Source organism: Mytilus edulis, chromosome 7 (assembly GCF_963676685.1).
Source record: "Mytilus edulis chromosome 7, xbMytEdul2.2, whole genome shotgun sequence".
In the NCBI taxonomy this organism is placed as follows: domain Eukaryota; kingdom Metazoa; phylum Mollusca; class Bivalvia; order Mytilida; family Mytilidae; genus Mytilus; species Mytilus edulis.
This window is the reverse complement of record NC_092350.1, coordinates 71029515-71136939: the sequence shown is the minus strand read 5'-3', so window position 1 is coordinate 71136939 and position 107425 is coordinate 71029515. Positions and strand designations below refer to the sequence as shown.

The 107425-nt window shown below is 32.1% G+C and overlaps 4 protein-coding genes across 7 annotated transcripts; 2 read left to right on the top strand and 2 right to left on the bottom strand.

The window, feature by feature from the left end:
• Positions 1-12393: 12393 nt before the first annotated feature.
• On the bottom strand, positions 12394-14652 carry LOC139483384 (uncharacterized). The gene is made up of 3 exons (XM_071267402.1): positions 14648-14652; positions 13920-14079; positions 12394-13581 (listed from the first exon to the last, which is right to left on the bottom strand). The coding sequence occupies exons 1-3, from the start codon at positions 14650-14652 to the stop codon at positions 12394-12396; spliced, it is 1353 nt and encodes a 450-aa protein (XP_071123503.1).
• A 7794-nt stretch (positions 14653-22446) lies between these two features.
• On the top strand, positions 22447-86803 carry LOC139482106 (dynamin-binding protein-like). Of its 4 annotated transcripts, none has more exons than XM_071265770.1 (20): positions 22447-22571; positions 36551-36836; positions 38057-40429; positions 45649-45716; positions 45923-45976; positions 50212-50344; positions 51150-51394; positions 54355-54478; positions 55466-55557; positions 55944-56093; positions 56677-56782; positions 58316-58446; positions 59144-59248; positions 60262-60390; positions 60914-61048; positions 61894-62079; positions 65449-65658; positions 83485-83683; positions 84267-84541; positions 85364-86803. In XM_071265770.1, exons 2-20 carry the CDS (start codon positions 36551-36553, stop codon positions 85541-85543), a joined length of 5181 nt encoding a protein of 1726 aa, XP_071121871.1. In that variant the 5' UTR covers positions 22447-22571; the 3' UTR covers positions 85544-86803. The 4 variants fall into 4 exon arrangements, with proteins under 4 accessions (XP_071121871.1, XP_071121870.1, XP_071121872.1 ...); XM_071265769.1 differs by having other exon boundaries at positions 22455-22563; XM_071265771.1 differs by lacking the exon at positions 45923-45976 and having other exon boundaries at positions 22455-22563.
• On the top strand, positions 25814-28617 carry LOC139482105 (uncharacterized). The gene is made up of 3 exons (XM_071265768.1): positions 25814-26464; positions 27032-27169; positions 28025-28617. The coding sequence occupies exons 1-3, from the start codon at positions 26053-26055 to the stop codon at positions 28543-28545; spliced, it is 1071 nt and encodes a 356-aa protein (XP_071121869.1). The 5' UTR covers positions 25814-26052; the 3' UTR covers positions 28546-28617.
• On the bottom strand, positions 28797-29762 carry LOC139483383 (uncharacterized). Its single transcript, XM_071267401.1, has one exon. It carries the CDS (start codon positions 29760-29762, stop codon positions 28797-28799), a length of 966 nt encoding a protein of 321 aa, XP_071123502.1.
• Positions 86804-107425: the final 20622 nt, after the last annotated feature.

Sequence of the window (107425 nt, the reverse complement as noted above, 5' to 3'; positions counted from 1 at the left end):
ACATGTCTTATTTTGACTAAAAAAACAGGAAAAATAAAGTACTTTCAGTTTTTAATATGTTATCATAAAAGGGTAGATGTGTTTGAATTAAAAATTATCAGATAAGGACCGATTTACATGATTTATATTCAAATCTTTTCGCTTTTTATTGGAAGCCTCTACCCCTTGAGATGCAAAATCTGACACCCCGAGCGACACTTTATATTTTAATGAAAAACAAGTTTTAAAACCAATTAATTTTAAATAAGAAGCTGGTATTTGGTTACATTCTATAATAGGAATTCAATTATATCTAAATGATGCGGAGGAGAGTCGTCTAAAGTAGTTTTTGTTCCAGAAATTAGCATATGAAGCCTCAAAATCTGCAACACGGAAAACAAGGGAGAGGTGTTTGAGAAAACGACTGTTTTTGCTTGCAGGAAATAGATTGTGTTTCTGTTCCTTCCGTGCAGTTCATTATATGGTACTATTAAAGAATTCTAAACAAATATATTTTGATACTTGAACTTACGTTGATAGTTTTCTTCGCTTCGAAATTGCCACCCCGTGTCAAACAAAGCCGACACCCTGCATGTGGCGTTCTACACGGTGTGTAATTGTACTGTGTAGTTTAATGTACATGTACACGAAGGATTTGTTATTGTATAGTCAATAAAATCAAATCAAGGTCATTTAATTACCATAACCATATTTGGTATATATTATCCCCTATAGGTGAATGTGGCCATTCGATTATCAAATAGAGACACACTTAAGTGTATAACTATACTTCACGTTGTACATATTTTTCAATATTAGTTATTATCTTTTTAATCCGTACAGAACTGAATACACTTCAGGATTTTGTCATAAATGCTAGATTAAAACTCAAAGGAAAATCCATTAAAAAGAATACCGTGAAAAAATCAAATGTTATCAATCAACAAAACGAAACTGCAATATTAAATCCTGATTTGGTAGAGGCATTTCCGAAAACAATGGTGGGTTAAACATAGTTTTATAGATAAATAAACATTCCACTTGTATGACAGCTATTTATAGTTCCTTTACATTTACTAAACTTGGTAAGCAACCAAAATAGACATAAACGGGGTAGCACGGAAATTTAGAAATGATCCATGTAAACCTGTCGCTCCTTTAAATAAACTAATTCTCAAAGATTACCTATTCAACACTGTAATAAGATCATTGAATATTGTTTTTATTGGTATAAATATTAATTTGTTATCAGTAAATTAAAAGCTAACTAAATATTACTAGTATGTTATATGCATATACATATTCATGGATCTACAATCTGTCGATACCTGTAACTTGGCATTACACAAGGTCATGTTTTTCTCTGGCTGTTTATGACGTCTTTACACTAAATCCATTGGATGTTGGATGTGTACGGATTGATAGTTTAGTCTTAGATGCATGATTTTTTATTAGTTGTTAGTGGCTTTTAACTAGCTGTCAGATTACTTCGAGTACTCTCAGATCTGTTCATTGTGTCTTTTTGTGTCGGGATGTATAAGTACTGGGCCACGTTCACTTGTATTTTTGTCCATCTGATGAGTTAAGCCTTTTTCAACTGATTTTTATAGTTCGTTCTTATGTTGTACTGTTATACAACTGTCCCAGGTTAGGGGAGGGTTGAGATCCCGCTAACATGTTTAACCCCGCCACATTATTTATGTATGTGCCTTTCCCAAGTCAGGAGCCTGCAATATTTTTACATAAATGAGGCCGTTAGTTTTCTCGTTATGAATTGTTTTACAGTGTGTTATTGGGGCCTTTTATAGCTGACTATGCGGTATGGGCTTTGCTCATTGTTGAAGGTCGTACGGTGACCTATAGTTGTTAATGTCTGTGTCATTTTGGTCTTTTGTGGATAGTTGTCTCCTTGGCAATCATATCACATCTTCTTTTTTATATAAAAACTTAATGTGACAATAATTTTGATCTATTTTCCAAATAAAATTAACGGTATCAATTTTCTTGCACCAGATGCGCATTTCGACAATACATGTCTCTTCAGTGATGCTCGTGGCCAAAATATTTGAAATCCAAAGCTTATATAAAAGAGGAGGAGCTATAATCCAAAAGGTCCAAAAAGTATAGCCAAATCCGTGAAAGGAATCAGAGCTTTGCATGAGGGAGATACATTCCTTAATTTATAATAATTTCTATCATTTTGTAACAGCAAATTTCAATAACACAAAAAAAATCCGTATTTTCATGCCAGTACCGAAGTACTAGCTACTGGGCTGGTGATACCCTCGGGGACTAATAGTCCACCAGCAGAGGCAACGACCCAGTGATAGTAATAAAATTAACGGTATCAATTTTCTTGCACCAGATGCGCATTTCGACAATACATGTCTCTTCAGTGATGTTCGTGGCCAAAATATTTGAAATCCAAAGCTTATATAAAAGATGAAGAGCTATAATCCAAAAGGTCCAAAAAGTATAGCCAAATCCGTGAAAGGAATAAGAGCTTTGCATGAGGGAGATACATTCCTTAATTTATCATAATTTCTATCATTTTGTAACAGCAAATTTTAATAACACAAAAAAATTCCAAAACTATGTAAAAAAATCAATGTGAACATATTATATGATTTCACTACCGGAACAACTTATAATTGGTGACAGATTTTGTCAGATATTCCAATCGACCTCCATCGAGGATGTTTTTACACTTCGAATATCTCATCGCTGTGGCAACTTGGCAGATAACACATTTAGAAAAAACGTAAGTACTACTCATTAATAAATATCTGCCATCATGGTTAAATAGTATGATGCCGATCCATAAAGTGTGAAATGAAGGTAGTACTTATATTCTTTTGTATGGTATATGCTTTGTGTAGTACTGTTATATTGTAGAGTGTAGTAGAATTTTGACCGAACACTCGATCTTATCTGTACTGTTTGTAAGTCAAATAATTAAGAGAACAGTTAAGATTAAAAATGATGCTGTTGAGAGCGAAAATCGGATATTGACCACCCAAATAGATGTACAGTTTCTTTTTTATCATTTGTATGATATCTAATTGGTGTTTACTCACATCTCTTTTTATTCATCTAAATTGAAGTCAAAATCTATTTTTATTATGAAATATTTGCGATTTGTACATGCATATATTTGATCTTTAGTATAAATTCCATAAATCATAAAAATAATTTCTAATCCATGGTTTTAAATATTCAAATGACGCGGTAGAGCCTTGTAGTGCCTGAGGTACATGCTACAAGTAATACACTGCTGTTTTTGTCAAAGAAGACACCTTCAAGAAAAGCTTCCTTAGGCAGATCATGCAGATCTAGAAGTTTTTTTTTTTTTTTTACCGTCGGCTGATACTATTTGCAATGTACTATCAGAGGAATTTGAAGCGAAAAAATGTCCATAGTTATCAGCTGTGACACCAGAATCAGCAACGTTCAACTTCCAGATTTCTGTACCATTATCATCGCAGCATGCTATAAAACTTTCGTCAAAAACTTGGTAACAAGTGTAACAAAATGTATCCTTGTAAAAAAATAAATAGCCTTCATTAGATGGAACATCTACTGGTACTGTTCTGATGAGATTTCCTGCTAAATCAAACTCTAGTATTCCTGTGTGTTCTGCAAGGACATAAAGTTTGTCAGCGTGGTAAGATAAACCACAGCAAGGTTTTCCAACTTTTATTTTCTGTTTGACGACGCAATCATCAATATTTACAATGTTTATTGTTTTGTATTCACAACATGTTACGGCTACGGTAATGGAACTTATCACAGCCAATCCAAAAGGAGATATGTCGACACTTATTGATTTCAATAACTGTCCTTCTGGATTATGCACTAAAACCTTATCGTTATTATAATCTGCAAAAACCATTCTTCCATCATTGACAATTGCACAATCTTTAATATTTTTACCGACTCCAAAAAAAATCTCGCGTATTAACTTTAGTTCTGTCTGGTCAATATCTTTGCCTGTGGTCATCGGTACATCTAACTGTGCTCTTTGGTGCTCCCATGCATCGGTCTTAATCTGACACGGATTTCGGACAACATGTATCATACCAAAACCTTTCAAGTCAGATACCAATTGTTTCAGTTGTGGATCAGTGGATAGCTCTAGAACAGACTCTTTTGCTTCATTTTGGGTACATACAGTTGCAACCCATTCCCGTTCTTCTCGCAATTTCTCAACGAAACCCTTTGTTGCTTAAAAGACTTGAACATCGGATAATGATTCTTTTAATTGATGGATTGTTTTTTCGAGACTCTTTATTTTTTCTCCCTTTTCCTTCAATTTTGCTAGAAACATGTTTATTTCGGCTTTATTTTGTTCGCTTTTAGATTCCAACTCTTTTAACAAATCTGATTGTAGTTTATTCAGAATGTCATTTATCTGTTTTCGAAAAGATTTAATTTCCCTTGAAATAGTTTTTCGTTGGTCTTTAATTGTATCAATGTTTCTTTGTCGGTGATTTTTAACTTCATCTATAGTATTATCTAGCTCCGTGATCCCTCTTTCAATGTCAAAAATTTCTGCCGACGTTTTAGCATTACGGGCAAGTTCTTCGATAGGTTTTAGGCTGTTGCATTGTTTATGTTTTTCCGGTACACAAAGGGCACAAGCTGTGACGCAATGGTCAAGACAATAAAAAGTTAGTCTCTGGTCATGTTCTTCACATTCCTGCTTTATAAGTGACGAAACTGATTCTATTCCCAAGTACACACTTACTGAAATGCTCTGGTGTTTCTTACTTGCTTTGTTGAACGTGTGGTCCTCCAAACACTGGGAGCATAGTCCATCATCACAGTCCATACACCAACTAACAGCAGTCGTAGTTTTATGTCTTGCTTCACAAGGACCACATAGCTTACCAGTAGATGTTGCCATCCTGAAAATAATCAATTCTTGTGATTTATGATTTTTATCTTATAACCACGATCCCGTCCTTCATTTCCCCGAATGTGACCTACAGAATTAGACTTATTACCCGATTTGTACTTACATGAGCATCACGACAGGTGTCATATGTGGAGTAAGATCTGATTACCCTTCAGGAGCACCTAATAGCAACCCCAGCTTTTGGTGGAGTTTGTGTTTTGTTTTATGTTAACTGTTGTTTGTCTTCTGGTCTTTTGCTTTTTTTGCAATGACGTTTTACGTTTGTGAAATTGCAACCCATTGATTAATTTGACATATAAAAAAGGGACACATTTGGTGGCACGTATGTGTTTACCTTCATATAGGAAGAAACCCCCTCCCTGTGGCCCTATTTCTTTTTTATTAAGATTACATTTAGTGGTCAATATTCAGACCTCAGATAAAACCTCTGATTCTTTCCGCAAAAAGCAAGATTTACACCTTTTTCTACATAACAAAATGCCTGTACCAAGTCAGGAATATGACAGTTGTTATCCATTTTTTTTATGTACGTGTTTGAGTTTTTGATTTTGCCATTTCATAAGGGACTTTCCAATTTGAATTTTCCATTTAGTTCGGTATTTTTGTTATATTACGTTTTATGTTACATGAGTCGAAATTTAAATATTACTGTTACAATGTAATTACATTAAGTAGAATTGGCAATTTTAATGTTGTACCATGCATGTCATAGATTGGCAATTTTAATGTTGTACCATGTATATCATAGATTGGCAATTTTAATGTTGTACCATGTATGTCATAGCTACGCTTGTTTAAGGTAATTTATGTCATTTCCCATGAATAAAGTTCGTATATATATTAGGAACAGTCTCTGAGGGAACAGTAATAATTTATTCTTCTCATAGCGAACTGAAAATGTTTGTACTTACCTTGGAAAGGCTCTCGTTTGAGAGAATTCCCGAAACCAAAATTAAAATGAAGTCGGTCAACAGGGAAGTATAATATATACTATAAATCTGCTGACACAGGTAATGTTTGTTCGAATGATTTTTTCTAAATCAGGGTGCAGTTATTTCCCTTTGTTCTTTGAACTACTAGATATACAGCATGTCTGTTTGAATCAACTGAACAAATAAATATTTTTTTTATGATTTGTCACATTATAAACAAAACAAAGCATGTACCGAGACCGAAAGATCTTCAGTACAAACTGTAGTAACAACATTGTTGATCTATTTTGTTTTATAGATAAATCACTGCTTGAAACAATCTATTATTCGTTCTGTAGATAGATCTAAATACCGATATATAATCAAATTTAGCAACTTTACTTGGAAGGTTAATACTAGAAAGCTATATAAGGGTCAGTCGTACTATATTTGGCCAGACTACCTACAAAAGAGAATTATGCCTTAATAAAAGGATCTTTTGAAACCCTTAAGATTCTTTGTGCACAAATTGTTTATTCCTGGTATACATATATCAAAGATATGATCCAAAAAGAGATAGATGATTATAAAAAGCTGTCTTCATGTAAAACTACAAAGGAAGTTAAATATCTGAGACATTCAATTAAGGTTGAAATTTCTAACCATTATAAAAACCTTTTTGAAAATGATATTGAATACCTAATAATAGATGTGAAGAAAAATAAGCTTTCTTTTTTTTTAAATGGATGCAGGAAGAAAATTTTACTAACTTTGAAATTTCGTAAACTTCACGAAATTTAGAATAGGTGATCTTATATTCCATTATTGAGTAATTTTCTATCAGAACAATAGGTCATTCTTTCGAAGAATAAATACGGTCGATACCATGTGCCTATGGAATATGATTCAAGGCATAAAATCATGACCTGTATGAGGTCATTATCTTCCTTGATAAAAATGAAAACTATAATTTACTTCAAAATTTAATTCGTTTGATAGTTTGTTGTTGACAGTTGGGGAATTTGTATTTTAAAGTTCAATCGAATCATTAATAGGTTTTTAAAAAATCGTCATTGACGCGCATTTTAACTTTAGAAACAAATAATGTGCAGTTTTGTTAATTTATCGCTACAATAAAGGGAAATTATTATATACTAGTATGTGAGATGCATTTAAATTTAAAACTTTCCATAACACTTTTAAACAAGCCATATTTAACACATTCGTGTGTAAGATTATGAAAAATCTTACTGATTTACAATGAATAGGAAATCATACTGTAACCTACATGTCTTGATATTTGTGTTCGTGTTACATGTATATGTATCACGATTTCGTGCTCCTTCCGTGTCAGTTCTCAACATGTGTACATCTATGTATACATATTACTTTATTAAATGATCAGCTAATAAAATATTCTTATATTCTTTTGAATAACATTCACATACCTCACAATAAGGAGGGGGAGGGAATGGGATTAGGATATAAAATTAAATCCTGACTATCTGTTAAAAAATAAGCCTTGCTATCTAAAATGAATTATTCTGAATATTTCATTTTTAAAATCGTTGAAAAAATCATCATTTTCTGCGATAAAAATGTCATTATAAGTAGAAAAAAAACCACAGCACCCCTTTCATAAATTAAATAGGTACAATAAATAACTTACAAAGTGACTTGTATTTTTCATACAACATTATCGGGTGGTATCAATTCATTTATGTGTCTTACTTCATGGAGTTACAGTAATGTTTGTATTCTGTCTGGATAATGATTTCTAAGGTTTATATCTAGATTGATTAGTGAGTTTAATTTCACATTCTAAATTTCATTTCACATTCCAAATGAGCCGTAGGGCGTATAAAAACTTGAACGCATAAGAAAGGAATAGCCCACTTTAGTGTGGTCGGTATAATAGGATGCTAATTCTGCAAATCTTTGTAGAAAATAATATTTTTGTGATGTTATATAAGTCAGATCATGCATATTTTAAATTTTTTCTTGTCGTAAAACACACCTAGTGGTGTCAGGATTGCCAAATGAAAGACCTCCATACTTTCGGTCTTTTATTTGATCAATCCTGTCAACCCTCGGTGTGTTCTACGACAAGAAACACCTTAAAAATGCATTATCTATAACATAATCTGAAACTTGAATAAGACATAAAAAGTCACTCCAAATCTAGCTTAAATTACGTAAATGTTGATCTAGTAATGACATAGATGATGGATTTCATTTCTTCTTAAATTGCGATAGAAATTAAAGGTTTTAGAAACAAATGCTTCTTTAATTTTTTTCGAAATACTGGCTTTATGAGTTGCACTCATAATAACTTATAACTCAAAAAATAGAACAAAACGCTACTATATATACTCAATGAAGAAATTGTTCAACAGATACAAAGTCTCAGGTTCCTTTTTAAAATGGTCAATGGGACTGAGGATAAGGGACTTGTTTTTAACAACGTCTTGTGTATATGTTTTATGTAATTAAACGGATGCGGATTAATTGGCACAGGGGAACAGGGATCCCCTCATGAAGCTTGATATTACTTATTAAGCCCTTTCCAATTCCTAAATTTGAACCAGGTAATTTGTATTTTGTTTGTCACCAAAAAATTTAAAACAACACGTTATAAATGTATATGCTTCCGAAGAGCTTCTGAAACTACCTTCATTTGAAAGCCAAGGGTGTATACATAAGAACAACAAATATGTAGAGGTATATGACCAAAAAGGACCAAAAAAGCCAAGCTTCACTTTATATGCATTACAACAATACAGGTTATTATTAAACAAATTATAAAGATATTTATGTTTTGTATATAGCTATTATAATAGGTCTCACTCACAAAAGGATCTATCTTGAAATTCATCATGCTCAAGGTTTGGAAATATAAATTGATTTCAATAGCTTTTATATTTTCCAAAGTACTGCATAAAACATTATTTTAATGCAAAAAGATAAATTCATAAAATTGAGAATGGAAATGGGGAATGTATCAAAGAGACAACAACCCGACAGTAGAAAAAACAACAGCAGAAGGTCACCAACAGGTCTTCAATGTAACGAGAAATTCCCGCACCCGGAGGCGTCCTTCAGCTGGCCTCTAAACAAATATATACTAGTTCAGTGATAATGAACGCCATACTAATTTCCAAATTGTACACAAGAAACTAAAATTAAAATAATACAAGACTAACAAAGACCAGAGGCTCCTGACTTGGGACAGACGCAAAAATGCGGCGGGGTTAAACAACTTTGAATGGGGAAGGGAACAACTCAAGTTATGTCCACTCACACCATGGAACAGTAAAATTGATAAAATCCATGTGAGCTTAATTGTACTGTGAAGTTGTATGTACATGTACATGAAGCATTTGTTATTGTATAGTCAAATAAATTAAATCAAGGTCATTTACCATAACCATATTTCGTATTTAGTATTACTAGTAGGTGAATGTGACCATTCGATAACCGAACAGATATTCAATAAATTTTCTACGTATACTTTCCGTTGTACATAACAAGATTGTCAATTTTACTTAGAATCTTTTTTTTTATCTGTACAGTACTAAACACATTTTAGAATTCGGTCACATAGTTAGTGATCGGTTAGCTTACGTAGATTACACAAAAGTATAACAAAAGTACTGAGCACCAACATGACCAAGGATAATCCTGAAAAAAATATAACTTGAAAAAAATTAAATCCTATCAATCAACAAAACGTAACTGCCATATTTCGTACCTGGTACAGGCATTTTCCGATGACAATGGTGTGTTACACTTAGTTGCATAGCTAGCTAAACCTTCCACTTGTATTACAGCCATATATAGTTTTTTTACATTAACTAATTTGAGTGAGCAACTAAAACAGACATAAAAGCTTAATATGACAATTGGGATCGAACAGTGCAAACTATATAAAGAATTTAATGTGAAAATATAAAACATATTGGCAACGGCAGGTTTTGTCAGATCTTCCAATTAACCTCAACAGAGGATTTTTCAACACTTCAATCATGTACGGCTTCTTTTCTATCTACATATTTCTTATCGTTGCGGCAACTTGCTATTGATTTAGCAATTCAGATAACAATAAGAACGAGAAAAAATGCCAAATACCTTTTAAATTTTGAACAGATATATCATGTTAAGGAGGGGTATTTGCGAAAAATACCAGTCGAAAGATTGTTAAATTTCGCGAGAGAAATTCATTCTCAAGACTGGTATTTTTCGCAAATTACCCCTCAAGAACATGCTGTATCTGTTTAATTACACCGAATGTTAATTTAAAAAAACGCATTAAACGTTACAAGCGTCCAGTCGGATAGAGTATTTTTTGGCAAATACCACGGCAGAGAGTGTAAAAAAGGCATTTAGAACATACTCACCCCTTCTCGTCCAATGAAAAGTCATTTTTTTCCCTCTAATTTTCATAGTACATGGTTTTTTCCATGCACTATGAAATGCTATACATGAATGACTTTTCATTGTCAGTTAATTATGAAAGTGAACTCTTAATAACTGCACTAATGAAGTGTACAATCCCCGGAGGCATTTTCCCTGGGAAAAGAGCCTACTGATTAAAGATGAAAGAGCAAAGATAAAAACAAAACATTTTGAATTTTACAAATTTTTATAAATTTTCTTATGGTACACATATATAGAATAAACAAAGCAATATGGGGGTAAGGATGTAGGTAAAATAATATTTATTTATTATATACCGGGCATTTGAGGGATTTTTTTTTTTCTTTCAAGAAAACAATTCCATACTGCTGATATAGAAAGCAAAGGATTCTTTTTCGGAGACACATTAATACATATAAAGTTATCAATAAAAAAGTAAGCATTTAACACTGAATCGTCTGGATTTAAATGCTTATACAGAGTTTTATATTTATAAAAAAAAATCAAAAAGGGGATTTATATAACATTGTGTTGCTTTTTAAAATAAAAAAATCTCAAGATATATATTAAGTATTAAATTTTACCTGAAGCAGAAGAAAAACAATTTATCCATTTATCATCACAAACTATGTCAGTGCTATTTCCTTCCATCCATTGAAATGATGATTACCTATGTTTTACATTTGGTTAATCATAAAAAGTGAACTCTTATTAAGGTTTGAATATTACAATGGGAAAGCTAATTTTGTAAGGTCACTCGAAAGTGTGAATATGTTCTAAATTGGTCAGACAATACTTGGTCATGTTTTATGAAGATTTAAGCCCTCGGCTTCGCCTTGGGCTTAAATCTTCATAAAACATGACCAAGTGTTGTCTAACCTATAAATATATCCTTTTTACATATACCCCGGCGGCGTTAACAAATGAACGATATTCATTTGATAACAGTAAATTGGTGAAAAATACATTGGCTATCGACCATTCAAAATCCAGGATTCTTACTAAAGGTGTAATTAAAAATTAAATAATGCATTTAGGAAAACGTGCTAGTACTACCCATTAATAAATATCTGCCATATTGTTAGTGTAACGTTGATCCGTATAATATGAAGTTAAGTAAGTAGTTTTATCATATATCTAGTAGTAAAAACAGTAGTTTTTAAAATTTGATAAATAGCATGATGATCCATGTTGTTTAATCCATATCGCGCAACTTTGATGCGCACACTTTATCATACCCTTTATCACACCCCTATTATATTTTTTTCATTTTTACCTTAAATCCGTTTTAGTTTATGCAAGCTTCTCAAGATATATTTTCCGCAAAATGGGTCCTTAATTAATGTACGGCCATTCGGGCGTGACGCAATTTATTGAATGACGTTATTGTAAGGCATGTGACGTCACAAACGTAGATTTTCATATTTTCTGGCACACGAAATTCAACTAAATAAAGAACAATTTTAAAAATACCGTACAAAACACACACAAAAAATACAATAAACAAAATATTTTAAAACAACAGCACATAAATTGTAAGGTGCTTCTGATGAGTAATTGAGTAGTTCTTTTAACGCTTTTAAAACAAGACAATTGTAGAACTGACGGCAAACCAGGTGCTAGGGATCAGAAAGCAACTCTTCTGTTGATATATATGATAAAGCATATAAAACATGGGAAAATCCGTATCACATGCCGTATCACCCTCGACCAATATTGTTATCGGGATGATACGGCACATGATACGGATTTTGCCATGTATTATTCTCTATCCTTTGGTATGGTATATGATAGCTGTAGTTTTTTTTGTCGATTATTGTTATATTGTAGTGTGTTGTTGGTTTTTTTTACCAAAAGCTCGGTGTTTTGCATACTGTTTGTTAGTAAAATAATTGATATAAAAAATGATGCAGCTGTGAGAGAAAATAGAATATTGTCACATATATATGTGTAGTTTCTTTTTTATCGTTTGAGTGATATCTGATTGGTGTTTACTCACATCACCTTTTATTCATCTAAATTGAAATTGTAATTGTTTCAAAATTCGAATTCAATTAAGAAATAATTAAAATTATTTATTGTCTTTGTGATTTGAACATGCAATTATTTAATCATTAGAAATTCCATCAAACAAATAAATTTTTATTCGCGGTTTCAAGTTTGACATGTTCAAATGACGCGGTAGAGTCTTGAAGTCTTTGTACATGATACAAGTAATGTACTGGTGTTATTGTCAAAGAAGACACCTTCAAAATAATTTCCAAAATGCATATCAACTGGCAGAAGTTGTTTTGTTTTTTTACCGTCGGCTGATACTATTTTCAATGTTCTATAAGAGTTATTTGAGGCAAAATAATTTCCATAGTTGTCAGCTGTGACACCAGAATCAGCAACGTCCAGTGTCCAGATTTCTGTACCATTATCATCGCAGCATGTTATGTAACTTCCACCCATGATTTGGTAACAGGTGTAACAAAATGTATCCTTGTAATAAGATAAATAACCTTCACTATCTGGAACATCTACTGGTATTGTTCTGGTGAGATTTCCACTTAAATTAAACTCCATTATTCCTGTGTGTTTTGCGAGGACATAAAGTTTTTCATCGTGGTAAGATAAACCACAGCAGCGTTTCCCAACTTTTATTTTCTGTTTCACGACGCAATCATCAATATTTACAATGTTTATGGTTCTATGGTCACGACATGTTGCGGCCACAGTATTGGAGCTTATCACAGCCAATCCAAAAGGATCCCTGTCGACGCGTATTGCCTTCGATAACTGTCCTTCAGGAGTATACACTAATACCTTATTTCGATTGGAACTCGCAAAAATAATTCTTCCGTCATTGACAATAGCACAATCTTTAATAACTGTACCGCTTTCAAACGTTATCTCTCGTATTAATTCTAGTTCTGTCTGGTCAATATCTTTTGCTGCAGTCATCGAGACATTTAACTGTGCTCTTTGATGCTCCCATGCGTCGGTCTTAATATGACACGGATTTCGGACAACATGTATCATACCAAAATCTTTTAAGTCAGATACCATTTGTTTCAGTTGCGGATCTGTGGATAATTCTAGAACAGACTCTTTTGCTTCATTTTGGGTACATACAGTTGCAACCCATTCCTGTTCTTCTCGCAATTTCTCACCAAAACCCTTTGTTGCTATAAAGACTTGAACATCGGATAATGATTCTCTTAATTGGTGGATTGTTTTTCCAAGACTCTTTACATTTGCTCCTCTTTCTTTAAGTTTTGCCAGAAGTATATTTATTTCGGATATATTTTGTTCGCTTTTAGATTCCAACCCCTTTAACAAATCCGATTCTATTTTATCTAGATGCTTGTTTATCTGTTTTCGAAAAGATTTTTAATTTCCTGTGAAAATGTTTTTCGTTGGTCTTTAATTGTATCAATGTTTCGTTGTCGGTCTTTTCTGAATTCATCTAATGTACTATCCAGCTCTTTGATCCCTCTTTCAATGTCAAACAGTTCTGCAGACGTTTTAGCATTACTGGCAAGTTCTTCAATAGGTTTTATTCTGCTGCATTGTTTATGTTTTTCCGGTACACATAGGGCACAAGCTGTGACGCAATGGTCAAGACAATAAAAAGTTAGTATTTGATCATGTTCTTCACATTCCTGCTTAATTAGCGAAGAAACTGATTCTATTCGTACGTACTGACTTACTGGTATGATCTGGTGTTTCTTACTTGCTTTGTTGACTTTGTGGTCCTCTAGGCATGAGGAACATAGACCATCATCACAGTCCATACACCAGCTAATAGCAGACGTAGTTTTGTATCTTGCTTCACACGGACCACATAGCTTACCAGTAGTTGAAGCCATCCTGAAAATAATTAATTGATTTGATTTATGAACTTGTTCTAATAACCACGATCCCGTCCTGGTTTCATCGAATGTGACCTACATAATTTGTCTAGTCACCAGATTTGTACTTGTATATGAGCTTACCCTCCAGGAGCACCTAATAGCACTCCCAACTTTTGATTGGATTCGTGTTGCTCCGTCTTTTGTTTTATGCGTTGTGTTTTGTGGATTCTTTTTTTTTTTATCTTTTTGTCTTTTTCTTCTCTTTTTTTTTCTATAATGCATTATCAGTTTACTATCGACATATAAGTTTAAGTTTCCTTTTGGTATCCTAAGCCTCCATTTTATATGTACTGTATATGATTTATTTCAAAACAATAAATACCAACAATAATGGCAACCATTTAATGACACCGAAATCTCCAACCGGGGTCTCAACATGAACGTGCGGCTAAAAAAAATCATTCATCTATTAAGGTCGTGTGACCCTCTTTTTTATTTAGATGTTACATATGTTAAATTTGTGTCAATATTAGGACCTGAGAAAAAAATCTGATTCTTTCATAAAAAAAAGAAACAAGACTTACACCATTTTCCACATAATAAAATGCCTGCCCCAAGTCACGAATGTGACATTTTTTATCCATTCAGTTGATGTGTTTGAGTTTTTGATTATTCAATTTCAGAAAGGACTTTTCAATTTGAATTTTGCCATGTTTCCATTGGGTTTTTTTTTTTTTTTTGTTATATTACTTTTTATGTTATACGAGTCGAAATTTAATTCTTACAGTTTATTGCGTAAATTAGAATTGGCGATTTTAATGTCCTACCATGTATGTCATAGATACGTCTAATGTCATTTCTCATAGAATAAAGTTAGTATACATACACGTGTGGGAACAGTAATAATTTCTTCTTATCAAAGCGATTTGAAATGTTTGTACTTACCTTGGAAAGGCTTACGTTTGAGAGAAATTATGTCAGTCAACAGGGAAGTATATTTGCTACAAATCTGCTGACACAGAAATGGATTTTAAATCATCATGCAGTTATCTCCCATTTAGCATGTTTATCATTAAATAAACTCATCATAGATACCAGGACTAAATTTAGTATACATATACGTCAGACGCGCGTTTCGTCTACAAAAGACTCATCAGTGACACTCGAATCCAAAAAAGGTAAGAAGGCCAATTAAAGTACAAAGTTGAAGAGCATTGAGGACCAAAATTCCTAAAAGTTTTCCCAAATACAGCTAAGGTAATCTATGCCTGAGGTAGAAAAGCCTTAGTATTTCAAAAAATTCAAAAATTTGTTAACAGTAAATTTCAGGGCCGTAACTACATTGAGGCAAATGAGGCAAATGCCTCATGTTGGAAATTACCAAAAAAAAAAAAAGAACTGAAACAAGATTGTCTTCATATCAACCTGAATTGTTTTCATGGAAAGTTTCTTGCAATAGTCCGCAAATAGTCAAAAAATAACATAAGCACCTAAGAGCTACGGTTCCGCAGCTAGCAAGAAGCAAGTTCTCTTTACTCTCTGATGTCAACCCTGCATGTTTTTCGTGATTCATGTTTCTATTTTACTTTTAGTTTTCAGAGTTGATGGTCTATTGTTCGTTCTTCTGTGTCACGGGTTTGTCTTTGGTTCATTTATTGTCCTACTTTATAACTATAGTCTGCAGAGTGTTGATTTTCATTTGTAAAGTATTGTTTTGTAATGTTGCATGTCCACCGATGTCCAGATATTGTACGAGAAAATATTTTAAGAATATACGATGCTACTGGACATAGAAAAAAATTGTCGTTTCTGCATGGAGAATTGAACTTGATCATGTTGATATGATTATCAAAGAATACAAAACTGGCTCTTTTTTTGTAGATAAAACTAGGTAACTGACATGGTATAAATTAAAGTAAGACCACCAATTTCCCGGTATCAAATCATCTTTAAAAAAACGTCAATGTATTGCCATATGACCTTTTACATTGAAGGGTTAAACTTGCATGAAAACGTGACCGTTAAACTGAAAATAAAAGCATATGGAGTAAACGTCACGTGCACAGGACCTTATCTCACACAAAGTCAATGCATAGAAAAAATACAAATGATCAATGGCCAAAGTTTTTTTCCTGTCCTTCATCAATAGTTGATGGATCATTAATACCGTAAAACAAGGTCAAGATGGTCCTTAGTGTCGACTTAAGCAGTACTAGTACTTAAACTGTATAACACTGCACTGTCACTACATTTAAATCTAGTCACAAAAAAATCACCAAACTCTGAATTACTGAGCACAATACAAGACAAGAGCAGACAGACATAATGATGATTATGAGAATTTCGGTTTTTGCTTTATCATACATATCGGTCTACTTTTAATGTTGTCCCCGTAAAACCTAAACGCCTTAAATTACAATGAATCTATGTTTTTGCTTTGAGACAAGAATATTGTTGAAAGAAATAGCTAAAAAATTAATTGCGTTTTAATGTAAGAAAGAGTCCTGGAAACGCTTAGAATGCACGATTTTGCGTAATTTTTCTTAAAGCGTCTGGGCTCTTTCAGCGGCCCCCAGACCCCTCGCCGAACATTTTTCGCCTCGCTACGCTCGGCGACTATATTTTGCCTCAATATTAAAAGAAGCTAGTTACGGCCATGAATTTATAAATATAACCATATCCATGACAATTCATGTCAGCACAAAAAGTGCTGACTACTGGGCTGTGATACCCTCGGGGAAATAAATCTCCACCTGCAGTGGCATCGACCCAGTGGTTGTAACATGTGTAAATAAATAAACATTTATTTGATAATCAACTGCAGATCATAAGATTTGTCGCAAAATAACCAAACCAAAGCAGTATAGATAGTAAACGTAGTTTCAAATACATACTGTGTATTGAAATTATCAACAAATTAAATATTTCGCCCGACATTTGAAAGAGGGTCGTAATGGGGGTACCTTCATGACGAATAACGGTAAAAGTGCTTGCCAAATGACGTTAACGGTAATTTTTTGTGTATGACGATAAAATGTTCACTTTCTTTTAGACGATAAAAACATTGACTGATTTTGTCCGTCGAATCACGTTATTTTTTTTCCAAATATGACGGTAACGATAATTATTTGAGACCTCTGACGAATCACGTTATTTTTTTTTCCAAAAATGACGGTAACGATAATTATTTGAGACCTCTGACGAATCACGATTATGATATTTTGACGAATCACGGTAAAATTTTAACCAATTTGACGCTAACGGTTGCCGAAATGACTGTTTGACGCCTGACGTTAAAGGGCATTACTACCCTCTTGAAAGGATAGAAACTATTTTAGTATCGGATAGTCCAGTCTTTATCATAGTTGGCTAGATTGTCAAATTGCCAAAGTTGAAAAAAAGTGCAGTCTGTTATTTAGAATTAGATGAATGTTTCGATATATATTAGAATTGTCTTTCACTGCAGATTTCATTAAGTATAATTACATTATACAACTGTATGTGTGACCATGCCATTCCATTCATTTCGTTGTTCTTGTACATATATGTTATTGTTGTAACATTGTAATTACTAGTAGGTTATAACCTGGTGGAGTCTTGAGAAGTAAAAGTTTCACGTTTCAATTTTCAAGTTTAGACTACATGAACCTGCTAAAGAGAGTAATCCCCTATTAAAGGGATATATGTAAGGAGGGGTGTGCTTGATTTTTAAATGATGAAGACATAATCTTTTAATGCGTTTAATTGAGGTTTGGAGCTGGTATGTCAGTTACTGTTAGTAGTCCTTTGTTAATTTTTATATCATCATTGTCGTTTTGCTTTGTTTCTTTTGTTGCCTATTCTGACTTCTCTTAGACTGCGTTTATTTTTTACTGTGCGTATTGCTGTGTGTTATTTTTTCCTTACTGGCTAAAAGGGGCCCGCTGAAGCACGCCTCGGGTGCGGGATTTTTTCGCTGCTTTCAAGATCCATGATTGGTGGCCTTCAGCTATTTTCTGCTCATTGGTCGGGTTGTTTTCCCCTTTCCAATTCTCAATATTAAGATTGTACATGGGCAAAATGTATATTCCATGCATTTCTGGTATAATTGATTATTTAAAAGATATGATCCACAAAGAGACAGATGATTATAAAAAGTTGTCGTCATGCAAAATAAAGGATATCTAAACTTTAATAAAAAAAAAGATTTTTTAAATACGGTGGAATTTCTAATTATTATATGAAAATAATATTGAAAACCTAAATTAACAACTATGTGTTTTTGTACACAGGGATCTTAATATAGATATATGGAGATTTAGAGACTTTGACTTAATCACATTCAAACTTTGAATTTCGTAAGATTATCATAATTACGATATTTAGAATATTTTATCATAATCCAGAACTTGAATTAGATAGGGGAAAATTACTTATTTCAAAATCAAGCCTTAAACTATGTCATTTTTGCTCTAATAACTACTAGTATTTAAAAAAATGTGAAAAAAATTTATAGGGTATCGTTGATCATCTCAACGAAATTGATTTTCTCGCTTGAGCCGGTACGGCGAAAGCGGGAAAAGCAATCGAGTTGAGATGACCAATGATAATCTGTTTATCGCTATTTTACCTAAGACACCGGTCAATTTCATGTCAATTTCATTAGCAACGCCTCGTGCCGCCTTATAGTTTCTAGCGATAATTTTCCATCTCAAGCGAGTAGCATGATATGAAAAAATATCACAAAAAAGATCAAAGGAAAAATGCACAAAAAGCGATAAAATGCTTGACAACAATATACATAATAATTATGTTATTAAACATGTTAAACAAACTATAATGATGTTTAATTTTAAAATGATTTCAATTCATATATCGAAATCGGAATATATCCATATAAAATATATAACTTTTATATTCAGTCTCAGTCACAATATGAATAATTTCATCGATGCTTTTGACTATAATAGCTTTGTGTCTTAAATATTTTAATCGGTGGCATGTAGAAATATACAATCCGCATTTTTTGATTTTTGATTTATCTATTTATGCTAAAAAGATGGTGTTTTTATTTAAGAATAATTACATTAGATGTATGTTTCATTATAATACGGTATTCTGATTGGCTAACTGCACATCTCGCGTTATTCCTTAGTCAATTGCATTACGTGACAATCAAATTTATCATTCATGATGTTACGAGGTTCCACAATAAAGTGCACTGGTAAATTAAATAAAAACTTGAAAAAAATGTGTTTTCATGATCCTAGGTAAAAAATGTAATTATAAGTATTGAATGCTTCTTTTTGTCACTTCATAGGGTTGTAAAAGCGTTGACAGTGCGCACATTTTTAGAACGAAGCGCTTCATACAAAATGTACTTTGGTCAACGCTTTTACACCCCAAATGAAGTTACAAAAAGAAGCATTCAATTCTTAAATATTGTACTTCTTTTTGTAATTTTATTGGGGCGTTGACCAAATTACATTTTGAAGTGTGCAATGTACATAGTAACTTTGTTACGGGAAACACGTGCAGTCACGAAAGTTGAATTTTATTGAGAAATTTATACAACTTTATTTTGAAATGTTTGCGATATTGCTTTCAGTCAATCAAAATCACGGTTTCTTATGAAACATATGAAACATATATACTTGTGATTTGATAAAATTAAGTTAATTTATATATACTACGATTTTGATAGAACTGTGCTTTCGATAAAACCAGTGGCGGACCCAGGGGGGATTATGGGGGTTGGAATTCCCTCTTTTTCTGACGATCTATGCATTTGAAAGGACATATATGGCTTGAACCCCCATCCCCTTTTTAAAATGGCTGGACCTGCTCCAGAATGCAGTATAAATAAACTGAGTTTATTGACAACAGCACTACGTTTATGATTTAGGCAAAAAACCTTCAGCAACCAATACATGCAATAATGGAGTCTTCACAGACCGGTAACTTCTTATTGTTTTACCTTTTTGACAGTGTAGACGGCAGTAGTTGGTATAGTACTATGTCTATGGTTAAATGTTATGTCCAACCATTACTTTGTCATGGACTCGTCAATCCTAGGCACTCGTAAATCATGAATGATATTAATGTGGTGAATCTTCTTTTTCTTTCTTTTTTTGACAAATTTTTACCGTCTAGTGGCTTATATTTCTTGCATATTTTCTCCAAGTTATATGATAGATTTATTAGAACCTTGTCTTCTCACACCGAATGATTACAATCTTAGGAGAGATTCTCAGAATTATACCATCCCAAGGTGCAGAACAGTTTCGTATTATAGAAGTTTCATACCATCTGTTGTTAAACTCTGGAATCAATTAGATACTAATGCTTAAAACGCTAAAAAAAAATGTCGATTAACCAGTTCAAATCTGTACTTGATAAAATATATAAACCAGAGATTCCTCCTTAATATTTTTGTTCAGGTAAAAGAAAATTTAATATTATTCATTGTCAATTACGAAACGATGCAAGTAATTTAAATTCTCACTTGTGTCATGATTTTTTTTACAGGAGAACCTTCCTGTCCTAAATGTTTATATAAATGTGAAGACAATCAACATTATTTTTTTTATTGTCCATCATACACTTTAAACAGCATCACACTCCTTGATTAACTGTCTGCTTATGGAGTTGAAATTGATTTAAAGTTGATACTATTTGGTGATCAATCTATGAGTATTGAAGACAATGTGATGATAGTAAAAGCTGTTCATGAATACATAAAAAAAAATCAGAGATATTTGTATAATGAAATGTATATTTTAGTCCAAAACCAAATTAACTATACTTTGTATGTCTGTATTTTATATTACGTGTATATTTAAGCTCCTAGACCCAAACCAGCTGAAAAATAATTAAAATTGAAACCAAAGTTAAAAATCAAACGGCAGTACATTGAAATCAATATTATTAAAGCTAAAAAAAAACTAATAAATGAACCTTTTTTTCTATATTATTCATATATTCAATTTGTATATCTTTAAATTCTTAAATCTAATTTGTTTCTTCTTATTATTATAAACATACTAAATTCTTTTTATATTATCATAATTCTTTAATGTATCAATATGGTTATTACTCGCTGTCGTTTTTCTTCAGGTGCAATAATTTAGTAAAAATAAGTAGTACATGATATCAAACATGTTGTTTTGAAATGAGTTATTAAATTTATTATTTTAAATAGCTGACTGGAGACCATTTAATTTAATGTGAGTCAATGTTGGAGTTTATTACCTAGAATATAAAGTTTTTTCATAATTTATTTTTTCTTATTTTTCTGAGTTAACATTAGAAGCATTTTTAAAATGGTCATACTTTTGATCTGAGTTAACTATTTCGGGAAGCATCATTCCAGTCAGCTAAGAGGTATTTTTGAAAAATTAATTCTGTTTTGTCATTATGTTTGTGTATGTGTTGCTTTGTTTAAATGCAATATATTGTACCTTGTTTTGTGGAGAGGGCTTACAAAGGCTATGCGTGTTGCCCAATCCAATTCAATTTATTTCAATAAAATATATTGTTTAAACTAATATTTCTTGCATTTTCTTTGACATGGAGTCGTGTCACTTGAAATGCACAGATGCACAAATAAAGTAATTCTTTCGATTTAATTGTCATTCCCAGTGATTTTATGCTGAGACTTCTATACAACATAGTAGTCTCAGTTTTATGTACATGAAAAAAAGGGAGACTGAAAAAAAATCACTACATATTTTCAGATATCTCCTTATCTTGTTCAAATACAAATTCAAAGTTTTATTCAAAGTCAATTTTCAATAAACTAAATAAACACAAGCTCTAGTGAGTTTTTCAAATCAACTGAAGGAATATATTATAAAATTAAATTATTGATTGTTTTGTCCAGTGGCATGTACGATATAATATCAATATATAGGTATATCGGTAGACGTCAGTCCATAAATATTTCTATATACGAATTAATTATATATATAATGAACGATGCCTTTTTATGAAATATACGTGTTTACTGCACTATCAAAATGCCTGCACCAAGTCAGGAATATGACAGTTGTTGTCAATCCGTTTGCTGTGTTTAGGCAGCAACCATTTGATTTTCTGGGGGGGGGGGGGCTATGGTTTTTTTTTCTGTGCAAACTTTTTTTTTCGCCTTTGGCAAACCGAAAACAATTTTTTTCTTTCAATTTTAGCATTACATATAGTGGGAGCTGAGGGTGAAACAAACAATTTTTTTTTCTCAGGGTCCAAAACAAATTATTTTTTTCACCAAAACCTGGAAACAAACTTTTTTTTCCAAAAAAAACCATAGCCCCCCCCAGAAAATCAAATGGATGGTTGCTGCCTTAATCATTTGATTTTGCCATTTGCGCTGTCGGCTTTAGGCCGAAAAGATTGGGACGAATTTGTATTTTAGTTATCTCCCCTTAGTTATGTTGCCTCAAAAATGGCGATTGTCAGTAAAACAAAAACACTGGAAATATTACAAATGAAAACTCTTGTCCTCTGACCATAGAAAGCATCAAAGGTTAAAACGTAATTCTGAGCTCATTATTTAACCATTCAAATGATTTTCATTGTTCTAATGCATCACGTGAGGTCAAGTACTGTATGAGACTGTCTCTCCCGTTTCCTGACGAATTACAATTCTTTACGTGCTAAAAACAGTAACATTAGTAAACATGGTAAATAGAGTGCTTTAAAAACGCCTCCAACATTTGAACTGCTTTAACAACGCATTTGAACTAAGTCCTACTACTTTCCTGTCAGTGCAATGAAAACGGTTCCTGCACTGTACAGTAACAATACAGATACATTTTTCTCCAGTTCACACGAATTAGTCCTGATAGTTATCTCGTACCATTGTAAACTCAAACCAATGTGGTATCAGGTCGGTTCCCGTCCAATACACTTTCGCACCCTACATGTTCATACCTCGCACGTTTGCACCTAGATGTTCGCACCCTACACGTGCACACCCAATTTTATTTCAAATTCCAGTTGAATAATCATGATTGTTGTTTTAAATTGCTCTGATGTAAATACTGCATGTATTGTATGAGTAAAACATTGAAGATTTTAACATGTTTAAATGAAAAACACAAAAGATAATTGTTTTCAACAGCTTGCATTCACTTGTGTCAAGTTGTGAAGGTGTAAGGTGCGAACAGACTTTGTGATGCAAAAGTCAAAGCAGTGTTCTCCCCAGAAATTTTGGATAGCATCACATTTTGCTTAAAAAAAATAACTATTTTTTTAAATGTCATTTGTCGCGTCGCGTCGATGCTCTTTTTCCTTTATATGTTTTAGTTTATATTGTTATATATTCATAACTGACAATACAATTAAACTATAACCACAAAAACAGTTGTTTCAGTTTATGTTTTCTTTATTCATTTATAGTTACAGAATTATTTTTTTCCTCTTGTGCCAAATAAAAATAAATATGTGGTTTCAGTTACCCAACAATAAGTCAAATGAATGAATGGTTCTTTATAGTGCAAGTTGTATATATACAAAACTAAATATCTAGTACACAAAATTAACTATTTTTTATATTAACTTAAGTAAAGATAAAGTATCAAAAGTAGCAAAAAAAAATCAATTTAAAAACTTTTTTTGTTTTGTTTATGAAATTCATTGTTTCATGGCACTCAATCAATTAGTCCCAGTTGATTCTTATCTTTACATCAAAATGATATGTATTGTTAACAAAGTTATCTAACAAATACTAAGTCTGTTAATGCATAGTTTTTGGAAAATGACGCAGTCATTGTTCCATAACTGCCGACCTGAACTTCATTACATTTCTCTGCCTACCGCGCTTGGTTTCGTATTTCCTATTTTCCATACAAACTGGAATCTGCTTGTGTTATCATTATGCATCATTGTGTAGTATTAATTCAGCCAGGACCCAGTTTACACTGGTTTTTGCTTGTATTCCACTACACTCGAACAAAGTGTTGTAGTTTGACGGGAACCAGTTTTAAAATTTGTAAACTACAAAACGTAATCGGTTATTGTTCATTCCGTTTTGGTGTTTCATACCGACTTATATGGTTTGAATAAGCTTAAGACCCTTCAAACATTAATGTGATAGGTATATTAAAGATTGTTTTACAAAAGGATTGAACTGTTTTACTTTCAAAGTCGTACTATAGGGATATCTGTCATATACGGATTTCCACTCTCACCGGTTAATTTCTTCTTTTACACGTGCTTTGGAAACTTCCTGTTTAATCGCAAGTTTTAAAATTGTTTTTGAGTGAATTAAACTTATTTTAACAATCATGAAGCGTTCCAGAATCATTTTAAAGCAGTTTCTTCTTCTCTTCGATGATGGAAAATAGGTTTTCTCAAGAAAATACCGCAAACGATCGCAGAGGAATTGAAACGTACAAGTCGAGTCGGCACCTGGTTAAATTGGCATCTAGTCAAATCGGCACCTATTCGACGTCAATTCGGCATCCAATAATATTTTTTATAATATTTTCTATTCAATTAATTAATTACTGTTACCAAGTACATAGTGAATATGTTGTTGTGTATTTTGGTAAACCACGAAACGAAAGTGAATATGTAGTGTATAAAGGTAAACAACGAAGCCCTTACAAAAGCTGTTGTTTTAACAATTAGACAATTTGTGTAATTGTAAAAACAAGTCAATTATTAAAATAAAATGGAAAACTATGAGTCCCTTTCAATAAATCAAACTTTCATGCCAAATAATTAGCAAATTTAAGGTGTTTGTCTTTCAGTAAAGTTTAAACAGCATTAAACCAACAATCTTGTAAAATGCTCAACTGGTTGAAATAATGCAGAAAAATACACAATATCTCATGTATTAGTCCAAATAATTATGACGTCTGGCAAGGCTATTTTATTATTTTTCTGGGACGCCTTCATACGACGTTCGTAGGAAGGCGTCCCAGAAAAAAAATTAACATAGCCTTGCGGTTATAGGAAGGTGTTCCAGAATAAAATTAAAAAGCCTTGCCAGACGTAATAATTATTTGGACTATTCATATATATATATATCATTAAAAATACACCAAAAAAGTCATTAGTTGAGAAAAATAAATATATACAAAATGTACATGAACACCCAAAAATGTGAAAGTTAGTATTTAACTCTTTTTGCTTAAATACTGAAAAAAATTCTGGCAACCCCTTTCTTATTTTTACCCTATTGCGTAAAATACTGTTAAAAATATATATTTAACATGGGTGACGAATTGACTATATCAGGTGTCGATTTTAACCAGGTGCTGATTTGTCCAGGTGCCAATTTAACTAGGTGCCAGTTTGACTAGAATTCTTTGACAAATGTTTGAAACTATCAGAGTTTCATTAGACCTTTGATAGCAGTAACAAAAAGATTATTTACTTAATATTTTGTGGGAGAAGGGGGTTCAGACTGTGTGGTATGAGGTCTGTTTGTGCCCAATACATTTTCGCACCCTACACGTTCGCACATTCACACTCTACTCATTCGCGCCCAATTTTAATTCAAATTCAAGTTGAATAATTGGAAAATCATGGTTGTTGTTTTAAATTGCTTTGGTGTAAATACTGAATGTATTTATAGCTTGGTATGAGTAAAACATTGAAGATTTAAAAGGAAAAAACACAAAAGATAATTGTTTTTAACAGCTTGGTCCCATTGATCTGAAACAACGAAACAATAAAACATAGCAATCCACTAATATAACCAAAACATGATAAAATTTATTCAACACGCAGAAACAAACAAAGACCCCGTTCACACTAGGACATTTTTATCGGTTTAAAGTAGATCGGTTCACATTAGATCGGTTTAAGGGCTAATATGAACGCTTTGAATCGATCTTCAATCGGTCTAAACTAAAACACCAAAAGAGGTAGTTTAGTTTGAATCGATCTAAATAGAACCGATCTAACTTTAAATGTGAACGCATAGATCGATCTACATTAGTACGATTGAATACAAAATAATATATGCGCATGTACAGCGGCAAAACTACATGTGCTTTTCAAAATGGAGGATCAGAATAAAAGGGCTGAAGCTTGGACCCATGAAGAAACGGTCCTTTTAATTGAACTTTGGGGAGATGAAAGAGTCCAAAATGAATTAGAAAACACCCCAAGACGTAATCTGGAAGTTTTCCGGAGAATTTGCACGGATATGAAGGATAGAATTTTAGACTTTAGTCGATCACCCCAGGACTGCAGAGCGAGGATTAAGAGATTGAAAACAAAATACTTCCAAGTAAAAAGACAGAATAAAAAGTCTGGAGGAAAAAGAACATCGTTCCCGTACCACGAGAGGATGGACACTATATTGGGGACGCGACCTTCTGTGAATCCTGTCGCACTATCAGACTCATTAATTTCCCTGGATGACGAAAGTGATAATGACGGGGAAAATGATTCCTATGAAGCAATTGCAGGTTTGTGTATTTATTTTGCCTTTTTTTGCATTTTTAAACCCGTATTCGAAATATCAATACATTTTTGCACTTATCCTCCGTGATAACATTATTACATTGTAAATAAAAAAGAACAATTTTTCTGTGTATCCCGTTTGTAATTTCATAAACATACATGTTGTGTATGGAATTTATCACGGTACATGTAGACCACATTAAACAACAGAGGCGGATTGAAAGGGGGTATCCATACCCGGACCCCCCTATAGAGCTACATATATATATACTGAATAAGCATCTGAACATATATATACTGGAGAAGTATCTGAACATATAAATACAATCAATAATAAACAAGGGGCTAACTATAGTTTAATATTCAGTGGTTATAGTTTTTTGATGTGTTTCATATTTGTTTTTTGTTCATTTTTGTTCTTAAATCATTAGTCCGTTAGTTTATATAGCTGACTATGCGATATGTGCTTTGCTCATTGTTGAAGGTCGTACTGTGACCTATAATTGTTAACTTCTAATGAATGAACACACTTCGTATTCAATATAAAATGAATTGAAACTTTATATATTTAGACACAGAACTTGAAGACGAAGATGACAGTCACACGAGTGACGTGTCCAGGCAACCCGAGAGTCAACTCCTTGGACCACCAAGACCTGAAACTCCAGCACCCTCCAGACCAGGGACTTCTGGAATGCAAACAAGCAGAGGTGAACTATAGCACTATAATTATAAAGAAAATATATGGTCTATCCATCCTTGAGAAAAAGAAAAAAAATTACAGGGAAAATCGCAAAAAAGCAAAGTAACAGCGCTTTTATTGTTGTTCTTCATTTTACTGATTTCCACGCGGAGCAAAAACTCTTACTTCGCTATAAATATTTGAGACAACTCTGTGCACCAGCCTGAGTAGCATTCTTTGCAAAATGACTACCATCACTATATTTGAACATCACTGCAGCTGTGGAGTAATGTCAATAAATTTAATACAAAAAAAAAGAGATCTGCCATATGCTGTGATAATATAGCCCGACAAACTTTCTTGTGCATATTTTGTTTTGATCCTTTTTAGATTCTTTTTTAGCCTCACAGGGGCCCGAAGAGCCCCATGTGAGCTTATTCCATCACTTGGCGTCCGTCGTCGTCGTCTGTCGTCGTAAACTATTTCAAAAAATCTTCTCCTCTGAAACTACTAGGCCAAATACCATTTTTGGGTTGCTGCCACTTAATTGGTAGTTTTAAGGAAATTTTCCAGTTTTTTTTTTTCATATCTTAAATATTATTATAGATAGATATAAACTGTGCACAGCAATAATGTTTAGCAAAGTAAGATCTACAAAAAAGTCAAATGACCAAAACTGTTAATTGACCCCTTAAGGAGTTATTGCCCTTTACAGACAATTTTACACAATTTGTTCATCAAGTTTGCTAACATTTGAAAATCTTAATTCTCAGGCTCTAGAGATTCAGGCTCTTGAGAGCCTCTTGTTTAAAAACGTTAAAAATCATTGATCTAAACTACGTTTGCAAACTAGCACATTTTTACACTCTATTGCAATTTTTAGGAACAAGAATGAAAACAACAAAACGAAAAAAACAAGACCCAGCTGAAATTATGGAGCAATTTTTAGAATTAGAGAAAACATCAGAAAAACAGTTTTGGGTTTTTGAAGAAAAACGCTTGAAATTAGACAACGAGCAGGAAGAAAAAAGAAGAAGGGAAGAGGCAGACAGAGAGGATAGACAAAGGAATGCTGACCGACAATTCATGGCAAACCTTATGCAAATGCAGATGAATTTAATGAGAATGCAACAAGCTCCGCCTCCGCCTAATAACCTAAGTCACCAGTATCAACCACACTATATTGAAAAGGAACAAGCTCCACCACCGCCTATTAATTTGAGTCATCAGTACCAACCGCACTACATTGAAAAGGAACAAGCTCCACCACCGCCTCCACAAATTAATGCAACTCCTCTGAATCAACAACATTACACTGAAATGCAGCCAATGCAAGCATCAAACATGGGCAATTATCAGACATCTGATGTTTTAAAGAATGTGAGAAATCAAATGGAATTCTGATGTTCATAGGAAGGCAATTATCTAACTCATTTAAAAAGAAAAGTAATACTGATGTTTTCCCATGAAAATTGTTAATAAAGATTTTTTTGTGCATTAGTCTTTCTGAAAAAAATATGATTACAATAATTTATTAATGTTTGATCGAGTTCATTTTAGATCAGTGACAAATATTTGACGTTAAGTTTATTGATACTAATATATAGACGACATGTGAGCTTTGAATACAACTACTTTCATTATAACTGATTGTTTTAATTATCTTTGAGCCAGTTGGTTATGGCTTTTCGTATTTGTTTAGCATCAGTATTTGCATTGTCGTCATTCCGATTTGCTGGCACATTAACATTGTCGTCGATATCTTCAAGCCAATTTTCATTAAAAAAGTCTCCGTGCACTTCACAAAGGTTATGTAAAGTGCAACAGGCTTTAGCAATCCCCGACACACTGTACAGTTCATTGTCCAATCTTTTTATGAGACAACGCCATCTACCTTTAAGTCTACCAAAAGCACATTCGACGGTCATTCTAGCTCTACTTAAACGATAGTTGAAAACCTTTTGTTCCTGGGATAAATTGTTTCCGGGATACGCTTTCATCAGCCATGTTAGTAACGGATAGGCAGGATCTCCAATTATAAAAGGTGGAACTTCAACATTGTCTAAATTTTCAGTCCAATTGGGTAATAGCTCACCAGCACTTGCTTTTAGAAACACCGATGATTCACGAAGAACATGCGCATCATGATGCTTCCCTGCATGTCCAACATTTATGTTAGTAAATCGATAGTTGTAATCTACAACAGCTTGTAAAAGTACAGAGTGATGGCACTTCCTATTGTAATAGTCCGCATGATGTTCTTTTGGTGCGATGATTGGTATATGGGTCCCGTCGATTGCCCCACAGCACTGAGGAAATCCCCATCTAGTTCGGAATCCATCGATAGTATTCCGCAAGGCTTGTCCTGTTGGAAACTTTATATACTTGGGAAGAAGAATAGAGTTAATTGCATCAACCACATCATGAAATATCATACAGGCTGTACTACGTCCCATCCCAAATAAATGACCCAATGTTCTAAATTCAATATTTGTTGCTAGACGCCAAAGTGTCACCATAACACGTTTTCCAACTGGATGAGGAGATCGAAATTTCGTAGTCCTTCTTTCGATAAACACAGAGAGCTGATCACAAATATGATTGAACGACTGTTGAGACATACGTATATTTTCATACCAGTCATTTGGTGTCCAATTCATAACATCCCGGTATAAATCAGTAGTTCTTGGTTTTACCCATATTCCTCTGTGGACAGACCTTCGGGTACAGGAAAGTGCAAACAAACGGAAAAAAAGTTTTCTTCGCCGGAGCATATATTGACGAAATCTTTGTCTTCTTTTGTTTTTCTGTTTTTTTCTTTTTATGAACCGCAGCATTTCTTCATTATGCAACTTCTTTGCTACTCTTGTTTGCTTTAAAATGAATAAAAACTGGAAGAACACAAGTATTAAAACTTGAACTTGACATTCACCAGAAACAATAACTTCGTCCATTTTTTTTCAAGTATGTGTATCAGTGTATTAACACATACATTTTATTAATTATTTTCTATTTATACACAGTGTTTACAGTTTTACGGTTAATTAGGTCAGATCGATTACGTTTTTAATTGTAGTGTGAACGCAGTGGTTTAGATTAGACCGATAGAGATCGTTGGGAGTAAAGATAATGTGAACGCTAACTGGTTCTATTTAGATCGATTCAAATTAGAACGATAAAAAAAAATGCTAGTGTGAACGGGGTCATAGTCAGAATCTCACTTCATTTTGAAACAAGTCAATGAAACAAGTTATAGCAATACACTAACCAAAACATGATTAAGAGTTATTCAACACAAAATAAAACGTTGACAAAATACCACTTTATTTAGAAAGGATTATTATTATTTTTAGCAATACCTTATCCAAAACATGATTAAGATTTATTCAACACAAAAAAAAAATTGCTGTCTCACTTTATTTTGAGACAATGACAACAATTATACTTATAAGAAAACACTTGCTTACAGAGTTATTAAACACAAAACCAATTAAGATTGGGTGCGAACAATGTAGGGTGTGAAAGTGAAAGGGGTGAAAATGAGTGGGCGCAAACGTGAATGGAAGCGAACGGACCCAGATTCAGACTATGTACCAGTGAGAAATATACAAGCCTTTCTACGGTATTTATTTGTACAATTCAGCTAGTCTTGACCTATTCATTTGTCTTAAAAAACCAGCCAGTTGTCACCTTCACTTCACACACACACACATATACGAATATCAATTATATGCTCACGATACATGTTGCATTGTTAAACTAATTATGGTATGTGAAAATCAAGACTTGCATAAAAACTATCCCAATATTAGAGACAGTGGCGTCATTTTTCTTCAGAGCTTTCAGCTCTTTGATTCTCTCTTGGTATATTTTTTCGATCTGTTATCATTATCGTGAAAATGCGGATTTTTGTCATATCTGGTCCGGTTCCGATCCGTAGTTTTTCCAAAAATGTGCAATGGCGGCCGTGGAAAAATTTACAAAAATGAGTCCGAGAATAAACATTGTTTGACAAGAGATTGTGAATGAATAAGACGCTTTTAATGCATTAAATAGATTAAACATAAACTTAAGCCAATTATGATAACTTTTGAAAGAAGTATCAAACTTATTTTAGCTCTAAACCAAAATTCTCGCTCTCGGAAGAGAAAGAAAGTAATTTTTGGAGAGTTGCACCAGAGACATATATACATATGTGTATATATGTCTCTGGTTGCACAATTAAACGACCTTTTATTAAAAAAATAAAAATCGTTCCAATCTTTGTAAATTTCGTAATACAAAACGTGATTTCGAATTGTTTTGTGATTGCATTTTTCCATGTCGAAATTGGTGATTGCAGACACGTGCCGTGGTATTAGTCATGTCATAAGTGTCAGCTTGGGATATTCGCATCCAAACAGTTATCACCCTGAGGGCAATTAACACCTAGCTATTTAATCTCTTAATTGACTGTAGTGTCCGACTTAAAGGGATTACAATTAAAGGTGATATAATGTTTATGATCATAATCGATAATAGATGAAATTTCAAAATTGAGGACAAGTAAAATAGCATCTTCAAAATAATTATAGCGTCGCGGGAATAATTATAGCGTCGCGGGAATTATTATAGCATCACGGTAAAAACATATAGCGTCGCGGTACCGTGACGCTAAAACGGCCTGGGGAGAACACTGCAAAGGGGGCGAACATGATCGGGTGTGAACGTGATTGGGCGCAAACGGACCCGGATTCTACCAATATTAACTCATACCGCTAAAAAAAACTTGTACCAATGCAAACTCGTAGTAGACATACCACTGCTAACTCGTACCACGGTTAATTCATACCTGCATTGTAAACTGATTTAAATGCATTCAAATTATATTTAGTGATGAAAATATACTTTAATTTCCAATTTGTACATAGCTAATTTTCCTTGTCCAATTGGATAGAGAAAACCATGGCTGATTGGAGTTGTTGTCTCCCTTGAATAGATTTTTTTTTAAAACTTTTACTGACAACTATGAGACCATGCTTTAATTTCATATAGATCATGTAGATTATAGATCATTATCATTCTTCTCACTTATATATATCACCTGTAGTCATGGTAGTGTAAGATATGCATCGCTTTCTCTACAGAGGGAAGTAGCTGATAAATGAAATGGCACCTGAGATCACCCTCAGTTTTTTAAGTGGGATTCCTGTTGCTTAGTCTTTCCTTTTCTATGTTGTGTCTAACACAGAGTGCCCCATTTTATTCGTATTACTGTCTTAAGTTTTCATTTAAATCTGGTATAAAATTCAAAGATATTTTTTTTTTTGTATAAAGCTTAAAAAAACATAATCATAAAAACATTCGTATTTTTGTCTAAGTTTTCATTTTCATCCGTCCCTATCCATTATACCCTCATTTTCCAGTGGCAGTCAAAATTTCCCTGACCATAATCCCGTCCTCTCATTACAAGACCTACCTATTGTATTTATTGTTAACTTAGCTTGTTCTCATCCTGAACATGCATGAAATATTTGCCACTGGACATTAAGCAACCAACAATCAATCAATCAATTATTTTCATCCGTTCACGCACATCACAAACAGAAACCTTTTTGAGAAAATTTCTGTCACACTCTGTGTCTGGAGTATTTTACTAATTTTGCTGCCGGCTGTATTTGAAATCAGCCCATGCCATTCAAGAGAAGGTGGTACTATGTATACTGTTAACCAACTTATTTTTGTGATCGATTTATCTTTTGCAACTAATTTGAGTAGAAAAATAACATGACTATTATTTGTTGTTGTGAATACATGTATGTAAAACTTGCACATGTTGGGCCTAAATTAAAAGATTGTTTGTTTGCCCTTTTCCGACCCTATGTTTTGAAACAGGGTAGGTAGGTAGGTAAAATATTTTATTTTTTTACTTGGCTCGGTATATTATTTGTCATGGGTAGGCAGGTAGGTAAAATATTTTATTTTATAGATACAAAATCTGCATAATGTCATTTTTTTGTCCGTTTGTTTTTGCAAATAAGTTTTCCGCTGGGACTATTAGTTTTGAAAAAAAAATATATAAGAGATAACTTTGTACTGGTAAGATAATGTCCGGGCAGACATAAATTACTAGTAGAAAAAGTCCCTAGAGTGTTACAAATTTCGTGTGTGCCTTTTTTTCCAATAAAAATGCTATAAGACTTAAAACTCAATTGTCATGTATTTTGCATCACATTTATAAATGATCTGTATGGAAAACTTGGCGACTTTACTGCCAGATATGCTCCACTTTACAGGGTTTTGTCACTTTTGGTTCATGTCAGATATAAATAATTTAGCGGCATTGTTAACATAATCATGATAATCATTCTGATATGCGATCCGGATCACAAAAGGCCATCCCTACATAGAATACAACGTCCGTTTACAAATTAGTTTGTACACACGTAAATACTTTTGTATCAAACGAACTTTTTTGTAAATGAACCCTGCTCTTTAAGTTTAAAGGTACAGAGTAACGTACTTCATATCATGATTTCAGAAAGCGTTCAACATCGATTTCAAACAAATGCTTTGAAACTTCAAATGCAAGTGTTCATGTCAAACGCTCAGGTGATACCAAACGGACTGGACCTTATACGTAAAGATAAAACCCGAGGATTCCGGTAAAAAAAGTTTTGAGCGGGAAATACAAATATAAGATTTTTGGTAGGAACGAAAAAATAAATAAAATAAAATCTTGCTGGTAAATACAAATAAAAGATTTTCAGGCGGAACGAATTGATAGGGTCGGTCGGTAAAGGGCAAACAAACAATATTTTAATTTAAGCCTTGCATCTTTCATTATTAAACTACATAACATGCATAAAGTAATTTAGAAAAAAAACAAAATTAGATAGCTGTGATGTGGACTTGAATGGGGTAAACATGGTAAACATGACAAAATGTGAAATAAAGATCAGGGAAGATAGAGGGTGGGGAGTCCTGATAAAGGAATCATGCATATTTTGTTTGTAATACAACGATTTACAAATGTAAAAGCTGAATAGAGCTTTTGTTTTCTGTATAGTAGAAAAAAGATTCTGTCAGTAGAAAAAAGATTCTGAAAACTCTTTGAGTTGAGCTAGGGACAACAGTCAGGGGACTTACTTAAACAAGTGATTTTCTGAATCACTGATTCAAGTAACATTATTTCCATAAAGGTTGGAAGTTAGAGTTGTCTTTCTTTAATAATCACCTATTTAAGTAGTACAAATTAATCACTAGAAGAAGTGATTTAATATTAGTGTAGCTTTAAATATAGAATACTAATGATCCAGGGACTAATTATGTTTCTAAACTTATCAGAACCAACATCTGTGTTGTCTAGGATGACCAGGTCATTTCAGGTGATGACCTTGTACTGAATCTAGGATAATGACATAAAAATCACTTGTTTAAGTATCAGACCTCAATTTCCTTCCCAAAAATCACTTCTTCAAGTATCATTCTTTTAATAACCCCCACTAATTTTCCCGAACAGTGAAATTTTTATCGCGAACAGTAGAATTTTATTACATAATCTGAAAGATGAAACCTTGAACTTCACAGGAAAAATACTCCCACTGCTGTGAAAAATCTTTTAAGAAAGTATCAGTTCATTATGTAAAGCCATTATTATAGCATTTTTACATCTAAAATAGAATTTTCAGGTAAATGATAGCATCAAAGGCATAAACCTTGCTACTTAAAAGAAGCAAAAAGTTCATATTTTTTAATTTTACTAATTAAAAGATGTTATTTAAACCTATATGTTTAAAATTTTGAAAAAACTACAAAATCCCAATTTGTGACAAAACCTCGAATTTGCTACTCAAATAAGTGATTTAAAAATCACTTATTTCAGTAAGTCCCCTGACTGGACAATGAGGGAAGGTCTTCTTTAGCCAAGTTTGGTTAGAACAGTGAGTCTGAATTTTATGTCACTGTCATACAAGTGTGAGGTTTATCTAGCATTAAAACCAGGTTTAATTCATCATATTCTACTTAAAAAATGCCTATACCCAAGTCAATAATATGACAGTTGTTATCTATGTACATGTCATGATGTATTACATGTAGATTTGTGTGAGCTGTGATTTTGCCATTTGATTACAGACTTTTGGTAATTATTTTTTTTTGTTATTACATTTTGTAACTAATACCAGAATACAGAAGTACTTAGTCCAAATAACTATGGCACCTTGAAAGGCTATTTTATTCTTTGTTGTGACACCTTTCAAGTTTTAAGGCAGTGCCTTGTGGCACAAAATGTTTTTAATCTTGTGCCATGCGTCCTTACATGTATTCCATTTTATTTTATAGAGACCTAGGCATGTCTCTTTAAACAGTGTTAAGACCATGCAATAGTATTGGTTTGTTTCCCCAAAACATTCTTGGTCTGTTTTTACCCTCTAGACTACCATTGACTACCCAGTCTGGGTCTAATTTTTTTCCCTTTTTTTTGCAGATTGAAAAAAGAGAACTTTGCTTTAGATCTGGATATACATATTATACATGTTATATATCTGCATACATGGTATATGGCAAAATGTATTGGTTTCATTGACAATTTTCAATGTACTTTTTTTGAATTGTTTCAACATTGCTTGGTTTTCATTCATTTGGTTCACATCAATAGCATAGACCACAATAGAGAATGTAAAACAAAATAATCACTGTCAGGTTAACAACAACAAACTCAGTGTCCAGAGCAAAAAAAAAAATAGTAAGATAAAATAAAAATTTGTCCTGCCTGCCTGGGCTTTTTAATTTTTACATGTATAGGGAAACCAATATATCAATTTTTCCATGGCATAAATCATGTACATGTAAGTGAGGCTCTTCTAAAATTTTAGAGATGATTAAACTATGATAGAAAGTCCTAAGACATGAAGGTTGAATTTGTAAATGAGAAACCAATCTGTGATACAGGAATTACCTTGTGCACAGTGACTTAACATGGTGAACTACAATGTAGCTTGTTAAAAATCTGGCTCAGCATGCTCAGTGTGTTGGTCTAGTACAAAGCAGCGTTAACACAAATGTATTTAGATTGCATTAAAAGAGGGACAAAATATACAAGAGGGACAGTCAAACTCATAAATTGAAAATAAACTGACAGCGCCATGGCTGAAAATAAAAAAGACAAACAGACAAATAGCAGTACACATGACACATCATACCACGTTAAGAACCTTTGCAACAACTCTTTGAAGGGCCCGTAGGAAGCCTGTGTCAAGGCGAAATATCTGTCACATAGAAAACTAAAGAATAAGTAACACGAACCCCATTAACAAGTTTTGTCATGAAAATGCATATTTATTTGCTGCTGGATATTTAGCAGCCATCCATCATCAGTTCATTATTATACATGCTATATATAAATGTATGTGAAAATATTTATTTTCAGATGAAGCCTAGTTCATCAGAATATATCGGCCATTATGTCAGAGCAGTTTATGACTTTGAGACTCAACACCCAAAGGAGATAAACCTAAAGAAAGGGGACATAATCAAAGTTACGAAAATCATCGACGGTAACTGGTTACATGGACTAAATAGAAATGTAGAGGGCAATTTTCCCAGTAGTTTTATAGAGAAGATTACCATGCCTGTCGTAACTCCAGGACAAATAGTGTTCGGTGCTATTGAGAACTTCCCAGCTCAACAAGATGGGGATTTGGAATTCAGAAAAGGTAAATGTAAATACTGTAACATGTGTAAATTCCGAAATTATTGCATGCATTTATTGATATTGCGATTTTTTTCATTTTAGACTACAATTATGATAATGCGATTTAATTTTTGTGATATTGAGAAAAATCCTGTTTTATTCACATTCAAAATTTCAAAATGAGAGTTTAAATTTATATTGTGATTATAATTCTGTCACATTTTTCGCAATAACAAAAACATCACAATAATTTCTGAATTTACATGTACAATAGTTCAGGCTTAAACAAGATTTCTTTATTAAAAGTTTTTGGAGATCTATATTTAAATTTTAGAACAGTTATTATTAAAATTAAGGATCACCAGATCTTATTCTAAGTCATGTAAGTACTATCATGACTATAATTGTTGAAATTTTTAAAATCACGAACTCAAATATCATCTACCATGTCTACCTTTAAAGTTTAGTGATTATGCTATATTGTGATGTGAGATATAGAGAGAAGAAAAAAATTGTTTTATAGACATGATAGATAATTTGGAAAAAAGAAGAATGCTTCTGTACATATTTTCTAAAAAAAAATACATTAGAGAAACAGTTTCCACCACCATTTAATATTTAACTGTTTTCAGCAGTGTAACAAGACTGGTGTAAGGCAAATTGAGAACTTCAGTTAAATTATTGAGTTTTAGCATTGTTTAGAGTCTTAGCCAAGGCTTTACAATTGGATGTTTATAATACATGTATCTGGTATCAATGTAAAAGAGGGGCAATACCACAGGGACATTCAAACTCATAAATCTAAAATGAACTGACAACCCCATTGCTAAAAAAGAAAAAGAAAAACAGACAAACAGATGTACACAAAACATGTGAAAACACCAAAAAAAAAAAAGACTTAGCAACACGAACCCCACCAAAAACTGTGAGAATATAAAAACATGCATAATCCATTATAATACTGTAAATTCAGAAGTTATTGCGTGCATTTATTATTGCAATATTGTCATTTTAGACTAAAATGGAATTTCAATTTTTGCAATACTTAGAAATATCTTGTTTAATTTATATAAAAAGATTCAAAATGCGAGTTTAAATTATTGTGAGTATACATTGCATTTTTGCAATAATAAAAATATCGCAATAATTTCTGAATTTACAATAAGCAATTTCTAGCTTTTAAAGACAGATAATGGATCATCATAGTGAACATTAATCCAAATCTTTCTTGTCATGCTGTAGGAATGGTTATTGAGGGTACAGAAAGAATTGATGATAACTGGTGGAGGGGTAAAATTGGAACACAGTCTGGAATTTTTCCAACCACCCATGTCATAGAACTTGAAGTTCCCCAAGCTTTAAGAGATAGAGCTGCCAGTGTGCACTCTTCAGAGCCTATGTTTGCCCAAGCTCTGTGTGACTCAGCAGCTCAATTAGATGAAGAATTGGGTTTTCATGCAGGGGATATTGTCACGGTTACAGAAATTATTGATGATGACTGGTATTATGGTGAGCTAGGTGGTAAAAAGGGCATTTTTTTGTCATCTTGTGTTGAACTTATGCAAGATACATATGCATTGGCTGAGCATGCTGAGCACAACCAATCAAAAGAATCTTTACAAAATACTGTAGACAATTCAAAAGTATTAACAAGACAAACTGCTGTTGACCAGCAAGTCTCTTTAAGTAGCCCTGACAATGAACAAAAGATTAACTTAAAGGGAGGTAATATTGCTGATGTGAATGCAAACATTAGTAACCAAACTGAAAGTTATTCTGACTTTTCTTCGGGACTTAGTGAATCTTCTGAATATAACACACAATTTTCCTATACCAATGAGAATACAAGGAGTCTGGAATCTTCTATCTCGCCATATGGAATGACTCTTTTTTCTTTTGTCGGAGAGTCACCAAATGAACTATCCTTTAATGAAAATGAAATCGTTTATTTGATTCAACATGTGGATGCTCAGTGGATTGAAGGACAAATTGATGATAAAATAGGAATATTTCCTGCAAATTTTGTATCCATTGTCGTGGATTGCCCGTATGCATATGACATTGATCAGGATATAAATGAAGCGGAAGAAATTGAAAGTATCGCAATGGGTATTGAAAATGAAAGCTCTCCTCAAAATTCTGTTACCATTGGTGATGGCTTTAGCCAAAGACTTGAAACTGAGATTGAATTGTCTCCCCTTGAACAATATGGTTTAGTTTTATATGACTTCACAGCAGAAGTTGATGGCGATTTATCAGTGTTTGCTGGAGAAACATTAGAAATTGTGAAAAATGTGGATAGTAATTGGGTTCAAGCTAAAAATGACCATGGGAAAATTGGCATGATCCCAAAACAATTTTTAGACATTGTTGATGAGCCTCAAAATCTACCGCCATGTGATACCAAAATTATTTCCAGTAGTGATAGTGATTTTAGTTCAAAGAAATGTGATTCAAATATCTGTGATAAATCGGAACCAAAAAGTGTAGAAATTGATGCACAATTTAGTAAACCTAAAAAAACTGATTTAGGTCCAAAAAAAGAACCTTTACCTTCAGAGATTTACAAAATACCCACTTACACTCCATGCGCAAAAACTGGATCTTTTAGAAAGCCTTCTCTTCCCACGAAACCTAAACCAAGTCTTGCCCCAAAGCCTATTCTTAAGCCGAAACCATTGAGTCCAAAACCTGTAAGTGTTTTAAAAAATAAATCTTGTCCGAGCAAAACTGGCAATAGTGCAATTACAATAACCACAACAACAGCAAAGGATGATCAGAGTCTAAATAAGTCTTTAGTCGAAAGATTTGTAACGGAAGATGAAGCTGCTAGTCAAATTCCAAAATCTAAGTCATCGACTGATGTATCTATTTTGAAAAATGGGACAAAAAATGAGGAAAATCGCATTTCTATTGACTGTTCAGCAGCTTTTGGCGAAATTGATTCAATCGTGAATACAGAAATGGAAAAAGAGATTAAAAAATCTGAATCTTCCAACATTGATTTCGATGATTCTGGGGAGAATAGAATTGCAGAAATAAAAAACAAAAGAACTGTGTCTTTCAGCAAACCAAATCATATTGAAAATAAAAAGAGGCATTCTGTTAATTTTCCGTTATCTAATTTTCGTACCATGGATTGTGGTATGAATAAAAGAAGTAATAGACAATCATTGGCTATTCCACTAAAACCACAAATTGAACAAAAAAGTACCAAAGTTGGCTATTCAACATTTTTCACAGATTTTTCTTCAGAAGAAATTTCACCAGTGAAAGCTGTTCCAATGAGAAAACCACCCCCTCCTCCACAAAAAACAGAATCATTTGATTTCACTAGGAAACCGTCATTGCGGAAGCCACCACCTCCACGTCCTTCAGTCCCTAAAGATAGACCTCTGTCTCCAACCAGACCTGAAGAAGGGCCTGTACCAACACAGAAGTCTAAAAAGGCAGAGAAAACAAAGAAGAGTCAAGAAAAGAGACCTAGACCACATATAACACCAACTAGGCCTGCACCACAGCGACCAGTGCCTGGACAACCTGCCCGGCGACCACCACCCAAACCACCTGTGTCTGATAATTTGATGTCATTTAGTCCAACAAAAGAAGAACCTGGTAAGTTGAATTTGTTTTGTATCCCCTGCCCAGTGGAGGGTGTATTAAGTTGTATCCTTGTCCATCTGTCAGTAAGTCCCAAAATAAGTCACTCTTTAGTTTGCCTCAACCAAATGTTATGAAACTTATACATGAGAAACATGAATATGGATAGCCTCAGGTTGACGGAACATGCATAAATTTTAACATAAGTATCATAAAGTGGACTTCTAAAAGTATGGAACGCCATTGGAGCCAAATAACGGTGTTTTGGGTACGCCCGTCATATGACGGTCACGGCATGGTACATGTAATTTATGTAAGGGTTAAATATATCTTCTATGGATCATATACATGACAATGCATGATATAAATGTACATGTTCACTAATCATATGCCAACTAAAAAGGTTATAACATGTATAATGGATTTGTGAAATGTTCATGGTTTTAAAAAGAAGTTATTTCTGTAAGTACAATTTTAAAGAAGAATAAAGCTAAAGGAGATATAATTTCTTGTAAAAACTATTTTTAATTTTATAGGGTATAAAAGTTAGCTATATTTGGCCTACAGCCATGACAGCTGGCAATGCTGACTCTTTGAGTTATGAGGAAAGATACAATTTCCATCATGATGGTTCAATATGTTCATTCAACATAGTTCTAAATGTCTCTTTTTGTGCCCAATCTTACAGGATCATATATCTGTTAATGGGGAGATACAATGTACATGTACATGATGTAACTGGTTTATTTTTAAAAATATATATTATAACAGTAAATACTGACATACTGATATGTATTGAAAAAGTGATAGAATAAACATGATAAAAGGTTTATGTTTCAAACTTAATTTGATCATGCATTAATGATACAATTATAATATGGGGTAGACAAAAAAAGTACAATGTACAAAATGTACATACATGTATGTAAACATGTAAACATGGTAAATGCATCTGTTATTGAGACAAATGTTGATTAAAAACAAAGATGAAGTGAGCAATATACATGAATCTATAATGTCCAATCGGTTTTTCTTAAAAGATGCTGATTCCTGGGTTTCATGAAAACATTTTTTAGTAAGAAAGTATCAGATACATTATTGTACTATTATTTGTCTGTTTGTCTTTTATATTTTTAGCCATGGCGTTGTCAGTTTATTTTCGATTTATGAGTTTTACTGTCCCTCTGGTATCTTTCTTCCCTTTTTTGTACATTGTTGGTTGGAAAAGGGTAAAAGTACATGTTTAAGAGACTTGAGCTTAAAATTCATGTTCATGAAATACAAATAAAACATAAAATAACAAACAAAAACTCAAAAGAAAAGTTAAAATGGAAAGTCCTTTATCAAATGCACATGATATATGAAAAATCAAAAGCTCTTACAAATCAAACCAATGGAAAAACAACTATCAGATGTCTGACTTGCTACAATCGTTTCTTAATGTGTTAAAAGGGGGGGGGGTCGGAGGGGTGCTGATCCCGAAATCCCTGGCTTAAAAAACTGGAAAGCCTGAAGTCCAGAATTTAAATAAATATAAATTCCGAAATCCTGAAATTCAAAAAAAGAATTCCCAGATCCCGAAAGGGTCAATCTCGAAATCCCGAGCTTAAAAACACCCGATCCCGGAGTCCCGATAAAGGTCCTATTCCCACCTCAAAAAGGGTGGATTAAACCTGGTTTTACAGCTAGCTAAACATCTCTCAAAACAAATATGTAATACAGCAACAAACTGAATAACAGATTCCTGACATGGGACAGGCACAAACATAATGTGGCTGGGTTAAACAAGTTTGAAGACCCAAACCTCCCTCAAACTTGGGACAGTGGTGTAACGGTGAAACATAAGAACAATCTATTAAAATCAGTTGAAAAGGGCTTAACTAAGCAGATGCTTACAATCAAAAATACATCTAACAAAAGCATGAAAGTAGATGGGGATAGGTACCCCTATATAAAGCTACATCCAAACAACAAAAAGACACTTAATATAAAAAAGAAGATGTTGTATGATTGCTAATGAGAAAACAAGAGATCAAAATGTCACAGAAATTAACAACTATTGGTCACCGTACGGCCTTCAACAATGAGCATAGAATTCCATTAAATTGACAACAGTGAGTGAGCAAAACAAACAGACATATAAAAATGTCATAAAATGTGATACAGAGCTGCAGTCAACATTGTGTTATCATGGTTATAATCTTAATCACCTTAAATTTGTCTAGAGATATCAAATATGCAACAGTAACCATGGTAACAGACATACATGTGACATGTAAATGTAGTAAAATCTATCTTGACCTTAAATCATGTTATAAATGTTATAATTTAATCATCATATCATAGTTAATCTCAGGACCAACAACATCAGTCATGTTGACCTGTCAGTTGTCACATTTTGTCATCGTGGTCATCTGTTATTTGTGTCAGCATCTAACCTTATCAAATATCTTAAAGGTTACTGGACAACCACAGTTCCTGATATATTTTTAATCATTGATTGTTAATCGTCTTCATTGTTGATATGTTATGTTTTTTTTCTTATTGATCTTTATTTTTTTATTTTTCCTGGAAGAAAAAAAAGGGGGGTACAAAAGCCTGTGTACTTTTTATGTAACAAAAACAAGTAAGAACCAATACATGCAATATCTATAGGAATCAGGTGAACATTACTGTCCTAATAATACATCCGATTAGTTTAAACATATTTATTTATAATGGATTGGGAAACAAGTTTTGCAACTTATATTAATCCCTTTCCACTTAATGCGGGTGCGAGTGCTGCCTTGTTGCGGCATTAGCATGCTCTTTTTCGAAATCTACAAGGGTGTCTTTAACGTGCAAGAGATATGGCTCTCTCTTAACACGGGTCAGCCATTTATCGCCCCCTTCTGACGGACTATCATCGTTTCCTCGAGACCATACTCGCAAATGGTGTCAAGGGAGAGCCGAAAATTCAGTTCCTGAAATTTTCATCCCAGACAGGAATTGAACCAGGAGGCAGGAACCTTTGTGTTAGTAGTCTGATGCACTAACCACTACACCACGGCTCTCCTTCTGATTTTTTGGTTGATTGCTTAATTAAATGTTCGATTGATGTCCAGTGACAAATATTTCATGCATATTCAGGACAGGGTTGTTCTTTAGTCCCTCAGTATATTTTCATTGAAATTTGTTGTAATTTTCTTCAAAGTAAAAACTTGATAAATCATAAATTCAGCCTGAGGTGACATTAAACAGTTTATGTATTTAGTCCAAATATAAGTACATGTATAAAGTATTTATACCTTTAAACCAATTTACAGTGTAGGTGTATTTTGCAAGGACACACCTATGTTTGTAAATATATTTACATATAACATGTATAAGTAAAACCAAATTTCATTCTGTCGTTTATCAAAAGGATTTATTGATCAAGGTAAAAGAAAATAGAGATATTAAAATACTATCAAGATGTTTAATACAAATGAGCTATTTGTTGTAATTTAAATCTATTTCTTTTTAATGCTGAATTAAACTGTTTGAATTCAATTTATGTTGGACAAAGGGTTTCAAATATTTATTAAACTATTTTAATTGCACATGCTCACATTTTGCACTTGCATAAATATCTATACATGTACACTTTAAAGTGAGATAAATTTTATCTTTTATTTGATTTAAGTACAGTATTTGTTAAAACATAGATTCAAATGTATGTACTTGTATGTGTGTAAATACTGGTGAATTCTTCCTGCTTGAGTGAAAAAATAACAATATTTGGAAATTTTTAATCAAGATGATGAAAAAGTTTAATGAGGTACTTGAAATTTAACAATAGAGGTTCCTCATTACTTTGACCTTGTTGACAGGGGGTTAAAAGTCTGTGGTTATAGATACACTTTCAATTGGATGTTCACATATATTGGACTTATTTAGATATTTAGATAATAGAAAAGAATTAAATGTTCTCTCAGCTTATGTGGTAGGTTATAGTTATTTTTAGAAAATTACATGTTATTAAAATTCTATAAATAGAAGTCATTTTGGTATTTCTGTTTTTGCTTTGAAATTTTGAAATTGAAGAATTTGGTATCTCTGTCCATTGTGTCTGATCTTTATAATAATAGTTAACTGTCTGTTAAAGGAGTGAGTTTGATAAGATCCTATTTGGCACAGAATGTAAAGTTTAATGGTTAAAAATAAAAAGTGTTTCATGTTGAAGGATAATCTTAGATATTTTCTGATAAACCTTATAACATGTTTAAAGAGTGGTGATTTCTCGCTTCTCTACGAAAATGCCTGTAACAAGTCAGAAATATGACAGTTTGTTCTATTTGTTGGTTGATATAGTTTATTACGTTTGATTTTGTCAAGTTTTATGGACTCCTTCCCCTCCCCCTTTTTTTTTAAATTTACCTTGGATTTTGGTTTATTTGTCCATTCTTTAATGCACTGAAGTAGGCCAACAGTAAAGTTTATGGAGAAAGTTGACAAAATAGAAAATAGTCTGGATTTCAACAGATGTGTATATAGTAGTGCTTAATGTGATGTTAAACACCAATAAATCTGTAAATCAATCCTTGAAAAAAAATCTGACAAGTTAACTTACCAGTACAGGTACAGATACATGTATACAAATAAATATTACTTAAATCTTCAAGTAAATAAAAAATGACTTATATAAGTATTACCAGATTACCCCTGGTTGAATTATTGTGCTTGACGTGCACTACTTTGATTTGTTTCAACTTGATTTTTCAATTGAATTGGTTTGGAAAAAAATATTCAATTTTAAAATATATAATTTACAATACCCCAAATGTGATTCAGCAATGAATTATGCATGGCGATGTTAAGTGGATCACTGTAAAACATACAAATGACAGGGTAAACTGTTGAAAATGTGTTATAGCTATATGATATACTTCTCTGTCATACATAACATACTTATATATCATGTATATTACATATAACTATGGAATGTACCTACAGTGTATATACTTGATGATGTAAGTAATATTTTCTGTCTCTAATTCTTAGCTGATTTTTGGATATGAACATGTAGCTCATGTCCATTTGTCCAAGAATGAATCCTGAAATATTTTGTTGTAGCTTATCCTATTGTTCTCTACAACCATGCTAACCATGACAACCTCAGCTGGTACATTTTGTAGAGCAATTAGATATATAGATATGCTATTTTTTACACTTATATAATAATAATATACAGTTTTAAAATTTTATTGTTTCAGAGGATACAAATTTTGAAATTATAGAAGATTTGAAACAAAGAATAAAAGAAGTGGAAACAGACCTAGAGGTAGAATTAAGATAATTACTTCCCTTTATGAGAAAGACTTAAGATAATTATCTCCCCTTCACATTTTTTTGGTTAAAGATCCAAAGTGTCTGTTTGAACCTCCTGTTTTTTATTTGTATATCTGAATATAAATATATATTTGTTTGTCATAGTTTTCTATGACATGTATGATTTAAACTACAAAATGTGTATTGCTGAATTTTCAGAAATTCATGGACAAAAAGAAAAAACATGCGAATCAAAATGTCACAGTGTCTGTGGTGAGGGATTTGGAACATACATAAACTGTAGCATGTTTCTCAAATATTTTGTTAATAGCATGTTTTAAAAATTACCATTTTCTCTGACAATATTCTGTTCTTAATTTTATTATTTTTGGCATGTGTGCAACAAAAGTCGTGATAGACAAGATATGTGTACATGTTTTATAAATATTTTTGGTTGCGACCAAAGCATTTCCCTTTTCAGCTTTAACAATAGCAATAGGCAAATAACATCAATATCTTATCTCCAATAACAAGTAGAATAACAAGACGTATGTATGGAGTTGGTGTTTAGAAGTTTGCAACTGGTCATGGTCACTTGATCTCAACTCCATTTTCAAGCCCTGTGTACTATTCAATAAAAATTGATATGAGTGATATGATTGCCAATGAGATCAAAGGACAACGTCAAGTCACTTAAGGCCTTCAACAATGAGCAACATATATACAATACAGTAAGTTAGAGGATGACAAAATATGGAACAATTTGAAGAGAAAATTAACAACATGCTATACATATCCCAAAACATTCAAGTTAAAATAGTTTCAGGATTGATTGTAAGGATGGCACATCTTATTTATATGGCCGTGAACTTTTTCTCTATTTCTCATTCTCCTACTAAATAACATACTTATCAGGAGATGTGGTCTCAAAACCTGAAAACACGGTTATCCTAATCAAATTCAACCAATGAAAATACTGCATTTGTCGTTTCACAACGATTTTTTTTTCTCTGAGATACTGAGTAAAGTTATATATTATACATGTTATATATTATTGTATAGCAATATAATATTTCCCACAGAAAGTAACCAAAAGTTATTGTGCAATAAATTCCAATATTGCACTAGTGCAATAAGTCTTCAAAATTCATGACGTCATCAACTTCAAAATCTTGGTTTAAACCAATGTTTTACTTTCAAATATTATATTTCTATACAATAAACTTTCATCCTGGGGTTATTGCATGAATATACCGGAATATTGTCCCTCGTAGAACATATATTGCACTCGCAAGCTCGTGCAATATAAAATTCTACTCGGAACAATATTCCCCAATATTCATGCAATAACCCTATAATATATTTTACTTGATTCCAATCAATTAGTAGTCTTGTTTTCCCTTATTACATAAATGTTCTTCACTTAAAAAAAAAAAGATATAAGTTATGAAAAATTGTATGAATCGAAAAGATATTTTGATCAAAATTTTGATGAATCATTTTTTATACGACCGCAAAAATTGAAAATTTTTTGGTCGTATATTGGTATCACGTTGGCGTCGTCGTCATCGTCCGAATACTTTTAGTTTTCGCACTCTAACTTTAGTAAAAGTGAATAGAAATCTATGAAATTTTAACACAAGGTTTATGACCACAAAAGGAAGGTTGTGATTGATTTTGGGAGTTTTGGTCCCAAAATTTTAGGAATTAGGGGCCAAAAAGGGCCCAAATAAGCATTTTCTTGGTTTTCGCACTATAACTTTAGTTAAAGTAAATAGAAATCTATAAAATTTTGACACAAGGTTTATGACCACAAAAGGAAGGTTGGGATTGATTTTGGGAGTTTTGGTTTGAACAGTTTAGGAATTAGGGGCCAAAAAAGGGCCCAAATAAGCATTATTCTTGGTTTTCGCACCATAACTTTAGTATAAGTTAACAGAAATCAATGAAATTTAAAGACAAGGTTTATGACCTCAAAAGGAAGGTTGGGATTGATTTTGGGAGTTGAGGTCCCAACAGTTAAGGAATTAGGGGCCAAAAAGGGGCCCAAATAAGCATTTTTCTTGGTTTTTGCACAATAACTTAAGAATAAGTAAATAGAAATCTATGAAATTTAAACACAAGGTTTATTACCATAAAAGGAAGGTTGGGATTGATTTTGGGAGTTTTGGTCCCAACAGTTTAGGAATAAGGGGCCCAAAGGGTCCAAAATTAAACTTTGTTTGATTTCATCAAAAATTGAATAATTGGGGTTATTTGATATGCCGAATCTAACTGTGTATGAAGATTCCTAATTTTTGGTCCCGTTTTCAAATTGGTCTACATTAAGGTCCAAAGGGTCCAAAATTAAACTGAGTTTGATTTTAACAAAAATTGAATCCTTGGGGTTCTTTGATATGCTGAATCTAAAAATGTACTTAGATTTTTGATTATTGGCCCAGTTTTCAAGTTGGTCCAAATCGGGGTCCAAATTAAACTTTGTTTGATTTCATCAAAAATTGATTAATTGGGGTTCTGTTATATGCCAAATCTAACTGTATGTAGATTCTTAATTTTTTGTCCTGTTTTCAAATTGGTCTACATTGAAGTCCAAAGGGTCCAAAATGAAACTAAGTTTGATTTTAACAAAAATTGAATTCTTGGGGTTCTTTGATATGCTGAATCTAAACATGTACTTAGAGTTTTGATTATGAGCCCAGTTTTAAAGTTGGTCCAAATCAGGATCCAAAATTATTATATTAAGTATTGTGCAATAGCAAGAAATTTTCAATTGCACAGTATTCAGCAATAGCAAGAAATCTTCAATTGCACAGTATTGTGCAATAGCAAGAAATTTTGAATTGTGCAGTATTGCGCAATAGCAAGAAATCTTCAATTAGCAAGTATTTTCAATTGCACAGTATTACGCAATAGCAAGAAATATCTAATTGCACAATATTGTGCAATAGCAAGAAATTTTCGAAAATTGGAGTTATCTTTTTTGTCCAGAATAGTAGTTGAATCAACTTAAATCATTGTTTTATATAATATATACAATGTATATTCACTTTTACTACCAACTGATAAATTAAAACAATCTTTACCATTCAGTGATAACAAGCACCTTTTTTACATTTTAATATTTTATGATGTATTTAAATGAATAGTTATTGTTGCAAACTCCATTAGTAATTTGAATTGAGATCAGTTTTGGGATAAGAGAAAGGGGGATGTGAAAAAAAAAATTGGGGGGGGGGGGGTTAAATTTTTCTCATTTCAGATCTCATAAATAAAAAAAAATTCTTCAAACATTTATTTGAGAAGATTAATATTCAACAGCATCATGAGCATAGTGTATTGCTCAAAGGCAAAACAAAAATTTTAAGTTCATTAGACCACATTCATTCTGTGTCAGAAACCTATGCTGTGTCAACTATTTAATCACAATCCAAATTTAGAGCTGAATCCAGCTTGAATGTTGTGTCCATACTTACCCCAACCGTTCAGGATTCAACCTCTGCGGTCGTATAAAGCTGCGCCCTGCAGAGCATCTGGTTTTTTACTAAATTAGTAATGTAGTAATTTATAAAGATTTGAAAAAGGCATAGAACTGTTAGGCAAAATCCTGGAATAACAAGAATAACATCATGCTGAAAAGTATATTAGCATGTATCTGTCTCAATCTCTTTTATTTGTTAATTTGTTCTATAGATATCTGTTCTTTTTCTTGTAGATTTGTATAATATATTAAAATTCTGAAATTTAAACCTTAGACATAGAACTCTGGATGTTTATTTTTGTATATATTAATTTTTTTTTGTGGTTTAATGTTTATAGAATTCAATCTACAGGTTTTACTGAATGAATCATTTCTAACAACTATTTTTTTCAATTTATTCAGAATTGTACGAAATACTCCCTTAAATTTTCCATTCTTTATATTTTTTAACATGTTTAATGTTTTATTAAGTTTAGTATGGCGTTCATTATCACTGAACTAGTATATATATTTGTTTAGGGGCCAGCTGAAGGACGCCTCCGGGTGCGGGAATTTCTCGCTGCATTGAAGACCTGTTGGTGACCTTCTACTGTTGTCTGCTCTATGGTCGGGTTGTTGTCTCTTCGACACATTCCCCATTTCCATTCTCAATTTTAATTTTAAAATGTTTAGCTGCGTCCCCCAAGGCAAAGCAGGTTAAGTAACCCCTCGACTCTGTCAGTCTATCCACCAGAAATATCTTGGGAAGAAAATTTACATCAAAATCAATTACATGCAGTGATGCAGGTCAAGATTTAAGATTATTATTGCAAAAAACATATACCAAAAAACTTAAATAAGCACTTGCGATTTTATTACATGCATGCATTGTGCTAATCATAAAAAAATGTATATATATGTAAAAAAAAATGAGGCCTTAAAAAATATAACTTATGTGTATTAGATTAGTAGTGTTTTATCCATATAAATGTAGTCGATAAAATCTCCACCAGTCTAGACATTAATTGTATATCTTTTCTGTTTTATTTAGCGATACAAGAAAAATAAAGAAGAGTTAGAAATTGAGCACACAGAAGATGGGAATAGTTCAGAAGTTCATGACAATATAGAATTTTACATTGCTAATATAGAGGGGCTAACAAATGAGCTAGATAGTCTTAAAGGTACGTAAAAAAAAACCATAACACACAGATAATAAATTTCCAAAACAGTATATTTTTTATGCCCCACCTGCAATAGTAGAGGGGCATTATGTTTTCTGGTCTGTTAGTCTGTTCATGTTCTTTAGTTCATTCTTCTGTCTGTTCATCCATCTCTCCCACTTCAGTTTAAAGTTTTTGGTCAAGTTAGGTTTTGATGAAGTTGAAGTCCAATCAACTTGAAACCTATTATACATGTTCCCTATGATTCATGTCATGTGATATAATGTTTCTAATTTTAATTCCAATTTAAAGTTTTTACCCCAATTTTACGGTCCACAAGACATAGAAAATGATAGTGTGGGTGAGGCATGGTTGTACTATGAACACATTCTTGTTCTGGTTGTATCTAGAAGAAAATTAATATCATAAAAAAGAAGGTTTGATCAAAGCCATTTTTCTTACTCTTCAATATGCCAATCCAAAAATAAACTGTACCTGGCTACAATGTACCTTCAATTAATTTCAAATTCAGATGTTTTCAATATTGAAAAAAGTGTTTTCCGGATATGAAGGTTTTGTAAAATTTATAAATTTGCATTGAAATTATGAAAGCATTTATATTTATATGTAGCTTAACATTTCATCACCATAATTAATCTCATAATTTTAAATAACTTAAACAGGAAAAAGAAGTAAGAAAAAAACACAATCAACAGAAATGGTAAACAAAAAAAATCAATAACTAATAAAATTAAGACTCTAAAGACATTGATTTTTAGGGAAAAAAATAACAACCACTATTTTTCATTACTCATTTTTTTGACAGAAAATCTTCACAAAGTTTTACCAAGCTCAGAGCTGGATGAGGTAGCCAGAAAGATGGCTGAGGAAGAAAGAAAGAAAGAAGAAGAACAGAGAAAAGAGGAAGACAGAAAGAAAGCAGAGGAACAAAGGATAAAGAGAAGAGAAAAAAGAGAGAAGGTTATAGATGAGCTGATCCAGACGGAAAGAGATTTCCTTCATGGACTACATCTGTGTATTGAGACTTTTGTTAGTCCAACAGCAGACAAGGTAAACTATTACTACACATGGAGATTCTGGTGCAATCTTAATTTTTAACCGGATTTTTGTGACAAAAATGTCGGTTATTGATTTGGGGATGTACGGCGGGTGGCCGGTCGCGCGGGCGGGCGGCAAATGTTGTCCGTGCATTAACTCATCAACCGTTCAACCAAAGCTTTTAAAATTTTAATATGTTGTTACTGACAACTATACGAAGGTCAAGTTCAATAATGGCAATTTTGACTTTTACCGTTCAGGAGTTATGGTTCTTGAAAGATTGAAAAATGGAGTTTCCAGTCGTGTCCGTGCATTTACGCATAAACTGTTCTACCAAAGCTTCCCAAATTTTAATATGTTGTTACTGATGACAGAATGGAGGTCAAGTTCAATAATGACGATTTTGACTTTTACCGTTCAGGAGTTATGGTTCTTGAAAGATTAAAAAATGGAGTTTCCAGTCGTGTCCGTGCATTTATGCATGAACTGTTCTACCAAAGCTTCCGAAATTTTAATATGCTGTTACTGATGACAAAATGGAGGTCAAGTTCAATAATGACGATTTTGACTTTTACCGTTCAGGAGTTATGGTTCTTGAAAGATTGAAAAATGGTGTTTCCCGTCGTGTCCGTGCATTTTCTCATGAACCATTCAACCAAAGCTTTTGAAATTTTAATATCTTGTTACTGATGACAAAATAGAGGTCAAGTTCAATAATGACGATTTTGACTTTTACCGTTCAGGAGTTATGGTTCTTGAAAGATCGTAAAATGGTGTTTTCATTCACGTTGTTGTATTTACTCATGAACCATTCAATCTAAGCTTTTCAAATTTTAATATGTTGATACTGATGACAAAATGGAGGTCAAATTTGATATTGATGATTTTCACTTTCACCATTCATCAGTAATGGTTCTTGTGATATTGCCAGGACACAAATAAATGTTAATAAATCCGGTTTGCTGTCGTTGTGACAGCCTCTTGTTAATAGATACATCTATGAGATTTGGTATGAGTGCCAATGAGAAAACTCTCCATCCAAGTCACATTTTGTAAAAGTAAACCATTATAGGTCAAAAAAGGGTCTTCAACATAGAGCCTGTGTTCACACCGAATAGAAAGCTATAAAGGGCCCCAAAAATTACTAGAGTAAAACCAGTCAAACAGGAATACCAATGGTCTAATCTATATAAAAAAAAAAGAAACAAGAAACACTTATGAACCGCATAGATCTACAAACGACAACGACTGAACATCAGATTCCTGACTTAGGACAGGTGCAAACAGCTACCGCAGGTTTAAATGTTTTAACGGCACCAAACCTTCACCCTTATCTGAAACAAAAGTGTAATATCACAACATAGAAAGTTTGGTTTTCACTAGTTTGTTAGGAAATTGTATACACATCAGATTGAATTATATGGTAAATGTACAGCAAGTAAAATATCTTCCAAAATAAAATTTTACCCAAATAGATAGATTCGCTGTACATTTCATTCTGATTAAAAATAGTTACATATCATTAAAGATGCCAAGATTGTAATTTAGTATTTAGAATTGAGTGGTACATACATAAGATGCATCAGTGGTACAAACATCAAAATGATTTAAAAAACCATATCATATATGTTGTTGAAAGACCATCAACTTGAAAACAGGAGGAAGATAACAAGCATTTACTAAATTTTATCATCGGTATAAAGACATCATTCGTAAATAAAGCTCAACATGCAGACTTCTTATACGTTCAGGTATTTCACATCCAATTTTTTATGGAAATATTCTTTATAAAGCACAAAGGTGTCAGTATTCACCTCAGAAACTTAAAAAACCTTTGAATAGACTTATTAAGAAGGGATATAATTACGATACTGTTGTCAAGTCATTAAAGATTGCATATTTTGGCGTTAATATTGAGTCACTGATAAGGTCTTTGCGTCGGAACTAAACACATTTATTCTAAAAACAGTTGTTGGCATGACACGGGTTATGTTCTTCTCATATATGTTATATGATGGTATGATACTAAACCCCTAACGGGAAGGATTGTGCCTGATGTACATATGATGAAATCATAATCTTTCAGTCAGTTTAATTGAAGTCTGGAGCTGGCATGTCAGTTAACTGCTAGTAGTCTGTTGTTATTTATGTATTATTTGTCATTTTGTTTATTTTCTTTGGTTACATCTTCTGACATCAGACTCGGACTTCTCTTGAACTGAATTTTAATGTTCGTATTGTTATGCGTTTACTTTTCTACATTGGTTAGAGGTATAGGGGGAGGGTTGAGATCTCACAAACATGTTTAACCCCGCCGCATTTTTGCGCCTGTCCCAAGTCAGGAGCCTCTGGCCTTTGTTAGTCTTGTATTATTTTAATTTTAGTTTCTTGTGTACAATTTGGAAATTAGTATGGCGTTCATTATCACTGAACTAGTATATATTTGTTTAGGGGCCAGCTGAAGGACGTCTCCGGGTGCGGGAATTTCTCGCTACATTGAAGACCTGTTGGTGACCTTCTGCTGTTGTTTTTTATTTGGTCGGGTTGTTGTCTCTTTGACACATTCCCCATTTCCATTCTCAATTTTATGTATATAGTTGACAAAAAAATTAAAAAACAAAACAGTACATGGAAGCCTAAAGATTGAGCAGCATAAACCACACCAAAAACTAAGGTTGAACTCAGGTGCTCTGGAAGGAGACCAGTTTATGTTCAATATGTGGCACCGAGTACTTTTGGTACAGATCCAATATATAAAGTCTCCTTTCATCATTGATGTCACAAATTCTCACAATTTTCGAAACTTAATAAGATGACAATAATTACAGCATTGAACAAATGATAATATGAGGGCATAATTGGATAGAGAGTTGTCTCATTGGCACTCATACCACAACTTCCTATATCTATAAACATGGAATGGAAAAATTAATAATTGAAATTTTGTATATGTTCATATTGTAATATTTCAGTGCCCTGATGTAGATGTAGAAGCAGTATTTGGTAACATAGAAGATGTGGCTGACGTTTCACAAAGACTCCTCACTTTGTTAGAGGATGCTGTGAATGGAAAGGATTTTGAAGATCAGTTGTTAGGTATTAAGTAAAATCACAAAAATACTGAACTTAGAGGAAAATCAATTCAGAAAGTCAATAATCACATGGCAAAATCAAATAACAAAAAGCATCAAAAACGAATGGACAAGAACTGTCATATTCCTGACTTGGTACAGGCATTTTCAAATGTAGAAAATGGTGGATTAAACCTGGTTTTATAGCGCTAACCCTTTCACTTTGATGACAGTCTCATCAAATTCCGTTATATTTACATTGATGCAATAAGAATGTTTTGGAATGCTGATTAAATTTATATACCAGTTACTAGACACATATACCAATACTCAAATTACAGTGAAAATTACAGTTAAAAAAATCAGCAGTATGATATTTTGTGTCAAAGAAAGTTATAGGAATGCAAAACTGATAGTGATTATGTATGTATGTCTTACACATGCTCTGATGATCCTGACTGTTAAGTTTGACACATGGCGCGATGCCCAATCTGCAAGATTCTAATTAATGTCACCAATATTTTTGTTTTTATTTCAGATGGCCAAATTTTAGTTTTCACAAGGAAACCAATATCTTACAATTATTTTATGATTATAACCCATATTGTGACCTCTAGATGTAAAGTAAAAAGAACTTTGGTCCAAACATTTCAAGGTCCATATCATTGGGTGTTTGTTTTTTGGAAAAATAAAGGGCTGGGGTGTCAGGAAGTGTGTCTATTTGCAAACAGCATAGTGTCTTACACAAAAGCAAAAAATTAAATATAAATTCAAAATTATATAACCAACTCTTAGTTCTTTGACTACAGTTATTCTGTGTCAGAAACCTATTATGTGTCAAATATTTAATTACAATCCAAATTCAGACCTGTATCATGGCTAATATTGTGTACATTTTTGCCCCAATTGTTAAGAGTTGGAACTCTGCTGTCATATCCAGCTGCGCTCAGCGAAGCAATTTATTTTTTATTCAATGCAATTTTTAACAATGAGAGTAAAATGTTTATTTCAGGATCTTGTTTTATTAAACTTAGTGAAGATATGAAGAATGCTTATGCCCCCTATTGTAGAAATCATGATGAAGTTATATCTATTCTTGAAAAGGTATGTTTAAAAAATCTTTCGTTAATGAACATCGTTCCATATTCCTTATTTTATCAAAGGCAGCTGCACAATTCTGTGAAATTTTATTTTGTCTTTTTCTTTATTTAGGTAACCAATTGGTGTTTTTGTCATTTTATATTAGCTTGATACAGTTGAAATAGTCAATAAAGAAATAAATAACGAACTGCTGAAGCAACAATTCCTAAATTTTATGTTGGTTGTATTAATAATTATTACAATATTATGTTTCAGTTTACAACATTGATGCCTCAAGACCAAAAAAACACAAAAAATGTGTAAAATTATCATAAAACAATGCCAAAATTATGTTTATTATATCTTTATACCAATACACCGAATTCTTATCATGCTTTTTTTTGTTACAGTACAGAGAAGAGCCTTCAATCAAGCAGTATTTTACTGGAAAGTTAAATGAATTACGAGAACAGATTGTTGTATTTGACCTTGAGGCTTTACTGATTAAACCGGTACAGAGAATTCTCAAATATCCTCTGTTGCTGAATGAATTGATAAAGGTACTTATAATTGAAGAGAGCAAACAGAAATAAATTATCTCCCTTACACAACATGTGCAATAACATTAGAAATGTTTGTATGTACTATATAAATAAGCATATATGGTTGTAATGCATGTCAGTTGATTGACAATTTATATGAAATTGATATCACATTAAAATTTATTAAAAAGTAATGGAGCAAATAGGGAAATTGCTTGATGGATTGTCAATTTCTTAACGTTATTTCTGTACAAACAAGATATGAATTGGAATCATGATGAAGTTTAAGTAAACCAATCAGCCTTCCTAACAAATTATTGTGGTTACTTTTGCATTATTTCCTCATTTAACAGCATCACATCAATTTGAAAATCATGAAATTAAACACCATGAAGTGGGCTAGAAAGGGATTAAAACATAATTTAATATTCTCCGAAATAAGTTGGTTTACAGTATTTGAAGACTACTTTCGAATTAGTTCATACTTTTAAAGGTTTAAACAGTTTTGCATGAAAAACAATGCATTTGATGAAAGATATATATTAATTTAGATATATATACATGTATATATTTTATTTTGTGTTAACTCGTGTCTTTTTAGAGCACAGAAGATAGCCATGAAGACAAGTTGGAGGTATTGAATGGTATAAACGCCATGACAGATGTGGCTGCTGCTATTAATGAATACAAACGTAGGAAAGATCTGGGTAAGACATTTTGAAATGAAAAAATTGCCCCTTATATAAAAGTTGGAAGATGTGGTATGAATGTCATTGAGACAACTATATGGTTTCCTTTATTTTTGTAGGAATCAAATTTTGTGGATTAAGGAAAACTTACATTTTTGTGGCTTTTTTTTTATATCTTGGTTATTCAAAGATCTGCATTCAAGCCTATAGACATTTTATAATTCTTTCAACATTTAAATTTGTGTTTCACAACAAAAAAAAAGAAGAGAAATGGTATCCCATCAATAAAAATGAATTCACAGTATCTACCAGAAACCACATGAAGTAGATGTAAGGAACTGTATGTCTGTGAACTGCCTTTGATAATGAGCTAAACCCACACTGTAAAATAAGCCATAAAAGCTCTTGACGCGAAAGAATACAAACAATTTAAGGGGGTTCGCGGGTCTAAATCATTTATATAGGATTTCTCTATATTTTTCTATAAATGAACTTTATCTTAAAGTTAATAGAAAAATAAAATAAAAAAGTGGGGTCACCGTTCATTTGCGCACACAGTCTGCCTTCGAAAGAAGCATACATTTTTGGAAAGGTGTTTTTTTTCTGTTGAAGTAATAGGAGAAATAAAGGTTATATCGAAAAAAAAAGAAAGAAATTTATTACAGAAATCGCTCAAATTTTACAATAACTTAGTTTAAATACAGCTTATATGGAAATTATATTAAAAAATATAGGTCACCGATTAGTTAAAAAAGATATTTCAATTTTAAAGCCAAAAAAAGGCATTTTTCCACCAAAGGGAGATAATTTGGAACTTTTTCAATGATGTATACAGTTTAAAAGTCATCTGGGGCCAACACAAATTGTTTGTTTTGGTACCATACAATTAGTAACAACCTCAAAAGGTAACAAATAAAATTTGAAATGAAAAACAAATGTTTATTTTTTTTCTGAAATTTTTATACCCTCGAGCCTCCTTAAATTAGAATATTAAAAGCCTGATGTATAAAAACACAATAAGCCAAAAAAATATGAAAGACAGCAACAATCGACAACCCAAATCTACTTATTTGAGAAAAGCAAATACATAATATTTGATAATTCCTTTTCTCCTTTTGGTGCATTTCTGAATTTCAAAGTTGGCTGCATTTCAGGTGATAAAAGTTTGCTGGTAAAATTTCTCCATTAAAAAAAAAGTAAAAAGAATTTACAGATCTGATAGATTTTGTATTTACATCTAGAAGTCAGTCTTAGCAACTTCAATTTATTATTTAAATTTAAAAGGTCCTTACTGTATAATTTGTATATTAAAGGGCTATTCCAGAAAAAAATGTAGGGAGGGGGGGGGGGGGGGGGTTGGAAGGCACATTGTATTAATAATACATGGGTGATGGGTATCAGAGCAACTTTTCACACTATAATGCACTATAATTCTCAATTACAATTGTCTGTGTGTGGCGGGTGCTGACAAAAGCATCCTTCCAACCCCCCATACATTTTTTTCTGGAATAGCCCTAATGATATACTTTCTGTTTTTGTATTGATATTTAGTATTCAAATATAAGAGGGAAACAGACCAATCACTTGGAGACATGTTGGGCAAGCTTACTTTACACACTTTGAAAAAGAAAGGAAGTAGGTTTAAAGGGAGGCTTTCCACTAATCTTGGAATTTCTCCACAGGTGAGTTCCTTCTTAATTACAAATATGGATAGTAAAACTTTGATCATATGTCACATATTGTTTGTATTGCAAATAATATATAATTATATGATAAGAGTTGGAAAGTACACAAGAGAGAACAATATTCAAAAGTCAGAAAAATAACCTGAGAAACTGACAAAATCATAGAAAGTAGGAAAGAAAGAAAGAAGACAAACAGTCAAAACACCACAAAATCATAGAAAAAAGGAAAGAGCAAGGACAAAACAAACAAGTTAAAAACATTATATATCAAATATATACAATTGCATAATTGTTTTCTTGACTTGAAATTAATCTCATAAATTTTGACTTAATCTTGGTTTTCCCATTTGAATGGTTTTACACTAGTAATTTTGGGGCCCTTTATAGCTTGTTGTTCGGTGTGAGCCAAGGCTCTGTGTTGAAGTCCGTACATTGACCTATAATGGTTTACTTTTTTAAAATTGTTATTTGGATGGAGAGTTGTCTCATTGGCACTCACACCACATCTTCCTATATCTATATAATAGAAAATTACTAAAATTCTGTTTTCAATGATGTTGACCGAAACACTGATATCTTTAAAACATCATACATCAAATTGTATTTTTGTCATATTCTCCAGAATTTAGTGTATGCTTATTGAGGCAGATCAAGTATGTTCCTTGTTTTTACTTATATTTTGTTCAACTTTTAGACCAAAGATGAAGAATTTGATAAGGAGGAAATAAAGTTTAGAGAAATGGAAAAAACTGTCAAAATATTTACAAAGGATGTACAGACTTACATGGATAGTTTACAGGTATGTTTACATATGGATGGTTTACAGGTATGTTTACACATGGATATAGGTATGTTTACACATGGATAGTTTACAGGTATGTTTACACATGGATAGTTTACAGGTATGTTTACACATGGATAGTTTACAGGTATGTTTACACATGGATAGTTTACAGGTATGTTTACACATGGATAGTTTACAGGTTTGTTTACCGTTGATGTAATCACTTTACACAGAAAAAATTGCAACTAATCATTTTCATATGCTTTCAAAACTATTTTATATGAATTTAAAACGTACGTTTTTCATATGTTTTCATATATGTTTTCAAACATATGAAAAACATATGTTAAACATTGGAAAACATATGTTGCAATTTTTACTATCTGCAAAATAATTTTATTGAAAAAAAAGTTTAAAGCTGCATAATTTTACAGAAAAAAATCATGCAATGCATACCAAGGAAGTATCTCAGAAGAAAGAACAATGCAATATTTTAACACTGTTTTATCAAATTGAAGTTGTCACTTGGATACAGACAGCAAAATAAAACTAGAAGATGAGGTTTGATTGCCAATGAGACAGTTCTCCACAAGAGACACAATGACATAAAAATTAACAATTATAGGTCACTGTAGGGTGTCCAACAATGAGCAAAACCCTTACTGTATAGTCAGCTATAAAAGGCCTCCAAAATGACAAATGTAAAACAATTCAAACAGAAAACGAATGGCCTGATTTGTGAACGAAATATTGAGAAAAAAACGAATTTGAAATGCTGCAAAAACTTACATCAACTGAATTGAGGAACACCTTTCTATTTTAAATCAAATAAATGTGTCACAATTATGTATATGTATTTTTTTTTATGAAATTTCTATTATGTAATAAAGAAACCGAAAAATTCTTCAGTTTTGAAAAATTTCTTGCATATGTACTCAAACTTTGGTTATAATACCCATCACAACAAAGTTCAAAAATGGACTTAGTAAAATCATTGATTGAATGATTTGAAAACTTATGCATTTCAGGAATCCTATAGCAGTCATGAAGGGTTGGTGATAGACCTGGTAGATTTCTATGATGAGAAACCCTGTCCTGATGTCACCAAATATCAGAGACTCTTCAAAATTATTCAGGATAAATACCTTCCAGAGTTTGTAAGTACATTCTTCTTATCATAAATATAACTCAATAATCTTTAATTTGATCAGGTAGCAAATTAGATATATAATTTTATATATAGACCGTTGGTTTTTTCCCTGTTTGAATAGTTTTACACTAGTAATTTTTGGGGCCCTTTATAGCTCGCTGTTTGATGTGAGCCAAGGCTACTTGTTGAAGGCCTTACCTTGACCTATAATGGTTTACTTTTATAAGTTGTGACTTAGATGGAGAGTTGTCTCATTGGCACTCTTACCACATCTTCCTATTGTTTCGTGTAATAATTATATAATTAACAGAGTATTTGTCATTAATAACTTAAATTCATGCAGGGTTAAACATTCATTATTTTCTGATTGCCCAGTACAAGCAGTATTAGCTTTTTGTTTCATTAAAATTGATAATGGAAATGGGGAATATGTCAAAGAGACATCAACCCGTAAGATTTACATGCAAAATAGTCATTTAATATGTGTATTCTTTATTCTGTAATTTGGTAATAATTGAATTTTTTTCCAGACTTCCACAGTTGCAGAAATTGTTGTGGTTCCTCTCAGCAAGCTAATGGTATTCTTTAATGGTCCAAATAAAGTGATACAAAAAAGATATGATAAACTTTTAGATTACGATTCCATGCAGAGGAAAGAGGAAAAGGTCAGTATGGATTTTATCATTTTAAAAAGGGGAATAACTGATAGTGCACCCTAATATTGGGAATTTATTATAAAAGAATTACACATGCTGGAATCATACAAAAAAAAAAAACTACTGAAAAAGTATACAAAGGATTTTGCCTACGAAATGTAAACAGAAAATTGAACAACTTATTGTACTGATTCACAATAAGTTGTTAAATTTTCTGTTAATATTTTCACATACTAAACTTTTTTTTAAGTAGTCTTAATTTTACTGAATCATTAGCCTGTCAACACTGAGTACGTGATTTCTAATCCTCATCAGGGCAGGTGCCCGTAACTTCAATCTTGAGACTAGGAATGTCAGTTTTCCTACAGAAGCTTGGTGGTTCTCTCTGGACATTCAGGCTTTCTCCAAGAATAAAAACTGAACAAATGAATTCCAAATAGCACAATATTAGTGCTGAAAGTGATGTTTAACACCTATTTATCAATCAGTCTTCTCACATTAATTTGTATGCCCAGCTACGAAAGTAGAGGGGCATTATGTTTTCTGGTCTGTACGTCTGTCTGTCTGTCTGTCTGTTCGTTCGTCAGTGCATCCGTACGTCCGTTCTTCTCGCTTCAGGTTAAAGTTTTTGGTCAAGGTAGCTTTTGATGAAATTGAAGTCCTATTAACTTGAAACTTAGTACGTGCCATGTTCCTTATGATATGATATTTCTTATGTTAATGCCAAATAAGAGTTTTGACTCCAATTTCAAGGTCAACTGAACAGAGAAAACGATAGTGGAGGTGGGGCATCCGTGTATTGGGGACACATTCTTGTTGCCTATATTTTATTTCATGATATAATTTATTTTTAGGGATCAGAAAAATCTCTGCAGGCAGCCAAGAGTACCTATGAAGCTTTAAATGCACAGCTCCTGGATGAACTGCCAAAGATGTACAGTCTGTCATTTAAACTACTGAAGGATTGTATAAGTACTTTTATCAGGGCTCAGAGACAGTTTAATACCAGTATAATGGACAGTATGACAGAAATCATAGATGTAAGGTTCTGTAAATGGATTTCAAATAGATTAAGCTGGGAAAATTTGGAGCATCTGCATAACACATTAGTTGTTTATACACATAACCTTTGTTGAAGATTTTGTTTTGGTTCTTTTATTCAGAATTAGGATAATAAAAGTTTGGTGATGAAATGACAGAATAATCCTGCATATGAATAAAATGAAAAGTTGGTTATTCTTTACTGTGAAAGTGACGCAAAGACACATAAAAAAAAGACATGTTTCTGTTAATTTTCACAGATTATAAAAATGTATATGCTGTTCAAAACAGCTTTATATTCTATTATAGCATGTATAGGTTATAGTTTTGTTTCAGTCAAAGGATACATAACCACAAACTGCAGTTCCAATTGGTTGATTTTGAGCACATGGCAATCCAACAATAGTTCTGATTGGGTTAAAACAAAAAATCATTTGGTATTCAGATTGAATCATAGTTAAAATATTATTCATTTATATTTATTTGATTTTCATTGTAGTATAAAGCAAAGGTAAAACCTAGAGCTAGACCTACTGATTTTCCTTTCTTTAGCACTCTCTACATTTTCATAATTCACTGTCATAAATACATATGTTGTTGATTTCATATCTTCATTATGATTTCATCTTCAGCTACATTTTCTTTTTTTTTTCCAGCAATTACCATTTTTTTTTTGGAATTGCATATTTCATTTGAAACTAAATCACAAATTTCCACCCATGAAATCTTCATTATTACTTAACATTATTGCCCTATGAAAAATAAGTAGATGTATATTAATTACACTTAAAAAATAAATTTTAGGAGTTTTTCAGGTAAATTTTCAAGTCATTTGCTAATTATGTATGTGAACCCTTTTTCCTGTTTGTCAACACTTTAATTTGTCTCTATTTGTTAAGGTGGTACCTAACAGTACAGGGAGATAACTCTGTAAAATGAGCTAAATGTTTTAATTACGTTGTGTTGTTAAGGGAATATTAAGCTTCTCAATGATCAAAATAAGTGTTCATCAAACTGCTATATAACCAGTGTAACTTTTCTGATAAAACGGTTGGTTCAAATTTTTGGAAATTTTTATATTTTTGTCAAAGGGTCAAAGTAAATACTTTGTCAAAATTTTAAGAAAATTAAACGAGCCAAATTAATTATAGTCAAAGTGTTGGGTACCACCTTAAATGACTTTCTTTGAAAATTTTGGCCATACTTTTCTCTAATAAAGAATGACTAATAAAGAATGACTTCATATCTAAATAGCAGCTTTCAGTTATGGGTTGCTTTTTCTGATGTCCTAGTTTCAAATTTCCTGTTTTCTGATATATTGAACTGTTTGTTAGGGATAAGACTAATACGATACACATCTTTTCTTTTTTTCAATTTGCTGTTTCTAATTTTTTTCATTGTACATATGTGTACCATGCACTTATGTATAAAATACATTTACAGAACAAAGACAACCTTAACATCAAATCAAACATTTAAGAGATACACCAAAATTAATCAGTTTTAGCTCACCTGGCCCATAGGGCCAAGTGAGCTTTTCCCATCACTTTGCGTCCGGCGTCCGTAGTTGTCCTGCGTCCGTCGTCGTCCTGCATCGTTAACTTTTACAAAAATCTTCTCCTCTGAAACTACTGGGCCAAATTAAATCAAACTTGGCCACAATCATCATTGGGGTATCTAGTTTAAAAAATGTATCCGGTGACCCGGCCAACTAACCAAGATGGCTGCCACGTCTAAAAATAGAACATAGGGGTCTAATGCAGTTTTTGGCTTTTAACTCAAAAACCAAAGCATTAAGAGCAAATCTGACATGGAGTAAAATTGTTTATTAGGTCAAGATCTATCTGCCCTGAAATTTTCAGATGAATCGGACAACCTGTTGTTGGGTTGCTGCCCCTGAATTGGTAATTTTAAGGAAATTTTGCTGTTTTTGGTTATTATCTTGAACATTATTATAGATAGAGATAAACTGTAAACAGCAATAATGTTCAGCAAAGTAAGATTTACAAATAAGTCAACATGGCCGAAATGGTCAGTTGACCCCTTTAGGAGTTATTGCCCTTTATAGTCAATTTCTAACCATGTTTCGTAAATCTTAGTAATCTTTTACAAAAATCTTCTCCTCTGAAACTACTGGGCCAAATTAATCCAAACTTGGCCACAATCATCTTTGGGGTATCTTGTTTAAAAAATGTGTCCGGTGACTCGGTCTACCAACCAAGATGGCCGCCACGGTTAAAATAGAACATAGGGGTAAAATGCAGTTTTTGGGTTATAACTCACAAACCAAAGCATTTAGAGCAAATCTGACAGGTGTAAAATTGTTAATCAGGTCAAGATCTATCTGCCCTGAAATTTACAGATCAATTGGACAACCCTTTGTTGGGTTGCTGCCCCTGAATTGGTAATTTTAAGGACATTTTGCTGTTTTTGGTTATTATCTTGAATATTATTATAGATAGAGATAAACTGTAAACAGCAATAATGTACAGCAAAGTAAAACCTGAAAAGAAGTCAACATGACCAAAATGGTCAATTGACCCCCTAAGGAGTTATTACCCTTTATATAGTCATTTTTTTAACAATTTTCACAAAATTTGTAAAATTTTACTAACATTTTCCACTGTAACTACTGGGCCAAGTTCATTATAGATAGAGATAATTGTAAGCAGCAAGAATGTTCAGTAAAGTAAGATCTACAAACACATCACCATCACCAAACCACAATTCTGTCTTGAATCCATCTGTGTCCTTTGTTTAATATTCACATAGACCAAGGTGAGCGACACAGGCTCTTTAGAGACTCTAGTTCAAAATACTGGGATATATTAATTTTATCACATCAGAAGTAATTTACGATTGATATAAAGTTTGTTTAGATTACAAAAAAACCAAACATCAAAGACTGCACATCATAATGATTAAGACTTAAATACAGATTATTATTTGCCTGTGATACCTATCATTGTTATAGTTAACAGTTTTAATTGGTTAATTGGCAAATATTACTTCAATGTATATTCTTGGCAAAAACAAATTGATTATTTTACAGTAGAAATATAGGTTTTACAAGCTTAAGGTAGTACCTAACACTACAGGGAGATAACTCTGTAAAGTCAGCTAAACGTTTTAATTACATTGTGTTGTAAAAGGAATATTAAGCTTCTCAATGATTAAAATTGGTGTTTGTCAAACTGCTATATAACCAGTGTAATTTTTCTGACAAAACGGTTGGTTCAAAATTTTTATATTTTTGTTAAAGGGTCAAAGTAAGTACTTTGACAAAATTTTATGAAAATTGATCGTGATGAGGGCTTTTGTATGTAAAATAAGATAATTAGTTAATTTGTACTATTTCTTCTTTTTAGATGCCGCTGCTATTACAAACAGAAGGTACTGTTGTTGACAGCTTTAACATCCACCATGTGGCCATGATTGACAAAATGTCTTTACTACGCATAATACCAAAAGGCTTTAACCCGAAGATGGAAACATTAGGAAAACCAGTGGTAGGAAAAACGACAGACAAGAAATCCAAACGGATGTCAATGGACACTACTTCTTCACTGCCTTCTCCTGTAAGCTTGCTAGTAATTGTCAATCTCTGAAAATGAGTTCTTGTCTTTTTTTTGACAAATTTTCTCAGCTGATCTGACAAAGCTCCTTTTAGTTTGCATTGTACAATTATCATGGTAGTCCATTATATTTAATATAGTTGCAATTGATTCTGTTTCAGAGATTTAGTAATCTTTCACTCAATATGTATGTAATAATGATTTAGTTGCATGATAAGCCATCTTATTTGTTTTTATGCCCCACCTACAATAGTAGAGGGGCATTATGTTTTCTGGTCTGTGCGTCCGTCCGTCCGTCTGTCCGTTCGTTCGTCCGTCCGTTCGTCCGTCCGTCTGTCCCGCTTCAGGTTAAAGTTTTTGGTCAAGGTAGTTTTTGATGAAGTTTAAGTCCAATCGACTTCAAACTTAGTACACATGTCCCCTATGATATGATCTTTCTAATTTTTATGCCAAATTAGAGTTTTTACCCCAATTTCACGGTCCACTGAACATGGAAAATGATAGTGCGAGTGGGGCATTCGTGTACTGAGTACACATTCTTGTTTATGATAGACTCAGTGGCTTTAGGGCAAAAACAAATGGCTAATATAAGAAGATATCTCATTTAATATATGAGATATCTTATATAATTTATTTTTTTAAAGCTGTCTTTAATATATATTATATGAGATATCTTATACAATTTAATTTTTTAAAGCTATCTTATATATTATATGACATATCTTATATATTTAATAAGATATTATATAAAGTTTAAAAACTTTATAAGATATCTTATATATTTTATTATAGGATTAAACACATTTTTTCTAGAGGTTATTGATGTGTAAACCGGGGCGATTAACTCACAAACTGAATAAAAGTCTGAAGGACTTTTATGTCAAGTTTGTGAGTAAGAGACCCGGTTTACACATCAATAACCTCTAGAAAAAATGTGTTTAATCCTTATAATTCTGCATCCAAACATACGCAATTATTAATTCACATTATTTGATTGATGGCTGCTATATTTACCATCAAAAACACAATGGCATGTCGTAACTAAGCAGTGGCCGCCATTTTGACTTTCTAAAAACCATAAATGTCCGATAAATGCAACAGAATCTAAAATGAACTAGCACCTACCTCAAAAACTTCATTTTAATTAAATAATATCCAAATTTGAAGGGTACACGTAACGAAATAATCCCTCCCTTGAATATTTTCATTCGTATGAAGTCGTGTTTTTCCATGATGTAAATTCGCCAAATCCTTCATGAAATTTCGCGGAATTTTATTCAAATTTTATTTTTATACATTTTCGAAGCTTTTGTGCATTTATTTTTTTCTTTTTTTGTTAAATATGCATTAGAATAGAAACAACTGTTATGCAGTTGTTTTATAGTCTCAATTTGATGAAAATCCCAGTATCCCTGCAAGAATGTGTATCGCGTATGAATAGATTACAAAAGTAGTTTCTGAAACATGGTTTATCGAAGTGTAAACCAAGGGAAAAATTCCCAATTGACCAATCCAATTCAAGTATTTATAGATATGCAAATGATATAAGAATTATACCTAAACATGTTCTTGGATTAATTTGCACTTCTCATAAGTGCAAATTGGAACCACACTTTTTTTTGTCGTAGAATCATCAAATTTGGCAATAATGTACCTCTGGGGATAAATAACACAATAGAAAAAAAAAATTGGTGTGGCTCGCCCGGTTCGGCAACTGGAGTGAAAATAGTGACAAAATCCTGTAGGATATTTTTTTCTCCCATAGGATTTTTAAAAATCCTACAGGATTTTGAGAAATCCTATAGGATAAAGTCATAATCCCATAGGATATTTTTTATATCCTACAGGATATTTAAATCCTAAGGGATTATAAAGAATAAAAATATCCTATAGGATATAGTTTCGCCCTTAGGATTAAAAAAATCCCTTAGGAAAAATAAAAGCATTTCCTATAGGATATTTTTTATCCTACAGGATATTAGTCTAATAAAATAATCCCATGGGATTAAAAATATCCGATAGGATTAATAAATATCCTAAGGGATTTCATAACAGAAAAAATATCCTGTGGGATAAAAAAGAATCCTAAGGGTAATAAATAAATCCTAAGGGTAATAAATAAATCCTAAGGGAGATTAAAAATCCTAAGGGAGATTAAAAATCCTATGGGAGATCAAAGCAACTCATAAGAGAGAAAAAAATCCTATGGGAGAAAGAAATATCCTATAGGAGAAATAAATATCCTATAGGAGAAATAAATATCCTATAGGAGAAACAAATATCCTATGGGAGAATGAAATATCTTAGAGAAAAATCTATTTGTGAACTCAACCAAAGAACAGAGAATAGTTTTATATGTTTTTGTAGTAGGTAAGGATATTATTTTATTGGAGCAGACCAAATATTCCCAGATATTATTGTTTAAGAATTGTTAATTTTTCTACCAATGACACAAACTACCGATAAGTGTACTTCAAACATGGAGCTTGCATTGAGTTACTGCTACTGGTCCGTTTGTTATTTTATGTTTATTGTTGCCATTTGCGTAGTTTCTTCTGTTACCTATTTCTACATTTGACTCTGGCTTCTTTTAAATCGAGTTTTCTCTTGTTTAATGCATTGTGGTTGTTTATTCCTCATTTGCTAAAGGAATAGGGGCCGGTTGAGATATCGAAAGTCATGAGTATACATCCATCGCCTGTCTCAAAGCAGAAACCTTTATCCTTTGGTAATCGCATGTGGTTTTTTTTTCAATTTAAGTTCAAAAGTGCATTTTAGTGTTTAGTGTAGCAACCATTTCTCTGAACTATCATTCATTATTGTTTAGTGACCAAAAGAGGCCCGCCTCTATGTGCGGAATTTTCTTTCTGCATAGAGGACTCATCATTTTGAACTCATCAGGGTTCCTGTACTCAACCGACTTGTTGGGTACTGAGACATGACTGTGACACCATCTGAACAAAAACTGTGAATAAAATCAGAAGCAATTTTAAAACAACACATGGTGTTGGGGCTAAGAATACCACCAGCTTTTCATTGAAAGTAATGACAAGACAGAAACATGCGTCCAACGGGTATATCCAATACACTATAATTACTTAAACAACTTTGAAAATCGTACATAAGTGTTTTTTATTTTTTTATTTAGTATAGCTTGCTTTCCGTGAAGATATTTTTATTGTGGAGATGCCTGGATAGATTTGCCAGTAACCATACTTCTTCTATTGTGTCCTCAATATGCATGTAGTATTTGCAACTGAACATTTACATTAACTTTCACCAATAAATTCTTCAACAAAATTTGATAATAACTGAAATTTTATGGAACTAAACACTAGATGTAACTAAAGACAGTATTGTTCACCTAGGTCTATGTGCATCTCTGACAACAGACACATCAACACGTTAGGCTAGAATATCACGGTACGTCTAAACACTGCTAAGGACTCCTTAGTGCACTAAGGACTATACAATGCCACTAAGGACTAGAAGGAGTGCTGTTGTGTGTATTATTTTTACATATTATGTTAGAGATTGATATTTCATGCATAAATTTTAAATTTTATAGAAAAATAATCATAAATAAACAAGATATTCAACATTATTTAGGCACGTGCCCGTTTTTCTTTGATATGCCGAAAATCAATGAACCGTTTGACACGTGCCAAATGACAAAACAATTCATTAAACAATCATAATCTTTTTATTTTAGGTAATAAACAATTGTATCTAAAAAAATGTATGCTTAATATTTATAATTAAATGTGTTGTTCTTCTGAAAAATGATTACAGAACAAATAATTTTGTTTTTGTTTTACTTCTTTCACCGACAAAGTTATTTGCCACAGGTGCACGACTTTGATGTGCGCCTACTAAATGACTAATAAGTTAGAGTGTGGTCAGCTTGTTATGTAAGAGATATGAAGACAAAATAAATATATATATTGATAAGTGTTTTGTTTTTATTTTAATTTCGACAAAGATGCGTGTATATATACAAATGGTTTCACTAAAACAATACGATGGAATTGAGAGAGAGAAAATTATGTGTCGTTCTTGGGGTTTATCCAAACCACTAGTTTTCAACCAGCAAAGGCTTCATACGGTACTTATTTGTTTGTATATTTCGACATTTCATTATTCTTCTAAAAGTAAAAGAAGTTAAAAAAATCATTTCCCGATTTTAAGTCAGATTAAGTTTCATTTTCAAATATATAAAAGAGACAAATGTTTTAAAAATGTTCCACACTTTTTAGTACAGTATTCACGATTTTTTGTTCAGTATGTGTAAATTTAGAGCTAAAGATATAATTCTGACAGAGAAAGAGAATGCTTCGTATGAATGCCTTGAAAATATACCTTTACCACATGATGTGTAAATAATTATTTTTTGTAATGCAATATAATCAGAATAATTAAACCTAAATATATCACGCGAAAAAAAGAAAAAGCCGACAGAAATATTTTCAACTAAAATTTCTTTAAATCTACTTTTCTTAAAGAAGAACAAGTTTCACAGGCACTTGTCTCAGAAAAGGTATATAGGAATTTTTTTTCTGAGACAAATGCCTGTGGCAAGTATGTCAGAAGGAAATCCGATTTGTATTGTTTTTAACAAATTGTCTGCTTAACATATCGTACGAAATAATTTATGAAATAATGACTATGTGCTATGCGCTTTACTCACTGTTGAAGGCCCGAAATATATTACTCAAACGGGTCATATATAAACTTAGTGTGTTGCATGTAGTAAAAATGCATTATCTTATTGGTTTCGTTTTGTCCAGTTATACATTTCTTAAAATGTCTTTATATATGAAAATAAATTTTGAACAGTGCACCATAAGAAACAAACTAAAGTGTTCCAGCTCCAAACCAGTCTATTGTTCAAACGCATGTCCGTCGTCGCCTGTCACCACATTAAAGCACGCTTGCAAGAAAAAATAAACAGAATAGATACGGGTACAAAACACATTATAGATAATGTGTCCGACCACCTGAAAAATAAAATTGGTTCAAGAGACAAAGAACGCTACGAAATATTAGATTAATTTTTCGGTACTACCGGGCTTATCACAGCCCAATAACAAGATGAATTTAATGAAAACGCAACAAGCATCTGCCGGTTATCCAAACTTCAACACGTACTTTAAAAAAAAATATATAAATGTGAATTAAATATCTATAAAAATTTGTATTTCAGTCACTTATTAATATGAACATCAAATAAAAATCCGACATTAGATATATTTCTCTGGTGACAAATTTATTATTTACAAGAAATATAAACTTGAGAAAATACTTCTTCATTCAGATTTTTTTGTTAATAAAATTTCAACAACAATTCATTTATTAGTATCCAACTTTACCAAAAGGATTCCCGTGTAATCAATTAATATGTAATTTGACACGTGTCAAACGGTTCATGGATTTTCGGCATATCAAAGAAAAACAGGCACGTGTCTAAATAATGTTGAATATCTCCTTAATTTATTATTATTTTTCTATAAAATTTGAAATTTATGCATTAAATTTCAATTTCTACCGTAATATGAAAAGAAATTGCATGTAACAGCTCTCCATCTAGTTCTTAGTGGCATGTTATCAGTCCTTAGTGCACTAAGGACTCCTTAGTGCACTAAGGACTCCTTAGCAGTGTTTAGACAGTGACCCAGAATATCATTCGTAACTAAAACTTTTAAAAAAAATCATTATTGCTGATAATTTCAGAGATTAAAAGGACAAATCATTTTGCTTTTGTTTTATTTCTCTTCCTATAAATATTTTCGTGTGCATGGCTTTGATGGGCGCCAACTCTTAAATTAGAATATGGTGAGCTGGTTAAAATGTTTATACATGTATTAAAAAGTTTTATCAAGAAAATGTAATAGAAATGTCGACAATAACAAACTGAGATATTCTATGCTGAAAATAGATATAAATATAATTAGTGGTATATATGAGTGCTAATATTACAGTTGATTTGGCAATGGAGAAAAATGTTCGTATCCATCAAAAATTTTAAAACTTTACACACTCTGTGTTCTCTTTGATTTTTAGTTTTTTTATAAAAACCTATCTTCATTTCCAAGTTGTGGTCCCTTACGCGGAATTTTGTTGAAATTTGAAGACTATTAAAAATTTAATAGGTCAAAGAATAGCCTTCAACATTTGAGGCTTTTTATAGCCAAGGCTGCGTTTAGTTTAAACATATTTTATTTAAAAATTGAATAGGTCAAAGAACAGCCTTCAACACGGATCCTTGGAAATTAGAAAATTTGCAATTAGAGGCCGCAAGAATAGTAACAGGTCTATTAATATTTACAAAACCTGAAACTTTATATTCTGAGGTTGCCTGGGAATCTCTTTTTGAAAGAATAAGGATGTAGTCGTAATTGCGTGTCGATATCTTGTCAATCGTACTGTTGTTTTATTCGACTAACTAACTTTATACGGAAAATTTTTGCATTTTTTTTAAATTACCATGGTCTGTTGTTTTTAAACTGTTAATGTTGGAATTAAGTAAAGAGTCAAAGTTGAAGTCATGAATAAGTGTTCCGTGAAAATTGTTTTCGAAAATATAATTTGTTCATAATTCTTTAAAGTAATAAACTTTTTTCAAATAAATTCTGATCTTCCCTCATCTGATCACCAGCATGGCTTAAGGTATTACTTCCAAAGGTATTGTAAGGGGTGTGAGGTGACACTTCCAGGTATTCAAGCGATTTCCTGTCGGACTTGCAAGTTCATGCATCGTTTCACTTCTGCAGGTAATATTCAGTGTACACGGCCGATAACTTATAACTTTCCATTTTGAACTATCAGATGTATAATATACAAATCTGTCTTACTGGTCATAACTAAACTCATACGCTTGTTTATAAATAACATTTCTGGTGTAAAATAAAAATATAAATAATACCCGAAAAATAAGATTTGATGAAATTACCATCTATTTAAATATTTTTTCCAAGGTTGACTTTGGGAAAATGTAATATATACTCGATGTCAATAGTGAAGGACAGATTGGAACATACCAGAAATATTGATTTAAAAAAATGTACGCACTTGTCGATGATTCGTCTATACGACTGGGTAGAAAGTTACGGAACTATAGCGCAATTTAAAATATATACATGTATACATTAAACATAAGAAAAAAACATATATTTTGAATAAATTGGGGTAAAAGTTTTGTAAATAGACTAGTCCACGTATGTCAACAGTATGTAATCATCGAATGTCGATAGACTATTGTATACCAAAAGAAGAAGACGAAGAAGAAGAGAACCAATTCGATTTAGATACAGGTCGATGTTTAACCTGCTTTGGTTCATCGAAGTTGTGGACATAGTAAAATCACAGATTTATATTGACGTTACGCACGGTATTGGTGCCACTTAGCGTAACACGACGTTCCTAATAAAACAACGATTTTGACGTTGTTCCAAAAAATGTACGCTCTTGTCGACGATTCGTTTATACGACTGGGTAGAAAGTTACGGAACAAGACTGAAAAATACGGAACAAGACGGAACAAGACTGAAAGTTATGGAACAAGACGGAACAAGACTGAAAAAGTTTCAAACGTTGACCTTATATTTTACTCATGTGAAAATGCCGCTTAAAGTACAGAGAATTTCGATGTTGCTTCTTTATATGTTTTTATTTTTTTCAAGCGGGTGCAAATGCAAAATTCCATTTAATTAAAATAATTTTTAATATTTGAAAAGAATTGTCTGCAACAGTAACACAAAATAACAATTTGATGTCTTGTAAAATGATTTAAATACATAAAAAAGATGTGGTATGATTGCCAATGAGACCACATTTCACAAGAGACAAAATTGTCACAAAAATAAACAACTATAGGTCACTGTACGGCCTTCAACAATGAGCAAAGTCCATACCGCATAGTCTGTTTTACAAGGCCCCGAAATGACAATGTAAAACAATTCAGTCGAGAAAACTAACTGCCTCATTCATGTTACAAAATGAACGAAAAAGTCTGTTTTGTATATTTTTTTACTTTCTTTTTTTTTTATCTTCGAAATGTTTTTAAACTTTCAAATGTGAGGCTCTTATTTTATCAACACTTTAATTCTTGGACTATTATACTAACGTTAATATAATAGTCCCAGAATTTTATTTTTTATTTTTCTTAAACAGTGACTTATATATTGTAGGCAAATAATTAAGAAAATTCAGGTTATCAAGGAATTTTCACATTTTGTACATAAATCAGGCCATTAGTTTTCTCGTTTGAATTGTTTTTACATTTATCATTTCGGGTCTTTTATAAATGACTACAAGGTTAGGGTTTTGCTCATTGTTGATTGCATATAGAAATAAGATTGTTATGTATGCCACTGGACGAACACTAATTGTGAATATTTTGATGGGAAAATATTGAGTATCAAAGTTCCAAATTAATTTCAGGATTTATTTTCTTTCTCGATATTCAATAACAGAAAAAAAAAAATTGCTTGTCCGCTAAATAGGGATTTTCTTGTTAAACATCGTTAAAAAGATGTGTGTCTAAGGTGAACGCCACAAGAACCCTGTAATACTAGTACGAGAGTATAGCATGTAAACATTCCTTCTTAATGATATGGTTGTTTTGGAAATCTTTTCTTACAACTCATGTCGGCGCTAACATGTCCTTAAGTAGTTTTTTTTTTCCAAAAGTCCAATTTCACGTTTCCGCATTTTCGTGCATTACTTTTCCGAAATAAGTAGCGGCGTTTTTACGTTTCCGCAAATTGGTATTACTTTTCCAGAAAAAGAAATTACTATTCCGGAAAAAAATTAATTAAGGTATACCTATTGATTGAATTAATAAAAATTAAATATTTATTAAGTTAAAGGTCATCATAACAAAGTCTACAGTAGTACATATACATTCACCGTTTACTAGTTTTGTATTTTGGTCAAGAAAGAAGTCCATCTTTTCCTTTTCATATTTCTGAACGTTTTTTTTTTTTAAAGTTAGAGTTATCATCTTTATGCAAAATTGAATGATTTCGTATACTAGTAGTATTACGTTTTCTGTGTCTCTTAGATTTTTTAAGAATACATTTTCGCATGCTTAAACATGATAAAGAAAGCACGTCAACTGTTGGACTCGTGAAAATATTTTTCAACTTTTTAAAGCTTCATCTGTGTGATCGAAATTGTCGAAAGATTCTTATGACAATTTTAATAAAAAGTGATGCAAGTACAAGGACCAGACGATATGATATAATTGGCACTAGGGAATGAATTATAGAAGTAAACTATTTCAAAATAAATAATTCAATATTTTATATTAATAACATCTTTAAGAATTACAAAATTTAATGTTTTATCGACACATGCCACGTTCAATATTGATTGCAATCTGTGTAATCGATTGAAATTCATGATCATTCAACCATGGACCGCTAATCACGCACGTGTGTACAAACAGTTTGACTATGAATATGTTTTTTCGGCGACTGTTTTTTCGTCATGTGTTTGGTATTTCAATTGGTTTATAAAACAAATTATGGATATCAATAGGTCAATCGGGAAAAAAAATATTCCATTTATCATAAAAAGCTTCACAAGTTCCAAGAAATGGTTTGACACGAAATAAAGATATGTATCTGCTTTTAAGCTATATTCTATAAAATATATATATTATAACGTTACTTAAAACTGCGAGAAAAAAAAACTGAACCATTTGTCCATAAAAAACGGACGAAAGAAATTGGATAAAAATATATATTATCTTTAAAATTTTTTAGTATATTTATTCTAGTTTATAAATCAAAGGTTGATCACCAGCAGTATGTGTGCCTTACTAGTTTATAATGTCGTGGACTGTGATGTATGCTGCCACCTTCGAGACGTATTTGCTAACGGTTCATTAAAAAAGAGGGTCAGGATGGGGTCGATGAATAGTGAATAATGGGTTAAAAGTGCCGAATAAAGGAAAATAAATAATGACTACAGAAACATAGAGAAAAAGATAAGGAATAGAGAATGGCGAAGTGCTTATATATATAAAGAACACAGAAAAAGACTGAACAATTATAGAATTAAGGACCCCCGTACAGGTCCTCATACAATTGACACATCTTATTTTCACACCTAGCAGTTTCTTGGTATATACACATAGTGGTCAGCGTACATCTGCAATGTTCAATTAGGTGTGAAATTTTAATCTGGTAATTGAGATTAAATATAAAAGATGAATATAATGATTATTTCATTATAGTGTCGCACATTGGTCTTACAGTTAAAACAAAGATCGATAGCCAGCCTTCATAAAATTACGAGACACTAAATTTACAATAAAATTAATTAAAATATATACAATTATGAATTAGTTACAACAAGGATTTGTATAGTTACACACACATCTTTATCAATGAAATCCAGGATTTGTTTAGTAAATCTTTGATGAAATTAAAATAATATCCACATTTGATATAAGCAGAGACATATAATACATATGTATTATATGTCCCTGATATAAGTAACAAAATAAACGAATAAAATCTTTATTAAAATGCTAATATTCTGATGATGGATATTATAATAAAATTGTCAATTGAAATTATCTTTGCAAAAGAAAATAAAGGTATATAAACTTGGGATTTTATTTGAAACACATCACAGTAACCTTTATGTAAGAAACAAATATGCACAAAGAAAGACAAAAATAATACTGAAGATATATTGTTTGTAAATCATAATTTCATAAAAACTTTTTTCTTCTAATAAAAAAACTATTTATTGTACGAGCTAAAAACTTTTGTTTGTATTTACAGTTCATATGAGCAATACATCTTTTCTCTGTGTTCATTCTGTCAAAGTTAATATGTTCACGTGATGTTTTAAAAAGTTCATATCGGAAGTCTGTATATAAAAGACAGACCATTAAAACATGTATTTCGTTTTCCACACAGTTCGAACTACAAAATTTACAAAGTCTATCATTAAATGGTATCTGCGGTATGGAATATCGTTCCGTCTTAAGGCAGCAACCATTTTCGGGGGGGGGGGCTATGGTTTTTTTTTTCTGTACAAACATTTTTTTCGGAAAACAATTTTTTTCTTTCAATTTTAGCATTACATATAGTGGCAGCTTGGGGTGAAACAAACAATTTTTTTTTTCTCACAATCAAAAACAAATTATTTTTTTCTCCAAAAACTGGAAGCAAACTTTTTTTTCCAAAAAAACCATACCCCCCCCCCCCCAGAAAATCAAATGGTTGCTGCCTAACGGCTAGCAAAGTTATGATTTCGCAGAAAAAAATATGAAGATGTTAAATAAAATTATTTAAACCTTTCTCACAGACTTTTTCCCTACGTGTAAACTTTGATTACATTTTTGTGACTTTCGTCCTACTTATAAAAACATGTGCGACTTTTCCCTCAGCATACATGTAAATCATGGGATTCGTAGAAATACTACAAAGGACCTCCTTAGTGCACTAAGAACAAAATTGTACACTAATGACCTGATGGAAAGATACTATCACAACGGATATGGCATCTAGAAAAAGACTTTGTAAAAAATCATAAAATCAAATTTTATAATTATGTCATTTTTAATTAGAAAGTTATCTAATATTTTCTCGACACGTGCTTCAATCGGTTGATTGCCACCTTTAGTGTAATCAGTAGAAATGCATGTTCGCTCAACTCTGTCCCGTTTATAATCTGCTTGTATATACCGATTTTAACATGTATATGGTATTTCAAATTGTTCTCTTGGTTTTTTTTCGTTTGTTTGTTTCTGCCGTGTGTATTCTGTCTGGTAAATTTTTTACTTCTAAGGTAATAGCGTCTTCTCAAATATTTTCAGTTTTTGGAAATGTTTATCCTTTTTTTTTTTTATTTTAAAAATACAAATAATTGTAAACACTTCACGGAAAGGTGAGGTTTAATACTTGGTTGCTTAACGTCCAGTGGCCTATACTTCACTTTTTTTTCTGATGTCAGAAACCATGCCTCACCGCAAGGTTTTTAAAAGGATAGAACACAGGCAAATGCAAAAAGATTCTAATGACTATCTTTGCTGCCTAGGTCTCTATATAATGATTTATGTTTTATGGGATACTAAACTCCTGTTCTACAAAAATAAATATATTCAGTTTAAGTGAGGTTTTAGTCTGATCTAAGTTCTGATGTGATTTACTGAGAATGTTTCACTTATTTATAAGAGGCAGTACCAAACATGTTTATCTTTAACATGTGGTCAGGTTAAATACATATAGGGTTAAACACTTTCATCGACATGTTTAGGAGAGGAACATATTTAGGGTACGAACTTGTTTACAAATGCATTACAAGTATAGATATGTGTAATTTGATGTTCAGGCCCCGGCTAAACACATTTTTAGACTGTAAATATGACTTATTTATTTCTTACAGCTACTTCAATTTCAACGTTTGTGGATAGGTGTTTCATTGACAGCCATACCACGTCTCCTTTTGCTTATTTTTGTTGTATATATTTTTTTTTCATTTTCCTTGTCTTTTAAAAAATATTCCATTATAAATTTTATTTGATGCAGAAAATAAGAATACGAAGAGTTATTTGTTAAATGCTATATATAACTAAGCGAAGTAAAACAACCATTAATAATTGTGTATAAGAGCATCATATATATTTATAAAAAAAAATCAAATACAAGCAGACATACCATTTGTGACACCAATTTCATTTATTTCCAAATCTTAAAATCTTATATTTCCACAGTTGTCCAGTTCTTTAGCGTCTCTTAATAATGACAGAACGGGCTTTAGAGTCATATGATTAAGTTAACTAAATTATTTAGTTCTCCCATGCACATTGTGAATTATATTTCTTACATCACTGCTTATTACATTATACAATAAAATGGTATTCATCTTCAATTGTTGAATAAAGATGAATTGTTAAAAAAAAAGCAGACATCAGTTTTAAAGTTATCGTTCATAGAAGACAGTTATGATTTATATTCTCTTTTAAAAACGTAATATAGTATTTACCCCTTGGAGTTTTTCTATATTACTTCTGTAATCGAATTTGAAGAACCCCACGGACGCCACATACTCTCATATGTCTCTCAAGGTATAATGATAGTCTGTAAACTCTAGTGTTGTAAATAAGGAAATGAAATCGCAAAAGCTTTGTTTCTCACTTTGTATCTCAAAATTGGCTTCTTTAAATAAGCTTACATACCAATTTCCTTAGAAACAAAATAAAACAAAGGCAAAGTAAACACAAAAATTTTGAATTGTGGTTCCATTTTGCAGGCTTTCCCTGAATCGTTTATTCCTTCTATAGTTCCTGAGTGGAATAAACCTGATACAAAACATTGCAGTGTCAACTCTATATCTAAATTTGAGAAAGAATTGAAAACAAAAACCAAAATCTTTTGGTAGGAAATTAAATATTAATTTTTAACGCAATTGCGATGCTCCGCTTTATTCTAAAACTATGAAATTTTTCCAGCTTATATTACAAATGACCTGTTTTGCAAATGTGTGTCAGATATTGTGGATCGGTACGTCTAAATAACAACACAGGACTTCCTGTACGAATAGGGACATAAAAAGTATACCCAAGGCAAGTTATAGATATAGGAAGATGTGGTGTGAGTGTGAGATATAGGAAGATGTGGTATAGATATGCATTCGGCACTTTATTTATTTCAAAAAATATTCGTGTATTGAAAAATTTGTGTAAATTAATTAGAAATATCAATATAGACGTATGTTCTCCAGGTTGATCCCCAATCTCTCATTCTTGTTGCTCGTTTTGTGCAAACTTGTCATGCGCAAAATCTGTATGTTATTATATGTAAAAATATCGTTACTTTTTGTTTTGATAAAATCAATTCAATATTTGAGAAGTATTTACAAAAAACGTTAAATACACTTTTCGTTTTGTTTCAACTTTATAATGAAACTCGTCCTCAATTTCACCGAATTTTACATAAAGTATATATAATAAATAAAATGTTCTCTTTAACTATTTTGCCATCTACCAATTTCAATAGACATTTTTTTAATTGTGTTCAAAGTTCTAAATCTACAAAAGAATAACTATTTTTGTAACATTGAATACCAAAGAAAGCTTCGCAAGTTAAACTGTTTTTTGGCATAATTGTTTTTATTCCCCCTTTTCTGAAACTCCTGATAGAATAGAACATCACAAAACAGCTTACACATGCACATTTGTTTAAAAAAAAAAATTTTCGCCATTAAAACTCATTCTTGTCCCGTATGACATTTCCTGAACGAGTGAAAATCTGAAATAATTATTTTATTAAGCTTATATCTTAATTGCGGTAGCCTATTATTGAAAAAGGGTATAATTTTAAATTTCATGAAGTAAGATTCATACCATCAGAGACATTCAATATACTAGTAAACAAAAGAAACGACACAAGGCAATACATTAATCATATAAAATAAAATTAGATACAAAAGCTTTGCTCATTGTGGGAAGCCGTAAGGTGAACTACATGTATAGTTGTTAATTTCTATGTCATTCGTCTCTTTGGCAATCATACCACATCTTCTTTTTTTTTATATAAATTTGCGTTCATCAGCTTCATGTGGACCTTGGTGGAAAGCAATAGTTTGAAGTTGTCTCATTCACAATCGAACCACATCTACTTTTTATTCTGTCCAAAACCAGGAATGATAGCTGCAATAGGCAGCGATTAAAAAACAACAGCATAAAGCATCGTAGTGGCCATCTTAGTCTGTTAACTAATTTTCACGTTGGTAGGAATAGGGGGGGGGCTTTACTTTTTCAGCAAGGTTAAGTCGAAAGTCGAGCTGATGAAGTCAAGAGTGGACAATATTTCTGTGCTCAAGTCTACCCTTTGGGTTCGAAAAAAGGGATTAAGAGTAAATATTGATGAGACAACAACCCAACAACACAGACAATCAAGATATTGAAAGTTTTTTTTACAGTCTTTTGGGTTTTTTTTTTATTATAGAGAGATCCCTATACACCTTATCAAGCCAAACAAAAACGTTCCATGTATAAATAAAGTAAGGAGCTAATTTCATATTACCTGCCATTTAAAATATCACAAAAGGCACATACATATTTTGTGAAAAGTTTAACCATACCATTTTTATAATATCAATTCGTGGAAATCAAACCAAGTACATGAAATAAAAATCAGTACAAGGAAAATACTTCTTTATTTATTAACGATTTAGTAGATATATAATGAACGTTGAATATGCCTTATATCCAGACCTGTCCAGAGACAAATTCAAGTTCCAAATGTTATACTGAATATGAACCCTGTTCTAGACTGATAGTGTCGAGAAAGATTTTTAACGTGCTAGTTCACAAGGTAACACTCCGCATTTGGACATCATTTAGCCACTCGAGCATACCAGTCTTTTTTTACAGATATATCATGTAATGGAGGAGATGTGTAATTAAATTATTAATTCCACTTGCTTAGCGGAGGAACAGCAATTTTAAATGTTGACGTATTTGGATTGACCAGGCCGGGATTTGAAACCACGATTTCCCGCACTAAGTGCAAAAACATAACCAAGAGAAATCTGAAATATAGTATCATACCAAAAAAACTAAAGTGCTATAAATAATCCAATCTAAAAGAACTCTCCCTTTTATTTAAGCCATCAAAATGCATTTAACCAGTTGATATTATTAAAAACTGTACTTGAAAAACGATGGTCGATTTAAGCATAGATTTCATGCATGGAAGACTTCTGCACATTTGGTACTCTTGCACAATTAATTGAGGCAGCTCTGTTTTTTATTCAATATATCCTCATTTTGCATTACCATTCCAAGTTCCATGTCCATTCTCTCAGTCAACCTTTTATATTTGCTATGAAAAGCCTACCTATTGTGTTCTCGTTATGAACATACATGTAATATTTGCCACAGGACGTAAAACAAACAACATTTATTAAACAGACTCATTAATAATTAATATCATGAAAACCATATACGAAGGCAAGATTTGCACAATCCTATAAAGTAATATTTCCATGTATCCGTTTCGATAATTATTGAAACTATAACGACCCTTTTCAGGGTTGCGTTCAATATCGTAGCAGCTACGTAGTGCGACATAAATTTATGACTATTGAACGAGAAGCTAGCTTAGCTGCTATTAATATCTATGTAGCAGCTAGGCTAGCCACCCGTTCAAAAGTCATAAATCTACATAGCCCTATATAGCCGATAAGATATTGAACACAACCCAAGGTCGTGTTCAATATCGTAGCGGTTACGTAGATGGGTCGAGTTCAATATCGTAGCAGCTACGAAGTGCTACGTAGATTTTGACTATTGAATGTGTAGCTATAGACTAGTTGTTACATAAATATTGATAGCAGCTACGTAGCTGCTACGATATTGAACCCAACCCTGGGACGCGTTCAATATCGTAGCAGCTACGTAGTGCTACGTAGATATTGACTATTGAACGTGTAACTATAGACTAGTTATTACTTAGATTTTGATAGCAGCTACATAGTCGCTACGATATTGAACTGATCCTTGGTATCAATATCTATGTAGCAGCTAGGCTAAATACAAAGGTTGAGTTCAATATCGTAGTAGCTACGTAGTGATCAATATCTATGTAGCAACAATTGTTAACGTTTGTAAGAAACAAACAAAACTGACTATCCATCTTAGATGACAAAACGTATCAAAATTTAATCCTATGGGAGAAAAAATAATCCTATAGGACAAAGTTAATCCTAAGGGAAAACAAAATATCTTACAGGACAAAATGTATCCTAAGGGAGAGAAAAAAATCCGGTAGGAGAAAAAAATATCCCATGGGAGAAAAAACATCCCACAGGACAAAATAAATCCCTTAGGAGAAAAAAATATCCTAAGGGACATTAGTTTCTGTCAAAAAGTCTTTCATGATAATCCTATAGGATAAAAAAAATCCTATCGGATTTAACACTTTTTTTGAAAATCCTACAGGATTTTAAATCCCATAGGATATTAATTTAATCCCATAGGAGATAAATTTTCCTATAGGATAAATAAATCCGATAGGATTTATATATCCCATAGGATATTTAAAATATCCTACGGGATTATGACTTTATCCTATAGGATTTCTCAAAATCCTGTAGGATTTTTAAAAATCCTATGGGAGAAAAAAATATCCTACAGGATTTTGTCACTGTTTTCGCTCCAGTTGCCGAACCGGGCGAGCCATATCAAATTTATTTTTGTATTGTGTTATTTATCCCCAGAGGTACATTATTGCCAAATTTGATGATTCTACGACAAAAAAAAGTGTGGTTCCAATTTGCACTTATGAGAAGTGCAAATTAATCCAAGAACATGTTCTTAGATATCTTATATACTTACATGTACTGTGGATTTGTTATTATTCGTTGGATACCAATTTTCATGGATTTCGTTGTTTCCATGAACCAGGAATTCTACTGTCCAACGAATAACGCATTTTCTATAGGAATGTATGCAGACTTGGGAAAAACCACGAAATCAAATATCCACAAAAAATGCAAGTTTTCATCAATCCACGAAAATTGGTACCCATGAAAATAAATGAATTCACAGTGTACACATTGCTTGATTAGAAGAAACAGAAATGAAAAAAAAGAGAATATTTTATTAAAATTACCAAATTAATATTTTACATCAAAAGAATATGTCTGTTACCTAAAAAGAAAGTTCAAGTTCAACTAAGAATATAAACAAAGAAAGATAACTCCATTCAAATAATTTCCAAGTGTGCTATATTGCAATTCAATGTTTAATTTTAATTTAAAGTTCACAAGTGTTTTGATTGAGTACAATGATTTTTTTTCAAGGTTGCAACTACTGCACAAAGTGATAGTCAACGAGTGTTTGTACAACAGAAATACACTGCAGACAAACTGTACCATGTGACTAGCACCTACACGGCCACTGATTTAATGGATCTTTCTGTAATGGAGGGAGATTGTGTGGGGTTGATCATGGATAAAGATCCAATGGGAAATAAAGATCGATGGTTTATTGATAATGGTGGTCTGTATTTTCTATATGTATATGAATTACTGTGTACTGTAAATTCAGAATGGGGTTTTACAGAATAGAGAATAGTTAAAAAAAAAATACAAGGAGGCGAAAAAAAACCCAGATAAATAGGCCATATGATATTACTGTGTCCTTTAAATTCAGAAAGGTGTTTCAAGAATAGAAAACCGTAAAACAATACAGAATAAAAGGCAAAAAAAAAAGATAAATAGGCCAAAAAATAGAGAATACAGAATAGAGATCTAACAATAAAGATTAGAGAAAAATGATGGAATTAAGAAATACAGAATGAAGGACCTCCCAATCAGACCATCTTGAATACTTGGCAGTGAAAAATTGAATGTTTGAGTGCTCACATCTACCATGATATTAATCTTAAATGTTAAGGTACATAAAACAATAGGAACCAGCTCAGAAATGTTTAGATAATCCTTTTATTTGGTTTAAAAGATGAGGATTGTGATAGACATTGTAAAAAATACATATATTTTCCCTTGTTGCTTTTATTACAAAATTCATGTTATTTTTTAGGTTATTTTATTATTGAGCTAAATTTATTTTATTTTATTTTCAGCTGCAAAAGGTTTTGTTCCTAAAACATTATTAAAACTTCATAGCCAGGCAACCACACCTTCATCTCAGAACTTATACCCATCCATGGATCAGACTCCTGTGTTGGCGGCAGATGAAACAAGCAATGTGATTGATCAGAAATCTGAATTGTCCTCTCCACATGCTTCTGTATCAGACTATTCCATTGAACAAAATTTATCCAATCAAAATGAAGAGGAAGATGAGTTAGACTTTGCTTTAGATGAAGATATGAGTCCAAATATATCATCAGAAGAGGTATTGAAAGTGTAGCTTTATGACTTTGGGTTTTGTAAGGTCGATTTTGATTTTAAATGATAAAATGGTTTCTTGACCAATATTAGAATCAAGCCAAAAAAAGAATTACTTACTTTTATTAAATGAATTTCTTACTATAACCAAAAGAAATACTTAAGGTGTATTAAATGAATTACTTACTATAATAAAAAAAATTACTGAGTATATAGGAAAGAAATTACTGAAGTATTCATTAAAAGAATTACTAACGATACATTGAAAAATTACTTAATTTAATTACTAGGTAATTACTTACAATTACTTGGCATTACTAGCAATTACTCATTTTTTGCCAAACATTTTTACTTGTTTTTTTTTACATAATTTGAGTAAATTAAATACTTGTTTTAAGTAAATTCAAGTAATTATTTTTTTTGAGTGAATGGCAAACTAATGCACTTTAATGATGACTAGACCAACAAGGCATTAAAAACAACACAACAAAGCATTACAAACAACACAACAAAGCATTACAAACAACACACAATATACTACAATAACATTAACATATAAAGATTTGAAGTTTGAAACCAAACTTGAGGTCATTGAATCAATTAAAACTATTACACATCTTCTTTCCTTCTTGCCTGTGTATGCAACTTAAAAGCAAACAAAAAGTTGACATAAAAACATGTAAAAACAGAATTTATGTATTCATATTAAAAAAAAATAGTCACATATTACACCTGTTAAAAATAAAAGTTAAAATGAATAAAGAATGGAGAAAAAAAATGCATTGATAATTTAAAGAACTTGCTGTTTAGAACTGGTTTCCATTTTCAGTTTTACTATGCAGCATTCCCGTTTGAAGCTAGAAATGGAAATGAAATTTCAATGTTTGAAGGCCAAGTGGTAACTGTGTTGATTAAACATGATCAGGAAAATAATATTGAATGGTGGTATGTGGATGCTGATGGAGTCAAAGGTTATGCACCTGCCAATTATCTTCAACCAATGAAATGAAAGAATAAATCACATTTTGTTTAGCAGAATATAATCTCTACCCAATGAAATGATAGCAGATTTCAGATTTAGCCAATGAAAAGACAGAAGATTTAAGATTTAGCCAATGAATATCAGTCAAAATGAAGAAAAGTAGCTTTATCTCATTTAAAGTCATTCAAATGTTGCAAATACTTTAAATACTTACATACATAGCAACTAAGTAAATGTGATATCTATGTTGTTGTCACGTGTTAGAAAAAAAGAGTAAAGTTGCAAAAACCATTTGTGTTCAGTGATAAAATGGGAAAAGTAATGTTTGTTATGTGTTTGTGTCTTCCAAATATATGTATTGATAACTGGCTGTGATTGTTTGAATTTTTATTGTATATATGTAAAGGAATATAACTTTGACTAGCTTAAAAAAAATACTGAATAACTAGTGCTTTAAGAATATTGGCAAATTCAATAAAGGTTTTTCTGTACACGTTTATTTGGTGTATATTATAAATTTGCATTGAGATATTTTCTTTGATACTGGTATAAAATTGATTGATAAAAAGACTTGTTTGTATTAAGACGTTGTTGTCTCAAGCCAAATTTGATAAAAGTCCCAATTTTGTTGTTTATTGTAGCATATTTTGGCATATTGTTTGTTGCTTTTATGATTTTGCATGGAAAATATATGCTATTGAAAGGAATTATTTAAACCCCAATAATGCAAAATAAAAAAAAAAATCAGGTCATATTTGTATTCATGCTAACTGTGACACCATAAATAGAATCCTGTCTAACCTTGTCACATATTTTCTTTGTGTTTCTGCTTTCATAAGCTTCCCATGACATTTTGCCTTTCAATGAGATTACTTATAAACTGTGATTTTCATGCTATTTGCAACTTTCCCATTGTGCCATGCGTCACATAGGGCGTGAAGTGTAGTTTAGTAAGTTATTTTTCTACGTAGCGTTTTGTTTTGCATAATATTTGAAGTGGATTTTTGTTCACAATTATATGATTGTGTCCAAATATTAGATTTAACCAATTGTGTATTCATAACAATATGTATTATTTTGAATGAATGAGGAATAAATGTATATATAATTATATATATCAGACCTTGATGCCTGGAATATAAATGTATGTGCCCATTTTATACCCTCACCAATCATGTAACTTATTGGTTTACCCTAAATCTAACTGATGTGAAAAAATGCAAGATGTTTGTGAAATATATGCATTAAAAATAATCATTTTCATAATTTTATGTAAAGTATTGTTAAAATGTGTGCATATTATTGTGGGGCTGGTGGCAAAGCAGCCATACCTTTATGGGTAGTCACAGTTTTTAAACACCCCATAGAAGTGGTACATAGGCAAAATTTCTGCCTTCTTGCATCACAATGGTCCTTGTCCATGTTTATTTTCCACCTATTTAAAAGAATTGACATAAGTTGCCCAACCTTGCCCAAATTCTTTAACATGCATATGTTTAACAAGGCTTAAAATTTGTACCTGCTTTTAAGATTTTTTATCAGAGTGATTTTTTAGGGGGTTTCCCCATACTAACTTTTTTACGTAGCTAGATCTGCTTATATAGTTTGCAGCTCAGTTGTAACACACATCTTCAATGAAAACTTGTAAATTTTTGTTGACTGCTATTTTTAACCTAAAAATGTTATATTAAAGCTATCCCCACACATGTAAAAAATAGAATATCTTTTGCAAGTTATTGTAATCGTAGTTACCTAATAATGTTATATTAAAGCTATCCCCACACATGTTAAAAATAGAATATCTTTTGCAAGTTATTGTAATCGTAGTTACCTAATAATGTTATATTAAAGCTATCCCCACACATGTTAAAAATAGAATATCTTTTGCAAGTTATTGTAATTGTAGTTTTAATTCTTTAAACGTTTATTACATTAGTAGAACTTCAATGAAGTGCATTTATTTATCTATTTGTATTAATTTGTATTTGTAGTATTTATCCCATGTTCTTTGTTTTCTAGAATATCATTCCATTCCCTATTGCTTAATTATATTAATTGATATATATATTTAATTTTCTTATAAACATTCCAAAGAGCATTTAAGTTTTACTGATTTTTGCTTCACCTTGACTGAGTCAAAAAGCTACATACACTTAGGTTTGCTGTTTCAGATTTAAACGGCATGGAAGTCAAGAATGTGTTAGTTTATGATAAGGTCAGTTTATTTGGAACCACCAGGCAGTGGTAGATCAATGATATTTGGTATGCAGTTATATTAGCATTGGCAAATCTCATTTCCATGGAGATTTTTTGGCCCCTCCCCCTCAGTCATGGTCTATGGACTTTGAATTTATCATAATTTACATTTTTGTTCATGCATCGGTGACAATATAAGGAAATTTGATGCAACTGTTATACAAGTGAGAGGTTTAGCTAGCTATATAACCAGGTTCAATCCACCATTTTCTACATAAGAAAATGCCTGTACCAAGTCAGGAATATGACAGTTGTCATCCATTCGTTTGATGTGTTTGAACTTTTGATTTTGCTATTTGATTGGGGACTTTTCCTTTTTGAATTTTCCTTGGAGTTCAGTATTTTTGTGATTTTACTTTTTACATGTTAAAGTTTAAGGGAAACCACTTGTTATTTGGCACATTTCATTTCTATGTAGATAATTGGATCCTTTCTTCTCAGTCATGGGTCTTATGACTTTGAAAGTTTTGGGTAGTTTACATGTTAAAGATCAGGGTAAATTGGAAAAGAACAGAAATTTTATGCATAAAAAAAATGTCTACTATTGGAATATATCATTTTACTAATATTGATACCTAAGCTTATTATTTTATCATTAAAAATTAACATGGTGAGTTAATATACATAATAAGAGGAAGAGTGCAATATCCATGTTTCATGTAGCTTTGTTTTTGTATAGTTGATGTCATTGTTTTTATTTGTTATATTATTGCACTTAATTAAATATTTTTATGATTTATATATTGTTTTGAGCATTTATTATGTTTTTTGAAAACACCTTCATTAGAAAAACACTGGAAGTGGCCATAAGTATAGCTTTTTCTTCTTCTCTTTTTGTAAATGTTTCTTTTTTTTAATCAGTTTAATATACTGTCATTTGGACCCTGTTAGGTAATGTCATATTGTCAATCATACCACATCTTCCTATTTCTTGATATTGAAACCTGTGTTAATTGAGCACACTGAGGACTAAATATTTTTTGCATTAAACAGGTGTTTAATTTTCACAGTCATAATATTAAAAATTCTATAAATACAAGATTTAAATATCATTATTAATTTTATATTTAATGTTGAAGCACCTATGTAGAGAAAGAAGATATAATTCACCATGTTTACCCTTTGAATTGGTAAGATAGTGGATTATATTTAAGCCTATCCTCCATTATGACACCTTTTGACGCCACCCCTTTAATCCATAATTCACCTTTTGACGCCTATGTAGTGCCTCAGTTGAAACTTCTAGCCCACGAAAATTCTGTATCAGACTTCATAAAATTTGAAACTTACATAAAAAGGATAGTCATAAGAATATGTGAATGGAATTTCATTGATGAAATATTAGTTTTTGCAATGCATTAATACTTTAAACCTGATGATTTTTTTAGTCAAAAAATCCTTTGTGAATCAAATATGGAAAACAAAACTCATGCAGGAATTTCATTAAAAAAAACATTCAAAATGGCAACTTTTTTTTTATCATTTGTGACATTTTGTTTATAGTGATGTCATAATAAAGATTTTTTGCACTGAATTGAATTGACTAGATATTCATTTTAGTTCATCACTAAGATCAATAAAATTTAGAAAAAAAATATTAAAATTTCACTTTTTTGTTTCAATTTTGAAGGTGTAAACAATGCCTTTATTATACTTTTTGCATTGTGAAACAATAGAAACATAGGATAGATTAGACAATCTTCATTGTAAATTAAGGTGTAATCACTAGCCAGTCAACACTGAGGTTTTGAGTTCGAATCCTGCTTGTGTGGGTGCACTGGACTCAGTTTTCCTATCGATGGTTGGTGGTTTTCTGTGGGCACTCTAGCTTCATCCACCTATAAAAATTGATTACCATGAAATAGTCCAAATGTGGCATTTAAGGTAGCACAAAACAAAGATTTTTCATCCCCAATCAGACATCTTTAAACTGATGTAATTCCACTCATCTTTCTTTAAATTTTATAAATGAGGCACCAAAAGAAACTGTGTCTCAGATTTTCCTTATTGTATTTCATTCTCTCATAAATCTTCAATGAAGTTTGCAACATCAATTCATAAGATTCCATTAAATTCAATTGGGTATACAATTTATTCTATTGATGTTTTTGGAAATCTGAGACATAGTTTTGGAGGTCAAGCTGTGTTGTACAAGAATCTATAAAATGTTGTGGGATGCTATTAAGAACAAAGATGCTAAATTCATTCAAGTGTGGACATCACAATATAGCATCTAATTACATAATAATTAATTAAGTAATAGTTATGTCATAATGAAATTATCACAATTTGAAAGATTAATCTTTCATCTTTCTTTTGGTACCTCATTTATAAAATATAAAGAAGGATGAAATGAATTACATCAGTTTAAAGTTGTCTGATTGGGAGTGAAAAAATCTTTGTATTGTGCTACCTTAAATGTAGTGTTAAACACCAACAATTAATCAATCTTAAATTGAGGTCACATGATTTGTTATAACCAACTTAACTGACTCAATATAATTATCCAGAAAATTATGAATTATTGTGTAATTTCCTAACTTATAAACCTAAATGTATACCTCCCAAAACTTATTTTATAAATGGCTTTACATATATCTAGATGTATCATAAATTATATTGGTTTTTTTTTTTTGCATTTTTTATATATTTAATCTGCCTACAAAAAGTTATCTAGGGTTTTATTTGACTTATAAATATAAAGAAATTTATTTCCAAAGCATTACATTATATTGTGAGTTACAGTTGTGAGGAACAATATTTGTAGAGCAAAATCTACATAAAATGGACCTTTTATAGCTGACTATAGGGTTTGGGTTTTTCTGGTTGTTCAAGGCTGTATTGTTGCCTTTAATTGTTTTTACATCTTCATTCAATTCTGATGGATAGATAGATGTCTCATTGGCAGTCAAACCAAATTGCCTCATTCTTACACAGAAAATAGTATGATAGAGGCTTTTCAAATATATAGTATTAAGACTAAGGGTATATTTTAACATTAATGTGTAAAACTTCTTGATATATATGTAAAGTTTGCTGCTGTGTGGTTAGCAGCTCTCAATGAATTGATGTAAATGTAGTAACAAAAAGCTAGTTTCACTGCCTTTTGTGAGTATTACAACAGGGTTGTCATACTTTTTTTAATTTTTTTTTAAATGTATTACCAATATAATCATAAGATGAATCAACTTATTGCATTAAGAAATCAGAAATCCCACAAAGCAGGTCTTAAACTTAATCTGCAGTATTGTATGAAGTATTCCCAGTAATTTATTACATAAAGAGCAAAATGTTTCTTATTTAAAACATTACAACTGTCATCTCTTGCAAGTGTTATTTGTGTACACAAAACATGTGATGTCATCAATTTATGCTGGCTTATGATTTTCATGGTAATAGTTTATTAATATGATATTTTATGTAAAGGCTTTCTTTTATTTTACTTTAAAAATTTGATGTATCCCTTATTTTTTTTTTATAATCGGCCATGTTTGCTGAAAGTGGTGTTGAACACCATCAATTAATAATGTAAAGCGTCTTCTGATTGGCTGACTTTATTTTGTTATCAGGCCATATACATAATTTAGTCATGTGACCGTGACGTCATCAATTTCTACGGTTTAAAATAGAATTTAGAATTAAATTATAAGAAATGACTGTAATATTATTTCTGTCTATTTGAAATAACATAAAAAATGTGGTGCACACTGTTAAATAACCCGCTACGCGCATTATTCAGTGTGCACCAAATTTTTTATGTTATTTCTTCATAGACATTGAAGTCATTCCTTAAATAAATAAAATATTTTGCTTGATTCAAGGGAAAAAACATATTTGAAATGGAACAATAGTCCGGTACCTAACTTTGAACCGCTATCAGTTATCTTCATCTAAACAATGGTCATTCATTCATTTTCAAATGTTATCAGTAGAATAATTATTTACTGTAGTAAAAAATCATTTGAAACCACAAAGCTATTTTAATACTGTAAAATCAAAAATTGTTTAGGTGCTTTTTTATTGGGATAGGGCAGGTTTTGTAAATATAAAACTTTTGATAGCATTTATGTGTATTAGCATCTTCTGAAATCACAAAAATTAAACATTAAACATGAAAAACAATGTACAAAAAAGTGAAATTGATTTTAGGGAATAGAACATCAATTGTGGATTTTTTATTATTTATGGGATACCACTTTTCAAAAATTTTCGTGGGTAAAGATAAACCTTGGATACAAATGTTCAAAGAAGTATGTTTTTTGCTGGATTAATATGCCAACTTTGGTAAACTCACTTCAGGTAAATGATAAATTTGACAGTATTTTCAAAATCTTCAATATTATTGCTTAATATAAGGAATGACAGTAAAGTAGCTTTTTCACATTTTGCATGCTTACCTTAGGTTGTATACCACACTGACACATCTATCTTACTATACAAGACATATAGGCATGTATGTAGATGTCACTTCACATTAACTTTGTTTAGAATTTATGTTATTTATTGAGAATCCTGTTATAATGGGGAACATCTTAAAAATGCTCAAATTAAAGTATTTTACCTAATTATTGCACTGTTATTTATTATGATTCAAAGTATCTCAGTATTTGCAGTATACTGTATATTCTTGTTCCATTTTTAGCTCACCTGTCCCACAGGGCCCCTGTTCTCAATTATGATTATATATCTCAGTATTTGCAGTATACTGTATATTCTTGTACCATTTTTAGCTCACCTGTCCCACAGGGCCCCTGTTCTCAATTATGATCATATATCTCAGTATTTGCAGTATACTGTATATTCTTGTTCCATTTTTAGCTCATCTGCCCCACAGGGCCCCTGTTCTCAATTATGATTATATATCTCAGTATTTGCAGTATACTGTATATTCTTGTTCCATTTTTAGCTCACCTGCCCCACAGGGTGGGCCCCTGTGACATTTTCTCATCCTTTGCTAAAAGTACTTACTTACTTAATACAAGCTCTTTTTCACCTAGTCGATTCAAATATGTAATAAAATATACCTTCACATGATACTTTTAGAGGTTAATAGGGTAGAAGTTTAGACATTTAGTTAAAATTTCAGTTTCTTCTACATTTCTGTCCTTTGGGCAGACACTATCCCTTATAAATGTTCATCCCTGGTATACCTTTGGACCTTTCAGTTAAACGAATTATATAGGAGGTTAATAGGAGGCTGTGAGCTAGTGGTTTTATAACAGGTTTGTGTAAACTGTAGAGGACGTCGGAATAGCAAGTACACTATAGTTGGAAGTATTACTGGGGTCAATCGAAGTGTGAGTAGGCCTTGCACTCACCAATTTTGCCCTAGCTATTACAAATAAAGGCAACAGTAGTATACCGCTGTTCGAAACTCGTAAATCGATGGACAAAAAACAAAATTGGGGTAACAAACTAAAACTGAGGGAAACGCATTAAATATAAGGGGAGAACAACGACACAACATTAAAATGTAACACACACAGAAACGATGTATGCATTTAGGAAAGATACAGGCCGTCAACCTCAGTTTGGAACCAATTAATAGGAAAGAAACTTTTAAGCAAAAATTATATGACTCTCAATGTTGCAAAATGCGCGACAGGCCCCTTATCTGTCCTATTAAACAATTCTTATAGCACTTCTCTGTTATCTTAAGATCTAAGACAGTAAAGTTATGTCTTTCGTGAGTTGACTTACTTATATGTCGTATCTATCAACAGTTTGTGATAGATACCGTAACTAAACTAATCGTAGATACCAGAATTTAAATTTGTAAACCACTCGGGCGTTTCGTCTACAAAAGACTCATCAGTGACGGTTGAATTAAAAAAAAAATAAACTTGAAGGCCAAAAAAAGAAGAAAATTGAAGAGCATTGCGGACAAAAAGTTCAGAAAGGTTTTGCCAAACACAGCTTATGAAGTTATTCCTGGGGTAGTAAATCTTTAGTATTTCGAAACATTCCATGTTTTGTAAACAGTATATTTATTATTATGATCATATCAATGATAATTCTTGTCAACACAAAAGTGCTGACTGACTGGACTGGTGATACCCTCAGAAAATTTGCATAGTGCCAATTTCAGTAATTTCGATTAAAAGAACACCCCTGTAATGAATGTATGTTGTGAACATGAACTCGAGTAACGTACCAATTGAAATAGGTCAATGGCTTGCGATGGGATAGAGGGTATGTTCCTTCTTTGAAATTCGAAGCTGTCAATTGGAACTGATATCGTCACGCTTGTTACAAGTCCCAGTTTAAAGTCGTTCGTCTGTGACAATTGCAACAAAAAAAATTACAATATGATGCAAAACAAGTCGGTCCGTAGCGGTGCAAAATTAGTACCCATTGAAATACCATCTGTTTGTTGATAGATTTAAGTCTGCTAGCTACTCATATAGTATGTAAAAGGTCTCGAGAAGAATGTTGCTGGAGATAATGGAAGTTTTGAAATAGAATTCAGAAATATGAAAAAAAAATAGAATAAAATTGAGAATGGAAATGGGGAATATGTCAAAGAGACAACAACCCGACCAAACAGCAGACAACAGCTGAAGGACAACGCAGCGAGAAAACCCCGCACCCGGAGGTGGTCTTCAGATGGCCCCCAAATAAAATGTGTACTAGTTCAGTGAAAATGGACGTCACACTAAACTCCAAAACATATAAATGAACTAAAATTTAAAAAAAAACATACAAAACTAACGAAGACCAGAGGCTCCTGACTTGGAACAGGTGAAACATGCGGCGGGGTTAAACATGTTTTGTGACCCTCTCCCTATACCTCTAGACAATGTAGAATAAAGAAACACATAGCAATACTGTTTGAACAGTAAAACTCAGTTCAAAAGAAGTCCGAGTCCGATGTCAGAATAGGTAACAAAAGAAACTAAGCAAAATGACAATGATACATACATGAGCAAAGGACTATACTAGCAGATACTGACATGCCAGCTCCAGACCTCAATTAAACTAATTGAAAGATCATCATCAATTGTCTTCATCATATGAAAATCAAGTACAATCCCTCCCGTAAGGGGTTTTGTATCATACCATCAAAAATCGTAACTATATCCTTTATATCCTTATAGAAGTATATCTGTTATAATTACACCCAATTATTTGATTAGAACAAAATCTTGCCGTATTTGGACATGGACATAAGACAGCTTTTTGATAGACAGAATAGCCGAAGTATTTACCAAGTAAAAATGTTTCTTTTTGCCCGAGATAATTTCCTGCTTATTTAATTGCTGCATGTACCGTAATTTCTGGAGCAATGCTTGATTATCTAGTAGAAATTATTCGACCTAAAGTTTTAATGTTTTGCCTTATAAATCCACATGAATAAATGTACTGTAAAGTTCTTTCTGACTAATAAACATATCAAATACAAAAACACACACAATTTTTGGATAAAAAAAATTAAACCATTTTTTTAGGGAAATATTCCTGACTTAATTTTACGAGTATATTTTTTTTTTATTCTTTACTGGTAAAAAAAATGATTAAGAGCATCTGAACTGAATTGCGCTATGTTTAGATGTCGTTAAAAAAATTAAATTATTCAACATTGTTTCCGAAATTATCATAATTAGTTATTGTATCCTGGTAAAAGTGTCCTTAGTAGATTAATGTTTAGAAGAAGATTTAAATTATGACACTATAAAAAGCGTATTGTGCTAGTGGTTGAATAACGGATTTGTTTCACATAGACCATAGATTTAATTTACAGATCTGGTATAGTAAAAGAGGTATGTATTTATCTTTTCATTTGTTGTTCTCCTCTTATATTTATGCGTTTCCGTCAGTTTTAGTTTGTTACCCCGATTATGTTTTTTGTCCATGGATTTATGAGTTTGAACAGCGGTATACTACTGTTGCCTTTATCTATTAAAAAAAATATTTAAATATGATATTTGAATATATTGTTTCCTCATATTATAAAAAAATGTTTGGTCATGAACAAATTAATACTATAACTATTAGATAAAATGAACAATAGTTTAAAAATAATAACTTAGTTTTGAGGGGGAAAACATACCATATAGTCGGCTATAAAAAGGCCCCGACATGAAAAATATGAAACAATTCAATTAAGAAAACTAAAGACCTTATTTATAACAAAACAATTTATCTTATGTTTACTAGTCAGGAAGAATTTACAGTGCGTTATTTCAATCCTTTAAATGAACTTATTCTAAATGGTTACCAATTCAACACTGTAATGAAATATTTGAATATTGTATTTATTGGTATGAATATTGATTTTGTTATCAGTAGATTAAAACTAAACTAAATATTACATATGCACTTTCTCGGTTCTGTCGATACCTATATTTGTCATTACATGAGGTCATGGTTTTTCTCTGACTGTTAATGACGTCTTTACACTAAATCCATTGGATGTTGGTTGATACTGATTGATATTTTAGTATTAGATACATGATTCATTTTATAAGTTGTTATAGGCTTTGAACTAGCTGTCAGTAACTGCGAATACTCTCAGATCTGTACTAAGTGTCTTTTTTTGCTGGGATGAGGGATATATATATTCTCTGCCATGTCCTATCTGTGGTTTTGTTGGATGTTTTTCTTTGTGTCGATCTGATGATTTTTTCAAATGGTTTTTATAGTTTGTTCTTACGTTGTGCTGTTACACCACTGTCCCAGGTTAGGGGGAGGGTTCAGCGCTCACAAACATGGTCAACCCTGCATTCTTTATGTGCCTGTCCCAAGTCAGGAGCCTGTAGTTCAGTGGCTGTCGTTGATTCATGTCTGTCATATTTATGTTTCGTAAAAAACAATTTTGGTATAAATTAAACCGTTAGTTTTCACAATTGAATTGTTTCATATTTTATATGTCGGGGCCTTTTATAGCCGGCTATACGGTATGTATTTTTCTCATTGTTGAAGGCCGTACGGCTGCATATAATTGCTTACATCCACTTTATTTAAACTTCGGTGGATAGTTGTCTCATTGGCAATCATACCAATATTTCCTTATTTTTATAATAACGATAATCATAACCGATATAATAAAGATTAAACCAATTACATCTATCGTCACAACTCGACCGATTCCGTTTATCCGAGATTTACAGATTCATCCGATGATTGCCGATTGCCTTTTTCGTATCTGCCATTAAAAGATAGTACTCGATATAAAGAGACTAAAAGTTTTAAAGGATCGTACATAAATTCCAAAGTGCGAGTCAAAAATATGATAGTAAATCGTTATTACGACGATCATGAAATTTTGAATTCATTTCAACCAATGACGTATTTCTTATTGTGTATTTCCATGAGGGTATCATCATCTTAGTATGATCACTGTCCTCCGGATCCTGTGTTGACATGAACTTTAATTGATATGGTCATTGACAAGTACCCGGGGATGTCTAAGTACCCTGCCTCTACCACTCTGTGTTTTTGTTAGATGTATTTCTTTTTGTATCCATCTGATGAGTTAAGCCTTTTTTCAACTTTAAAGTTCCTTCTTATGTTGTACTGTTACACCACTGTCCAAGGTTAGGGAGAGGGTTGGGATCCCGCTAACATGTTTAACCTCGCTATAATCTGTAGGAATGTGCCTGTCCCAAGTCAGGAGCCTGTAATTCAGTGGGTATCGTTTATTGCTGTGTTACATATTTGTTTTTCGTTCATTTTCTTTGTACATTAATTTGGCCGTCAGTTTTCTCGTTTGAACTGTTTTACATTGTGATTTTGATGTCTTTTATAGCTGACTATGCAACATGGGCTTTGCTCATTGTTATAAGCCGAACGGTGACCTATAGTTGTTAATTTCTGTGTCATTTGGTCTCTTGTGAAGAGTTGTCTCATAGGCAATCATACCACATATTCTTTTCATCATTTCCTGGAATTCACTATTCAAAAAATGTTAAAAGCATTTTGACTTCTATAGGTATCTTCCCTAGGCAGATATAACATTTATCAGATTAGTCACCCCTTTGAACTTTAAGGCTTACAGTGCTTACGTTCTTTGTACATGTTGTAATTGATTTGGTCTTCTAACTGTGTTGAAGCGAGCGTCAATGTTGATACTTATACAGATTTAAGGATATTCGCTACAGTAACTCTGTTTCAAAATAATATTTTTTTTATAATACTATTATAAATTGATCGACCCTGGATAACAGAACTTAAAGGCAGGAGAAAATCAAAGATCTGTCCTTTTTTTCGAGATATAAGCCATTAAAAATTGGATGGAAATGATTCTCCCTATATTTTTCATATATTTTTCATTGGTATCTTTTCAAATATGACTTCTTAAACTATATGTAATACAGTTATGAAAAGACTAATATCTCAATTGTTTGTAAAACAATTGAAAGGTCTTTCCTGTAAAAGTGATGTTCTTGTTATGTACGTTTTACGACCTTTTGTTTGATATACGACAAGCATATCATTTGAAAACTTTCATTTTTTACACCTAATGACCCAATGCACTTATTTTTTTGAGATTCAAAGTATGATATTTGTTATGAAGACTTGATTACTGTTTATTTGATATGCGAAAACACCATATTCTAAAAGTTTGAATTTTGCAATAAATAACCCTATCTAACTATTTTTTGCAGGACAGCAATTTGATATTTCAAATGTACACGTTAAGACATTCATTTGATATACAACAACCTTATCTTAAAAGAAAATTTTATGTTTTGCACTCAATTACCTCACCCCATCCAATTTTTGTGGACGTCAATTTGATATTTGAAATGTACGCTTTATGGACTTTCATTTCATATGCAACAACCTGACCAATTGAGGTTTGAAGTGTTGCACTAAATGACCACACCCTACCCACTGGAATGAAAAAGGGGTTTGAAATTTTAATTTTTGAGTGGAGCTTATTAAGACCTTCAATTTGACGTATCATATGACCCCATTTTGCAAAGTGCCAAAAAATGACGCAATATCAATTATATATATAGAACTTATGCAACTTACAAAGTCAAATTTAAGTAAAAATTGATTTTTTTGTGTTTCTTTCGAGCAATGTTTTCGGGATTTGGTCAAACATATAACTATGTTACCCTCTTCAATTTCTAAAACACTTTAGGTGGTACTCCGTTGTTGATTTAGAAATACATGCATCCGCTCGCAAAATTTCAAACTGTATCATTTCTAAAACGACAGCAGATATCTCAAATCTGTTAATTGATAAATAATCTGCAGTTGAAGGACAACATTTTAGAAAAACATTTGGGACAATTTGGAGGTTCATGAAGGTCACAATGAATCATCAAATATGTGATGCAATGATTAACTTGAGAACCAGAAGTGGTAGAGACATGGGACTACCACCATTCAATTCAAGACTACTTGATCTTTCAAGTGTGATAAGGTCAAGGTCATAGTACCCTTTGAAGGTCAAGTTAAATTTCATCATGGCCTGACATTGGCCTCAAATTGAAGGTCTTGAATTACTGATCATCTTTGCAGTTTTTAGTAGGTTGATACATGCTACCTTCTAAAAGATATACACTATGTAACTATAGTTTTAAGAATTATATTGTTGTAACTTTTGAACAAGCAGTCGGACATTTTTGAGCTTAACGTATAAAATGTTGAGCTTGTCGAGAGCAACATTTTATACACAGAATGTATGCAGCACACTCTTATCGTTTTCTTAATATGCAAGCTTAAATGCAGCGCAATTTTTTTTGCACTCGGTGACCTTTGACCTTGGGTGCAAATTGAAGGTCATATGAACTTAAGAATATTGGTGTAGGTCCCAAGTCTCTGCGACTTCCGATTCTCGAAATACAATTTTTCAAAAATTGTGTATATTTTTTCAAGGGAAATAACACCCCCTAAAATGGTTAATAACAAAATAATTGTATATGTTCATTAACATTGCCATCTGTTCCTTTACATGTTGTAGTTTTCAAATCGATTCTATCTCTAATACTTTTTGAGAAAAATGCAAATGAAAGAAATTGCTTCGAGGAGATATAACTCTCATATGCGATGACGAAATCCTATTCAGCCTTGTATGGTTATACATCATCATGAGATCTACCTATGGTTCTAATAAGGTCATGATATCTTTAAAAACGACGAAAAAGGGGGGGGGAGTATGTTGAAAAAAATCAATAAAAGGGAGATAACTTCTTACGGGGAAAATGCTGGAAGAAAAAAAAGAAAAAGAAAAAAAAGAGAAAAAAAACATTAGAAAAACAATAATTCTTTAATGGCACTACATGGCTATAACCAGTAAACTTTGAATATCTGACAAAAAGTCAAAAACAAGAGGATCGAAAATCCTTAATACCTGTCTATTGGTTTAGACTTAAAATATGGCATCGTGAATGAGTTTAGTCTTATACATTTTGTACTTGTTCTATATCTATTTTTAGCTACTATCACATGACAACATGATAACGTTCCTTATCAAAGTGTCTGCTTATGACCAGTTTATTCACCCAAATGGGGGACAAACAAATCCTGCGAACAACACATGGCTAGTACGACATAAAGATATACACGAAAGGATGCATTGGAAATTTCAACGCGTCGACGGTGAATGGGGATACATAGTACATGCAACAAGTAACAAGTGTATCCTACCACAAGGCGGAAGTGAAAACCCTGAGAGAAGAACACGCTTGGTACTAACCGATGACCGACGTAATGCAGCGCTTTTCAAATTTGATCTCAACAATAATGAAATTGTACACAAGGGCGGAAAGATAGCAACAACGTTTATAGATCCCGTTGCCGATTTCATTGATCTCACCACGAAGCCGCCATTTGGGTATGAACTTATAAAGTTTGAGTGTGTTTCACCCACCAACATAAGGCAGAAAGTTAACCCATACGAATAACAACTTTCATATTGTAATTCCTGAAACCCATGTATCAATTATAACTTGTTATAATCGAAGTTGAAGATACAGGAAGTTGATATTTACCAGTTTATATAAACTATGAGAAACACACAGAAAGTCAACCATTTAATTTCGTTTAACTGAACTTTATTTTAACATTTATGCAAGTTTCATATAATGCACCAGGTGTTGATTTTCTTCCATGCTGTATTGCTATCAAACGTAAAAGTGAAAAGTCTGAAATTGTTTCTCGAACTTCTGTTCAGATAACTGCAATATGCAATATATAAACGAACGCTATTAAAAAAAAATAAAACATGCAGTTTGTAAAAATTAGTTTTTGTCGAGCCTGCAACTTTTGTTGCAGAAAGCTCGACATAGGGATAGTGATCCGGCGGCGGCGGCTACGGCGGCAGCGGCGGTGTTAGCTAACTTCTTAAAAACTTTATATTTTAGAAGGTGGAAGACCTGGATGCTTCATACTTTGTATATAGATGCCCCATGTTACTAACTTTCTGTCAGTCACATGTCTAATGTCTTTGACCTCATCTTCATGGTTCAGTGACTACTTGAAATAAAAGTTAAGATTTTTTGTAATGTTAAATTCTCTCTTATTACAAGTAATAGGATATCTATACTTGGTATGTGTCTACCTTGCAAGGTCCTTATGCCCGTCAGACAGTTTTCACTTGACCTCGGCCTCATTTCATGGATCAGTGAACAAGGTTAAGTTTTGGTGGTCAAGTCTATATCTCAGATATTATAAGCAATAGGTCTAGTATATTCGGTGTATGGAAGGACTGTAAGGTGTACATGTCCAACTGGCAGGTGTCATCTGACCTTGACCTCATTTTCATAAGTGGTTATAGTTAAATTTTGGGTTTTGGTCTGTTTTGCTTATACTATATGCAATAGTTCTACTATATTTGGTGTATGGTTTGACTTTGTAAAACGTCATCAGTGTCTGAGTAGAAAGTTAATGAACCAGGGGTATGTCAAAGAACGTCTCGTTCTTTTTCTAAAAAAGTTCATCGGAAGGTACCAAGACCTTGTTGATAAATATTCCGTATCAACTTCACAAATAATTCACGATGGTCTTCATGTATAGATTCTGCGTACTGATATTGTTTATTATCTTAACAACGTGTGTTATAGTTCTTTCATTTGTCTTTGTTCTATTATTAATATTACTTTTACTGTTGGATGGTTTTATGTGATATCCGTTTGACGTGGCTCGGTACTTATACATCTCGTCAATGTGTTTGTATTGTCTTTCATTTTAAGGTGGTGTGTTTTGTATATGCGACTTTTTGTATTTCTTTGGTTCTTATAACGTGACTCTGTACTTTAAAAGATCCCGTCAGTATGATATTGTTCTATTTTATGTCATTATGATATATTTCTATTATGAATTTCAAAATACGTTGAACCATAAACGTCAAAATCATTCAATCCCGTAGTGAAATTAACTATTTGTGGATTCTTATAAATTCTATGTATTACTTTTGGACTATTTTCAATCTCAGTCTATTTCTGAAATTTATTCTTACATACTTTCGATTTTTTTTAACCCTGTATGCTAACATTGCCTAGGTAAATTTTAAAATAGTTTGTATGCACATTGAACGACAAATCTATTTGACGTATAAAATTTTCGGACGTCAGACACACAAATCAATGAATGTGTTTGCAGATAGATGTTTTTGTGTTCTGTTAAATTGTTCCTTTTAAAATTGTTATACGATGATGACTGATGTACCCATATTTTGACTATTTTATTTATTGTGTCTGTTGAGTTAACGCATCAATGTAAATATAACGGAATTTGATGAGACTGTCATCAAAGTGAAAGGGTTAGCGCTATAAAACCAGGTTTAATCCACCATTTTCTACATTATTATGAAAATGCATGTACCAAGTCAGGAATATGACAGGTCTTGTCCATTCGTTTTTGATGCGTTTTGTTATTTGATTTTGCCATGTGATTATGGACTTTCCGAATTGATTTTCCTCTAAGTTCAGTATTTTTGTGATTTTACTTTTTGATTGTAAGGTGTACATGTCTAGCTGACAGTTGTCATCTGACCTTGACCTCATTTTCATGGTTCAGTGGTCAAAGTTAAGTTTTGAGTTTTCGTCTATTTTTCTAATACTATATGCAATAGGTCAACTATATTTGGTGTATGGAAATAGTTTATGATCTATATGTCAGTTGCGCAGGTTTTATTTGACCTTGACCTCATTTTCACGGTTCATTGCTAAGTGTTAAGTTTTTGTGTTTTGGTCTGTTTTTCTTAATTTATAAGCAATATGTCAACTATATTTGTTGTATGGAAGAATTGTTATCTGTACATGTCTGCCTGGCATGGTTCATCTGACCTTGACCTCATTTTCATGGTTAACTGATCAATGATTAGTTTTCTTGGTTAATGTTGAGTTTATGTGACAGTTGTAATAAAACTTTATATTTAGGACTATCAACATAATATCAATAATAAGTAAAGAAGGCGAGACATTTCAGCGTGTGCGCTCTTGTTTGAATGTATTAAATATTTTGAATACTGGTATTTTTGGTGTATCATTGAATAAATTAGAGGCTCTCGATAGCCTGTGTCTCTCACCTGCATCTACTGAAGTCTGTGGTTTTAGAAATCATGTAGAATAAGGTTAAAATCATAATAAATAATATTATATACCCTAATAATGATAAGGACCAAGTTTTGAAAAATTTCGCCCAGTAGTTAAAATAAAAGCAGGTCTACCCTCATTCCATATTGTAGTCCTACATTAGTAACTGAAAACCTCTTATCAATATTTATAAATTACTTTTCAAGTTTTTACCATTTGAAACTTTTTTTTTACAATTTACTCATAGAACTTTATTATAAAAGTAAACCCCTGTGTTCTATTTTTAGCCATGACGTCCGTCTTGGTTTATGGACGGAGTGATCATATACCGTTTCTCTAACTAAATACCATAAGGATGATTTAGGCCAAGTCTGGTTTAATTTGACCCAGTAGTTTAATTCAAGGGGAAATTTATGTAAAAGATTGAAAAAAAAAAAGAAAAAAAATTGTGAAAAACATATTTTGAAGGGTAATAACTCCTCTTGAGGTCATTTGACAAGTTCGGTCATCTTGACTTATTTGTAGATCTTACTTTGCCGATTCAGGGGCAGCAAACCAGATATCCTAAAGACGATTTAAGATTAGTTTGGTTTAATTTGGCCAAGTAGTTGGAGAGGAGACAATGTTGGTAAAGGTAAACTGACGACGACAGATGATAGACGCTAAGTGATGAGAAAAGCTCACTTGGCCCTTTTGTGCCAGGTCAGCTTTAAAGGATATTTAATTCATTTTTTGTTTATTTCTGAATCTAATTCAAATTTTATGGATGTCTCAATTAATAATAAATGCGTGAACTAATTTTGAGCTCGCCTTTCCCAATTGGGCAAATGAACTTTTCTCATCACTTGTCGACTGTCATCCGTCGTTTGTCGTACGTCGTCTTCGTCGTCATCCGTTAACATCTCCTTTGAAACAACTGGGCAAAATTTAACCAAACTTGGTCACAATCATTATTGGGACATCTACTAGTTGTTAACGAACGTGTCCGATGACCCCACTTGCCAACCATGTATAAGTTATAATATATAAATAGAAACTTGAATTAGCACAAATTTTTAGCAATACAAGATCTACATATAAAAGAAATTGAGGAAATCATCATTCGACTTCTTATTGGAATTATTGCCTTTCAATGACTATTTTAACCGTTTTTTGGCGTTTTGATTTACATGATAAAATTTTAAATACATTTATAGACACTTTAAATCACAAAAGAGCTCAGCAAGCAAGATCTACTTACAAGTCAAATGTTGCCGATAAAGTTCATTCACTGTCACCCTTTATTAGAGTGATTGTCTTTGAATAATGGTTTGTTTACCCTCTTTTGTGATTTGAGCAAAAGCTTACGGAGATAGAAAGAAACATAACAGACCACATAATGACCAATAAAAATCAACAAATCAGAAATATTTGTCATGAATTTTATTATCATCTTTGAGAGAGTCCTATGCGGAATATACACATAGACCAAGGTAATCGATACAGGCTCTATAGAATAAATGTTGTAAAGGATTTGATTACAGAAAAAAATAAAAAAATAATATTAGTTTTATATTTTTTTTAGTTTTTCAATTAGAATGTTAGAAAAGTTATTGAAATTGCCTCCTTTCTCTAACAAAAGCCTTGTTAGTGCTGACTGCTTAGGACTTCTTTAAGAGAGTTGAGATTACACAGGTAAATCTGCCAATGACAAACTATTTCAATATTCGATATTGTGAACTCGTGTTTTCAATAATTTATACATTTGAACACTTTACCCGTCATTACTTACTGGATGAAACTGATACAAATCCATTTCTTCTTAGACAATACATATATAGGATATCGGTTAGATCGTACTAATGGTGGTAACGAGCAATGAGTATAGCTATCAAAAAGATGAAAAACACCAACAAGTCAAGCAAGGACATATTCTATTAATAGCAAACAACACGCCAAATTAAAAACTGCAATAAAAAAGTTTGACAGATCTGTTTGCAAATTCATTTAAAGCCCTTTTATCAAATGAGAAATGGAAATATGCTCTAGATATACATACGTTTCGGCAATACATTTCATTGATAGTTTGTATGTATTCCTATGGGCACCAATTGCAGACTTGTTCCTATATTGTGAAGAATCTCAGTGTTTTGCCAGAATCAGTAAAGAACCGTCTATGTTTCATTTAATTGATATATTCAACAACATTTACCGTTATCTTGCTGATATTTTTTCGTTAAATAATCAATAATTTTCTAACAATACTGCTAAAATGTACACAAAGGAATATAAATCTAATATCAGCAGCAATGACTATCCGTTCCTAATTTTATACATAACAGTATTACACCAGAATCTCAAAACACAAATTTACGACAAAATGAATGATTTTTCTTTTTCTATTGTTAATTTTTTTCTTTTTGGACGGTGAAGTTCCTTTTAAACCGTTTTACGGTGTTTTTATAGCCACACCGTGTATGTTGTGACGTTTTGGATTTTAATGAGCGTAATCTATGTATAACTAGTAAATTATCAAGTCAGGGATTTCGTTATCAAAAATGACTTCAAACCTTTACTTTATTTAGTCTAAAAGTAAAATGTATGCTTCTAAAATATAAAGAATAGGGAAATATCGGGTGCGCAAATATAAAGAATAGAGAAATATACGGCTGCTAAAACATAAAGAAATGAGAAATATAGGTAAAAAGAAATATGACTATATCTAATTGCAGTAAGATTTCTCTTATCCTCCGTTTGGATCTCAGTTTGGATTTTTAATTGTTGTGAACGTAAAGGAATTATGTTTGTGCAGAGAAACAAGAACCGGTTTGAACCGGTTTAAATGAGATGATACTTGCTCTGTAGGTTGGCGGCTCTTAGCCATAATAGCAGACCATCCAATCAAACAAGTTTTATGTCTATAGATATATTCCTATACATAAGATAATTCTCCATTATATGATTATAGTCAACCAATGATTCCGTAAAAAGATCGAATATAACTAAATGCATAAAAAAGAGAGATATATGTAGTTCAGGACGAATCACTCATTATACAGAATTGACAAAAGTTGTATTGATAAATTACTTCAACCGAGCCTTACAGAAAATATATTTGTCTACTGTACTAATATAGTTATCCACAACACTATTTAGCCAGTTGCAAAGCACAATTTTTTTATTTCTTTTCAATGTATACCCTCATTGTCCAGTGGTAGTCTAAATTTCCCCGACCTCCATCCCGGATCGCTTCTATATCAAGCCCTAGCTATTGTATTTATTGTTAACTTGTTCTCGTCCTAAACATGCATTAAATATTTGTCACTTGACGTTCAAAAATCAATCAATCTATTTACGTTTATTTAATTATGTGAATTATAATAAAGCTATAAGAGAGAACTGAATGTTAAATTGGATTGAACACCTTGGACGCGTTTTGCTTATTTATCAATAGCGCAGACTCGCTTTTAACGTTTGAAAATAACGTAGGTGGCAATTTCAAAGTGCGCCTTCCAAAACGATAAACTTTAAATGGATCATGGGAATGTGCATTATTGGAAGTGTCGTTCATACTGAAATAAGAAGCCTCAACGAGACGTGTGTACTTCTGTTCCGATTTCGTGCACCAGTCGTTTACGAGGGAAACGACTCTCCTTATACTCCAGTCGATACGATTATTCAATGAAGATATCACGGACGTAAGGTTTGAGAAACCAATCTCGAAGAAATTGAACGAAAGAAATAAAGAACTAATAGATCACATCGAATTTGTTTTGAGAGACATCTTCAAATATGTCGTCTAAAAGATGACCATGCATTTCTCTTGCTACACTTTCGAAGGAAGTGAAGTAAACAAATCTATAAGAGGAAATTACACACTCTCATTTAGGAAATTACAAATACTATAGTATGACTTGTTTAATTGCAATATTTGCCTTAAGTGTATGTGTGGCCGCACGATCTTCAAAAACATATGAGAAGTAAGCATTCTTCCGATGAGCCACTATACCACCTAGGTGTAATTAAGCAGCAGCAGCAAAGGAAACAGCAGCAAAAGCAACCGCAACAGCAGCAGTCGGAGGCTTTCGTGTTTGGGCACCCTTTCACCATAATCGTGTCCGGTCCAACATTCTGCGGAAAACCTCATTTCATGAAAGATTTGTCTCAACAAAAAGAAACGCTG

Coding starts and splice junctions, on each gene's coding strand:
- LOC139483384 (XM_071267402.1), bottom strand. Junction 13,582..13,919: donor AGAAACACCAGATCATACCA/GTAAGTCAGTAC, acceptor TTTCGAAAACAG/ATAAACAAGCATCTAGATAA.
- LOC139482105 (XM_071265768.1), top strand. CDS start 26,053: ATGGAGGATCAGAATAAAAGGGCTGAAGCTTGGACCCATGAAGAAACG. Junction 26,465..27,031: donor TTCCTATGAAGCAATTGCAG/GTTTGTGTATTT, acceptor TTATATATTTAG/ACACAGAACTTGAAGACGAA. Junction 27,170..28,024: donor TGGAATGCAAACAAGCAGAG/GTGAACTATAGC, acceptor TGCAATTTTTAG/GAACAAGAATGAAAACAACA.
- LOC139483383 (XM_071267401.1), bottom strand. CDS start 29,762: ATGTCTCAACAGTCGTTCAATCATATTTGTGATCAGCTCTCTGTGTTT.
- LOC139482106 (XM_071265770.1), top strand. CDS start 36,551: ATGAAGCCTAGTTCATCAGAATATATCGGCCATTATGTCAGAGCAGTT. Junction 40,430..45,648: donor TCCAACAAAAGAAGAACCTG/GTAAGTTGAATT, acceptor TTATTGTTTCAG/AGGATACAAATTTTGAAATT. Junction 61,049..61,893: donor TGCAGAGGAAAGAGGAAAAG/GTCAGTATGGAT, acceptor ATTTATTTTTAG/GGATCAGAAAAATCTCTGCA.